Genomic DNA, 121,896 nt, shown 5'->3' on the forward strand with positions numbered 1-121,896 from the left:
GTCCCTTTCAAGGAAAGTCAGTTCACTCGGTCGCCATATTTGCAACGCCTTCGGTCAGCTGAAACAAGACCAAGTCCAATCTTAATGAATGGGGGAATCCTGAAATCTCAAAAACGGCTCGCTGAACTCGCAATTAAATTACATATTTCAAATCAGCAACAAAATCTGAAATGAACTGCCCCATGAATGTTGTTTCTTATGCTCAAATAACGTTTAAAATGCTTATTTTTTACAGGGTAGACCAGTCAATGCGCATGCTTACATCCAAGCGCGTTTATGACTGTGAATGCGCATCGGCTGGTCCAGCCTCAGGTTTCTATGGGAACCGAAGCTTCTAACGGCCGCTGCAGTGACGCAATGACTTAATCAGCAACTGGCTCTTTCATGTAGAAGGCGGGACTATCCCGCCATATCACGCATTCATAAGTATAAAGTGATACAGTGAACCGTCTTTGTATTTCTATAGACGGTTTCAACCATAGACATAATATACGTAGACGCCTCATGACATGCTGGAACGTAATCCAGCGTCGCCGCCATATTGGTTGGGTCTCCTCACTCTATGCTAGCACCGAAGTCAACGGAGAGCGAGCAATTTATGCCCGTATTTTGTGCAGTTTACTGTTGCAATAACCCGCGCAGATACCAGATCGCGTGATATTACCTTTCACAAGTAAAACTGAACAATAATGTTGGTTATTTTACCATTTATAATATTATGTCATCGTAACTAACGTTACTTACGTGTATTATTACAGCAGGAACTGGTACTCTCTCTCATTATCTCTTGCTGTTTTTTTTTTTTCTGTTCTTCAACTTTCAGAGGATGTGTTCTTACTCGGGGAGCACATTACAGAAACCCAATTCGGAATTGAGAACCATCATTTCATGCTTGTGTCATTTGTGGTCAGTGCCGCCTGCAGGTTTACAGCTGGACGCACTGTGCGTGCCATGAGCGCTCAGACTGACCTGTGATTTGCCCCGCAGACATTTCAGCAGTAGATTATAGCCGTATTTCTGTCGACTGAACCAGCCATGCCATTAATAATGAACGTATCAGTCTTTTGCATGCCAAAGTCCATTTCTGCTTATAAACAGGTCAGGTTAGACTACCACAATTAATTTGTAGCCTATTTTACAAATGGGAATACAACGAAAGTCATGACAATGTTTTACATTCAAGCTACCCGTATATAGTGTAAAGTTCTTTAAAATCATCTGGAATGCAATAAAGTCATTTTTACAGCTGTTTTTAAAGCATTTTGCTGCATGGATTAAAAAATAGGCTAATAAATAATTCATATGCAGACACAATTACGTTGCAGAAAATCCTTTAAATGTTAAGAAATTAAGAGTAGAGCAACGTAAAAATCAGAAAAAATATAATCGGGCCTGTTTTAGGCTTTTCCTTATTTTTATATTTTAGACGGTGATGAAAAATGGCTTGCCATCTCCTCATTGGACGTGCCTTTAGAGAGAAATGCATCTTTACGGATTACATAATGAAAGAGTTTTTGTTTTTGATTTGAATTATTTCGTTTTAAAGTAGTAATTTAAAGCTTTCTATAGATATTTTTATCATATTTGTGACTCAATTCGTTGAGTTTCGGTTCATCATTGAAGCGCTCCTCAAGACGAGACGGCAAGCACATCTCGGTTTTCCTATTTATTTTAATAAAAGCACAAGGTTTTTTTTTATATTGTGAATGCACACAAATAAAAGTAGACCCTTTACAGTTCCGAATCATGTATTACTCTTACCTTTATGAGCAAACATTATGGCGTATTTTAAGTTGTTTCCTCTGTTATTTTAAGTTCTTTTCACATGTGTGCGTGAGTGAGTGAGTGTGTGTGTGTGTGTGTGTGTGTGTGAGAGAGAGAAATAAATTCAAATGAACAATCAAACTTGTTTCTTTATTAAAATATAAAATTCATTCATTTATACATTTATCAATATGCCACAGCCTACATGTCTTTGTTAAAGAGCATAATACAAAGTCATTTAGCATGAAAGCACGTATTTTTCAATGTGTGACAGCGTCCTGTGTCATAACTAAATCTCTGCCGTTTGTAACAAACCGTGTGAAAATCCGGTAAAAATTCGGGGAGTTATGTTTATTGTAGTTGGGGATACACATTCCTCAGTAGAAATAAATGCAGAAGGGGCACATTGGAGACCCATCCAAGATGGCGGCCGCGCTGTACGTCAGCTCCAATAGGCAGCGTAGACATAATATACGAGACGCCTCATAGACTGACGCTGCCTATTGGAGCTGACGTACAGCGCGGCCGCCATCTTGGATGGGTCTCCAATGTGCCCCTTCTGCATTTATTTCTACTGAGGAATGTGTATCCCCAACTACAATAAACATAACTCCCCGAATTTTTACCGGATTTTCACACGGTTTGGTTTGTTACAATATGTATGATGCTCTTTAGCAAAGACATGGTAGGCTATGGCATATTGATAAATGTATAAATTAATTAATTTTATATTTTAATAAAGAAACAAGTTTGATTGTTCATTTGAATTTATTTCTCTCTCTCTCTCTCTCTCACACACACACACACACACACACACACACACACTCACGCACACACACACACACGTGAAAAGAACTTAAAATAATAGTGGAAACAACTTAAAATACGCCATAATGTTTGCTCATAAAGGTAAGAGTAATACATGATTCGGAACTGTAAAGGGTCTACTGTTATTTGTGTGCATTCACAATATCAACAAAACCTTGTGCTTTTATTAAAATAAATAGGAAAACCGAGGATGTGCTTGCCGTCTCGTCTTGAGGAGCGCTTCAATGATGAACCGAAACTCAACGAATTGAGTCACAAATATGATAAAAATATCTATAGAAAGCTTTAAATTACTACTTTAAAACGAAATAATTCAAATCAAAAACAAAACTCTTTCATTATGTAATCCAGAAGATGCATTTCTCTAAAGGCACGTCTAATGAGGAGATGGCAAGCCATTTTTCATCACCGCTAAAATATAAAAATAAGGAAAAGCCTAAAACAGGCCCGATTATATTTTTTCTGATTTTTACGTTGCTCTGCTCTTAATTTCTTAACATTTAAAGGATTTTCTGCAACGTAATTGTGTCTGCATATGAATTATTTATTAGCCTATTTTTTAATCCATGCAGCAAAATGCTTTAAAAACAGCTGTAAAAATGACTTTATTGCATTCCAGATGATTTTAAAGAACTTTACACTATATACGGGTAGCTTGAATGTAAAACATTGTCATGACTTTCGTTGTATTCCCATTTGTAAAATGGGCTACAAATTAATTGTGGTAGTCTAACCTGACCTGTTTATAAGCAGAAATGGACTTTGGCATGCAAAAGACTGATACGTTCATTATTAATGGCATGGCTGGTTCAGTCGACAGAAATACGGCTATAATCTACTGCTGAAATGTCTGCGGGGCAAATCACAGGTCAGTCTGAGCGCTCATGGCACGCACAGTGCGTCCAGCTGTAAACCTGCAGGCGGCACTGACCACAAATGACACAAGCATGAAATGATGGTTCTCAATTCCGAATTGGGTTTCTGCAATGTGCTCCCCGAGTAAGAACACATCCTCTGAAAGTTGAAGAACAGAAAAAAAAAAAACAGCAAGAGATAATGAGAGAGAGTACCAGTTCCTGCTGTAATAATACACGTAAGTAACGTTAGTTACGATGACATAATATTATAAATGGTAAAATAACCAAAATTATTGTTCAGTTTTACTTGTGAAAGGTAATATCACGCGATCTGGTATCTGCGCGGGTTATTGCAACAGTAAACTGCACAAAATACGGGCATAAATTGCTCGCGCTCCGTTGACTTCGGTGCTAGCATAGAGTGAGGAGACCCAACCAATATGGCGGCGACGCTGGATTACGTTCCAGCATGTCATGAGTATGGAGCGAATTTTGTGCCAATATTCATTAAACAAATCCAGAGTTTTGCAAATAAACACAATCTGCTTTGCAAAGAAAAACTCGACTTGCAAACAAATGATGTAAAAATGCAAAAGTGATTTGCAAATACAAAACTCTATTTGAGAGAAAATGCAGAGGTATGGACAAATATATGTATTGTGTGTTATAACTGTGAGACTCATTTGCCTTTTTATGAGGAAACTTGGCTTGATTTTCTCACAAATGCGTGCAGGTTGATTTTCTCACACGTGCAATTGAGCAACTTTCTTTTCCAAAAACAGCAGATGGCGCTGTCGGTCAATTTACGCTAGTCTCCCGAGACCTGAAACACCTCTTTACCTTTTCAGACCTGTATGAGTGGGGAACAGGTGAGTTTCTGTCTTACTATCTCTATAATTAACCATTTAGATGTTTTCAATGTCACAATATATTGTAATACTAAAATGCAAATGTGTAGTGGATAGCGACAATATTGTGTACCAAAAATGAAAGCATTTTGAATTTTATTTTTTACATTAGGTCTGTCAGACTTTGTCTCTACGTCTTGTGTTTCCCCTCCTCTCGTGCCCTTATTTGGAGTTCCTGTTCCTGTCCTTGTTTGTTGTGATCATTAGTTAATTTACTTTAATTTACAAGGTCAAGTAAGATTTATTGTCTTTCTGCTATAGACATAGCCTCCAGTGGAGAGAAATGTTGTAGGCTACCTCTGCAGTAAAAGTTTAAACAAGTATAAAATTACACATAGATAGCGTACTGAAGGGAGTAGGCTAAACTAATTATACAAATAGGCTACTATAATCATTTAATAAACTAGTTAAAGTTCAGGTGAGCTTTATTGTGATTCAGCTATGTAAATGTACCTAAACATTAATATCCCTTACGAAAATTAACCATGGTTTTACTAAATAAATACCATGGTATTTGTAGTAAAGCTGCCTATTGAAATAGTAACCTGCAAAAAAAACATGATTACCACACTTTTACTATAGTAAAACCAACTTTAATTTTCATAAGGGATATCATAGTTTATTATCATATTTATGTTTATATATAGTATAGTAATATACATGCCTTGTACAACATGTAAAACTAAAAGTGGCCTGTAAGGAGATATTTCATATTTCAACCAATATACCAGCAGATTTTAGTCTGACAATAGCCTGTTTGGAAAAATCCAACTAAAATTATGTAGCTTTTTATATAAGGCCGAGCAACATTTTAACTCATGAAGTTAAGAATAAAAGGCTACCGTCAGGAATTAGTGGCTCTTTAAAATGCAAACGTTCATCTGAGTCACTCCTAGAAGAGTCCTCGCTGTCAAGAGTGTGTCTTCACCCGTGTAGCACGCTGTTTATTAAACCACTGTTTATTAAAATGCTGAATTTAGTATTACATCAGCGTGAACTTGTTCCTTCTCCCCAATTCACATGACAAGAGTGACACCAGAAGATAAATATTCATCATTTTGCTTAGCTAAAAAATACATAATTATTTTAGACAAATGATAGCACAGTTACATCATTTTAAAAAAAGTTTAAGATATTGTACTAAATAATGGTACGGAGAATGGATCAGTTTTTATAGGGAAAGACTGCCTAGTTAAATGTTTAGCCATGTCACTCCTGATTTTTGAACTAATCAATCATGTTAACAGTTTTACAGCACTTGTTGTGAATTTCACTGACACGGGTCACTTTTTGAAAATATCTAAATGGTTAATTATAGAGATAGTAAGACAGAAACTCACCTGTTCCCCACTCATACAGGTGCTGGTCATATAATTAGAATATCATCAAAAAGTTGATTTATTTCACTAATTCCATTCAAAAAGTGAAACTTGTATATTATATTCATTCATTACACACAGACTGATATATTTCAAATGTTTATTTCTTTTAATTTTGATGATTAGAGCTTACAGCTCATGAAAGTCAAAAATCAGTATCTCAAAATATTAGAATATTTACACTTGAGTTTCAATAAATGACCATCCCTACAGTATAAATTCTGGGTATCTCTTGTTCTTTTAAACCACAATAATGGGGAAGACTGCTGACTTGGCAATGATCCTGAAGACGATCATTGACACCCTCCACAAAGAGGGTAAGTCACTGCTGGATTGCAGAATTCATACTGTAAACTGGAGATACTTAAGTAAGATCATGTATACACACAAGTGCATGTGTGTGTGTGTGTGTGTGTGTGCGTTTTGTGAAAAGTCAGGACATAGATTTGTATAATGACAAAGGTATGACATAGGTATTACAAGGTGAAGGTGACATCTCAGGACATTGACCCATGTCCCCACTTTTCAAAACGCTTATAAATCACACAGAGTGAGGTTTTTTTGGGGAAAGTTGAAATGCACAGTCTCCTGTAAGGGGTAGGTTTAGGTGTAGGGTTGGTGTAGGACAATAGCACATACAGTAAGTACAGTATAAAAACCATTACGCCTATGGAATGTCCCCACTTTTCACAAAAACGAACGTGTGTGTGTGCCTGTGTGTGTGTGTTTTTGTGACAAATGAGGACATAAATTTGTATAATGACAAGGGTATGACAGAGGTATTACAAGGAGAAGGTGACTTTTCAGGACATTACCCCATGTCCCCACTTTTCAAAACGCTTATAAATCATACAATCACATTGGAGTGTATTGAAAATCTGAAATAGCAGAAAGTTTCCTGTAAGGGGTAGGGTTGGTGTAGGGCAATAGCACATACAGTTTGTACAGTATAAAAACCATTACGCCTATGGGATGTCCCCACTTTTCACAAAACCAAACATGCATGTGTGTGTGTGTGTGTGTGTGTGTGTGTGTGTGTGTGTACAGCAAGACAGTAGAGTAAAAAGTACTGAAAAATATTGGACTATTCTTTTGTTTATCAGGCTATGGAATTGTGGCTTTACTGATGAAGGTTGTACTGCCCTGGCTACAGCTTTGAATTATAACCCTTTCTACCTGAGAGAAGCTTATCTGGATAGAAATAAACTTGGAGACAAAGGAATTAATCTGTTCTCGGATGTGTTGAAGAATTCATGCTGTAAACTGGAGATACTGAGGTAAAATAATCTCTGCGCCGATTGATCGTTGTATGACATCACAGTGCCACGAGAGTGATTCGAAACCATAAGGAGCCATCTGCTCTGCTCTCTATAGCTCTCGCGGTACTTTGATGTCATACAACGATTGATCAGCGCAACGCAAACAGCCACCACCTGGTTATTTTAGGCAATTTAGAAATCCTGGGCAGAACGTGTCCCCGGGAAGTCAGTAGCCCCTCACTGCAGAACAAAGATCCAGGGGGCGGGGTTGGATCCACATCTAGGGGGTGGAGGTGGTAGATTTAGGTATATGTCAAGTCAAGTCACCTTTATTTATATAGCGCTTTTAACAATACAGATTGTGTCAAAGCACTTAACAGTATCAAATTAGAGGATAGAGTGTCAGTAATGTATAATGATAAGATTAAACACTCAATTTTCAGTTAAAGGCATTTCATTATTGAATTCAGAGATGTCATTGTCTAGCTCAGTTTAGTTTAAATATTATCTGTGCAATCAAATCGGCGATAATCGCTAGAAATTAAGTGTCCCCAACTGAGCAAGCCAGAGGCGACAGCGGCAAGGAACCAAAACTCCCTCTGAGACAGAATGGAGAAAAAAGCCTCGAGAGAAACCAGGCTCAGTCGGGGGGCCAGTTCTCCTCTGACCAGACGAAACCTGCAGTTCATTGTAGCAACACCTCCCCCTTTAACTTTTGGACGCGGTTCATGTTTGTAACAGTAATCTTGGGGTGTAGACTCGTTTAAAGTAATGTAATCATCTGGTTTTAGCCAGGTTTCTGTCAGACAAAGCACATCTAGTTTATGGTCAGTGAACATATCATTTACAAAAAGTGCTTTTGAAGAAAGGGATCTAATATTCAGCAAGCCAAGCTTTATCATGTGTTTATCTGTATTATATTGTTTTTTTATTTGTTGAACATCAATTAAATTGTTACTATTACTTTGGTTTGGATGTTTTCTGTATTTTCTAGTTCGGGGAACAGACACAGTGTCTGTAGAGTGATATCTAGGTGAAAAAGTTTCTATGTGCTGAGAGTTAACTGACTTCTGTGACGTGTATGTAAGGTGGGAGGAGTTGGATCTGGATCCAACCTCGCCCCCTGGATCTTGTGTTCAGCAGTGAGGACCATCTCCGGGAAGTGACACGTCTGGTCACCTTACCCAACGCCTCACTCTTAAACTATTCTTATCCCATATTAGGGATGGGTGAGTTCTCTGGGTTCGGGCTATATGCCAAGCTCGGAGCCCTCCCTCAGGACAGCATGTCAAATATGGTTACTATTTGCTCAATTTGATTATATGTAAGGGGCGAACTTGTGAAATATATATTTTAATGGTTAGGAATTAAAAGGATAGTTTACCCAAAAATAGCCAAGAAAATTCTGTCATCATCTAACCACACTTGTTGTTTCAAAGCAGTATGGCTTTATTTTTATGAAGAATCCTTCAAAAATGATCACATCTTCAAGCAGTGATTCTTGTTTGTAGTAATTATGTCATGAACTAATAATGTTTTCAACAGTAGAGGTCGACCGATAGTGGATTTTACCGATACCGATAGCTAGGTTGGACCACACTGGCCGATACCGATTAATGAGCTGATAGTTTTCAAAATGGATACTGAAAGAAAGCTAGTGCTTTACTATTAAAAAAAAGCAGCAACAGTACTGAACCATACTTTGTAAATGAATAAAAATATTAATAGTATTTACTATACTGATCATTAAAGTTATTTCATAGTTTGTTAATGTTAAAAGAAGAAACTTTAAAATTTAAAAAATGTAGCCTATTAGTAGCTAATAGTGAATGTTGAAATGAAAACACTCTAACAAGGAACAATACTTCTACAGTTTTCATTAATGCTACGAATGGACTCTTATTGTTAAGTGTTACCATTTAATTTCAACAATCACGCTTAAAGATGGCCATCTTTAAATATCTACACAAGGCCATAGCATTAAAACTACATACATATGGATATTGTATGTGTACTCACACACTTTATTTGCTTCTATTTTTTAACACTTGATAATTATCTAATCAAAAAAAAAAAAAAGTTAGTCACACACCGGGCAAAAGCGCAGCGCCATGCCTAGGAGAACTCAGAGGTATCACACACACACCAGACGCTTATGCTCAAATCAAGTGGCGGTCTAAAACAATTTATTTAATCACCAAATGGACATAAATTTGCTTCAAGAATGAACAATGTGGCATAAATGAGTTTGAAGTTCGGCGTTTAAAAAAAACAGCAAGCGGAAAGAGAGCACGCGATCTGTAGTACAGCTCTCTATATGAAGCATACAGACTTTATTAGAGCCACAGAAAGACAACCGTTTTGCTGAAAAATGCACAATACATAATTTATAGCCTAGGGTGAAGTCATTATACATTCACAACGATTTGGGACAAATATAATGTAATTTAATAGAAAACTATGTGAATGGCGCTCTGTTCCGCGGCAGGCTTTTCTGTCGGCTGTATTTAAATGCGCGTCTGGAGTTTCCCGCTCTGTGCAGCGCTCGGTGTCACCTGTCAAAATAAACAACACGTGCTGTCAGTGATTTCCGCCTCTAGAGGCCACTCTCGTACTGTATAATGCCAGCGGACCCTTCTCAGCCACTCCAGCAATGGTTGCAAACCGAAAAACTATCGGCATGGATTTTTGCCGATAACCGATAGTTGTGGCAATCAACTATCGGTGCCGATTAATCGGCAAAACCGATGAATTGGTTGACCTCTATTCAACAGTATATAAAATGTTCCCTCTAAGCTTATCTTATATATCCTGTGCTTAAAGAGTGAAGAGAATTTCATTGTTCTCTTATTAGTATGATCAGATGTGGTGTGACAGATAAAGGTTGTGCTGCTCTGGCATCAGCTTTGACATCAAACCCTTCACACTTGAGAGAACTGGATTTATCAGAGAATGAACTTGGGAGACTCAGGAGTGAAGAAGCTCTCTGGTGGACTTGCAAATCCTCACTGCAAACTTAAAACACTGAGGTAGGACTCACAATTGTCTGATGCTCCTAATAATATGAGCTGAAAGTTATTTGTATATTCTTTGTTCCACTGCAGACTGATGCATTGTAGCATCACTGAAGAAGGTTGTGCAGCTCTAAAATCAACCCGTTCATACTTCATAGATCTGGATCTGTCTGGGAATAAACTAGGAGATTTGGGTGTGAAGCAGTTTTTGGCTGGACATTTCTGTAATATTGAGATACTAAAGTAAGAATGTGATAGTCAAACATTTCTTTGTCCCCACTCAGGCATATGTTAATAGAAATACACTGAATTGACAATGACACTATAGAATGACTAGTATCTTTACATTTGTTTTAGTATCAACTTGCTGCTAAAGTACTTTTCACATCTGTCTACAGGCTGATGAATTGTGGTGTCACATATGAAGGTTGTGCTGCTCTGGCTTCAGTCATGAAATCAAATTCAACAGTTCTGAAAGAGCTTTATCTTGATAAGAATGAGCTCAGAGATTCAGGAGTAAAGGTGCTCTCTACTGCTCTGGAGCACCCTCACTGTAAACTGGAGATGTTAAAGTAAGATTATCCCTCTCACTGACACCTAGCAAATTTGGCTAAAAGAGTCTTTCACACAATGTTGCTTTCTATGCTGATCTTATGCAAGTCAGAGAAAACAAGATGTACCTAAGTTGTGCCTAAACCACCCCTTACCAGTGAAAATCATTGCAATTCAAAGGTTTATTCTTTTAGTGAACTCATGAAATTAACTAAATATCACTTGTTTTTACTATTTTTATGTAATTTACTATTTTTTATGTATATTTTTATTCTACTATTATGAATTGCAACTATGATTTATTTTTTTAAAAGATAAACAAATAAATATGGCATTTAAGATCGAAATCACTAAACAGGAGGGAGTTTCTCTCTGTTCTTTCTGCAGGCTGTGGGATTGTGGTATTACTGACGAAGGTTGTGCAGCTCTGGCTTCAGCTCTGGCATCAAACCCCTCACATTTGAGAAATCTTTATGTATTTGGGAATAAACTTGGGGACTCTGCGGTGAAGCTGCTCTCTGCCTTAAATGATGATCCACAAAACAAATTAGAGAATTTTGAGTGAGTATTTATACCATCAAATAGAACTGTAACTAATATATACATGAGCAATATCGCGAGTAGAAGTGCGATATGGCTGTATATCGCACGGCTGTGATTTGGCCGTAGTTAATCACAGCCGTGCGATATACAGCCATATCGCACATCTACGAGTGTGATATTGTGTTTATACAACAGTTCGACGGCACGAGTGTGTAAATAAATTAGAAACAACAACTAAGTGTCTTTAAAAGCCCTCCTTTGTGCAGAACTACTTTCCTTCCGCCACGGATTTAAATGTAAAGTTGACAGTTTAACAGCAGTTTGATTGTTTCTGATTTCATTCAGCAGTGTGTGTAATTAGCCTGTGTATAGAGTGGGGGAACTATGATGTCACTTTGTAGGCGAAAACCCGGAAGCGAGATAGCATTTTAGCACTTCCGGTTCCATCGTCCTAGAGTCAATGGGTTTTTTGAATGGGATTTTGTTTAAATCCCTTAAATAATGTCCGTGGTTCACACAAGCTCAAGGTACTTTCACGTTTTATTCTATGACATAAAACAGACCAGTTACACCCCACTCGTGATTTTTTAAAACGGTTATTTTTCTTAAAAAAGACGGTTGCTAACAAGTTGCTAAATGGGACTACAGGTGCTGTCGGAGACATTAAACGTCATCACGCCGAATAGTTTATCAGTTTAGTATTTCGCTGTTGTAGTATAATTTGTAATACAATTAATTTTAGAATAACCAATGATAGTTTCCCGCATTTTATATTTTTGTTCGACAATGTTTTTTTTTGCTTTGCCCCGAAATGCGACATATGTCTTCGGAGGGAAGTTGCTCGTTTTATCGCTTTCCTGATACAGAGACTCTTGGTTCGTACCATAAGAGTGGTATACCATATTGGGATAGTCGTGGCCTAATGGTTAGGGATAGGGATGGGTATCGTTAAGGTTTTAACGGTATTACTACTTTTATCGATACCACTTATCGATCCGGTACTTTAACGGTACTCTTATCGGTACTTTTTGTTGTGTTTTTTTATGAAAAAAAAGAAACAAATTGAGAACAGAATTAACAACACTTTATTTTTTTAAATGTAAAATAATTATCTATAGCCTAACAAACAGCAATGTTTGAGCAAATATACAAACAAAACAAATAATTGTAAAACAAATAAATAAACAATTTTCCTGTAAAAGAATGTACAGTGGTTTAAAGGAACACAGTTAACTTGGGACATGCAGGTAGGCTACAAAAGGACTAACAGTTTTTAACCATTCTTATGGAGAAAAATCAACATATTTGCCTTTTCTGGCAGAAGTCGGGACCTCTCTTGGCTTATTGTGTTCCCTGCGGTTGAAAATACCCTCTCACTAGGGGTGGAGGAGGCTTGAGCACAGAGGTAACTTGTTGCAATGGTTGTGAGGAGGGGCAGATCAGCTCTCTTCTCCCACCACCACATCACTGGGTCTTCAGCCATGGGAATGGGAGGCAGGCTTTTGTAGCGTTCAACCTCTAAGTCAACATGTTCACTGAGGGTGAGGGACAAGTTGTCCTTTTGGATCCTCAACCTCAACTCCCTGTCCTCCTCTGAGAATAGCTCCTCTAAGGCACTCCTTTTTATGTGCAATGGAGTTATGGTCTCCTCCATTTTCTCACCTTCTCCTTCGGATTCCTCCTTTTCCTGGTGCTCTGTGTCTGTCATCTCATCTGACAACCCTGTTGTTGGTCTCACATTGGCCTCAATAGCTTTCCTCCTCAGCCTGTCCCAAGTTTCATCACTTACTGACCTCCCTTTGAATCTGGGGTCCATTGCTGTGGCCTCATGCAGGAAGGCTTGGATATCATCATCCTGATAGCGCTGGGAGAGGTTCTCCCACACCTTCTCTTTGATGGATGCTACAAACATTGTATCTTCATCCTTCATAGTAAAATGCTCTTCCAGTTTTTGAAGGATGGGTATGATCTGTCCACATGTAGCATTTTTCTCACATGACACACACAGTGTGGATGTATAGAGGACTCTCATGAGCTGGACAAACTCCTCAGCCTTATGGAAGTCCTCATCCTTCAGTCGGTCCAGGTTGTCCTTGGTGATTGCTTTTCGAAGTCATGGGTCCAAAGCTGCTGCTTGAATTGCTGGATACTGCTCCATGAATCTCTCTATCATTAGGTAGAGCGAGTTCCATCTGGTCTTGACATCAAGGATCAGGGAATGTTGTGGAAGGCCTGAAACAACAACAACAACAAACAACATGCATTTAATTACCACACACTTGATTGTTGAATTACATTTTTAAATGTGTAAATTTCAAAACCACATTTGCATAATACATTAAACAGACTTACCAAGGAGCTGCTGCTTTTCCGTCAACACTGTTTTGGAAAGGGAGGACCTCTTGAACCACACGACCACTGCTCTGATTCGGGCTGCCCATTTATCAATGGAAGCAATTTTGTAGATTTTCTGTGCTGCTAGATTCAATGTATGCAAAACATCCTATTTTTAGGATCTGTAGCTTCTTGATAGCAACATCCATATTACCAGCATTATCAACAGTCACAGCTACAATCTTGCTTGGTTCTATCTCAAACTCTTCTAGAATGTCAGAGATCTCCTCTGCCACTACTTCACCAGTTTGAGATTGGTACACTGCCCTGGTGTGGAGGACCTTCTGTTTTACACTGCCCTGGCTTGTGTAGTGCACTGTAACAGTAAGATAGTGGTCCTGACAGAGGCTGGTCCACACATCTGATTTGATGGCCAGCTTTGGCACATCCTTCAGCTCACTGATCACATTGGCCTTTTCAACATCATACCAGGAGGGAATTAATGTGTCACTGAGATAACTCCTGGAGGGAGGGGTATATTTGGGGTTGAGTGCCTTGCACATCTCCCTACAGTAAAAAATAAATAAATAAATAAATAATCTTTCTTTCATTTGTTATAATATCATTATTTAATTAATTACACACCCGCTTGGATGTGAGTGATGGGACTTTTATAATTCTACTATATCCTAATAATCCTCTGTATATATACTGACAGACTGTTACCTAAAACAGTTGGACTCCACTGTTGCAAAGGGATGTAGGCCTTTCACTATGAACTTGGTCAAGGCTAAGTGGCGCTCATTCACTCTCTCCTCAGGCATCCTCCCACTAGCTGCCAGTGTGAAGGGGCTTTGGGCTTGTCTTTTGCTTGGACCAGATGCAGGAGGAGTGGGTTGGTTCACTGTAACTGCAGCTTTAACAAAAAAAGTTGCAAAATGCAGCTAAACAATCAGCTGTGGCTAATGTTTATTTTTTTTATCATGAACATTCACATAATTTAGCTAACTCTGTTCGGGCTTATAAGTTATACAGGTTCGGAACCTCTTGCAATGTACACACACAAAAAAAGTTAATGTATTTCATCACTACAAATTCATTTTTAGGTAAGCTCTGCTTTATAATTTCTTAATAAGCATAGTTTATTATTATTCATCTATTTGTAAATGCAGTACTGTAAAGGCATTTTTAAAGATTTATTTAGGCTACTGCAGAAAAATACTCTAAAGATTCATATGTAGGCTATTTTAATGTAACTGAATGAGATGTGTGTTAATTAAATTATTACATACTAATTTAGAGAGACTCTATGCGATGCTTATGTCATTGTTATTTGGGAAGACTGCTAGCATACGTACCTGAGGAGGAGGTGGATGATGAACTAGTAGCTAGGCAGTCGAAAACCTTGCATTTCTCTGTCTGCACATAATGCACTTTTGAAAGATGTTTTGACAGATTGCTTGTGTTTCCGCTCTTACAAGCAAAAATCTTGTTGCACTTGTTGCAACGAGCATTGTCTGCATCCACTCGAGTGAAATGTAACCATACTTTAGACCGTTTGGTTCTCTCCGCCATCGCCACTCTATTAAGTGCGAGCTTTCGTGTTGTGTGCGCACGAGCTCTGTATACTGCGGGACAGACGGACATTTCGCGCGTGAAAATGCAGGTAAATGTCTTTAATGTTAATCGCAAATTAGAAATGGTTGGTCAGTTAAAATATGCTAGGTAACGTTTATTTAGCAATAATAAATAGAAATGTTTTTCTTAATTTCTCCAGTACCGACAGCAGAACCGTTAATGTCAGAGCTTATCGATACTTCGGTCTTTCATAATTTAGCCCCGGGACCGATTAAATACCGGGTTTCGGTACCCATCCCTAGTTAGGGAGTTGGGCTTGTAACCTGAAGGTTGCTGGTTCGATTCTCGCGCCGGCAGGAATTGAAGGTGGGGATTGTGAATGAACAGCACTCTCTCCACCTTCGATACCATGACTAAGGTGCCCTTGAGCAAGGCACCGAACCCCTAATTGCTCCCCGGGCGCTGGAGTAAGGCTGCCCACTGCTCCGGGTGTGTGTTCACTGTGTGTGTGTTCACTACTCACTGCTGTGTGTGTGCACTTGGATGGGTTAAATGCAGAGCACCGTTTCGAGTATGGGTCACCATATTTGACAATACGTCACGACTTAACTTAACTTAACTTAACTTAAGGTAAACTCATATTACGATTATTACATGTAAACACCACATTTACCAGCTTTACTTGGTGAAAGTTAAACTTTATTGATGCATAGTGCTTAAAGCCACGTTAAAATTAAATGGTTAAGGCAACATGAAGCAGTTAGAAAGCATATAGATTGAGGATTTCCTATAAGCAAGGATAAAATAAAATTTTGTGCATCCACCCTAACAAAATTATAGCTGAAATGTGGTACTTTCACTAAAATAATGTTAATCTTACAATATCCAAAAACTTGCTCACTCTGCTGTTATTTAAAAGATTAAATACGCGGGGATACATTTTTAATTAAAATATTCATATTAATCAAGGATTTATTCACTTTTAATGCACCTTATTTCGACATGTACAGAAATACGTGCTTTAAATGTCCTTTAGTCATTTATTCACTATACTATTTATTACTAATGTCTCATTTCAGTTTTTGTTTGGCTCTAGTTTTGTATTTATTCCAGTTTATATGAAACGGTTCATGTAGCGTGGATTAAAATTCATATACAGAGTAAATCCTTTTCACTGAACATGTTAAAAATAAGTTTGAAACAGTTGTCGGGAGCGCTGTGGTGGTGACGCTGAAGACGAGCGACCGTGGTGCTGTAGTTCGTTTATAGCCTAAGTTTAGCTTTTTAGTTCTGGCGCTTTTATTTAGGCTTCAAAATTCGTCAAAGTTATATTATTTTGTGAAGATTATCTTGATGGACAAAACGTGTAAGTTTCATGAACTATGATTGAACACAGAGTTTATTTTTTGCGATTATCCAAAAACCTGTGGAAAAATCCCGTTGGCATTTGTTGAGGAAACCGTTTCATGCTAACAGCCGATCCGCATGCAAAGTGACGTCATAGTTCCCCCACTCTATTTAGTTCTAAGCATGGGCCGGTATGAGATTCTGACGGTATGATGACCTTAGATAAAAATATCACGGTATTGCGATTACAGCTCTAAAATGTTATTTTTAAATGTCTGGGTAAAAAACAACGTTTTTTCCACTGAACACAATATATTTTATTTTTAAGAAACATATAGAACATTTTGGAACGGTAAACATGTCAGGCTAAATAATTAATATAAATAATTGAATTCTTGTTAATTAAATTATGTGCAGTCACTTAAGTGAGCCTAAACCTGCAGCTCAACAATAATCAGAACATAAATAAATTATTTTCTGTAAAAAAATTAAAAAATACAGTCATTTAACCTAAACCTACAGCTCAATAATCAAAAACATAAATCAAAACAATTTCTGTAAAAAATAAAAAATGCAGCCATTAAACCTTTTGGAGATATGCTCACTTTCTACACAGATGTAAACAATTATAGACGTGATACCAGCTAAATGTATTGTACTAAATCGCAGAAATGTAGTACTATAGTCTGCTATTCTCCGCTCTGTGAAGTAACGTGAGGGAGGAAACTAGTTGAAGTTAGCTAGTTAATTAGGTATGTTATCTGCCTCGGTAGCAAGCCAAATAGTATTTATTTCAACACTGAAACAACCGGCAAATGGGTCTATGTCTTGATCGAGGGTGAAAGAGGGAGGAATGAAGACGACACAGATATATTGTTTGTGTATGACCTGGAAGTATTTATTTAGCGATGGGCGCCAAAACGTCATCTGTACCGAACATCGTTGTGTACGGAACATGATTGCTCTACTTTACCCGAGAAATTCCCATACGGCAGACTTCGCCTTTTTCGACGGGGGAAAAAGTTCCAGGGATTCACCTCCTTCGGCCATCATCCTACACACAGGTGACTCTCACTGACCGCTATCCAGAGGGGGAGGAGTCGTGTGACTCGTTACGCTCTTCACTGCTCACAACTGAGGGAGTCCTGCACTTTTCATCTTCGAAGACACGTAAAAAAACTGCGCATACCGCAGGAACGGTATAACGAAAAATTTTAGTGGTTTTGAAACTGAATTTTCCAGACCGCGGTATACCTTGAAACCGGTTATCGTCCCATGCCTATTTAGTTCCTGCTTGTTCAGTTCCTTTTCGTGTGGTCTACTCGTTACTCCCGGTGTTCCTGTGTGTCTGCCTTGTCTTTGATTAAAGACTGATATTTGAGTTCATCCTCGTGTCCTCGCTTCCCTCGTGTGTGTGCACCGTGACAGTAACGAAGGAACGTTGAGTTTCTTCATTGAAAACTTATTGTATTACTGTAGTAAAAGCTTGTATTATGTAGAGTATTATGAGACAGAGATGGACTGAGCAACTGTGATTACCTGCATCTGATACAGCATCTCCTACAGACAATAAAACATAGGTCTAAATGTCCACTGAGGAAAGCATTATCTTTGTCGTATCGTCAATATCCTTTCATCCGTTAAGCATGATTTGTGATGACAGCACTGCTCATAGTTGTTAGCTGAGTCGTTGTTGAAAGTAAAAAAAACTTCTGTTTCCGATGGATCTCCCGTCTCCGAAAACGTCGAAGCAAATTTTGAAATAGACCTTATCTTTATTAACAAACCGCATATTTGAAGTCCAAGCAAGCACATTCTCCCCTAAAAAACTCTTAAAACTGCATTCCGTGACACAAAGCAGTATTATTTTAAAAATTATAGTGGATTTGGCCGTCCGCCATGACACTCGCTGTGAGAAATACAGCAACTTCGGCAAGCGGAGTGATACAAACGGTGAAGAGGACGAGGAGCTCTGTTGGACTCCAATATCGCATACCTATATCAGCCAATTAGATTCGAGAACCAGAAAGAACTGTTGTATAAAATACTTAAATTGTAAAGTAATCACAAGTACTGTAATATCTCAGCTGTAGTTCAGCACAAACTAAATATGAAGGACTTGTAAGCTAGGTTTAGTGTCCTGACTAAATTTTTACCAGTAGAACGACCACTACTATTCTGTGTGTACTTTCAAGTGCCAGTAATTTTTGCTCAAATCTTTCTAATCAGTCAAAGGGTAATTCTAATTATTTAATTGTCTTTAAGTATCTCTAATTTATTGTTCATTAGTTTATACTAGATGCTGTCCTCTAAGAACTGAAGAGTTGCTGTGACCGATACTTCTGTGCACATCTGAATGTCTGAACGCAACTGGAACATGATAACCCACCTGCTCGTGCTTAGTGCATCTGTTACTCATCTTTGTTTTTCAGGGATTTTTTCCCCCATTTTTTTTTCATTAATCAGTATGCTGCAAAATATTTTATGAATTGTACACCATATTTTTATAGATACTTAACAGTATCAAATTGGAGGATAGAGTGTCAGTAATGTATAATGATAAGATTAAACACTCAATTTTCAGTTAAAGGCATTTCATTATTGAATTCAGAGATGTCATTGTCTAGCTCAGTTTAGTTTAAATAGTATCTGTGCAATCAAATCGACGATAATCGCTAGAAATAAAGTGTCCCCAACTGAGCAAGCCAGAGGCGACAGCGGCAAGGAACCAAAACTCCCTCTGAGACAGAATGGAGAAAAAACCTTGGGAGAAACCAGACTCAGTCGGGGGGCCAGTTCTCCTCTGACCAGACGAAACCCGCAGTTCAATTCCAACCGCAGCCATGTCAGATTGTGTAAAGGGGTTATCTGATTCCCGTGGTCTTGTCCTGATGGAGCATTTTAATTGATAATTTAATGTATTTGTTATATTTGTGTTTTATTCATTATTTGAAGTTTTTCATTTATATGATTTATTCATTTGCTATAATTGTGATGTATAGTTTAACGCATTTATTGTTTCTCTGTCTATTTTTATAATATATATTTGTTTGTTTATTATAATTTTAATGTACAGTTTAATTCATTTAACATATTGCTGTTGTATATGTGTGTGTATATATCATACTATTTATTATTTTAAAAAGTATTCATTTTTCATATTTGTATATTATTGTTTTAATTAAAATTTTAAATGTATTATATTTCTATTTTTATATTGTTGCAATTTCTAACAATAATAGTATTATGTAGTTAGGTATTTTATTATATTTTTAGTTTAGTTTTATTTTAGTAACAACTGGGTGTTAATAAGAGTTAGTTTTTCCTTTGTAGACGGCTGCATATATGGAAAAAAAAACACCTAACCCTAAAAAAATTCTAACAAAAGGTTTTTCAGCTGTTTTTTGTAGTATTAGGTGTCCTTAATAACATACTAAAAGTTTACCAAAGTTTGACCACTAGAAAGGTGTAATTTTCAAGATGGTGTCCAAGATGGACAGGAAGCCCTTAAAATATCCTAACTCCTTCATTATTTGTGTCTAACCCCATGTTTTCTGGGTCTATGAATCCATTGGACTTGTCTAAATTGGACTGACATGATTACATACTTATGGAATACATGATTTTGTGAGATTACTGTAAGGTTTTATCATTGTTTGGGGTGAACCAGAGATGTAAACGATTTAGCCTACACTGTAAAAAAATTCACTGTTAAATTACAGTAAACTACTGGCAGCTACATTCACCAGTATGAAGCTGTTATTCTACAGTGTACCTACTGTAATCTGCAACAACAGTTTATTACTGTAAAAAATATTACAGTACCGTGCCGTAGAAAATATAAGCTTTACAGTATAATACTGTCATTACACTGTTATTTTAGTATTCCAGCTGTAATTTCATTACCTCTTTATTACTGTAAAATGTATTAAAATACTGTAGAATGTGATCTTAACATTTGTACACTGCTAGAAGCTAATGATTTAAAATTTACATTCTAAAATTAAATACAACTTAAAATTACTTGAACACAAATTGCTCAGACAAGAGATGGCTTTACAACATTAGTCTTTTATTAAAGCATTATTAATTACACTGTTTCCACTTAACCAGTGAGACTGGACTGAACAGAACAAAATGCTATGACTTGACATGGACATCTGGTTGCAGAACATGTGACTTCACCTTACTAAATACCATCCCACTCAAAGTTCATAAGGTTTTTTTTTTATATAAAACCTTGCCGTCTTTTTCGACACCACCGTCACTTGGCTGGCTTTTGTTTCCCTCTCATGGTTCACACCAATGAAGTGCCTAAAATGTAATGATAGAGGAATATGAGATGCTAGGCATGGCAAGTAAAGATTAATTGAGGTCCTATACTGTGTTTGAGAGAAATAAAAAAAAAAAAAGAGAGAGAGGTGGGGTGGGAGGTAAAAAGAGAGAATGACAATTTCTGAACAAAGCTGGGAAGAGGGACAAATAAAATCAAACAATATTTACCTTTGAACAAACTCCAATGTCCCTGTAGCTTTCTCTTGGTTTTGTAAGTTGAAGATAGCAGCTGGGAATAGCTGCAGCAAGCTCTGTGGTGAAGCTTTGCTGGATGCCTTCACATGATGTGGCTTTCAATACTGATCATCCAACCTCCAATTGTGACTTTGTCATCAGCAACTGATGCAGACAACAATAATAGTTAATGTTCAGGAACATTATGAAATATAGGTATCGGCCTACACACCGTAAAAGCAAAATCATTTTACTAGACCAACACAGACAATCTTTAAGGTTCTCTCTGAGAGAATAATAAAATGATTATGGTATAACTATAACTGTTAGCATAACTTTAGTACACATTTCAATAAACCCCACAACAAATGGTAAAATAAAGCCCAGTTTATCACATAGATTTTACCAAAAAAAAAAATTCAAAGGATGATAACATATACCATGGACATTTGATTAGATTGCAAAATAACAAAAGTTAAACTCGAACGAACAAGCTAGCTAACTTAGTTTGCTGATTTGTTTACCGTTCACTGGATATATATATATATATGGTTATAGCGAAGGTCCTTCGATCAAAGACAATACGCATCAGAGACGTGGTGAAAACACTCACCCCATCGTTAACTTCAATGCAGAGACTGAGTTTGTGGGAAGAAAGGATGATTTCCTTTCCAGATCTTGCAACAAACAAGGACTTATCAATCTTATGACCGAGGAGCTGGAGAAGAAGGGCTGCACTGTTATCAATGCATCAAGTGATGCAGACGTGGACATTGTCAAAGCTGCAGTCAAGGCCTCAGAACATCAGCCCACAACCTTGATAGGGTAGGATACAGACTTAGTCATTCTTCTCCTCTACTATGTTGGGACGAACAATAGAGGCCTCTATTTTCGTTCAGACAAGTCCAAAGCTACTAAAGTGTACAACATCAGTGAGATGAAACAAGTCCTGGGTAGTGACTTGTGTTCCCAGTTGCTGTTTATTCACGCCTTCACAGGATGTGATACAACTTCACGCATTTTTAGTATTGGCAAACAGACAGCATTCCAGAAACTTGTGAATGGTGAATCAACCATCCAGTCCTGTGCAAATGTGTTTCTGCTCCCACATCAAGCAAGGAATGTCATAGAGGACCATGGGACCAAGGCAATGGCAGTGTTGTTTGGCGGAAAGAGTACTGATTCACTTGCCTCTTTGCGCTACAACCTTTTTAGCAAGAAAATCATTACCGCCAAATCATTTGTTACCCCAGAACGTCTGCCTCCAACTGAGTCCTCAACCAAATACCACTGCCAAAGAGTTTACTTCCAGATCATGATGTGGATTGGAAAGGAAAGTGACATGAACACAGTGGATTGGGGATGGAAACTGGTGGACAACCGGTTCCTGCCAGTTATGACCAGTAAGACTGCTGCCCCAGAAAGCCTCCTGCAGATGATCCACTGTAATTGCACAACTGCCTGCCGAACACAAAAGGTGCACAAGTTGGGAATTGTGAGAATCACTATAATCAACCTCTATGGGAGGAAGAGTGTGACGAATAATGGTAAATCTAGTGAAGGTCACAGGGCAAAAAAGTATAAAAAATAAACCAGAATCAGAGGAAATAACTGAAGAAAATAGAAAAAGATATGTATAAATAAGAAAAGTATTAAAAAATATATAAAAAACAAAAGGAAAACAAAATGCATTATAAAAAATATTTAAAAAAATAAAACAAAAAAATAAAAGGGGTTAGCGGTACTGAGCTCAGCCCTGTTTTGACTAATTTTACAGTAGCACACAGTTCTAATGAATTTATTCTTTATTGGAATCAAAAGAATGGTTATGAACCACAGAAACCACCAACACTAGGTAAAACGATATGAGAAAGGAGAAATATACAATTACTTAAGGGAAATCATACTAATTTTTTCCATAAATATGCTTGTAACCAATTGCTTTAATATATAATTGTACTTGTAATCACTTATCTATCATGCAAATATGCTAATTAGAATATTACATGGCCAAAACATGTATCAGGCACCAGTTTTCCTGGTCTAGGAGGAATACAAAGGAGTAATGGTCATTTTAAGGACCTGACGGCCGCCATTTTGAAAATGGGGCCTTTCTTGGAGTCAAACTTTGGTAAACTTTTAGTATGTTTTTAAGTATATCTGATACTACTGTAAACCACTGAGAAACCTTTTGTTAGAATTTTTTTGGGGTCAAGCCATATTTGCAGCGGACTATAGAAATATAATTCATCTTAAACTGTGTGGAATATGATTAAGGATTTTACATTGAATGATTAAACAATCAAAGAAAGCATGTACATCCGAAATCTACACAATGTGTATTTGATAGGAATATAGCCGCTTTCCATAGAAATCAGTGTTTAACTAAATGTTTTATTTATTTTTTTTACTTAATTGAAGTGTATTTAAATGTCTGAAACCTAAAATAAACTTCTTTTTTTATTTATTTATTTATTTATTTTTTCAATTTCTTCTGAGCTCCTCTTTCTCTGTCTCAGCGTCAGCCAAAGCGCGGCGCATCAAAAGGTTAAAATCGATCGCTTTTGGGGGTGCCGGGGGGACGAATTCAATATGGGGGTTTTGTGGCACAAATCAGGGTTGCGTTTCTCAAAACCATCGTTCGCTAACTATGGTCGTTATTTCCATTGAACTCTAACGTTATTGGTAACGACAGAACTTGCGACCATATTGCTTTTGGGAAACACACCCCTGATCAGATCAGACCACCCCAAGTTTGTAAATGACAATAATTTGTAAATGACAGAAATTCTTCAAAAAAAATTTTTTTGGCATCTAAATTAACATTTGTAAATGAAAATAAATTGTTCTATAGCCTACTAAAAGTACTTTAAACAACTAATTACAAAATAACTTCATTTCAACATAAAACAACAACAACATAAAAGTTAGTTAATTAGCACAGTAGGGTATCTTTTTGTTTTAGGGAAGTTCCTGTTTGAACATCAAAACATCAGCAAATAGAATCTTAATATATTATAATATAACATTTTACTTAGTTTTAGATTAAAGTTGTTGTCTTCTGCGTAAAATAACTTTCCTGGGTATATATTTTTTGTAATAAAAATAAGCTTCTGTTTCATAAACTGATAACAGCTTAAAGGGCATATTCCAGGTTAGAGACTCCAGTGAGTCGATGTATAGAAAAATAATGTAGGAACTAGATTTTCTTTAAAATATACTATTAAGGCTTCTGGAGTCGTTTTTGTGAGAGAATTTTACTTCCGCATCTGAAAACCGCCAAAACCGGAAGTGACGTAACGAGAGGGAGAGCGGTCCATGTTAACCATAGGAAAACAGTGGATCGCAATGACAGTTCGGACGCTGTGGAAATTTTAAATGTTTATTTACACTCGTATGACGGACCACAGATAAAATTATGAGCCTGCTATTCGGCCAAGAGAGCGGGACAGGCCAGGATTAGACAGAACAACGGTCAGAGGAGACAGATTGAGTTGGTGTGTGAGGAGAACAGGGCAGGTGTCTTGGTGAGAGACCAGTGTTAGCTTACAGATATACACATGTTAGCTAACGATATGTAATCAGGCAATAGCAAAGCTAGTATTGATCATCTATGAGTATTGATACTTACCAACAACATAAACTAATAATCGTTGATCAGGAGTGTCACGCTCGTTAATATCCGACACTAACGTTACCTGATATAGCGGTTTCTCATCACCACAGGAGAGAGAAAGATAAACACGTTTTTGTTTCATTAAGTGCTAAGAGACTTAAGTGTATTTCATGGCCAAAGAATAAATAAGTCTTAACAAACTTGTATGGGAACTAGGAGCTTTTTCATTTTAACAATGTTAAAGTTTACATTTGCAATGACACTCATGAACATAAATCAAAATGACAGTATCTTACAATATTTAAATCATAATACAATGGCAATCAAAAGAGTTCAATAGTTATCAGTGACAATTATCGAGGTCCGAACATATGGGGGTGGAAACATTTGACTAAAAGGTTTTGTGGGTGATTTGGACAGTTGTTTTTGGTATCACAAACATGGAGGAAAACAAAAAGAATGAAAAACAAAGAAAAACAAAACAGCATGTGATTGTACAACACACTCTTGCACACTCAATAACCATAGCCGAGGTGTCCTTAACCCCAACTGCAGCAGCAAAAATGGCACACTGATCAGCCTCCCTCTTACCCATTCAAGGCTTCTCTGCATTGTTTCCAGTCTGAAACATAAGAACGTGAAATGGTAGTGAATAGTAAGCTAAAGAAGCACTAAATGTCTTTTTTTTTCAGGTGCAGAGAAAATGCCACCGCCAACTGACTCATTCAACTGTAACCCATATGAAAAATAATATAGTAATTCATACTAAATACTATAGTGTTTTTGAACCATACTATAGTAAAGTACTTCAATTAATTTGTTGTGGTAATTCTATAGTTGTTATGGTAATATAACAACTGTAGTGATATAAATTACTTTACCCAAAACTGCTAAGTTTTCTACACCTATCGGATATATTATACTATAATACACTACAGTTTACTGTAGAAACAACTAAATGCTACAGTATTTATTACAGTTTATCAGTTCACTAATACTACAGTATGCTGTAGCATTCATTAACAAAGTTTTGTAAATACTATACAGTACACTACAATTTACTATAATTTACTATTTTCATAATGCCAGTATAAGCATCGATTTGAAAGTGAGAAAATTTGAAAGCAATCCTTACCCCACCAAAGTTGACTGAAGCATATTTGGTCCAGTATCCTCTGTTAGCTGGCGAGTGCAATCATTTAATGTTCGCTTGCAGCGCAAAATTAAGTTTCTTCTGTCCATTTTAAAGCGAACTGGATTTTTCTGCTTAATGGCAAATAACTCATGCGAATTGGATTGCCACAAATGATCTGTGGTGAATTGTTCTGGTCTGGTTCTGTGCATCATTGATTGGGTGAGTTCAATATCACTGGCTGTGGAAATCAATGGGCGTGGCATATTATACTATAAGCTTAACGCCATAAGCGACGAGCGCTCTGTGCAATTAAAACGACGTTTTTTACGGCGTCATATGGTAATATGAACGTTGTAAAAAGCGGCGCTTTTCATGTGCACTAAAACGCCGGCAGATACGGCGCCATCCCTGATAGCACACGTACATCACAGAGACATCTATTTGACGTCTGCATTTACATCTGCAAGACGTATTTTTTAGGGTGTTTGCTCATCTGCAATACGTCTATAGGACGTCTCCTTTTAGATGTCAAATAGACGTCTATTAGATGTCTTTAAGATGTTTATGATTTAGAATGTATGTAAAACTGACATCTTACAGATGTCTGTCAGACGTTTATAGACAGCAGATGCTTTCCAGATCAAGAGATCTTTAACAGACATCTTGCAGACGTACGTGTGCTATCTGGGATTGACGTATTTTTCGCGCGGTTTTTATGGCGTTTGTAATCACAACGGCGTATTTTGCGCCGCAAATACAGCTTAAAACGCCGTATTTGACGGCGTTTGTATGTTAACGCGATTTATCTATAGCGTAAATCTGACCCTTTTGGCTTGCCATAGGCCGTCGGGGCCAAAAGTCTTCAAACGGAACGTGTGGATTTCACGCGTTCCGCTTGAAGACTTTTGGCCCCGACGGCCTTCCATACGCAGCACACGACTCCCTCTCGTGACGTAATATGACGCGATGTTGAAAAAAAAGCGTTTTTTCAGAACGGTCAAGGAATGCTTCACTTTTTCTTCTAAATTTGTGCCCTCACGCCTTGTAAAACATTTTCAAACCCTGCAATAACGGTTCATATGCTATTTTCATACAAGGTTATATATTCATTTGAAAAAATTTTTTAACCTGCAATATGCACTTTAACATTATTTACCTTAGCCTACATTTTGGCTCTTTGCTATTATATTCCAATATCATTATGCCCCAATTAGCTAGATATAGATTAAGAGTTGTTTTATATGTACAGATGCTCTCTGCTGTGTTTAATATTTATTATTAAAAAGTATGACTTGTAATAAAAGTACAACTTTGATTAATATTTATGTTGTTAAAATAACATTCTGTTCTGTAAATGCATTGTCTGCTGGTTTATTCAGCTATACTTTTCAGCACACCTCATTAAGTATGCCACTTAATACTTTAAGACTTTGAATGTTAAAGTGCAAATTCTCACTCTTGTAAATTTGCAACTGTTACAATTAAAAATCACAGATGGGTAAAAACATGCCAGGCAGACAGTATGATGTAAGCAACACAGCTACAACAAACAAAACTGATAATGGGTGTGTTAGATTTATAGTGTGTGAATAATCAAGCTTCGACAATAACCAGTCATGTTGGCGGCACCAAGGGGCCCCCAAATAAAATTCTGCTTGGGGCCCCATAAAGGATTGGGCCGGCTCTGATGCAACATATGTACACAGATTCATTGTTTACATTCAGATCAAAGTGTAAACAACGGTAACAGTGTATCCGTGTACATACGTCGCATACACCATTTACGTATGTGAGACTCTCCAAAATGGTGCTATAGGATGATACGGAGGAGACAAATTGTTGAATAAAGTCGTTATTTTTGTTTTCTTTGCGCACAAAAAGTATTCTCATAGCTTTATAACATTACGGTTGAACCCCTGACGTTACATGGATTATTTTAACGATTTCCTTACTACGTTTCTGAGCCTTGATCGTGTAAGGATCCTTGCTGTCTATGGGAGGGTCAGAGAGCTCTCAGAATTCATCAAAAACTATTTTAATTTTTGGGTGGATATGTGAATATTATCTCAGTGAACAAAATGTGCAATAATCATGCAATTTTTGTTGGTCTCAGAGCTTATTTTCTGCAATAATCCGAAAGGCAATGGAAATATCCTATTGGCTTTTTGTTGAGGGAAGCGTGGTGATACAAAATAACATCATCCCTGCAGCAGTCTATCGAATAAATTCAACAAAGTACTTAAAGTACAACACATGGAAGAGTACAAAGACCAGAGAATATTCTTGATTGAGTCTTTTTTTCGCAAAAGTGTTTCATTCACCTTTTATATTTTTATAATACAAAATATTTGTAGCTTTTTGTTGTAAAAGAGTTATTTTTGTTTCTAAAAATCATAAAATACATTATGCATCATAACCTTCTCTATTTTTAACTATTTGTCTCCACCTATTGGTCGTTCCCTGCCACACAATGGTTAAATGTTAAAAACGTCTCAGAGATGGAATTGTTTCTTACAAAAAATGCAGCTTTTCAATTCACATGACATTAACTGATGGACTGGAGCGGTGTGGATTATCGTGATGTTTTTATCAGCTGTTTGGACTCTCATTCTGACGGCACCCATTCACTGCAGAGCATCCATAATAATACATTTCTCCAAATCTGATGAAGAGACATTTTTGATGCCCTGAGGGTGAGGACAGTTTCAGCAAAAATTTCCATTTTTGTGTGAACTGTTCCTTTAAAAGACCTCTGAAAGTTGTATGATGACACAGTGCAGCAGCTCCTCTCCGTTTAGCATATGTATATGCTCCGTATATGAAGGCAGTGTTGTTATTCCCCATCTGTGACAAGAGCTTGTCAAACCTGTTGCGTTTGTTTGCTGTTGTCAGCGCTCTGTTTTATATGAGCAGACATATAAAATCATGTCTTCAGGCTTATGGTGCTGCACAAACACTCCTTAATTCAACTAATAAAATGCTCCTTATACTTCTTATATTATCCATGTACACAATTTTCCTCAGCTACGTGTACAAATAAACAAAGAAAGTATCATATGTCTCAGTACTTCCCCTCAGGTATGACAAGCTTGAGTTTCGATGCTACATAAACCATGAGGAGTAGATGAATCACACACCTGATGATTCATAGAGACATCCTGGATGTAGAAACGTTTGACAAACACACAAATTACCCTGTATTCCCCTGCAAACCCCCCTGAGGAGGCTTCATTAAACAAGGGTGGATTGTTGTTAAACTGATACAGCCGCGACAGTAAATACACTGTAAGTCAATGAGAGTATTACGCTTAACCACATCTAGACTTATTTGATATTGTTACGTCTTCCCCTTTAGTCTAGGGGTAAATAAGGAACGACGAACAAATAAAAAAAGTGAAGAGACCTTGAGGGTTTCCAGCTCTCCAGTCCCAGAGTCACAAACAACCAAACACGTTGTACATTTTCAAAATGGCATGTCTGCCTTTTATTTCCTCTTTAGTGGAAGGTTCAGAAGAGAAAATATTAATGAGGTAAAAGGAACACAAATAAATCCAAAGCAAAAGTATTACCTCGGGAGGAGGGCCCAATTCAAAAGAAAACAAAAAGACCTCTACCTAAAAAGGAGATAATATTAACTAACCTATACAAAACAAAGCAAAAACAAAACAACATATAACTTCCCTCACTCCCTAACTAACCCTTAAACAGGAGAAAAGTTTATGGGTATCCTCCACCCTACTTTACCCATAAATACTTAATGAATGAATACGTCCTTGGACGTAACAATATTGAATAAAAGACAGACAGAATCAGACTGATTTATAAATGATTGACTTTCACACAAAACATGATTAAATTTCAACCACATAACCATTACTGTGGTCTAAACAGACAGATCCGTAAGCCACTGACTGCAAAGGTTGCGTAAGGTCATGTTGCTGTGGTTTATGGACCTGTGTATGTAGGTTAAGAGTCAAGAAGCGAATGGGTTGTGGCGAAAGCGCTATAAACACAGCTCTGGTCTGTATAGGTTAGATTTAAAGGCTGCCTATTATTAGTGTACATATCAAGAAATAGTTGTGACTATAAATGTCAAAAACACGAGTTCCACTCTTAAAAAATAAAGGCTCTAAAGGGGGTTTTCACACACTGTAAAAAAAAAGATTTTTGAGTTTTCTCAACTTGTCGTTTTAAGTTTATACAACAAAAATTTGAGAATCTCCCACAAAAATAAGTTGAGCAAACTCAAAAATCTGCTGAAGCTGGTAAAAACTTTTTTTTTTTTTTTTTTACAGTGCAGCGATGGCATAGAAGAACCTTTCAGTTTCATTTTAAGAATCCAAAGAAACTTGTTCGACTTTAAATGCAATGCAAAGGTTCTTCATGGAACCATCAGTGCCAATAAAGCAGCTTTACTTATGAAACTAGTCATAATGGATATATATTAGTGCTGTCAAACGATTAATCGTGATTAGTCGCATCCAAAATAAAAGTTTTTGTTTACATAATATATGTGTGTGTACTGTGTATATTTATTATGCATATATAGATTCACTCACATACAGCATATATTTATATTCTTATATTTTATATTATATATAAATATATTTAATATATAAACATTTTTCTTAAATATATCCATGCATGTGTTTGTATTAATATATACATAATAAATATACACAGCACACACATATGTAAAAAATTTTTATTTTGGATGCGATTAATCGCTTGACAGCACTATTATATATATATATATATATATATATATATATATATATAAAACTCAAGATGTTGCATATATCATAATGCCTTTGCAAATAATACACCAGCTGTTTGTGCATCTTATGATAAATTCTTAGATAAACACTTGGATGTTTACAAGGTGGATGACGTATTAAAACAACTCTTCTGACACCCTGACTGATAGTTTAAATATGAATAGGCTTCTTGCAGTAAACCATTATTGCACATAGTGCAAATAACCACTCCAAAACTATTTTTCCATACATCACTAAATGCCTGCAGGAATAATAATCCATTTGATCACAGGCAGTGCGTTTTTCATAAGTGTTCAAACATGACACTTTCACTGCATTTAACCTTAAGGCAGAAATCAAAAAATGTCTATGAATCAAAAAATGTCAAATGTGATACAAAGGATCAGTTTCAAGTGTTTGTTGAAGCACATATTCCTCTGCCCTTTCTCCTTAAGCAAATATCACTTTCTTTCTGCTCTACGATTTCCTGGTTTTATGGTTTTGATATACAAAGCACGCTGTATTGCAGCTTAACTCAAGCGTTTTCACACTGAACGTGACATTGTGTCCTATGAATCATCATTTAAATTAGTTGTGTTCTGGCACCGTTTCCTACCTCACCTGTGCTGTAGCATGTATGACGGATAAATGTCTTTATTTGTGTACTTCAGATGCATTAGAGTAGTGTGAATGTTAGTGCAACTGATTGAACACAGTGCATTTACTCTGATGACTTCTTCACTGAAGGCACGTGCAAATGCAAAATGCTTTAATTCAGTTTGCATAGAGTTTTTACCAGGTCTCTGAGTAAAACATGCACCCTATGTAACAAAATCTATTTCTTAATCCATGTTTACCAAGCAACAGATTTTATTATTATTTAAGCAAACATAGCAGTCTTACATAAGAGAACATTTTTTCTTAACAAATTACACCATTAAAATATACATGAAAATAAAGCATTGATTAGATGCTATCCTAGATTTTGCATACGGCAAGTGCATATGTTGTTTCTATGGACGTCTAAATAAGCACCCAGGCCCATTTAAAACTCTTCGAACATTCATTCCGGCTCAAAGCATTTTGTTTTGTCCAACAAACTTCACATAGCCAAACCTTCACTCAAGTGCCAACACTCGACCAATACATTCTTCATCTTAACAGTAAAGGAACAGTTCACTATTCAAAAGTCAAAAATTTACAAATTTACAAAACTTTCATTTTTCCTCACCCTGCACACCCTTTGCTTTGAACACAAAGCTTAATTTTCTGAAGAATATTCCGGCCAATCTTTGGGGATATCATTAAATTATCATAAAAGTAGTGTTATCGCTATATTACAAGTCTTCAAAATCCATTGTGTTTTGTATGTGTTGTGACCAAACCATCAACACAAGTGCTTTTTTTTGTGAGTTTCCATTTACTTTCAATATACTGAAGAGTGGCCATGATATTCCTCAAATAATTCACCACTTGTGTTTTACGAAAGAAGGAAATCTATACCATTTTGGAATGGCGCGAGGGTTAATAAATGACAGAATTTTCATTTTTGGATGAAATCTCTCTTTAAAAGGCAGAAATGAATGGCAAGTTAAATCATTATGAAAGAATCAAGGCCTATTATAGCCATATTGCTCCAACAGTATATGTGCATCTGTTGGCAATAAAGAGGTCAGACTGTTTCTTATTCTTCATTCTCAGCAAGTCATTTGTTGGCTTTTGTCTTCTGGACAGCAGTGTTGAGATACTTCACACATCCATCTCAAGAAAATATGAAATAGAAGCATAAATACACCTACCATTTCAGATATGTTAAAAACTACCCATGCAATCACAATTTTTAGGGGTATACTTCAAAATCACCCACTGACTCCAAGCCAGAGGACATATTCTTCACAGAGATGAAGTATTCATCGTTTATGGACGTCTGGAAATGAAAATGATGCATGTCTGATGAGACGCTCTCATGCTTGTATGCTGCTGGGGAGTAAAGGGGTGTCCGACGTGATCGGCACACCGGTTTCCTGGAAACTCGGAGAGAATGCTGCAGGGAAAGTGAGAGAAAAAAAGATTCAAAGTAATGTGCAATTTCATCTCATAGAGTTAAATCATGAGAAACAGAACCTTCTGAAATAAGCACCGAAACCTAGATTTCTGAGGTCACAGGTCAATTCTAGATTCCTGAACAATGATTTTTACAAAACAAAAAGTCCATTTATGGAAAGGTAATGTAGATAGAAAACTGAATAGAATTATGTTCACCAAACCATGTGCTGTTCCTGGCTGTGTGTATGAACTGCTGCTCTGCATGTTGTTTTATTTATCTGTTTGTTTTATGAATCATTAATCTTTCACAATGTAATGCGGTTCAACAAAAAGGCATAATTATGAACTACACTTCCCTTGTGATAAAATGAAGTGCGTGTAATTGTGCTTGATGTGCACTTTAGTGTACTTAAAAGCTTAAAAGTATATTTTCAAAACACTGTACTTGCAGGTAATACAATTTTAATGAAATAAAAGCCCAATTATTGTACTTAAGACACTTTCATGACCAAAGACTTTTAAAATGTCAAATTAAGTTCCAATTTAAAATACTTTTAAACCATGTTTTAATAAACTTTTATTGTGCTTTAAAGTACATTTATTTTGATGTGTTGGCTAACATACTAAAGCACATGCGAAATACTTGATCATTTTAACTGTATAGAGTTATTCAATATTTCATTAAAAGTTAATATAATTTAAATGTACTAAAGTGCAACTTCATCATTACAAAATGTAATTACAAATATGTTTAAATAGAAATTATGTTAAAGTATGTTTTAGTTTACCATAAAGGCTTGTCAGTGCATTCAGCAGTAACCATATTTCAAAGACAATAGAATTATGAAAATACATATGAAGATAGGTCAAATGATCACTCGAAGTTCAACTAATTGCACTTAATATACTATAGGAAATTTTAATTAATTTATAAGTAACATGCAATTAAGTGTCAGAAAACATTACATTTGTTGACTCAAGTTTAATCTTGTAAAGTACATTATTTCTGCTTTTAAAAGTATGCTAAAGTGTACTTGTTTTTCACAAGGGTTGACAACAAAACACACAGCCTGTGAATAAGAGGATATTTACATAGTCTTAAAAACACAGCAGGAAAAAAACAGCCAGCTTGTTTTTGGAGGTGACTGTGATTATGACCATGTCTGACAGAAAAAAATAATAAATAAAAGAGAGAGAGAAGAAAGCAGGATAAGTGAAACATGCAGAAAGACACAACGTATGATATGACCCTACTGAAAGCAAGTAACAAATCTGTGCTCTCAGAAAGGCATGCTGACAGTTATTATAATCTTAACTTCATGCTCCCACAAATGTTTATATAATGGGATAAAGGCAAAAAATCCAGCTGCCGCTTGCCAACATTGAAGAGCATGAAAACAACATCAAGCAAACAGAGCGGGAGGGGTAAACCACCGCTGATGAGGAAAAGAGAGACATTCAAATTCAGAGGAGTGTAAGCGATCAGATGGCTGCCAGACAAGAGAACATTGTTTGTGGCAATGTGGTTGGTTACATCACAAACCCCTCAAACTCACGAGAGAAAGCCGCCACACATCTCTCGCATTCTTCTAGAGCCGAGGCAACCACTCAACAGCCTTTAATACAGGCAGGAAGCGGCGCTCAGCTGATAGCCAACTACATTAGCATGAGGACTTTGCTTAGTTTTATGCAAAACAAACTGTGGGTGAATCTCACGAAATTCTAGGTTATATTTCACCCCAAAACCAAACAACAGAAATAAAAAATAATATTTTGCAGGTAAAAAAAAAAAAAAGTTTAGAACCATTGTGATTTATTTTTATTTTTTATTTTTTGCATTGCAATATTATTTTTAATGATATTTTATAAGAATTCTCACTATCGTTAATTCTCATTCCTATTACTGTAATGTGAAATTATATTTTGTAATGCACTCTACCATTCAAAAGTTTGGGCTCTGTAAGATTTATTAATGTTTTTGAAAGAAGACCCTTATGCATTTATCTGATCAAGAATACAGTAAACAGCAATAATGTAAAATATTATTAAAATGTAAAATAATATTTCTATTTATTGCTGTGATCAAAGCTGAATTTTCAGCATTACTCCAGTCTTCAGTGTCACAGGATCCTTCAAAAATTATTCTAATATGCTGATTTGCTTGCCTTTTCCAAGATTCTTTGATGAATACAAAGTTCAAAAGAACAGCATTTTTTAAAATCTAAACCTTTTATAACATTATAAATGTGTAACCTTGTTCCTTTCAAAAACTTTTGAACAGATTTGTATTACTGAAATACAAATATTTAAATTGCATTTATACATCATGGGAATTTTAACTGTCATGAAAATAGTTTTGGGGCTGAAATGCATCCTAGACATGTTTTCGTATTGCCATAATCAATCACAGTTTTGTGTTTTAAGAAAAATCGATGTAAATATCTCATAAAATCAAATAATCTACTTACACTGGCTACTGTTGTTGCGTAACTTCCTGGCTTCAATGTCATCTGACCTCTCCATTGAAATCTGCAACTCTAAAAACAGAATGAAATGGTTTATTTACTTATCCAGATGTCATTATATGCAACATACAGCATGCAGTGATTTCCAGGTGCAGTCAGGATACTAAGACAAACAGTGTTACTGACTCAATCTTGCTTTCTAAATATAGCTGCCAACAAGAACTATGACACACACTGAAAATTCAGAGCATGACAGCCTCTGAAACCATTCACTTTTAAAGGAATAAAAAAAAGCCTTTTGTGTTCCACTAAAGTTAGGAAAGAAATGTGTGTAAATGATGCTGAAAGTTTAACGTTTGCAAAAGGCCACTGAGAATGAAATTTCAGGAACGTCAGGACAACCCTAGTGAAAAAGAAATTATAAATGTATTTCAAATACATTTTATTTTGTGACAAGTACACTAGAAATACATTTACATATTTATGTGCTTAATAAAAATACCCTGCAGTTGTACTTTTGGTATACTAAACTGATATACTTAAAGTCTGCTAAATTGGAACAACTAACTAATTTTGTGCTTAATGCACTTTAATTGTGGGGAAGTAGTGCTGAAGTCCAACTAAAGATACACTGAAGTAGATTTGATTGTGTTAAAGTGAAACTATTGCAAAGACAGTTTAGGTACACTTTAAATATATTGCATTTTTATTTAAAGATAATACGACATTAAAACACATTTTTGGCTTAATAATAAATGTGCATTGTGCACAGGTAGTACCCCAAATAAAGTTTAACTCCCGCCAGCGTTTTTGAAAAAAAGTTGTCAGTCACCACCAGCGTTTTAGATGATTTTCACTAAAATTTCATGGCCCCCAGAATATTGTGTTGTATGAATATCTGAACATGCAACACATCAAAATAAAGAACAGACCTTCTACTTTCAAACAAAAAATCCATTTCATTATAGCTTCAAGCATTCTTTTTTTCATTAAAAAAATAAATAAATAAAATTTAAGCAAAAAGCTGAGAAAATTGCATTTTTATCAAATACTACATCTGGATCATGTTCAGTACGATGATCAAAGCACAGATGCAGTAGATGGCTTCCATCAGTACTCCCAAAGCTTGCATACTCCTTTACCACTTCCTGGATCGACATTTTAATTTATATGCGGTTAGTGTTGATGATCGCATTGTTTTTCATATGCTTACATATGAGGTCTCTTGTTTCTGCAGCTTCCTCGCCTGTGCTTTTGATCAAGTGATTCTAGACTCATTCAGGAGATGCGTAAAAGCACCCCTGAGCGTATAACAGTGAGAACACGGAAACCCGGAAAATTACATGTTTGGCGGGGAAAGAGTTAATTATATTTTTTATATCAGTAAGTCTTGAGTGATATGTCAGCAAATATGTTAATATATTTGAACTATACTCGGTATGAAATAAATGTGTTATATACACACATATATATATATATATATATATATATATATGGATTATGAACACAATATTGTGTAGCTTGTCAGCAAACTAAGGCTCTGTGTATTAAATGCCGCTCCATCTGAAAGCACATGATGGAGATTTACTACTAATCACAGAACCAGCTTTACTGACGAGATGCGCATGACAATCGCATGCGATTTATCGTGAAAAGACACACTCACTTCCATCGCTCATGGAATTGAAGCTGCTCTTCTGGCTGTTCCTCTTGCTGTTCCAGGTGTCATTGCCGCTGTCCCGCTGCAGCTCCTGCGGTCTGACTTGCGGCTTCTTCTTACTCTTGCGCGTGCTGATGCGAATGATCTCTCGCACCAGCCTGCACTCGGCCTCCTGCTCCTCCATGTTGTGCTCCTCCACGATATCCGAGATGAGCTGACTGATCTCCCGGGAACGCCGCAGGAACATGGAGTCCGTGGTGCACTTGGCCAGCTCGTTGATCTCAAACTCAGAGAAGACCTCCATGAGCTTCTGGGTGATGAGTTTGTCCACGTCTTCCATCCCGCTGCCGTTGATTAAGTCATCCTCCGGTAAGCTACTGAAGTAAATCGGACTGTCCATCTCGAGTTTGGAAGTGGAAAACGACACATGGTCTTCATCTTCTTCAATGACGGATGTGTCCACTTTGACGCCACCAATGCGGATGTCGGAATAGAAGCCGTTCTCAGCCTGTGGAGGTCTTGACTGGTTCTCCACCGGCGCTTTGGGAGCTGAGATTTCGCTCGAAACGAGACAAGGTAAGCGCCGGCACACGCGGTACAGTCCACAAGTCAAAACGCTACAAAAGAGCTTCCTGCAGCTACTCACAGAAGCGCAAGGTCCGCACATACACGTCCCCGAGACGGGCTCCTCTTTGACGGGGAGAAAGCTTACGGTCTCCGGCCCGGTCGTATTGCCGTTGGCATCCTTGTTGACTTTGTGCCTCACTCCGAAGTGCTGGATCTCAATCTCCACGGGGTCTACGGATCGCTCTTGGTATGGCCCTTCATCAATGGGACCACTGGTCCAGGACGGTGTGCTCTCCATAGGGACAACACTCGGCCCAGACCGTCCTCTGGTGGCTGTTTCTACTGTTACCTGACGCTGGACTGAGGCCTCAGGGTCTGTTAAAGAGAAAGAGACATAATAGGAGAAAACTGGGAGGAGATGAAGGTTTTACCTTACACTTTCAAGCAGCCTCAGTAACAAGTCTGCAGCAAGTTGTCCCAAATTTCCCTAAGAGATGCAAACTAACCAGTTTAAGAGCTGTTTTGTGTTTGCTTTCTTGCCTGTTGCCATTGTTAATATGATAGTGAAAGTAAAACTTTCACCTCAATAAAAGTGTGTGTCAACTAAAGCCTTAAGAAAATGAAATAACTTATGTACAGTGAAAACTAAACATTTTAAAATACAATATATGTGATTTTACCGCAAACTGCAGATTTTTCAACATTGGGGTCTTCCATTATACCATCTTAACTACAGTAACAAATAAATTTCAGTCAACCAGATATACTTGTATATTAACCATTGTGATACATGTGAAATATGCAGTAGGAAAAGAAAGTGAAATTGTTCTACATGTGTAATAGGGTTAATTCAGGTTAACTGGGGACATTTTGCCCAGTCATCTCAATGCAAAAAGTGTCCCAATTTACCTGAATTCATCTCCAATAGTCAAAATGCCATCCTGTAATGCTTGCAACGTCATCACTGCACTATATACATAACTTAAACTGTGTATATAAAGTATGTCCTGGCACTACTGCTGCCGGTTTTTACCATAAATATAATAATATGTATTTAAAGTGTACCATATTGCTTAGTAAGTTACCTATTTTAGGCAGACATGTTTCTATATTTAATGCTCACGTTTAGAGGACAATAGAATTCATTATTAATCATTATTAACAGTATAAATCTGTATCACAATCAATTATTTTAAATATTTATATTAATTTTTTTTTATAACTTAACACAATATGTAAACAATAGATTATATTATAGATTGTACATCAGAGACACGTATTTTTATATTTATTTTTATTATTCACACTTACGCAATTTGAGAGAAAAAAAAAAACATTGTCAAGGAAATACAGTTGATTATCGTTATGCATTTCGAAATATTATTTTTCGACACTTCTTAACTAGTTTTGATGACATTCAATAAACATTTATATGTTAAACACGTTTTAGATTAGACAATAGAAATATCTATTTTAAGGCCGCCTCTGATTATTTACAAAATCGGAAAGGCTTCAAAGTTCACATTGTCCCCAAACAAACATACCGCAGTTTGCCGCAAAAAAATCCGGTCAAATCACAGACATGCGGCTGTCAGAAACAGACCAACTTTTACCACTGCGGAAAACATTTAAAATAAGCCAGACAATAAGGAGCAACATTAATAAAGAAACAAAGTTTGTTATTGTTGGACTTTACTCACACCATATGGGGGAAATGTCGCAGTCTGACGAGTTTCTTCCGGAAGTCCAGAGAGCACAAAAAGGCCGATCGACTATTAGTGACTATTAGTCCACAAATATTCCGTCGGTGCTCAATAAACTGCCTTTAAATTGTATTAGAAAGAGCAAACAGTGAAGGCAAATGATTTGACCTGCATGCTCGTCGTTCCTGCGTGTATGAACGCACACAGGTACACCTACCTGATTCAACAGGTACATCAGGACCAGGGTTGCCAAGTCTTCACGATAAAACCCTCCCAATTGCTACTCATTTACCCCGGTAAAAATCGCGTTCGGGGAAGTGAAACACAGGTTTTTCGGTGGGGTTCCCCTGGTAAAGTTCGCATTCCAGGGCTAAATATCATGTTATTTAGGTCGCTTCAACCTGCAAAACAACCCTCGGCAAAAGTGCGAAACTGTGTGACAAGTAAAGATTTTGTGTGTAAGCAGTTGAAAAAAAAACAAAAAAACCCCCCTGAAAATTAATGATAGCCTACCTGTTAATGATAACTAATAACTTCAGCTATGTCTAATTGTTTTGGTAGTATTTAATTTATAGATTTAGTATGTTATTTTTTGAAAAGAGTAGGCTATGTAAACGTGCAAATAGGCCATAGTGTTTTGGCTGTGGTTGTGTCTAAATGAGAAAATAATTCATGTAATTTAGTGTGAATGCACTGAATATAGTTTATGCCAAGGGAATGGAAAATGATCTACAGTTTAGCCCACATTTTGCTCACTGTGTGAAGAGTTTTGAAAAAGTGAGTAAGTATAAGAAATAGGTCCTTGTGATTGTAAAAAAACAAAACAAAACAAAAAAAAAAACAGTAACACACCGGGGTTAGTCACACTGTATGAAAAATTTGTACACTCCGTAAAAATAAAGGTCCTTCTTCACTGCGGGAAAACCGCGGACTTGGCAACCCTGATCAGGACATGGACACTGGCGACGTAATGCGCAACTACCAAGTCTAACCAATTTTCATTGACTGTCAGTCACATCAGTTTACGTTTGCAACCGAAGCCATACGTAAATGAAAAATAAATAAATGAAAAATAAACTTTTTTGGCAGATAGTTTATCTACATTTTAACATGATGCATGCACAGTGAACTTAGTGGCGTGATGTTTAACCAACAGATGGCGTTATTGTTCCTCAGATACCATGGCGGTTTCTAACAGTGAATTATTTTCATTTCACGATGAAAGCAGGACTGTACATGTTCGAAATTGCATATCACTACTCCTACAGAAAGTCACGATACAAACCACTTTACGTCCATTTCTATAGTAGGAGAGAGCGGGGACGAAAGTAATGATTTTCTCAGAGCCTTTCCAAGCTATGAAGGCACATTCAGCATGCAACCCTTGATGTGGCTGAGAAATATCACGTGATTTGATCGTCGTTTCCCGCGCTTAGGTCAGAAAGCAGTTTTCGAGTAGGCTACAATAAGTAAATTACTTTTACAGTTTTTTTTTTTTTTTTTCTAATTAGTTGCGTTTCTCGTTTCATGTGTCACAGTGATGATTTACAGGTTATTTAGTGCTGTAACACATCCTGAAGTTTGCCTTTTCAGAGTTTTTCAGTAGGTATAAAGTAAATCGGGTTTAAATGTCAGGAGTTCCTGTCGGGATGAAAGTAACAAGTGTTTCTTTTGTCCCGCTTCAGGCTAATGTGGTGACTTTCTGTGTCTTGCATCATTTATTAAAACATGTTTATGTCGAGAATATGCCAATAGTGAGGGTCAGAAAGACAGACAGAGGTCTGATTCAGCCAGATGTTCATGAGAGGGCGTTTCTGGACATAGGCCTGTCTGTCCAGTGTTGCCAACTAATTTTCAGGGAAAGTTGCTAAAGGAAGGTTGATTTGTTGCTAAATGTTGCTAAATGACATTGTGACGTCATTGCACGATGACGCAAAATTGTCTCTTCATCAAATCTCAGCAAAAAATATATTTTAAATATGTTCTGTATTGATTTTTCACAGGTTTTCACCTGCATTTTAAATGACTCATTTATTTTGTGTTTTCGGGTTACAACGGAAGATGGATAACAGATAACGTCCTGGAAAATTACTATACCTTTTCCATTTGTTTAGATATTTTTCTTACCGTGTATTAACTGATCAACAATCGCATGTACAAGCTACTAACAAGGTGTATCATAAAAGAACAATTAAATTATAAGTTCAACAATTGCAGATAGCAGCTAACTTAATTCATGTGATGTGTGTACTGCGAGGCATCTTTGGTTTCCGCTTTTTGTGTAATTTAGATGGAAAATGTGCCTTTTTAAGTCACTTATCAAAAGTTGCCAAATAAAATGTAAAAAAAAGCTAAATTCATTGCTAGGTGCTTTTGAAAGAAAAAGTTGCTAGGGTAGTCTGAAAAATTGCTAAGTTCGCAACACTGTTCAGGAACAGTCTCAGGGCAGCTGCTACGTCACATTTACCCAAATCATATTTAGGTTTTAGCCATTCCTTAGCTTTTCCACCTCAACCTATGAATTTGCAGTGTTTCCACAGATGTTTTCATGCATATTTTGAATTTATGCATAACTGGATGGAAACCTGAATAGGCCTATACGGTTTCATTATGTTGAGAATTTATATTATGCCAATTTAATTTTCATATTGTTCATTGTTAATGTTTTCTAAAAATAAATTGAATAAATCTAAACAAGTCAAGTTTGTACAGTCGGGTTTTGAAACATTTGATGAAACTGAAATTTAGAATGAAAATTTTGCAGGTAAAGGACAAAATATTTTTGCAGTTACATATTAACAAGGTCATAGTCAGGTATATTTAATATTTAAACAACAATCTAGCTTGTGTCGTGTTACTTTCGTCCCCACTTTCCCCTATTAGGAGATCATGCAATAATTACAGGTAAGAACTGTCTTCAGCTACATGTCCATGTTCTTATGTCAAACGTCACATTCACACAGTATAAACAAAAGTGACAATTTGGAAAGCAAACTTTTTGTAGATTTAACATTTTTATTAACACTACATGTACAGTTTTTGAAAGGGTGGTGCATCAAGAGTAGAGTCATATATTGCCAGGACAATTCCCTGTGTCCACTGAACAGCAGCACACTGGATCAGTCAGAGCATCCTGTAGTCCTTGCAAAGACCGGAGCCTGATGACTGACAGCCTCCCCAACACGCACCTTATCAAGGCTGCAATAACGTGAAAAGAAACCATTAATGGTGAAGTGCTAGATGTACGTAATCATTAAATTTTTTTACAGGCTTAAAAACTCTAGGTCATGAACAGGAGAAAAAAAAAAAAAAAAAAAGTAGTATATTTCGGCAGTATGCATTTTGCACACATTTTCTTTACACATTAAATACCCAAATGACCTACTACAGCTGCCAAAAAGTGCAGTATATTTTATTATGCCATGTGTAATACTGTAACAATACACATCGAGTTACACATGCAACTAGGTCAGTTTGGTACCCAAAGTCTGTCTGGTTTTAAACATGCTGGTTAATATGGCCAAGCATGTAGACAGTCATATTTCTTGATCAAACTCCCAGTCTTGGTGAGGCATCAGTGTAAACACAGTTGGTTTGCATCTGTCTGAATGTAAACATTGAAGGGAAGAAATAAACCTGCACTTTGTACACACACAAACGTGTATTTCTGTGAATCGTGGCACTTTCCATGGACTTCCATTACTTTTATACCGACCAAATGATATTGTCTATCCCCTAACCCTTACAGAAAACCCGTTTGCATCATTACACTTTCAGATAAACCTCATTTACAATTTAATAATTTTTTTTCCCTCGTGGGGACTGCAGGCCTGTCCCCACAATGTCAAAAATCTCAGGTTTTACTGTCCTTGTGGGGAAATTTGGTCCCCTCAATGTAGCATAAGTACACACAAAACTGCTGCCGTTTATTACGCAATAGTGATCAAACATGAACACTGGTATCAATATTTCTGTGCACTGAAACTGGTATTGAGAATTATTTAGATTCAAATGCCACCGACTACACTGAAATTGTGACCGCTCCAATGTGAAGTCATGTGACAGTGCAGCATACAACTAAAATACTTTAAGTGTTCATTGCATTATACATTTTTCTTTTTAAGTGGTGGTTAGCATACGTCGCATACTGCACAGTACGAAGTTAACTGTAATCCCATTCTGAACATAGCTATAAAAATCCTGAATTACACTTAGGAAATGAGGCAGCCCACGACTTGAAGCAAAGACAGATTTCTAGGATGTTGTAAATGCTGAAATAACCATCCCACTTTTGGTCTTAACAGTATTGCTTGCAGAGGGCAGATCATTTCCTGCTGAAAACCAAATATAGACGTTCTCTGTGTAGACTGTAAGTGAAGCAATTGTACTCACTTTATAGCAGACGTTGAGAACTGCTTCTAGATGGAGAGATTCGCTTCCTGGAATCTGACTGGGCCCTGTTGACCAAAACCTGCAGGGCTATTCTGGGTCACTTCACACTTAGAGGCCAAGGAATCCAAGCTGTTAACTTGAGGCTGGTTTTGCTCAGCTATGGCAGAGGGAGAAAGTTATTTTCCAAAAAAAAACATTTCAAACATGCAAAGCGATTACCTTGTCTGTAGCTGCTGGAAAGTGTAGGAGAAGTCCTTCGGATATGACCTTGGCCAAACTCACTTGGAATGGTAGTAATACGCCTGGTGCTATCTCGGCTTTGGACTCCTTTGGAATAATGGGCTGAAGAACTAACAGGCTTTTGTACATTTTGACCTGGCCTCTGGCTCCGGTAACTTGGAGGTAAGGAACTTTGGAAAGCACCACTGCTAATGTCACCAGAAGCCCGTTGGTTCTGAAAACTACCAAAGCTGCTCTTGGGTGGTTTATGAAGCCTTACGTGGACTGTATTGATCTTATTCGATCCAGCAATAGTGGGGTTAGATGCACTGAATCCAATTTTACTTGAAGGCCTTGAGGGCACTGAACTTGGTTTGTATGGGGTTCCCTTCAAAGAGGAGAAGGCCTGATACCCAGACTGGTGTTTGAGAGCAGTCTGACCAGGGGCAAATGGGACTTTACGCTCTGGAAAGCTAGGATGAACTTTGGGTTTGTTGGATTCTACTCTATTTTGAATATTTGCAGGAGCCTGCATCAGGATTGCACCAGAACTGGCAATTGAGGACTTTGCTACATCACACTGAGCCCCACTTTGAGAGGGGTAGACAGGCTCAAAGATTCGATTAGGTTGACTGTGGATATTGTAGGTCTGCTGGAATTTGGGGTGGGTAGCGTCATAGTGAGGTGGTAACTCGTTTATCGGAGCACTTTCTGGGGCCTTGAGAAGAATCCCACCAGAGCTGGCAATTGAAGATCTAGCATTGTCCCTATAGTCATTTTTGTAAGGTTTTCTTGGCTCAGAGCTGGGACTGTATTGAGTTCCACTTGTGGAGTAGTGAAGAGGTTCATTCCATGATTTGCCCTGACTGTTGGCAGCCAATCTAGTATCTCTAGAGATCTGACTGGCCTGATAGGGGTCAGCTTGACTGGGACCTCCAAGTGGTTTTACTGAAGCTGGATGCCCACTATAGCCTCCAAGACTTTGAGCATTTCCTCCACCTTGAACTACAAAGATTGCCCCCGAGCTAACAACTGAAGGCTTGGCCTCAGTGTATTTGAATCCACTACGAGAGGGTTTTCTTGGATTCATACTTGAGTACACAGGGATTCCCTTCATGAATGGGCCATAACTGCTACTGGCTGTCTGGAGCTTGCTAGTACTCTGGCTTCCCTTAGATGAAGTATACTGATGGAAAACCGGACTTGAGAGAGAGGTTGATCCATAATTTGGGCCTCTTGCAAGTGGGTCTCTGGTAACTTCAGTGTTGAACTCCACATGGCTTTGTGTGTTTTTAGAAGGCTTCACTACAAAGATATCATTAGATCCAGCAGTTTTAGCCACCTCATAACTAGATTCAACTCTAGAGGGTACTTTCGGGGTTCTCATCAAGGTGGACCTGCTCTGAGATGAGGTAGAAGCCAGCCAGCTACCAGGCTTCACATTTTTGAAGGCATCTGTACGAGTTTCATACTGAACAGAGGGTTGACCAAACCCAGGCAAGTCATATTTTGGAACAGAAGCCTTATAATTAATCATATGATTTCCTTGATAATCACTTTTAGCAGAGGTCTGACAATCTTTTGAATGCAATTTTACGTTTGATCCTGCAAACAAGCTCTCTTTATGAGCATCAGCATAACTTCCATGGGTGCCTTGACGGTGGGGCAGGGGAGCAGAAGTGTAAGCAGGATCAATCCAGTTTCCCGTTTGTTTCACCTCAGGGCCAATCACAGGGAAAGTGTGTGCTGAACTCTTTGCAAATTAGCGGTTGGCATGTTCCCTGTTAGAAACAAAGAGGACACAAACAGCATGACACAGCAATGTTTCAGAAAATTATCAGCAGTGTGTTATAGATTTACCTTCATAATTCTCCAAACAGGTTACATAAGCAGGAAACAAGGCAAAAAGAATCCTGAAAACAAGCAACAAGTCAAATATTTGGTAAAGCAATGTACCTGTTCAGCTTAAAGAAAAAAAAAAACGCTTTGTGCTCACCTTAAAAAATATGTAGAATCCATTTTTAAATCAGGCACCCACGGCGAGAGCGTAACCAGCAACTTCTGTTATAGTGCCCTCACTTGATAACTTCTGATTTGACAATGGGAATGCCTTATAGACGTCACACATCACCTTCAGCCAATCAGCAATCAAGATACCTGCTCGCTACAGCTGTTAGCAATTATCTTTTAATTAAAGATTCGAAAAAAAAAATATATGCTTGATAAAATTACTTGTAAGACATAACAGAAAATAAAACAAATATATGAAAATTGTAAAGAAATAATACTAAATTAAAATGGATTAAAATTAACTATAAAATGTTTTGTCAGGTAAGCTAAAATGTATTACCTACTATATATTTTATTTAAACATGACTAAATGAACCTGGCTATATTAGGTTATACCAATGAAAATCATTTTTAAGGGTTAGACCAGGAGGAAATTGCTGTTTCGCTTGTGCTCAATCCACTCTTTACAGGGTTCCCACGTGTGAATTTTCATATCAGTTATTTTTGGAGTACTGTATAAGGATTTAAAAGAAAATCAGCTTATCCATTGTAAGAAAAAAATAAAAAAATAAAATGTATAATATATTTACTGTATGTCAATGACTTTAATATTTGATTAATTTTCATGAATTTTCGAAACCTGGAAAATATTTTATCTGCTATTTCTAGGTTTTCCATGAGTGAAGAAGCCATGCATTTAAACTTATTTCTAGACTGTTATGAATATATGCTTTCTAACCCATCTGGCCATAATTAGATTCTCTTCACTATGAACTCACATCAGTAAAATACAGTACACACCTTTTCCATGGGCTGAACATGGTAACGAAAGCACATATCATTTATCATATTTGTATGGGAAACTACGGGCATTTTGAGTTAAAGTTCTGAGAATTGCAAAATATTATGTATAACATACAGGAATGGTCTGTCTCCACATCCAGTATAAGCGAGCGCTTTCGAGGAAGAGGCTTCATAATGCATCAAGCTCAAGTACAGACATGTGTTCACAGTATGGGGTTTCATACCTTAAGGAGGTATGAAAGCCATTAATGCTGTCTAATACATAGCCTTCCCTCATACACGCACCGCTCTGACAATTTCCCATTCCCACCCGTGCACATTTGATAGATAGGGATCATTAGTGTCATTCTCCTGCAGTCAGCAGGAAGGAGAAGCATCCGTCTGTCTCCTGATACCAGGTACTTCAAGCGCTGAGGAGATCTGTCACACCGGCCTACTTTTCCTTGGCATGTCATTTCATCCTATACATTGTCCCTCATTTACTCCTCCAAGTCGGGAAGTTGGAATGCAGTAATTTCCTTATATATTAACAGGATCCTTCACGAGCTCTTCACCTGAAAGTGATGCAACTGTGTGACCTTTACATGGAGCTGTGATTAACAGTCAGGTTGACATTCAATTGTATGACGGTAACTTGGTGGCACTTGCAGATGTTTTCAGCTTTCTGTAGAAAATGAATGAGTAATTCCTGTTAAGCCCTGTTGGGGAACAGAAAAAGGACATATGAAGTTGAGTAAAAAGCAAGTTTTTTTCTTGCTAATATCATCAGAAATAATCACAGTGGTGCAAATAAAGTGACTCAGTATGGAAACAATGAAAAGAAATAAAAATGGTTTTTTTTCCAGCTGCAATGAGTCTCATTAATCAGAAAATATGTATCCAGGAAAACACACTCCATCAGTCCTGCAAAACCCTTTGTTTTAGTCTGCATTTTTCAGACAATTTTCAAGAATAAGCTTCAGTAATGGCCAGCCACACTTGGCAAACTCCCTCGTCAGCAGATTCTCCTCAGCAAGCAGTGGCATACAGGAGAGAATGTCCCATTGTGAGGTGTAGTGTGGATCTATTCATCATCGGACATTCAAGGATTCTTATTATAAGACTTGGACTAGATATTGTACTTCCCCATCAATCTTACACCCTGCTCCACCACCAAACAGATCTGGCTATATGAGTGAATCTTACTAAAACATGTTCAGGTCATGTCACCCTAAAAATAAATCACATTTAATCACATTTTATTTTTTCTCATTCTAATTAAACTACATCCAGATTAATTATTTATTTTTAATTCAAATGATTAACTTTAGTGATTCTCATTACATTCTTACATCTACTGTAATAGACTGTAAAATACTGTACTACTGTCAACACATGCAAAAAGCAACTCAGACATTATGCTATGAATTTCTCTTTTTGTGTTCCAATAAAGTAAGTCATATAACCGTTATGCATATAAATCAATATTTGCCAGTAGTAGACAGTAAACATGTATTTTTCAAGTACCTGTACTTTATCAGATTAGTTTAATTTTACTTTTTACTCAACTAAATTTAATATTGTTCCTCATTTTTTCAAACTGAAGAAACAGATATTTGAATTTGTGAACGATTCTTTTTTAAGATTAATCTGTTGAATCGGTTCGCAAATGTCCAGTCCTTCAGAGGCTTCTACGCTAGCTCTCCTTAGCATTAAACACTACAATGAGATGTCTAGTTAGTGCACATGTCTATGCCATAATGATTTCCACTCCGCAGGCAAATTGGAAGAGCCAAGCACTGACTCATTTTCCACCAAATCTTTTTCGTGAATTGAAATGTGTTGAATGGATTCACTTGATGCATACTTTAAAATCTGCTGAAGGATGCAGCTTTCCAATTGAGAAGCACCCAACAAATCACTGGTTCAGTGATCCGGTAAGAGTCTGCAGTCAAAAACTCGCTGAATTATTCATGTATTAAAATGATTTAAGAATCTCTGAGCTTGAGCGTGTGCTCAACTAGGATATCTGTACTTTTACTCAAGTACTTGAATTGTGTAGGCCTACTTTGTCCACTACTGATATTTGCACCCTGAATATGGCTTGAGGGATTTTTCAGTCCTGAATGGCCCCTCTCCTGCAGAGTGCAGCTCTAACCAGCTCCAAAGCACCTGCCTGGAGTAATCCAGAAGACCTTGATTAGCTGGTCCAGGTGTGTTTATTTGGATTGGAGCTAAACTCTGCAGGATAGTGGCCCTCCTGGAACTGAATTTGACACCCCAGCTCTAAAGGATTTTTATCTGTAAGTCTGATCGTTTGGAAATGTACTACCACACCTCTCCTCAGCAAGCCACATGATTTATGTCAAATATCACAAACTAAAGTATGAGTTGTAAAGTTTAATACTAATGGCATGGGTGTAGAATATTCAGGGGATGTGTAAATTTGTCCCCTGCAATTTATTTCGGGAAAGGCCCGGTGTCAAGATTCAAAGAGACAAAAAAATCTATGCATGTCATGATGTTTTATTTGCTTCCAAAACATGGCGATGTGAATATTATGGAGTGCTAATTCTTCATTGAGTGTATGTTTCATTCATACTCTAAGCCAGAGAGCGCTCTTGCACAGAAAGTCCAAAACAGACTCATAGAAGTAATAACTTATGATGGGCCAGGGCTGCGTTCCAGTTTGGTTTTTATACCCTTCCCTCACTAACATCCCTCCGTCTCGTTAACTCGGATGTACGTCATTGATTACGTTGCACGAGTGCCCTAGTGGAACCCTTTTATTGGGCTGAACTGGAACGTCCTATAAGCCCTTGACTGGAATCCGCTATGGAGTTGATTTGTTATTGAAATTATTTTCCCTTACGAATTAGTTTGATGCAGCATTCTACAACCCGAATTCCGGAAATGTTGGGATGTTTTTTAAACTTGAATAAAATGAAAACTAAAAGACTTTCAAATCACATGAGCCAATATTTAATTCACAATAGAACATAGATGACATAACAAATGTTTAAACTGAGAAATTTTGCAAATTTATGCACAAAATGAGCTCATTTCAAATTTAATGCCTGCTACAGGTCTGCATCATCACAGTCTTGTGAAAAGGGTCCATATGGACAAAGGAGCTACCTAAGGTCTATACAAACCAATCATAAAACTGTCATTAGGAAAACAAAGAAAAAATATTATAGAATACAAATGATTGTTTATTGTCCAGCAGTGTATTTAATTTCTTAGCCAATTAAAAGTATAAGATAAGAGAAAAAAAGGTATTATTACATTTGACATTTCTGTTCCCCTCACTTCTGAAATGATGGCTTTGCCCCTGACTAATGGTTAGGAGTTTGTTCAAATCACTAACCCTAATTATGACCAATATTGATGCTTAGAGAACAGTACCTAGTAGTATCTAGTAATAGATTAAATATCGAAAGCTTATCAATATTATCATTACTAGGCAGAATGAAACTTTGTCCATTGGCTTCTTATGCTGACTTTTATATTATAGGTGTGTGATGGTGAAGTGGTATGTGTCTAAATATCGATCTTAGCCAATCTGTCATGTTTCTCATTGACAGGAAGGAACACTATAAGATCAAAACGAGAGCCCGTCATGAGTCAGCAGTGGTCCAGATGGCGTCTTCCCTTTGGAAGTATCTGCCCTCTGACCTCTGGAACCTTCTCCACATCCCAGCCAATCACGCACAGCTATCCCTGGCTTGGCACTTCGAACCCCCTCCTGCTCAGGCATCTGGTCATCTTGAATAATGTACGTAATAACAATAACTTGAGTCATAATGGGCTTAATGCACAGCAGGAACAAAAGGTCAGATTACCTCTAAAGACACGCCCACATCTCTTCATGCTCTTCCTTCAAAAAAAATTTAATAAAAATAAACTTAATAATAATTGTATTCCATTTGAATAGCACTCCCTGTACAGCAGGACTAATGTTGTTACAGAAGATGTTCAATAACGTGGTTTTGGAGGATTGTTCCTGCATTCTTTTAAGTGGTCAAGTGAGACCCAATTAAACAAGGTTAGTTATATTGATTCTCTGTGTTTGAGTCATTCTTTTGATTTGGTTTTGCGGGCTAGCTTTGGCCCCTGCTAGTAGATGCCACATCTACACTATTGGATAGGAAAAAAAGCATTTTTTTTTTTCACCGATGCAAAAAAAACAAAAACATATTTTGCAAATGACATTATAAATCACAAAAATGTCATTGTGTTTTAGTAGATGGGACATATTCTTCTTGGAGAAGTGTAAAATGAACTTTTCAAATATAATTTTCGAAACTTTTTTTGTTATTCTAATATAGCGTGATCAGTCACATGATTTGTTGCTTTTCGAAATGTCTGGCTCTAGTTGTTTAATGGCATCCATATTTGTAACACTCCTGAGCAACATCATAATGCATCTCTCTATCAAAAGGGCGACTGTCTCTTATAACTATCAATACTAGACTTTTCTTTCCATCAATTTCCATTCATAAGCACTGGAATGCAAGAAACCAGTAATGTAAGCTCAAGTGAAGAGGTTTCGCATTCCGTGTGACGTGGGCTGCGTCCGAAATCGCATACTACTTGTGTAGTACTACATTTGAATTCGAACGTACTACTCGACCGTTAAAAAAGTACGTTCTATATAGTATGAATGAGGGTAGTATGACTGGAATTCGGACGTACTACATCCGCCATGTTGATGTTGTCACGTGTCATGCGTCTTCACAACAGCGCGCAAATTTAAAGAACCCACTTCACTGCGCGAATATCGTTAATGATTTAAATTCTTAATGCTTAACGGACCGTCTATTTAAAGAAAGCAGCGTTAACAAGCTGATGTACTACATTGAGGTTGACGTAGTTTCATCTGTTTGTTAAACCCTCAACAAGACAGTCGTTTACTTGGATGATGTTAAACAAGTAAGTTACAAGTTAACCACAATGAACATCAAAAATGTTTTTCCCTGAGGTACTTTACACTTGAAGACAGCCGCGTCGCGGCTTTCCGCCATTTTTCGTATATGACGCCACCTCTCCGTCATATTCGGCCTCATGGGATAGTAAAGTGTCCATCGTATGCCTACTACAGAATTCGGAAGGAAGTAGTAGGTCATCCGGGTACTTCTCGCCTACTATTTTTCGAATACTATGAATTCGGACATACTACTCGCCTCGCATACTGTTTTTCGCATACTATATAGTTAGGGAAGTATGCGATTTCGGACGCACCCTAATAGAAGATCAGAATGAGAATCAGAATGATCACAACGAGCTTTATTCACCAAGTGTGAACAAACACACAAGGAATTTGTTGTGGTTTCCAGGAGATCTGGGTACATTAATGCATGCATATATAACACGAGAGAAAGAAGAAAATAGAACATTTAAGTAAGTAAAACATTAAGAAAAAACAAAACAGTAAAGTAACATTAGACCTGTCGGTTTATACATGTGTGCAGTATACACTGTATACAGCTGTATGAATAAAAAAGAAAGAACTCAAAGAACACAAACTTTAAAGTAGGAAAGTGAAGTACATTTTCTATATATTTTTTTCTTTTGTATTTATTAATATTATTTGTTACCATGACTGTTGCAGTGTCCAAAGAAATTGCAATAGTTTACCAAACAATTAAGGAAGCCTACCTTGTGGCCTTGTGAGTAGAGGCTCACTTTCCTGAAATATTCTTTTTTTGTTGATGTCCTTAAACATATATTAGCATTTTTTTGTTATGTCGTGTCAATAAATGTTCAAAGAATGTAAACGGACTGGAACGCACTATGGATTCTATCCTTCCACTTATCCTCTAAGCGGCTATAGGCTGTTGCTATAATTCATTTGAAGCCCGAGTCTGAGCAGAAGTGATTCATTTGGAGGCCGAGTTTGAGCAGTAGTGATTCATTTGAAGCCCGAGTCTGAGCAGAAGTGATTCATTTGGAGGCCGAGTTTGAGCAGTAGTGATTCATTTGGAGCCCGAGTCTGAGCAGTAGCGATTCATTTGGAGGCCGAGTTTGAGCAGTAGCGATTCATTTGGAGGCCAAGTCTGCGCAGAAGTGATTCATTTGGAGGCCGAGTTTGAGCAGTAGTGATTCATTTGGAGGCCGAGTTTGAGCAGTAGTGATTCATTTGGAGGCCGAGTCTGAGCAGTAGCGATTCATTTGGAGGCAGAGTTTGAGCAGTAGCGATTCATTTGGAGGCCAAGTCTGCGCAGAAGTGATTCATTTGGAGGCCGAGTTTGAGCAGTAGTGATTCATTTGGAGGCCGAGTTTGAGCAGTAGTGATTCATTTGGAGGCCAAGTCTGCGCAGAAGTGATTCATTTGGAGGCCGAGTTTGAGCAGTAGTGATTCATTTGGAGGCCGAGTCTGAGCAGTAGTGATTCATTTGGAGGCCGAGTCTGAGCAGTAGCGATTCATTTGGAGGCCGAGTCTACGCAGTAGCGATTCATTGGGAGCCCGAGTCTGAGCAGTAGTGATTCATTTGGAGGCCGAGTTTGAGCAGTAGTGATTCATTTGGAGGCCGAGTTTGAGCAGTAGTGATTCATTTGGAGGCAGAGTTTGAGCAGTAGTGATTCATTTGGAGGCAGAGTTTGAGCAGTAGCGATTCATTTGGAGGCCAAGTCTGCGCAGAAGTGATTCATTTGGAGGCCGAGTTTGAGCAGTATTGATTCATTTGGAGGCCGAGTCTGAGCAGTAGCGATTCATTTGGAGGCCGAGTCTACGCAGTAGCAATTCATTTGGTGCCCGAGTCTGAGCAATAGCAATTCATTTGGAGCCTGAGTAGCAATTCAGTAGCAATTCATTTGGTGCCCGAGTCTGAGCAGTAGCAACAGAGATTGTCTTACTATAGGGAGATGAGAGGGTCTGTATAACTTACTATTGGAGAAAGTGTAAGGGTCAACTTGGATCACGTGTGCCTTAATAACCAATCACATTACATCCTTGACGTCAATGAATTTTAGTTTCGAGTTGTGTTACATTTAATCGCCGTTTACAGATACCATAGGAATGAATGAGAAGTGCCGTGAGATGAATCCCACCCGTTGCAAAAAGTCAGTGACTTCTCTTCACTGACGGCATTTTTTCAGTGTAAACTCTAAAAATAGTTAAATCCAAAAGTATTGTTTAGTGTAAAATATGTTGAAGATTAGCAGATAGGCTGTCGATTCATTCAATGATAAGCTGTTTGCTCTAAAAAGCTGTTTATTCAGCATGTGTGAAGCCTCTCCTCCATTGACATCCATTCAAAATAAAGGCCTCTGGTCTCTTTTCCCACAAACTGCCAAAGCGGAAGCCTTAGCATTAGCCATTACGCTTTTTTGGCAAAAGGTTGCAGGCTTGCCTTCTAGTGGCTTTGGTAGCAATTAATTTGGAACCCGAGACTACGCAGTAGTGATTCATTTGGAGCCAGAGTCTGAGAAGCATTTAGAGTACATATAAATTAATGTAGCCTAATTGTTTGCAATTACAAGTTTAACAGGTATTTTTTTAGTTTAATTTCAAAGTTCAATTTCTCTTTCAGGAGATTACTTATACTTTTTGTCCGGGTTATCTAGTCTTCTAAACCGGGGTTATTTTAGGGGGTGATATTCAAATGACGATTGTTTTCAGCTGCCACATTTTTCAACGTATGATTATTTGTACGATGGGATTGGCGGCATATGATGTTTCATGAATCACACATGAACTCTGTTGTAAGGTGATTTGTGTGGCCAGATCTGCACCCATTTCTACATAGATTGATAAATAAGGTCCAGTGTGTTGGCCCATCATGCAGGGACAGAGGCCCATTGGTTTGTCTCCTGTATTGACAGCATAAACATAATCACAATATGCCATAGATGGCGCAATGAAGTGTCTTGCTCTGCCTCCACCTATGTACAAATAAATATTGCTTCACCCCTGAAAATATGTGGATTAAAATAAGAATGTGGAAATATTACGAAGTCTGTAAACAGGATGTCTTTGACAGATGCAAAGAGGCGAGAACAGGCGCATCAGCAGAGGAGAGCAATCTCACTGTTCACAATGCTCAAAATATTAGAAGAAAATCCTAAATATTGTAATGGTAGTTAGGGTTGAAGGAAAGGCAATTCACATCTGCACACTAGAGAGAGCAGCTTAAACAACCATAGAATGCAGGAGAAGAAAGTTCAACACTCTTCAGCAACAATAATAATAACAATAATAATAATAATAATAATAATAAATGAAACACAACTGTTGTGTTTATTTGAACTCATTAGTAATTTCTTAATTTCTAGCGATTATTGCCGATTTGATTGCACAGATACTATTTAAACTAAACTGAGCTAGACAATGACATCTCTGAATTCAATAATGAAATGCCTTTAACTGAAAATTGAGTGTTTAATCTTATCATTATACATTACTGACACTCTATCTTTCAATTTGCTACTGTTAAGTGCTTTGACACAATCTGTATTGACTAGTATGGTTAAATTAGATCATCGAAAGTCAGCAGCAAATTGGATTAAATTTATAAAGGATATTTGTGTTATTTGATATATTTGATTATTGTATATTTGCGTAACATTCTGAGTTTGCATTTCACAGTTTTTTTTATTTTTATTTTGAGGAATACACAAAAATATTTTCTTGTAAATTAAAATGTAATGTGTTACTTTACTAGTTACTTGAAAAAAGTAATCTGATTATGTAACTTGCGTTACATGTAATACGTTACCCCCAACACTGGTGGTCACATATGATTTTCATGGCTACTAGTGTGAGAAGACAATATGTGCTTGACTCCAGTTGCTCATCAGTGTTCTAGCCGCTATCGTAAGCTGCTGTGTGAACCAATGTTTCGATACTCAAACCTGTAAGTAAATATGGTGGTAAGCCCTAAACACTGATAGTGTGAACTTGAAGGGATGCACACTTAAGGATAGTTCTGCAAAGATCAGTGCTAAAAGCTTTGCAGCAGTATTGTAAAATGAATGTGGTTTTGACTCACATACAGAAGATGCAAGTGTTGAAAGATACCACGTTGTGATACCGTAGACAAAGATACATTGTGACAGATCCTGACAGGGAGATGAAAGTATTTATCATCGACTGTTACTCGCAAATATGCTGTATTCATACCCACGCAATTTGTCATAACCCCACCAATGGCATTTTTCTCCCCGAGACGATGACTAGAGCTAAACAACGAGAAGTTGTTCCAAGATCTTCTGGTCGGACACACCAACAGACAGGGAGGCAACACAAGAAACAAACCCACATAACAGCACCCACAGCTGGGCAGAGGGCAGGGAAAACCCAGAGGGATGATATAATTTCTGACTGTACTGCATTAAGGGAACGCAGTATGGATGCAGTCGGAGATCAAAGCGCTTTGATGGCTCTTTTGTTGTTCGGGATGTCAGAGACATTATCCTATTGTTGGACGTGGGGTCACTGGGTTCCACATGCATTTGTTTTTAATTTGAAACCCAGTCCTTCATTCTGCCTCTCTGTTTGTGTGAGGGGCCATGAAGAAGTCAGGCTTTGCGGCGGAGAGGGTTTTGCAAACCTGTCATGATTCCTTATTTATGCTTGCATGCAATAATCATGATTTATTGGCTTATTGTCTTTCGGTTACATTAACACATTAAATCACGATAAAAAGAAATTATATGTAGAGTAAATTAAGCAAGGGTACACATAAATGTTCACTTTATATACATTTAATGTATAGTTTTCTTCTTCTGGGAAAACATAAAAAATATTGATGGCACATCCTGCACAACACAGTGCGATAAACACATTTTTGTAATCAAATGCTCAAGAATAAGAATGACCGTCCTGTTAACACCACCTGCAACTGATTAGCAAGTAGCAAACCATAGTTCATGTGACATAATCATGGCCTTTCAGCTATTTTATTTTATGTTTTTAAAAGAAGCTTTAGTCAAGGAATAGTTCACCTAAACAAAAATGTATTTGCTTAAAGTGTAGTCACCTTTAGGCCATCCAAGATGTATGTGAGTTTGTTTCTTCATTAGAACAGATTTAGAGAAATGTAGCATTACATCACAAAAAAACATGGTTAATTTTCGTTTTGTTGGGGTAATTTTGTTGTGGTCTGTGCTACTTGCGTGTTTCTTTATTTGTTTGTGTTGTCAGAATTTCATTGATTTCATGGGGTTTTAGTTTTTTTGCATGTTGACATTTTTTTTAAAGAAAAGTAAGCACAAATCCCTGTCAATTCTCATTACCGTAATGTGAAACAATGCTATTAAAATTCTAAAGTATCATAGTTGTTTACTGCTTTAAATTTGTGCAAAAAAATCATTGTAGTCTGCACTATTTTTATTGCAATACCACCAACGATTGCAGTATTAGAGTAACAAGAATTATTATTGACAACATAGGGAATTACAAAAATTACATATTACATATTCAATGATGCCAAATATTCGTTTTGTTTTTTTCTTTGATGCAGGGGTGAAACATGACCCAAACATTTCTTCATGAGGCTCATGTAATGGGGTTTAAATTGTCTCTGAGAGTTTTGAAAGCCTGTCATGGCTCCCACTTCATGCTAGTGAGCAATAATCATGATTTATTGACTTTTATTAAACCTTCTGTCTTTCAGCACAGCACATTACACAATATAGAGTGCTGCAATAATGTCTTTGACTTTATTTGCTCAGATTATATGATTATACATTGAAAGGCCACATGAGGAAAAGCTAATTTTGTATGTAGCATATCCATCACTGTGTATGTGCATGACTGTGAGTGTGTGTGTGTGTGTGTTTGTGTAAGCAGGTGCATATGTGTGTGTGTTTTCATAGATGCCTATTGTCATTGGGCTGGTTGGACAACTGGACTAAACAAATAGATAAACCTGAATAAACAGCATGAGCTTATAGTCAGTGCTTCGGGAGAAAATTAGATGCTTTATGTGTGTCTTTGTTTGTATGTGTGAGGCAAAATCTATTATCTGTTCAACTAACTTAGCATGTACATAAACATACATCTAAAAAAGAGAAAAGAACATCATGCAGTCTTGCTGAAACCACAATGAAATCGCTTGATTTACAACATAATCGCGTGCAATGACTCACTGAAGACAAAATGATCTAGATTTTGACATTTTCTGAGAAACATGAGAGTGTTTCCCTGTGCAAAACTCGCTAACTCTGCTAAGTTGGTTGCCAGTGTATTGCTATGTGGTTGCTAACATGTTGTTTAGCATATGCAGTTGCAAAGGTGCTGTGAGTTGTTGCTAGGTAATTGTACTTGAGAAAAGAAATATGCTTTTGAATTGTTTTGAATGTGCATTTGTAGTGTACTTCAAATCTTAAAAGTGTATTTAAAAAAAAATTTACTTGCAGAAAGTATATCATATTAATGAAATAAAAGGCCAGTTCACTTTCATGACTGTTTCTTAACACACTTAAGTACACTTTTACAATGGTCATGAACAGCCTTTGTTTTTTATTTTGTACTGTTCTCTGATGTCCACTTATAATGTTATCAAGATTTGTACATCAAAAAACATAATTTAGAAGAAATAAGCTATTTTCTGTCCTGTTTTTAACCCCCCTCATCAGAGTGGCGGATTGTAGATTCGGAAGTAAACGCCCACTGCTATGATTGGCTAACACTTGTGTATGTTTGACAACCTACATCCCTCACAGATGGACACTGCTGTGATTTAGGTTAAAAACACATAAATACTCAGTACATATAAAACAATCTGGTTAACAGACAAAGCAATAGCGACCACGTAATAAAAACAGTTACTCACACTTGTGTTGCGACATTACTGTTGGATCCAATATAGTCGCACAGCATCATCTTTTAGTTTCAATCTTTTAGAAAATCCTGCCGTCGAATTGTGTGTATTTGTAAACTAATCTGTGTTAAAGTTAAGTGAACAAAGGACCAAGTTCTTACTGACGCGGTCTGGCACTTCATTCAACATAAAATTATTTCTTAACGTTGAGATCAGAAGGAAGGCAACGCAAACACTGTTTTTCCACAGTTTGGCACTGCACAGCATCGTGTTGTCTTCAGAGAAATCTTTATCGTTTGGTTTCTGCGTAGACCTGCATGTTATTTTTATTCTACAGCACAGCGTCTCACAAGTCATGATACAAAGTTACAGAAACTAAGCAACCGAAAGCAATATATGTCTTCCTCAGATGTAATGTTAGTTCTGTACTTCAGCGTTGGGTAAAAGAACATTATAACTTTATAACTCTACTTTGTGGTAGAGAAAGCTGCTTACATGTAGGCTACGGGAAACAGAATTAAACACACACAGTCAGCGTTTCCACATGTTTATACTGGCTCCGATAATCAAAACTTCTACTTAGCGCTTGCTCGATTTCTTCAAATCAGTTTTTGTTAATGAATAACTTGATCCACATTTGGATTTTAAAAAACATTTTAGCAGAGAACACAGCATCACAGTTGACTGAACCAATGGGCATTAAGCTGTGTCATCAGCAAGTCGTTTCCCATCATGCTTTTGATCAGCGCAGTCAGTGGAGAGCAACCCCAGGTGAAAAAGAAATATATTTAAATTGTGCTTTTTCAGACACACTTAATATATTTATATTATACTGTACTAATTGCATATTAAATGTATTATTTTGAAACAACTTTAAGTATATTAAGTGTATTTCAAGATATGCTTAAGTTCAATTTTAATCTATTTGTAATATATTTAATATATTGAAATTGTGTTAAATTGGAACCACTTTAAGTATATTTAGTGCAATTTAAGTGTATTTTTAAAAATACATTTAAAATGTACTTTTAATACTTCATGAACTACAGGTAAGGTATATTTGAAGCATCGTTTTAATGTGCTTTAAGTACATTTCAATTGTATTTCAGCTCATTAGAAATGCATTAGCATTACACTACTAGTATATTATATTAATTAGTATTATATTTTTCAACATATACACACACTTTGATATTTAGAAAACTTTAATGTATTATATATTGTGTACATTACAAATATTCATGAAGTACATTAAAAAAAGTACAGCAGCATATATACTTTGGTGAAAAAAAAACACTATTAAATGTATTAAAAATGCACTTGAAATACAAGTATGTTTATAGTATTTTTGTGTTACTACAAACATACTCAAGTACATTTTAAAACTATACAAAAAACATAAATGAAAAATAGACTGAAATGCTACGGAAGAGCCATCTTATCCATTTGTAGAACATTTCAGTTATACCTGTATTACTGAAAAGTAAAGAATTTTACATCAATGAATAAATAAAAATTACAATGCAATTTTCTGAAGAAAAAAAAACATGTAAAGTGAATAGATGTGTGTGCAAAGACTGAAGATGATAAAGTTCAAGCAACAGAATAGGGAGGGATGGAGGGGTTTTGGAGGTGGACGAGGAGATGGTGTAGGGATGGTGATGAGAGGATGACGATGATGCCCTGGCGGCTTAGATGGAGTTTGGCACATGGCACAGACCCAGAGCATCCCAGTGCTGACAACACACGGCGGAGTCGAGGGAGCGAGGAGCCAAGATGTAGATGGTGTGGCTGCCGACATCTGGGGGCCAACCGATGGAGACAGAGCTGGTGGATCCGAAGGCGCAGACGGAGGGCCGATGGAGCTGAGCGTCGTCGCAGGTTCCAGAGACCTGGGCACAGCCTAGTCAGTAGTGCCTTGCAGCTTTAGAAAAAAAACAAAACGGAAACAAAATTAGATTACAGATTTTTACATGAATGACTGAAAAGAAGCACAAATTAGCCACCTGGAATGGACACATTGCTTACGTTTTTCTTCCAAGATTGACCGAATCACCCTCCATTAGGCCTGATTCAAAAATCTCTATAACAGAGGTGATACGACATTAAAATATACTTACTATTCCTTTGCTTGTCTCTACACTCAGATTTCAGTTTGTCTTCTATAGCAGCTGATCTGAAAAACAACAAATGTTAATATTTTTCACACTCACACACACAAAAAAAGCCAATGATGATTGATGATTTGTTTTCTATTTAAGAATGACAGAACAATGTACCTGGTCGGAAATATAGTCAAAAACCTTACCAGCCTCAGCAGTTTCAGATGTACTGTATGCTTTTATAAGCAACCCTTCTTACAATTTAATCTTTGTTCTTATCTGTAATGAGAAATATATGTATTAGAAAATAAAGTTATAAGGTTGTCAAGCTTGAACAAATATAGACACCAATCAACCAACACTACCACAGTTTGCTGATCAGCTCAAGACAAAGTAATTGTATGTTCATAATCATGGTTTTTCAAAGATCATTAACCTCATTACAATGAAGCCAAATTGTTCAGGAAATCAGAAATAAATATACTTCATGTTGCAAATAAAAGAATGTTAATGTTAACTAATTAAATTTTTTTCTGCCAATGCATCTGTCAAAAACATGACTGGTACAGACAAATAACGTTAATTAAATACAAATCTTACCTGAAGTCACAGTGAGGTTCTGAAGCCAGACACGCTCGCAGAAGCTGGTAACAATAAGAACATGCCGCTTTATGCCATGGTCTGTCTGAATACTGGATTCTGATTGGCTGGCAGGTGTTGATTAAATTCGTTGAACTGCAGGTAGTTCCAGGTCAGTTTAATCACGTTCTATATTAATGCGCTTCCTATAAACATTGGTAACCATAGTAACATACAGTTACAGTTGAATAGTAATACAGACAAAAATAACCGTCATTTTTATCGTTCCGGTCAAATATTGCAGCCCAAATATTATTAACATCTTTAATATGTGAATGCTGGTAAATGATGGCATAAACGGGATAATCAACGGCTAGCTGTGCATTAAACGATTTGAATGCACTCCGCTGCGCGTCGGGTTCTTCGCCTCCACGTCCTGCATTCAAATCGTTTAATGCACAGCTAGCCGTTGATTATCCCTTACATATTTTCTAATTAATTTCATAGTTCCCCCAAAACAATTTGAATTCTGCCATCACTCACCCTTAAGATGCTCCAAACCGTCGTTCATCTTCGAAAGATGTTCACGTTTCAAAAAGTTCATCGCAAAAAAAAAAAACATCGCCAAAGTAATCCATATGAATTGCGTGGTTTCCTTCAAGCGCCCTAAAGAGACACGATCGCTCTATATAATATAACACTGTTTAAATTTAGACTTATATGCACATTCAAGGGACATTTGCACGCACATCATATTTGATTTACGAAGCTCTCTGCTGCCAGCTCATTATCATACGAACCAATCAGAGCCGTTCAATGGCTCTGGAACCAATCAGTCTGTGTTGTTTGAATTTAAACACAAATAAACGGGGTTTTTTTCTCTCTCTCTCTCATTTCAGATATGATGTTGAAATCCTTGTGGGAATTGAAATGTATATTAGAAAATAAAGGCGTCAAGCTTGAACAAGTTTATAAACACCTAGCTTATAACAATTAATGTATCATGTAATGAACAACAGCCAACCAAAGTAGCATAACCCATATTAAACAACATATTTTAAATACTGCAATGGTTAATAATATTTGACAAAGGTTTGTACATTGTAAATGTAAAACATGTTTTTCAAAATATCGTACTTTTCCAAATATTAAAATTATAAATACATAAATATTTAAAATATAACCATGTGTAGGCCTACTGCAATATAAAGTACATTAAAAACCTACTAAAAGTGTAATCATTTTGTTATGTTCTTACACAAAGTACACATAAAATATATTTTAAGTAAGAGTAACATAAGTGTGTTTTTTGTAAATACACTAAAACGTCACTAAAAGTATGCTTGTGTTTAGTATATTCCTTAAAAGTGTAACTAAGAATATATTTATTAACATAGTATTTCTACTATACTTTTTAGAAATATAGTAATAGTGTGCTTGTGTTTAGCATATTCCTTAAAAGTGTAATTAAGCATATATTTATTACCAAAGTATTTCTAGTATACTTTTTATAAACACATTAAAAGTATGCTTCTGTTTAGCATATTTCTTAGAAGTATAACTAAGCATATATTTAATACAAAAGTACTTCTAGTATACTTTTTAGAAATATATTAAAATGCAATTCAGTATATTTTTAATGCACTTCAAATAAGCATGTTGGGAATACAAATGTATTATAAACATACTACTTGAATTTCAAGTATATTTTTAATACATTTAATACTACGTCTTTTTCACCTGGGACTGCACGCAACCGCGAGAGTTTTAACGGCGGACATAACTCGGACACTTTTTATTTATTTATCTTATTTATTTATCTTATTTTAAAAGATGTTTATGGTAACTATTATTTATTTGTTTTTCTCTTTATATTTATTTTTTGTTATTACTATTATTGAGGTATTTACTGTTTTGTATTCTGGTTGTTTATGTATTTTATTGCTTTCACTGTATTCCCTGTGAATGTTATGTTTAATAAAAAAAAATTAAAAAAACTCGGACACTTTTCTAACCGGCATGCATCTCGCGGTGATCACCGGTGATCGGTTCTGCGCAGATTTTGCTCATCTCAACCATTAAAAGACCAAACTCAGATCTTACTGATGATAAGGATATGAACGCAAGTTACGGAACGCGCAAAACTGCACGTTAAACATTACCCATAAAGAAAACACGTGGTTTGTTGCCTCGGGGATAATAAATGATTAAATTCAGCATTTAATTAATAAAATATATTACTGTATATTATGAACATTTAAGCAGATGAGCCCAGAATATGAGCCCACAACCAAAAAGTTTCACCAAACCATTTTTTTTCTCCCATAGAATACCAAGCGCAGCATCACAGTAGTTTTAGGTTTGATATTCGCTGCATATTCGCCTAGGCTGCTTTAGGGACCATCTGCAAATTTAGCTCACAGTCCAAAACGAAGTAATAATTTATTAACTTATTTAAATTTAATTAGTAAATTCCAATAATTTATTCAAATTAATATTTACAGTAAATGAATAATTTACTCAAACCGACTAAATATAGCCAACTAGCCTTAGACAATAATTTTTAAGAAAAAAAATTATGTTGCATTCCAAATGTTGTGTTACTAGTGACCAGACTGACTTACTACAGTTGACATTTTGCCAACATCTTCCTCACTGTACATACAGTATATAATTATCCTTAAGAAATTACTGCAATTCACACAGTTTTTTTAAATTATTATTATTATTATTTATTATTATTATTTTTTTAAAATATGCTCCAAACGTTGTAGTCCATTCCTAGTGACTAGACTGACTTACTATAGGTGATATTTTGCTAATACCCTCCCTTAATGTACATAAAGTACATCAACATTTTATACTACAACCTTTGGAACATGAACAATTCCTTTTGGGGTCTTACAGATTTTTTTAAATTTTTGTTTTAAATAATTGTGAATTGTACATACAGTAAGGGATATTGGCGAAATTTCACAACGTACTACAACCTGTGGAACATGAAAAACCCTTTTGGTGAATTACTGTAGTTTAAAAAAATATATATTTGTGTACTGTACATACCATAAGGGAGAACCTGTAGTAAGTCAGTTTTGTATCTAGCAACGTACAACAACCGTTGGAACATGAAAAAAAAAAAAAACTTTCCAGGGATCTTTTATATGTAAATAATTGTGTACTGTACACACACACACACACACACACACACACACACACACACACACATATATATATATATATATATATATATATATATATATATATATATATATAAAGGAGGAATTGTCAAAATCTCATCTGTAGTAAATCACTATGAGCAATACAAGCTTTACAATTTGACAGTGTGTTATTTTAAATGTTAAAAGTCAATTTAATTTAAATACTCTGAACGTTTTAACCCAGTCGGTGGAATTGTCAGACGGTCCCTTGGGTGCGATAGCACGTCAATGTTTTCTCTGGTTTACATTCGCAGCAACAATACACCTAGGCGGTTTTGAACTCCTTTTTTATGTCGATATACAGCGGTTGCTTACTGTTAAAACTAATCGTGGTACTGATATCTTTGTAGGACTGTCAACGCTGAATTTTATGCCGAATTTTAACCACTGAATTTGTGGCAGCGAATTTAGAAAGTGAAATAAAATTACCGAAATCTGCCCGTTGAATATTATACATCGTATTTTTAAACGGATTGAATATTTTGCAAGTGAATTCTGGAAGGTGAATATGAATTATTGAATTTTTAATTATGAAAATGTGTGTGAAATATTTTTTTATTGAAATATTCACTGCTTAAATAAACAACTATGTTACATTTCAGGACCTAAAAATGCAAGCCCTGGAAATACAAGGCATTAAAATGCAAGCACTGTTAATTGCAATGCATATTTTTTTTCGATTTGTGGAAAGCATGCTTTATGTTTCAAAAACTATTGTCATTATTCTGCTTCCATACCCTCCACCTTCCCCAGCTCCACCTGTATAGATCTGCTATGGGGTTATTTCATGTATGTTACATGTGCAGCAGCAGTATTTCTCACATGCTCACAGCAGCATGTCTGTGGATGTATTGGCAGAAGCAAGTCTCGTTACTTACTCTGCAGCAGCGTAGCAGATCTGTTACGCCAAGACCAAACACATTAACATTGACATGTATATTACCATGCTCAACTTTCTGAGAGTTCTTTTGACAGAAATGTATGTATTTATTTATTTCTGCTTTGCATATATGACTCAATACTTTTCTTCAGTAGAAATCTATGAGTTCTATGAGTCTATGAGTTTTACCATCCATCAGGCCAAAATCTTCCTGCAGGATGAATTATGAAGTGATGTTTAATAGGTTTAGGGTTTTCTTCAATCCCTCACTGTAAGCATGAGCGATAGAATAGCAGTCCTTGTTTTAGCCAACACCACTAAACATGTATCTCAGGGTGAAAAAATCATAAGTCATATATATCTTAATAAAGATATAAGACAAAGAGATGTTTGCTAAAGAATTGAAAATGAAAGGACAAGCTGGAGGCAGGAACTGAGGTTAAGAAAGAAAGAAAGTTGAGGAGAAAAAAGCCTCTCCAGAAAGTCAGCTGCCACTAAATCGCTGTTTTCATGTTGATGACTGTTGTGGGTTTGCCTTTAATGTATTCAATCCCTATAGATGTGAGATTCATTTCACAATCCCATATATCAATCCATTAAACGTCCCTTAATGGTGCCAGGATGTTTCTAAACCAAAGCGCATTAGAGTCTGCAAACACATGACTAATTGCAAAAGAGCAGCTTTTCTCTGTAACATCCCAAGGGCGCTTTTCTGTTTAATAGAGAAACCACAGTGTAGGGCCATCGAGAACGAATAAAACTATGAAAATAAAACAAGTGGGACTCATGAACAGCACAGCGGTCACATGAACTTGGATGTCTTTGTTCTTCTTCTTAAATGGCTGGTTTGCTTGAAAGTCAGAGGCAAACCAGATGAAATTCTGAGCTGTGTGATATTTTGTCTTTCCTGCAGGCTTTCCATGAGGCAGAGAGAAGATGACATTAATCTTCAGTACTGTTCTCTGGCACAGCAGTGTCCGGCCAGATGATGCCAGGTAAATATCAATTTTTTGTGGGTCTGAGCCTGAGGGCGGCCATAAATTCATAACTAATTGGCTAAATTTCTTCTTTGTTTTTAACAAGCCCACCGTGGTCTTCTGCACAGGGAGCTGTTGGAGGAAAGAGGTACTTTGTAAAGCCTTCAGTTCTGCTCTCAGGCTGCATTGACTATCAGCAATACGACCATCATGCCATAAACAGGCACAAAGCCATTAAGCAACAGCAATAAAAACGCTTCAATATATAGGGGCCTTCACACATAGACGTTAAATCGTTGTATGCTTTCACTCTCATTGGTCGATGCTTAGTGTTTGCATAAACTCGCTGCCAGTGTGAACGGCCCTTAATCATTTCAACCAACTATTCTGATTGTAGAAAGCTGGCTTAATCAAAAACCTTCATTAAAACATTTTAAATTAGACACAGAGCCTTGCTCTGAACCACAGATGATTTTCAATGAGGCATTACATTCAACTTTATGCTGTAGCCGATTATCATACATTTGCTAAACTCATGTGTTTCCAATAACGTGGAGATTTGCAGCCGTAAAAATGCGACTAAGTCTGCTCATAGTTATTATCAGTTATGAAACACCTCTGATGCCCTTCAAGCTCTTGCTAAAGGCCTTTTGTTAGAAGGGAGAATAATATCACAGCATCAGCATTCACATGATGATAGATTTTCACTGAGTTCATGCTCTAATATGTAATTTTAATTTGAACTGGTCTGAAGGATAATACAATAAGAAACTCAAAATGAGTGGGGAAACTTTTATCAGGAACTGCAATGATAATAAAGGATGAGGAGGGTTTGTGGTGAGTAATTTCTACTCTAAACTAAAGGAGAATGATTCGTGAGCTGTTCTGTTAACTAGCTAAAGGAATCCTCCTACAAGAAACCACAAATATCTTTCTGACCAGCAAGAAACAAAGAGACTAATTTAAATTTCAAATTTAAAAACCTTTATTTTTTAGCATGCAAAATAAACTCTGCCCTGAAGAAAGACCACTTATTTGTCCATGCAATGCATGACACATCCACAAAAGTTTTGTTTTGCACTGGATACCTGATAAATTCATGAGTAAACGTTTTGCTTTTGGCAACCCACTTAAAAGGTTTTCCCTACCTCTTTAGAGAAAGGTTCATTTGAATATAATGAATAATACATGAGTATAAAGCTATAAAAGCACAATGGAAGACGGTCCAAATATCTGTGAAGTTTCATATACCAAATATCATAATTTGAATAGTTTATCAGGCACAAAGATTCTCTCATTACAAGCAAATATATGATGCTTTTCCACAGATAATGCTTCTCAGTCCAAAACATTGTTGACAAATGAGTGAATCTCACAAAGAAATATATATATATATATATATATATATATATATAATATTGAACTGTACCGTTATTGTATGCATTATAATATATTTTGATATATCTACATATTCATTAATAATAATAATAATATATTCCACATATATTTTCCACATTTAATGTACTTTGTCATTAAAATAGTCACAATGCAAAAAGTAAGGAAAAACAGCCTTTTGGTTTATGCAAAATATTTATTTTTTCTTTCTGATAAGTTGAAATAGAAATTCATTTACACAAGAAAATTCCTGACAGTCTTTGTGAGATTCACTCAAAGACTAAATAGTCTGTATCTTTTGACGAACATATGCTGCATAAAATCATGTTATCCAGACAGTTAAGTGAAGTCCAGCACATTGGCACAACACATCAAGCATATTTCTTTTCAGTCTTGCACATTTGGAAACAGTACTCAGAAACAGAGCAGGGGACCGTTCAGCACAACGGCCCCAGCTTCATCTGTATCTTATCACCGTAAAGTCCCTTAAACAGAAAAAGCTGGGGAACATATGAGGAACTGAGCCAGACTGAGTCTTCAAAGAGCGAACAGGCTTGACGGAGGAGGGGTCTCGCTCAGCGGCCCTCGTAAGGGCTGGTTCTCATCATTCTGACAATAAAAATGAGTGGAATAAAAACAAAGCAAAACGTCTCTTTTGAGCGAAAAAAAAGCAGCCGGAGATTTCTGCAAACTGGGTTTCTTTCTTCAAAAGATCCTCCTTCTAGAGCTTAGAGGAGGTTATCCTCCTGCTGGAATGCTTTTGGAGAGAAAATCCGGCACATTCTTCGCAGACTCCCTGTGGATAGAGGGACAGAAAGGACCATAGAAGGCTGCTAATACGGTTGCTCGGGGTCCGGCGCAAAAACTGCATTCACTTCCATAAAAACAGGGTTGCACGAGCATGCAATAAAACAGTTCTCAAAACTTCACAACCGCATATTACACATGTATATATATAAGATTTGTCCCTTTTTGAAGCTGGCCAGCCTTTTAAATCCAATGAACAAGGCACTTGAGCACCAAAGAGGTGGGCAATATTCCAGTACGGGACAATGGAGAGTAGTGGGGGGTTTGTTGGTGGTGGTCAGAGTTACTTTATGGCTTCTGCCCCTTTATTGGGCTAATCCACAAACATCCCATGATGACTGAGAAGCAAATGCATCTCAGGGCCAATTCTGTGCAGACTTGAGGGGGAGGTGTGCTTGTTATAAAGGCTTCAATGAGACAGGCAGTACATGCTTTTCACAAGAAATATGCCTACTTAAATATATCTACATGTTCGCCACCAGTTGGGGAAAGTTACTTTTAAAAGTAATGCATTACAGTATCGCATTACTCCATAAAAAGTAACTAACTGCATTACTTAGTTACTTTTTATGGAAAGTAATGCATTACGTTACTTTTGCATCATCTGGGCTGGGCGTGCTTATTTGTTTTTTTAATGACAAAAAACCCCAAAGATACATTTTGCCAAATGTAAGGGCCCTTTCACACTAAAAGTGACATTAATAAGCCTCAGGCTGAAGAAAGTGCCTTTGCACTTACTCCCGATTTCTCTCAACATAGGGGCAGGAGAACTGTCAGTGAAAACAAAGTAACTTGCATTCAGTAACTCAGATATTTCATTGTAAATTTAAAAGTAATGCATTACTTGAAAAAGTAATCTGATTACGTAACTCGTGTTACCCCCAACACTGTTCGCCACACAAATGGACGTTTTCCAAGTATAAATGCAATAGAAAACTAGTTCATATAAGGAGCTCAGTTTGGGAAGAGCTCACACATCAGCTGTTGAAGAGACTTGCGACAGTCTGGGATCAGAGTCGATCTCGTATCGGTAGTGGTACCCTTCCCAGACTTCTCGGCATGCATCGCGCATGTCATAGATGCGCTTCTTAATACCTTTACGGTTCAGGTAAAGCACAAAGAGAAACATGAGACCGACAAATCCCAGCACGAGACCCAGGAACACGTAGGAGGTCTGCAGTGCGAGATTGTCACTTTCTCCCGCCTTATGGCAACCCAACTCCAGTTCGCCCACTGTCAGTAGCGACGTGTTCTGCAAGGCGACTGGGAATGCGCAAGTCAGGCGCTCGACGTCCACCACTTGCGCCTGTGAGCCGTTCACCCAGGCGGCGAAAGGCTCGATGTCGCATGTGCAGGTGTAAGGATTCTCCGCCAGGTGGAGCCTCACCAAACGCATCTGCTCCAGCTCTTTTAGAGCCTCTTCACGCAGTGTCCTGAGGGCGTTGTGTGTGAGGTCGAGTTCCTGGAGGTGATCCAGTCCTGTGAACGTCCCGTTATGGATGGACACTATAGAGTTGTTGCCAAGCTGAAGGCGCCGCAGGCCGACAAGATGGCAAAAGATACCTGGGGGCAAGTAGACAAGGCCATTACTGGACAGGTCCAGTCCCAGCAGGTCTTCCAGGCTGCTCCAGCGGAGAGAGGTGGCTAAAAAAATGACGGACGAGTGGTTGTAAAGAGCCCGACTGAGGTTGAGCTCCCTCAGCATACGGCTCTGGACGGTGAACGCCTCAGGATGGATGACGGCCAGCTGGTTGTTGCTGAGGTCCAGCGATCTGAGGCTCCGCAGGCTAGAAAATGTGCGAGACTTCACCTCAGAGATCCTGCAGAGAGAAGAAAAGGAACATTTCACACTACAATCATAAAAATAAAGGTGGGTTTTGCCATAGAAGAACAGTTTTTGGTTACACAAAGAACCTTTCAGTGATCAAATCTTAAAAGAATTGTTTTCTAGTGTGAAGAACCTAAATACAAAATAACCTTTTATCCACACTAAAGAACCTTATACGCAAGTTTTTGCATAAAGGTTTTTGCTTAATGGAACTATAGATGCCAGTATAAGCGTAGTTGCAAGGTCAGAACTACAACAGATATTGAGGGGTGTTTATTTATTTGGTTGTTTTATACCGTGTCAGCATCTTAGACCAGTTTCATGGCAAGAAAGGGGTAAAATGAGATAAATGTTTCCTGAGGGAACGTTTTGAATAAAACTGTTTACATTCAGAAGGAAAGCATTCAACCAATATTATCCCTGATTCAATTTTCAAATCTGGTCCTGTTTATATGGTTCCGTTTTATTTTTTAATTGAGCCACATGCTATACATTGTGTTTCATAAGTAAAATGAAGTAGAATCCTATAAGTCAAGGATGTGAGAATAAACCTGAACACATTTAACATCTTAAAGCTTCTACTTGAGCTTTCCCTTTTGAAAAATCAACACTATCGTTCCTACACTAAAGGTTTACAGTAATTTTAGCCTCTACAGTCATTAAAATGAGAAGTTAAAATGACGGAAGGTTACACTTTATTGTAAGATGTCCTTGTTACAGTCAGTGTTGGGGAGTAACTAGTTAAATGTAACCAAATTACATAATTGAATTACAAAATAAATGTCATTGTAATCAGTTACAGTTACTGAGAAAAATTGTGTAATTCAGTTACAGTCACTTATGAAAATGTTAACGATTACAAACTGAGTTACATATGATTTTTTTTTTTCACACACACACACACACAATTGATTTCTTTCATAAATTGCAGTGACTGCTCTAAAATACGAGACACTAATGTTTCAGGAGTTTAGACACATGCTTATTCAATAACTGTTTTATTTCCTATATTTGGGTTTATGTATATGCTTTATTTTTTAAGATTAATGTTTTGTTTTTTTCAAGCCATTGTAAGATTCCAGTGTTTCCTGTCATAACTATGCAAGATTTGATTTCAAAAACAGTATCATATCTATTAAACTATTTCTTGTTTTAGTTTTAAATCTGTATTTAACCTCAGAATGATCTGTGGAGGCTGTGCTTTAAAATGTAATTATTGTAATCTTAATTCAAGTGATGAAGGATTTTGACAGTCTGGCAGTGTTGAATACTACTGTAAGGTTAAACCCTGCCTGGTTTACATGTTAGAAAAAAGATTAATAGTTGAAAAAATTAGACATTAGACATTTAGAGAAGTAAAGTAATCAAATGTAATCAGTTACATTACTTTAATAACATTACTACATTTTAGATAGAGTAACTTGTAATCTGTAACCTTTTCCAAAGTAACCTTCCCAACACTGGTTGCAGTGTAATTACACATTTAAGTAATGAGTAATATTTATTAACTGCATGTACTTACTATATGGTTAGGGTTAGGATTAATGTTTGGTTTAGGGTTACTTGCATGTAATTGTGCATAATTTATTGTTATAAATGTAAGTACATAACGTGTAACAAGGACACATTAAAATAAAGTGTTACCTAACTTTACTCTAACAGTTGTTACATAGTATTACATATTAACAGTTGTTACATAGTAACATAGTATGTAACAGTTGTTACCAGTGTGTTAAGGGTCAAATGAACTACTAGCTTTTCAAATTCAATAGGCTATGCATCATTGCGTTACCTGTTGTTAGACAGTGACAAAGTGGTCAAGTTCTCCAGTCCCTGGAAAGACTCGGGTCCGATCTGGCTGATGTGGTTTCCGGTGATGAAGAGGTTTCTGGTGTAGCTCGGGATGCCGCTCGGTATGTCCCGCAGATCTTTGGAGACGCATTTGACCGTGAGCGCGGCTTCTGAGCACTCGCAGCCGGCGGGACACAGCGACGCGCCCGCGGAGAGCGCAGCGCACAGCAGCCCCAGCACAACCGCGCACCGTGCAGAGGCCAGCATGGTCAACTATCAGCAAAACCGCATCAATCTGACTCAACAAATGCCTCGTTCAGCGACTGCGCGTCCGCTTCTCCAGGGTGGCTCTCCAAGACTCTGGTCCCGCGTGCTCCTCGCTGGTAACTTCTCTCAGTGATGTCGAGTCTCCCTGCGTGCTCGACTTCTTTGCATTACAGAAACTCATGTGTGAATGAGAGGCAGACACTTTATTTCCATGAGAAAAGGAGGTTCTCTGTGTGGGGCGTTTGATCCGCTGCTCTCAAACAATGCGACTGAATCTCTCTCAACAATCAGCGGGGAGGAGCTTGGACTCGCACCTCTCCCTCCACTACAGACCGACACCAGTCCACGATCTCTCACATCTCGCGCTCATCACTCTGATTAATGGGCTTAATTAATAGTGATTAAAGCTCATCAAAAGATTAGATGATCTCTGACTTTAGCTGATCTTTGCTACTCTAGTACTGTAGCTCAAGGTGTCCAGTTCGCTGTCTATACACTCAGAAATGGTTGTTCTACTGTTGCTTTTATGTGGTTCTTTGGAGATCGATGAAGCTCTTGATGTTACACTAGAGCAGTGGCTCTTAGTTAGGGGGTGGGGCCCACTAGGGGGCCTCAGTAAGCATTCAAAGAGTGCAGCATTAAAAAAAAAAGCAACAACAAAAAACATATACTATATAAAACACACACAGGCACATGCACACGCACACATATAGCCTATATATATATATATATATATATATATATATATATATATACACACACACACTTTTTATACTTATAGACTTTTTTTTATACTTTTATAGTTTTTGTTAAAAGTTTTGAATTTGATTGTTTTTTTATATTTTCAAGTTTTAGTATTTTTGTTGTGTGATTTGTCATTTCAATTTAGATTTTCCTGTTTTTAAATATTTATCTCATTCTAATTAATTTGTATTTGTTTCAGTTTTAGTTTTAGATTCAGTACATCAAGTTAATCTAAATGAAAATGAGAAATGTTACTCTGGAAACTGAACTGACTGAAATTTTATATATATATATATATATACACACACACACACATATATATATATATACATATGTATATAATAATAATAATAATAATAATAATAACAATAATTTGTTACATTTATATAGCACTTTTCTGGGTACTCAAAGCGCTTTTACGTGAAAGGGGGGGGGGGGAATATATATAGATACACACATATCAATAAAACATGCACACAGTTTTAATTAAATGCCATTTCATTGTGATTATTTGTGAAATTAATAAGTTTCTGAGTGAATATTTTTCAAGAAACATGACAAACTAAATTTTACTTTGTTTTTAACATGTATCTCCTCAACAAGCATAGTCGGACATGTAATTTTACTATGTTAAAAAATGCTAATTGAGAAAGGAGTTTAACTTAAGGATAAAAAAATTATTTAGCACGACCAAGAAAAAAATCTTTATTCAATATAATAATAATAACTTTAGTTATTAATTTAATGCATTAATATATGACAGCCTTTGTTTCTGCTGCTAAAATAGAGGAAGATGTGAAATCATATCTTATAGGGGCCTTCAAATATTGACTGAGCTTCAAAGGTTGAAATCACTGCACCATAGACGATATTCTTCAGACCAGTGTTATTGGCTTCTGAGTTCTTAATAGGTTTTCTGAAGAGGAATCTAGTTCTTTGTTTATGTCTGGATAATCAGTGTTTTTGTATGTTGGGAACATTGATCTGATATCCCTCACTCCACAGGACTCCTGATGCTTTGAAGTCGGCGGGGGTCTGCTGAACTGAAGGGGGACAATAAGCTATGAATTCAACACGCTGTTCTTTTGCCTGCCAACTCAGTCATTTGTTCTCTAGCGCAATTAAACGTTTCCAGGGCAACTGTTCAAATAAATGCACAAAAAGCAACATTCAAAACATTATAAATTACATGCATTTTAAGTCAAAATTTAAGTCTAGAGTCCAAACTGTTTTGTCCAATTATGCAATCTGTCCAATCTGCATCTCAAAAAATTTGAATGTCGTAAAAAAGGTAATTTTTTTTTGTAACATTTCAAAAAGTCAAACTTTCATATATTCTAGATTCATTACATGTAAAGTAAAACATTTCAAAAGTATTTTTGTTTTAATTTTGATGATTAGAGCTTACAGCTCATGAAAGTCAAAAATCAGTATCTCAAAATATTAGAATATTTACATTTGAGTTTCATTAAATTACCATCCCAACAGTATAAATTCTGGGTATCTCTCGTTCTTTGTAACCACAATAATGGGGAAGACTGCTGACTTGGCAATGGTCCACAATTATTTGAATTATTTCCATTATTGACACACAGAGGGTAAGTCACAGAAGGTCATTACTGAAAGGGATGGCTGTTCACAGAGTGCTGTATCAAAGCATATTAAATGCAAAGTTGACTGGAAGGAAGAAATTGGGTAGGAAAAGGTGCACAAGCAACAGGGATGACCACAAGCTTGAGAATACAGTCAAGCAAAGCAGATTCAAACACTTGTGAGAGCTTCACAAGGAGAGAACTGAAGCTGGAGTCAGTGCATCAAGAGTCACCACACTCAAAGACATCTTCAGGAAAAGGGCTACTAAGCCACTTCTGAAACAGAAACAAGGTCAGAAGCATCTTACTAGGGCTAAAGAGAAAAACAACTGGACTGTTGCTCAGTGGTCCAAAGTCGTCTTTTCAGATAAAAGCAAATTTTGCAGTTAATTTGGAAATCAAGGTCTGGAGTTTGGAGGAAGACTGGAGAGGTACAGAATCCAAGCTGCTTGAAGTCCAGTGTGAAGTTTCCGAAGTCAGTGATGATTTGGGGTACCGTGACGTCTGCTGGTGTTGGTCCATTGTGTTTGATCAAGTCCAAAGTCAATGCAGCCGTCTACCAGGAGATTTTGGAGCACTTTATGCTTCCATCTGCTGACAAGCTTTATCGAGAGGCTGATTTCCTTTTCCAGCAGGACTTTAGCACCTGCCCACAGTGCCAAAACCACTTCCAAGTGGTTTGTTGACCATTATATTACTGTGCTTCATTGGCCAGCCAAAATGCCTGACTTGAACCCCACATGGAATCTATGGGATATTTTCAAGAGAAAGATGAGAAACAGTCGATCCAACAATCAGACGAGCTGAAGGCTCAATAGTGCCACAGCAGTGCCACAGGCTGATCGCTTCCATGCCACACCTCACTGATGCTGGAGTTTGTGCTAAAGGAGCCCCGACCAAGTATTGAGTGCAGAAATGAACATACTTTAAAGAACTTGAACTTTTCTTTGAACTTGAATCCCTTTTTTTGATTGATCTTAGGAAATATTCTAATATTTTGAGTTACTGGATTTTTGACTTTCATGAGCTGAAAGCTCTAATCATCAAAATTAAAAAACAAACAAACAAAAAAAATGTTTTACTTTACATGTAATGAATCTACAAAATATGAAAGTTCCACTTTTTGAAATAAGTTACCAAAAAGAGAACTTTTTCACGATATTCAAATTTTTTGAGAGGCACCTGTATATATATATATATATATATACACACACACATATACACACACATTTTATATATATACAGTATCTCACAGAAGTGAGTACACTCCTCACATTTTTGTAAATATTTTATTATATCGTTTCATGTGACAACACTGAAGAAATTACACTTTGCTACAATGTAAAGTAGTGAGTGTACAGCTTGTATAACAGTGTAAATTTGCTGTCCCCTCAAAATAACTCAACACACAGCCATTAATGTCTAAACCGCTGGCCACAAAAGTGAGTACACCCCTAAGTGAAAATGTCCAAATTGGGCCCAATTAGCCATTTTCTCTCCCCGGTGTCATGTGACTCGTTAGTGTTACAAGGTCTCAGGTGTGAATGGGGAGCAGGTGCGTTAAATTTGGTGTTATCGCTCTCACTCTCTCATACTGGTCACTGGAAGTTCAACATGGCACATCGTGGCAAAGAACTCTCTGAGGATCTGAAAAAAAGAATTGTTGCTCTACATAAAGATGGCTGTCGTCCCAGAAGGAAGCCTCTTCTAAAGATGATGCACAAGAAAGCCTGCAAACAGTTTTCTGAAGACAAGCAGACTAAGGACATGGATTACTGGAACCATGTCCTGTGGTCTGATGAGACCAAGATAAACTTATTTGGTTCAGATGGTGTCAAGCGTGTGTGGCGGCAACCAGGTGAGGAGTACAAAGACAAGTGTGTCTTGCCTACAGTCAAGCATGGTGGTGGGAGTGTCATGGTCTGGGGCTGCATGAGTGCTGCCGGCACTGGGGAGCTACAGTTCATTGAGGGAACCATGAATGCCAACATGTACTGTGACATACTGAAGCAGAGCATGATCCCCCTCCCTTTGGAGACTGGGCCACAGGGCAGTATTCCAACATGATAACGACCCCAGACACTTGCTAAAGAAGATGAGGGTAAAGGTGATGGACTGGCCAAGCATGTCTCCAGACCTAAACCCTATTGAGCACCTGTGGGGCATCCTCAAACGGAAGGTGGAGGAGCGCAAGGTCTCTAACATCCACTAGCTCTGTGATGTCGTCATGGAGGAGTGGAAGAGGACTGCAGTGGCAACCTGAGAAGCTCTGGTGAACTCCATGCCCAAGAGGGTCAAGGCAGTGCTGAAAAATAATGGTGGCCACACAAAATATTGACACTTTGGGCCCAATTTGGACATTTTCACTTAGGGGTGTACTCACTTTTGTGGCCAGCGGTTTAAACATTAATGGCTGTGTGTTGAGTTATTTTGAGGGGACAGCAAATTTACACTGTTATACAAGCTGTACACTCACTACTTTACATTGTAGCAAAGTGTCATTTCTTCAGTGTTGTCACATGAAAAGATATAAAATATTTACAAAAATGTGAGGGGTGTACTCACTTCTGTGAGATACTATATATACTCTAAAATGTGTTTAGTTTTAATTAAATACACTTATATATACACATATATAAATAAAACCCATAGTATACTGTAATAGTAAACATCTTTTATTGATATCAAGAATGCATGAACATTAAATATCATAAATTATATTGTTGGCAGAATGTGTTTGAAATTTGATGATAATTATGCAACATTGGGGAATGTAAATTAATTAGGAAGATGATTACATGTTTCCATTAGTTTCTGATGACAGGATATGGGCTTTTTCCCTGGAGTCCTTGCTGTGGATGCAGGCTATGAGGAAATACATTGTGCAAACTCAATAGCTCAATTTTAAAAACACCATTACTGGCTTCTTGGGAGAAAAGAATGGAAAAGACAGTGAAAGACCAATACCAATTTCTAAAATGAAATCAGATAAAGCACACAGTCATCGTTCATTACATTCATGTATTACAGTTTAGTGTAGAAGCTTATTGCCTAATGAATATAAAACTACATGGTCACTTATTTGGAGTAAAAAAGGCTTTAAGTGTTTTCACCCTGTTTCTAGTTGTCCATATGCTCGACAGAATGCTTGAACTTAGGGTAAAATCAATAACAAAAAGCATTCTGCTACTCATATTTATCCAACACTCAGCAGCCATTGTAAACAAAGCATCTAGTCAAGCAGGCATTACCACACGCACCGAATACATGCGGCCGGTTCTCCACAAGGCAAAATATATCATTACAAAGACTTTAATAACCTCATATTAAAATATGCACTTGATTATTAGCAGTAAAACCCAGAACAAACAACTTTTGAATGCCAACCATCAGTATCAGACTTTGAGTATCAGACACATGCGCACAGGCTTACAGAACACAACATGCGAATAAACACACACACACACACACACACTAATGCATCTGCAGGAGGTATGAGGTGACAATTTCATCATTATTAAAAGTCTACTTGTTTGTAGTTGTGCAAAGTTCATGTAATGACAAGATTAGCAGTGCATGTAAAGAAAACATTTGCAGCTCATTTTTACGCACAGGCAAGTTTTGAATTAGCAAACAGACAGAAACTGAAATATGTAATCTGTTAATAAAACCGTTCTAATGGCAAAAAGCAATCAATCAATGAAGTGTCACTTTCCATAGGGTAGCCGATGGGGTCTCAGTGCTTTTTAAAAGCACAAATTCAATTTAGTAGTGAAAAGTATTCTCTAACAAAAATATAACTTTACATGAAAAAACTTTGGTTTTTAACTTAATGAACATGAAAAAAATTTTTTTTTTTGTGATGTCTTAGACACAACCCTGTTATCACGATTTCTCCATTCCAAAAAGTGAGATGTTACTTTCAACTGACCAAAAGTAATTTAGAAAACTAGTAAATTCACTTCATGTCCTCAATTTTTACAAATAATTTAGTGTTGACTACATTCATCAAACTTCAACTCTGTTAGTTATGAATTTGTTTATATTTTTATGAGAAATACTCAAAAGAAAAAAAGAAAAAAAAAAGAAAATCGTTAACATGGTGGCAAAAATAAAATTAATTTTAAAACATAAAAAAATAAAAATAAAATAATTTAATTCCATTTCCTTAATGTTTACAAATAATTTAGTGTTCACTACATTTGTCAAACTCAATTTGCAACCCTGTTAGTTTTATTTCCAGGATTTTATAAGAAATACTCAAAATATAGAAAACTCCAATAAAAAATAACAACAATGAAACTATATTAATTTTCTATGAATTGAGAATTGGCTAGCCAAATTTGCAAGCCTGTTACAAATTATAATATTTTAATTTAACTTAATTTAAAATGTTATTAATTTGCAAACAAAGAAACAAACTTATTTAAAAAAAAAAAATATATATATATATATATATATACACATATAAACAATTTTTTTTCAGGCCTCATTTTGCACACTATTTTTGGAAGGTGGCATGTGAATGTTAACATTTAACATATTGTAACCACAGAAAGAATGAATGAATGTTCTCTAAAAGCATAAAGCAGTGGAATGCCATGCACTTTTAGAGATTACAGAGAGGAAATTGGAACCGCTGGGCCGCTGTGACGACCTAAACAGCCAAATGTGCTTCTGATCCAGTAGTTCACGTCTTTGAAGACAGGAAAGCCGTCAGTAATAACGTCACACTTCACACAGGTTCTCTAATGTGATCAGCTCTAGCCGGGGCCAGCAGGGGCCAGACTCCTCTCACACACACACACACACCGGCCCATCTGAAGACACTCCACCGACGCAAAACACACTCGACTACCTGCTGCTCTTGGCAATACTTCCAAAGACAGAGAGAGTGTGAAAAGAGGAATGAAAAGGAAAAATGTGAGAAGAGAGCAATAGGTAAGAGGGGAGTTCAGTGATTTTTCTCTTTGACGTGAAACAAAGAGGGGATTTAATCACGCAGGAGTCATGGAAACGGGTTTGGTGTCCAGATCATAGTCTAGGATTACGGCAGGATTCGATCAGTGTTTGAAGTGCTCAGTTCATGAATACAGTTGAGAAAAGCAAACAGGATTTCTGTGCTCTGGATTATAGTAATAAAGGATAGATTTCACCCACTGTTTTTCTTTCCGATTATACAACAAACAGATCCATTCATATGTACGAGTGAAACACTTACAGCCAAAATTAGTAGCAAACAAAAATATATTCTGTATAAAAATAAAATAAAATACAACTTGGGATTAGGATAATTAAAATTTGCATGATAATGAAAACATTCATTTTACTTTCATTAGTTTGATACAAGTTTTACTTTTATTACAATAAAAATACTGTAATATTTTTGAGAGCCCATTTTGACCCCATGTTTAATTTTCTTCCTAATTATACACTAATTAAGCAATTCAGAATCTCACAAAAACAGGCCACATTTACACCCCAAATCAGAAGGAAATAAAAATATATTTTGCATTAAAATAACAAAACAAAGCCTGTTTTGCATGACTTTTTTTAAAACAGTTTTTACTGTTGTTACAATAAAAATACTGCATTAAAAATAAAGCAGTACTACAAATAGTACAATGATGTATAAATACAGTTAATGTAATAATATATTAATATAATTAATTAATAACTAAATAATATTTTCATACAGTAGGAAATGTGCTTAATTGACATAAAATAATTTCACATGCAAAAGATTATAAAACAGGCTTCATTTTCTTTAAACAAAACAATTCTACCATTTTTCATTTTGATTTTGGGGTGAAATTATGACCTGGATGTGTGCTTGACAGATTTCAGTGTTCCTTCTTCATTTTGATGAGCATTATCCAAACCCTGGACCTTATACGAAACATAAATCATGTTATCATTTTTTTTATTTTTTATAAGTGATATGATTGTTAGACTAGGCATATTGTGCCATTATACCAAGTCAATAGTCAACATAACAAAATACCTTTGATATTTCTTGTGAAAACAAACAATGGAAGCATTAAATGTGTCATTTAACAGTTCATGATTGAAAGAGTAAAGCTTTCAAACAGAACATCCATAACCCCTGCAATGTGAATCAAGTGTTCTTCAGGACAACAAAGATATATTAAAGGCATCATTTACTTTCCTTCATTCCTGGTCTTACTGTGTAGGATTTATTAGTGCATGTTAGACTAAATGTCTGTCTTCATAACCTTTCCTCAAATGAACAAACAAATGAACTGTCCTTTTCAGCTAAATTCACCAAGGCCACTTAAATTTCAAGGCTTCGCATTCATGTCTGGTCTCTTCTGCAATGGAATGCATGCTTTTTTCTGATTCAATCAATTCCCAATGGATAAAATCAAGTCCTAGCCTACATTTTACACTTTTAAATGCGTCAACTTGAGAATGCAATTTCATAATGGTTTATGCAATATAATAATAGTAAATTAATGCAATAACATTAAATTACGCAATATAATAACAGCTGGCCAGGCAGTGCAAAGAATGCTTTTCAATACATAATGCAAACAAGATTAGCTTATTCATTAACTAGCAATTTTTGAATGCTAATTCTCCATATGTAATTAGATTTTTGTATAAAAACAATTACACTTTAAAGCATGCCAAGCTACAATATTTATGTTGATGGTTAGCCTTGCCAATAAAACGACTAAAAGGGTACTCCTAAATGAAATTAAATATTAAAAGTGTTAATTTAAATAAGCTTTCGTATTCATAGTAAGAATTTTAAAAGGAAATCCATCTTCCAGAATATCTTAATATACAATGCATTGTTTCTGCAATAAACTATGTTCTCGGAAAGAACATAGCATCATTAGAAATTCATATTCAAGTTATATTTAAAATATAAGACTATATATACGTTATAGTGTTATATTTCCTAAACAGCAGTTATAGTTTGGAGATCAAAGTCTAACCAAACGATAAAAGAGCACCATAACCCTCAGGAGACACCAAAGTCATGCCTTTGGAAGACAGGTTTTGAGAAAAGCGTTTCGTACATCACCACAAGACGTTGAAGCCATGGTGTATTTGCTGTCCCTACCCTACGACAAAGAGGTCTAGCATTTGATTTTTGATGTTGAGCTCCTCTAGGCTCTGAAGAGCTGGACTTCAAGTTGACATTCACTGGAGTCCCGCTGGAGCTGGACTGATGGGTCTCCGATGGGCGGCGAGCCCGTTCACCTGTGCGTGACCTTGCTGGGTCATCGCAGGTTTAGAGACAGAGTCACAGCCAGGATCACACTGGTCAAGATGCAGAAAGGAAGCCAGGTCTTCAGGAAACCTACGCAACTGTGGAAAGAGAGAGAGAGAGAAAAAACGTCTGTGTGAGAGAAAGATACAGTTTCAGTGAAGATGAAAAGGTAAAAGAAACTAGATTCTGATTTGTGCTTGTCTGATGTTGTGTTTGTAATGGTTTGTAGTTTTGCCAAGGCACAGTCATGCTGTTTTTAAGCTGTTGTAGCTCCATGTAAAAAATAGAGATGCAACGATACCATTTTTTCAGAACCGATCCAATCCAGAAAATTCTGAGTATCGGCCGATACCGATCCAATCCGATACCAGCCCAGTTTTTTAAAATCAATGTAGAATTTCTATACTTCTATGTGTTGACCTGATCATCACACAGTAGTATATTAAAATCAGTGCAATATTTTATTGAGCCTTTTCTTTTAACAGTTTTAAAACTTAAAAGTTAAAAAAAAGTTATTGTGTGCTCTTTGAGAGAGTTTCATCGTCTTGACTCTAGTAACCGAACGTGACACAGTTTGTGAACGCTGAATGGAGGATGACTGACAGCCGCAGCGGAGCGAAGATTTTACGTGAACTTGACTTTAATATTAATCTGTACCTCACATTAAACTATGGAATGGCTTCAGAACACTTAAAATATAGTGCACGAAAACTTTATGGTGCTTTATAACGATTTTGTGCCTTTCGTGGGGCTTAACAATAACACAGAATACTATACGCACAATATCGGATCTGGATCAGTCTCGTCGATACCTTATACCTGATATCGATACCTGAACAGGCAGAGAATGCCAGTATCGGAGCCGATACCGATACAGAGTATCGGATTGATCCATCCCTAGTAAAAAAAAAAGCCCACCCCAAAATCTCTATAATATTCTGGTCTCAAGATATGTTTCGGGACCCTCCTTCAATGTTAGTCAATGTGATTTTTATTTTTGGGACAATTTTATTGTATGCAAGTCCAATTGATTAGAAGAAAATTGTGCAGGATGAGTTACTCACCAACATTTAATATTTACAGTTAGAGGTTTAATAAAATCTCTGAACCAGTGTAGGAGCAACAGTAATACACTTGTACAAAAGAAGTACACTTAAAAAGAGTGCTTATTATAGATATAATATACTTTAAAAGAATGTATTTAAATGTGAAAATTTAATGTTTTCTGACACTTAATTGCATGTTAACTGCAATTAAATGAAAATGCATTAGTTTTAAAATTATATTAAATGAAATCATATGATCTTTAGAGTGATTTTTTTGACTCACTTAAGTATGTAATTTCATCATTACTTAAGTGAATACACTTAAGTGGGATTTATTTCATTAATATTACTTTTTTTAATAGTTTTAACATTTGAAGTACACTACAGGTGCACATTCAATGCAGTCTTTTCTTCACAAAGGTGGTGCTTACCCAAGCAAAGACCATTAATCACAGATAGAAAGCAAATAAAAAAGACAAATTACTATTGTGATATCACATTACTTTTCCCTCAACAGCACATAGACTGTGTTTGTTTTCCTTGCAATATCAGATTAGAATATGCTGTGGACCAGATTTCATGCTGATAGTCAAAATTCTTGCTCTGTCTGACGTCCAATTACTCTCCATACTGACGCAACCACAACAATGTGCTTCCATAAGCTGGAGGACAAAAGAGCTGCATCATCACTTCATACCTGCAGTTCCTTTTTTAGTGACTGACAGTAGAATTCTCACAATAAACAGTGATGGATGCACTTTGGGCCAGGAGAAACACACACATAATGCAACACTTTCAATTACACCTGAGAGACGCCATGACAGCCTATCCTTGTGTGAGTCCCTCTCAGTCTCCTGGGGCCAATGCACATGCATTGTGCTCAGACAGCAACCAGTAGTCTGAAAAAAAAAAAGTTGTGTCTGGAGCAATCCCTTGTTAGACTTCAGGTATCATGTAGGAGCATTTTTAGCTGACACCCAAAACACAGCATTGGGTCCAATTTCTCAGTCCTATAATTATGCAATCCTGCAGTAGAGAGGATTTGAAACCAAATTTAGGATATAAAACGGCTGTGGAATCAAACAAACAACGTCCCAAAATCTCTTCTACTAATGGTTATTACCTTTCTTAAGTACAATTTATTCTGAATTTTTAAAAGAATAATATTGTCCAAAATTGCCTTACTTCAATCTAGAATAAAATGCCATCTGATAGACCAAGACACAAAAGTCTTGCATATCTGTTTACACTGTCAAGCAAATCCAGAGGTCTGATCACACTGTAAAAAGTGATAAGTTGACTTAACTGAAAAAAATTGAGGAAACCTGTTGCCTTAAAATGATTAAATAAAGAATAAAAAAAAAAAAGTTAAGTAAACTTGACAATTCACTTTTTTTTTTTTCAATTATTATTTACTTAATTTTAAGGCAACGGTTTCCTCAATTTTTAAAGTTAAGTCAACATCACTTTTTACAGTGTATAATAGCATTTCAAGAATCCCTGTAATCCACAAAATGAAAATGTTCATAATATCGGTTTACACTTGTTGCCTTTTCAACTCAAGGTTACCATGAGATGCACCTCATCACCTTTTTTTAAAACATACTACATCTAAACTTAGAGCTGAAATGATAAAATACACTGCTTATGCTCTACGTTATGTTTGTAGGTTCAGAGCTCAGTCTTTTTCAAGAAGCATTACCGGAAAACATTTACTTCAGCTGTGCTTCACTTGACAGAGTGGCATGAATGGATTTTAAAAAATACACTGCTAAAATTAATATCTTCACTTAGATTTTTTCTGGAATATGCAAGATAATAATATTAACTGCAATAATTCTAAAAAACAATCAGCCCTAATATTTATCTAAATGTGGCCATTCATCACAAAATTTTGAAGTTATATCCAGTCTACGCCGGATGTGCTGCACTGCTCAAATTGCATCAAATGCAAAATTGTACAAATTCCTCCGAATTAGCAATCTCATTCATTGGTTTTCATATGACCTGCTAAGACCCCAGCGTCAAAATATATTTTTATGTTATGTTTAGGGATGGACCTTAATGATTACTTTTTTCTATCATACACAAATTCATAAGAAATCACCTCGTAAAATATTTCTGTTTTCCTGTGAGATTGGGTTGATAGAGGCCATTATGATCAGTGATATTGTCTTTCCTGGACGGATCGTGGCAGTAAACTAGTTGCAACAATAAACAGATTCCCACGTTCTATTGCTGTCATACTCTACACCCTACTTCCGACAACAGGACAAATTAATTTGGAAAGTTCGCTTTGACACATCCAGTGCAGAAGGCCTTTAGCTGTTGCAACATGGTGTGATGTGATGCGACAACGGTCCGTTGCAAATGCAGTGTAAGTTTATTAGTGATATTAAACATATACATAAATATGTTCAAATGCTATTTAATGCTGTCAGTATGATCCTGAATAAATTGTTCTTGTGGTAGCGTACTTATTATAAGTATACTTGAATGCAGTTAAATTACTTTGAATTATGTGCAGCTTGGCAGACTACACTGAAAATGCTAAAGTGCCATGATGCAAACAAAAAGTCGAGCTATCATTGTTCTGAACCCTGCTTTTGACCCCAGGTAGAGAAATGTTTCACTGTTGTAATTTAAAGCGAGGTTAGCGCCACTTTTCCCTGCGGGTTTTAAAAGACTGTTCCTGTGTCAAAGTGTACAGTGTGAAACAATGAGGCACTGAATGTTATGGCTATATGTTTAGCAACAGACATCCAGTCACGTGCCTGATATTCACCTGCTTTGGACAGTCACAGAAAGAAAAAATCTCGATAGTACAGTCTGCAATACATTATATGTCGACGTGCATTTATGAGCCTTTATGTAAATAGGTTGCACGCTGTGTTCATCCAATCAGTGAATCTGGTACTGCAAATATGCAAATACGAATTTTAGGAATGTACTGTGTGAATACACAGGATTAGTTGTTAACCACAGGCAAATTTATGAACACTTTGAAAGTTAAGCAAGACAACCCGGGATTCTGTTTACCCAGAGTTTAGTATGATCCAGAGTTGACTGCTGCAAGTGTGAAAAGCCCTCTTGTGAAGAAATTACACCAAAAAAAGATTTTCAAACTTAGAAATCTGATCAAAGCACAAACACATGCAGAAGTACATCTGAAGGCGGCGGTGTGAATGTGCACAGCTCTGTTAGTCTCACCTGACGTGTTTGCCATGAATGAGCGAGAGCAGACAGAGGTTCACCATATTCCACGAGGTGCTGTTATCATAGCGCATCAGGTTCAGTGCCATCGCAACATGCGAGTGACAGTTGTCACAACAGAGGTTGTGCTGGAGGGAAACGGAGATAATCTGTCAGAATATATAAGCCAGTTTATCTGTATGGATGCTAAAAGAAATATATATATATATTTCATTCTGGGAAATTAATAGTATAAAAAGAAAAAAACATTTGAATGTAGTTCATAACTGCACATGGATTTCAACACTTTTCAAAACAGGGAAGAAACACAGATTACCATTCTCTGTTTGTACTCTTCTGATGCGTTGTGAACTGCTGTGTCCCACGCGTTAGATCCACTGGCATACACTTTACTGACGTCTAACATCCAGTACCTGGGAACAAATGCATGAATCACATGTCTCATGAAAAACACAATGCAGTTCAACAGGCCAAGTCATTTCTTTTATAACCACTGTTGGAGGACATTAACCCTATAAAGTCTGCTGTATCATTTGTTACACAAACTTCTATGAGCTCTAAATGACCAACTCGATCAAGACTTGACCTAAAAACATGTTGTTCACAATCTACTACTTGCCTTCTGTCGTCTGATCGATAGTTTATACTTTTTAGCAAATAAAGGCCTTTTAGTATACCGTAATAGTACTTCATGGTACATGTATTTTTGCGGTGAAATCTTAACTTTTATAAAGTAAACGTAAGAATAACTTTTATATTGTAAGTAATATTTCAAGATGAACACTTACTGGAACGAAGCGACTTTTTTAATTTAACTTGTTTAATTGCCTATTTTGTCTTTTTTTGTTTGTTTTTTTTTACAAAAAAAATCATGTTAAAATGTGAGCATTAAATATGATACAGTGTTCTATTTGAAATGTGATCATGTCCAGATGAACATTTATTTATATTTCTCTCAATCATCACTGTATTGTATTGCATTGTATGTTTTGCCCCCCCCAAAAAACTACAGAGCTTTGATCATAAACTTAGCACTTAAATATCATTTTATTAAGACATATTACTGGGAGATAAAGAGTGATGACTGATATTTATTGTATGCATTTTATGCAAGTATACTTTTATACTGTTATAAAGATCTCATTGATCTGAAGCTATCTGAATTTAATCATATTTGGCCATATAAATATCAGCAACTGCATATTTTTGCTCATTTTGGGCAACTGAATAAAATTGAGGTGTTTTTCCCCTCTCGAGTGTGAGCTCCATATTCTCACTATATCATATGTGACCCTGGACCACAAAACCAGTCATAAGTGTCAATTTGTCTAAATTGGGATGTATACATCATCTGAAAGCTGAATAAATACGCTTTCCATTGGTTTGTTATGATAGGACAATATTTGGCTGAGATCCAACTTTTTTTGAAAATCTGGAATCTGAGGGTGCAAAAAACTCAAAATATTGAGAAAATCGCCTTTAAAGTTGTCCAAATGAAGTTCTTAGCAATGCATATTACTAATCAAAAAACAAGTTTTGATATATTTACAGTAGGAAATTTAAAAAATATCTTCATGAAACATGATTTTTACTTAATGTTACCTAATGATTTTTGGCATAAAAGAAAAATCAATAATTTTGACCCATACAATGTATTTTTGCTACAAATATACCCCAGCGACTTAAGACTGGTTTTGTGCTCCAGGGTCACATATTATATGAGCCATATCAGCCTGATGTATCAAATATGATACAAAACATAAAACACATATGCAAACTTTATATATATTTTGTATGAAAGTCTAATAATTAGATTTTTTCTGATCATTATTTCACAAGTCAGGGTTTAAAAAGGTGACAGCTGCAATTTTTTGACGATTGCATACTTTCTTGTATACCAGCTTTATATAGAGACAGCGATAAGTCAGTCATTTGTGTAAGTAAACACTGTGGCATCGCTCTGTTTTGATCTTGCTGTTCAATGCAACATTAAAGCATTGACTCACTTTGTCGGTCTTCCAAATGCCATGTTATCCTCCTGCAAGAGCAGAGAAACAGACAGTCAACTCTGTTTGTGTACAATGTAACAATTAACAACAACAAAGCCCTAAGCATAGGCGTTTTTTTTTTTTTTTATAGTTCATTCATAACATTTGCCTCTTTCCTGAAAGACACCATTATGAATCCACACTTCTCTCTGTGAATGCCAGTAATCCTGGGAGGTCTATATGACCTGCAGCTATCCGTTAGCTGTCACTTATCTCAAGTGTGTGCGCTGACACGGTGGCTCAGTTCTGCTGCCAGGTCATGTGACTAATGACTGTAGAGCTGCAGCTGACATCATGATGACAGCACTAATTGCCTGACAGCACCACAGTTACACACACAAGCGCCTTCAACAGCAACTCTGACAAACTCTGTTTCAGTCCTTTCAAGCCCACTTCACACTTTAAACAGCACTACAAAATCAAACATCTATACTTTAAACACACACAATACAAAAATACTGCTTGGAAAATATTCTTTGTCATAATTCACAGGACATATTTTACATGTAGATACCCTAATTTTTTCCAGTTTGATTTTAACCAGTTCCAGGTTTTTTTTTTTTTTTCACTTGTTTACTCTTAAAATTAGTTAAAAACAAGATCAATAAATTCTTAATGCAAGGGCAGTAAGATAAAATACAATTTAAGATGCATTATACAACCCGTATTCCGGAAATGTTGGGACGTTTTTTTTTGTTTTTTTTTTAAAAAGAAAACAAAGACTTTCAAATCACATGAGCCAATATTTTATTCACAATAGAACTTAGAGAACATAAATGTTTAAACAGAGAAATTTTACACTTATCCACTAAATGAGCTCATTTCAAATTTGATGCCTGCTACAGATCTCAAAAAAGTTGGCACGGGGGCAACAAAGGGCTGAAAAAGCAAGAGATTTTGAAAAGATCCGGTTGAAAGAACATCTAGCAACTAATTAAGTTAATTGACATCAAGTCTGTAACATGATTATCTATAAAAGGGATGTCTTAGAGAGGCAGAGTCTCTCAGAAGTAAAGATGGGCAGAGGCTCTCCAATCTGTGAAAGAGTGCGTAAAAAGATTGTGGGCACATTACTAAATGGGCCCAGGAATACTTCCAGAAACCGCTGTCGGTAAACACAATCCGCCGTGCCATCTGCAGATGCCAACTAAAGCTATTACTAACATCTTTAATATGTGAATGCTGGCAAATGACCATGGCATAAACGGGATAATCAACGGCTAGCTGTGCATTAAACGATTTGAATGAACTTCGTGGAGACCTGTAGCAGGCATCAAATTTGAAATGAGCTCATTTTGTGCATAAAACTGTAAAAGTTCTCAGTTTAAACATTTGTTGTGTTATCTATGTTCTATTGTGAATAAAATATTGGCTCATGTGATTTGAAATTCTTTTAGTTTTCATTTTATTCAAATTTAAAAAACGTCCCAACATTTCCAGAATTCAGGTTGTAGGAAAATAAGTCAGTGTTGATTCTTAAGAATATGTATATTCTATAAAATGGAAAACAAACTACTTAAAGGGACAGTTCACGCAATAATGAAAATTCTGTCATCATTTACTCACCCTCATGTCGGCCCAAACCTGTGTGAGTTTCTTTCTTCTGCAGAACTCAAGAATGTTGGAAACCAAACAGTTGCTGGTAGCCATTGACTTCCATAGTATTTCCCCCCCCCCATACTGTGGAACTCAATTGCTACAAGCAACTGTTTGGTTGCCAACATTTTGCTGAACTATTGAACAGCTTACTTAAAATCAATTTTCTAAATATTTTAGATCTTATTGTGAATGATTGATCCATGTATAAGTTTCTTTTTTTAATTTTTAATAATGCTCTCATTGATATTTTGAAGAATGCTGGTAAACAAACAATTTTGAAAAAAAAAAAAAAAAAAAAAAACACAGACATTTCTCAAAATATCTACTTTTAGGTTTCACAGAAGACAGAAAGTCATACCGGTTTGGAACGAAATACGAATTGAGTCAATTATGATTTGATGTGAATTTTTGGGTGAACTATAATATGATTTTTTTTTTTTTTTTTTTAACATGGATCAGTAAGAAATCACTCTTGCAACCACAAAGTAATGTGGTCAAAACACATAGCTAACATATTTTGAAAAACATAACACTTTTAGCATGTGCAAGTGTCATAATGTTCTGAAATGTAATCTACTACAGCCCATTTTTATCATCAAGCAATTTCCAAAACCCTTAAAACTGTGAACTGACCTCAACCCACATCGCTCTGCTCATTCCACATGCGAGATGTGTTTCAGTCCCTGTCAGCCACAAGCGGAGTTAAGTGCAGCAGATTGTGGTGCACTTGAGTGTGTGCTGGCCCGTATCACCGCAGGTCAAATAACCCCATCTTCTCACGTTACCAGCCCTGCTCTACCCAACACATTTCACTTTTGCTCCTGTCTGACAGAGATGTGCTTAAAGGACGATGTCCGAACCTGAAGAGAACTGCTGTGGGGCTTTCGTACCATGATAACTTTGCTTTTGTTTGAACATCTTGTTTGACTTTGTACAGGATTCTTATGAACAAGCGGCTGGATCCTCCATTTAATACCAGGTGCAGTATGAGATAGCGTTGCCCTGACTGTGAACTCTAGGATCTGACCATGTATTTTTAACAAGAAGGTCTCTGGAAGCGACTGAGAAAACTGCAATTAGTCGTGCAGAGAGCTGACGGAGCTGGAGGTGTAGCTTTCACCGCATGTCCTCCTCTGCTCTGCACCTTTTTGCACAGGTATAGATTTTTCTTTTGGAAATAACAGGATGTGTTCTTACAGGGTCACTGAAGAAGCTGGTGGCGAACGCTGAACTTTCCAGCGATTTCTAGTGAAAATGATCCACGCAATTTCACACCAAATTATAGAGACCTTTATCTAGAGGAACGTTCTTAACCGAAACCAGATACACTTTATAAGGCCTTTATATGTCAACAAAAAGTTGTTTGACATTGTTGAGGTCAGACAGGAGGAAAGTGCAGCCCAGTCTACGCAGGTCATTTATAACACAGCTCAGGCGTCTCACAGTAACAAGCCTCCATGGGCTTCTAACAAGCTCATTGTTGCCAGATTGAAAGAGATCCAAACCATCCAATGATAGATTTAAACCTGCACCGTTTGGAAATCTTCCCAATGTTACTTAAATGATGCAGTTTGGCAATCTGGCATCCGTTTTCTCTACTAAGAAAAGGTGCTGCAAATGATGTTCAGCGATGCTCAACTATGCTTAAATAATGTTTAAATACAGGTCAGGTGCTTCTTACATTTGCAAGCAGACCTTCTGAGTGATGTATTTCTCAATGGCACACTTGGAAATAATACTAATTATATTAAATTTTACAATTGTCTTGACAACCTTGTTTTCTATCAGCTATGTGTGAGAATCAATCAGTTTTGAGGATGTGATACATTTGTTGTTTCTTAAGATTGTGGATCTTATATAAATAATTTTGTTTTCTCAGTGCCACAAGTTCTGAAGTATACAAACAAAATTTGTGCTTCAGTGAGAAACCAGCGTGAACATATACACACATATATACACACACACACACACACACACACACACACACACACACACACACAAGAGGCTTGAACAAAAATGAAAGGAAAATTAAAACTTTATAGCAGTCTGGTCTTTGTGAAGTCAGACAAACAGACCTAGACAATGTTACTATAGCTAGACATTATCCTGCATGTACATGTTAACTGGATGACATTGCTTGCTGCTGCATGTTACCTCTGTTTTTCAGAGTGTGTTTTTAAATATCCAGTCATGCATTGTCTCATGTATTCTTGGACAGGCAGATGAGGACTCTAGCTTGAACATGTCACGACCCCCTAATATCTCAATTATAATAGTGCATGTAAATATACTTACTGAGACAAAGTATGGACCTGCAAAATCACGGATCACTCCAGTGGAGGTGCAGATGCCCATGTGGCCGATGAAAGGAAAGAGCCATCTGAAAGAATACAACAAACAAAAGGAATTAACAAAACCAACAAAAGCACACTGTCTTAAGATTTGATTTTGCCCCAGACAAGAATATGATCAATGTTTTCACCCATTTTCCAGGAAGAGTAGTAGTAGTAGTAGTAGTATATTTTTATTTAATGCCATGTCAGCATCTCAGGCTATTTTCATGGCAAAAAAATATAAAATACAAGTATAACAAATACAATAAAAACCAGCAAACAAACAAACACAAGATTTTTTTTACATTATTTTCCAGGACGAAAAATGTTAAAAGCTTATATTATTTTTCTCTGTAAACATGTCCATCTTCTGAAAATTTGCTTTATTGTTTTTTGTTCTTTATACCTATATATTTCTATGATGGTACTAATGAACTGAATGTGTTTATATACAAAATACAGTAACTACTTGATATATTTGTTATCAGTTAATTTGTTTCGGTCTCATTTATTTTAACTATCTGATTATTGCCTGTTCCACAGTCAGCCATATTTGAACTGTTCTTACTTTTTTAAAGTTAATAAATGTTTTGTTTTGTTTTCATAATGAACATATTTATGATGATTCTAAGCAATTTAAATGGATGCGTTTTGAAAATATGATTATTTAAAATCAAATAGATGTCAATTCTATGCCATTATTTAATTCAATTCTCTTTTTTTGAGTGCAGAAATCTTACCATTTTCATTTCATTAATGTATGACTGACAAATATGCATCACATTAAGATTAAGTCTAATTCAAATGGATGGAAATTTGATATGCAATTGAAATATAATTTTAACCTTTTTTTAGTTTATGCATGTATACCACTTAGTTGAGTTTATTTATTTTATTTTTTGTATTGTTATCTGAAAAGAAAATAGTTGGTTATCGGAGAAGAATAGCAGTCACCAGACAATGCATTTTTGTTTCATTGTTTTTTCATCATTTGTTATGTCAGTTACATTAAATAAATAAATAAATAACGGTTTCATCTATGTGTGACTGACATATATGCATCAGATTAGGTTTATTAGTTTGTTCATGTTAAAACTGCATAATCCAAATAGATGGAAATTTTATGTGCAATTCAAATATATAAATCTTGCATGAGGGTTTACTTTATGATAACGGACCAACAGACTCAACAATATCCCTTCACTTACTGCTTGGCTAGAGCCAAAAAAGGCAGGAAGAAATTGCTAAAAAAAAAAAAACACCGGCTATTATTTGAAATTGTTTACAAGAGTGGAAATACATATAAACACGTGTGTTTTAGAGAGGACAGCTAAAAGCACAAGGCTTGATGCTGGAGAATGGCCTTTTCAATATCACACACCTGGCCAAAATCCAGCTTCCCCTGCCGATTCATATTCATGTCATTTTGGCTTTGGAATTCAAACAAGCAGGGCAACAGAAGCGGCAATCCAAAGGACAACCAGATAAGGAAGCGGATTAGACACTAGACAAAAAATTCCTGTCAAATTGATTAAAAAAGTATTATCAACAGAGCTCTCAGGGGGGCGATATGAATAACAGTATGAATATCCTGGATAAAACAGCCCCGGCGGAGTTTGTGAAATGGAGTAGGGCATACGCCGGCACCCCAGATACGCTCCTGTCCATGTGCATAATTATCACCGAGTGTCCTACAGAGTGAGTCGCCGACCCAAATACAGGAGAAGAAAACATGGGGCGAGGAACTCTCACACTGAGATAATCTGCAGTGGAGGACACCAGGACACTGGTATAAGATCAGCTGTAACATTCATCTCAGCAAATGAGATTATCGGAAGGAGTTTGGATTCTGATCCCAGACCAGAACATAATGGGTGTTGTTAATGAACTCAAGCTCCATCCCAGGACAAATGCATCAAAGATTCAACAAAGGTGTCGTGTTTGCAACTAATGGTCATAAATTATAATGCATGTTATAGAATTACTGATATGCATTACAAAATGGTGTCCAATCACTATGCTTTTACTTTACCAAGAAGTTTTAAAATGTACTACAATTATCAAAGTATTACTATGGTATTCTTTAAAATATGATGGGCACTGAAGAAAGCATGGGCTGAAACGTCTGCTCTCTGGTCTGTTTTTAATACACTTTGCACATTTTTTGTCACTTTTTCACTTTTGTATATGAAAAATAAATAACTAAATTTTTGGTAAACCTTTTTGGTCTGTTTTGAATTTTTGTAGTGTGCGGACAAATTCAGCTACCTATTGGACTAATTCTTTAAAATAGCCAGGTGTAAACACTGCAGTACATTCATACGGTAATTATTCAGCACCATACATCTATGTTTTAACAGTCTAAAACCATCACTGTACAATGGTAATTCCACACTACTTTCAGGTAAAGAGAAGAGAAGACATTGTAATCACTTTAATTACAGCTATACTAACAGGAATGTTATAGTTAAAATCACTTTCAGTTAACAACAGTTGTAATAGCTATCTTTATAGTTATCACTCTTGGTGTGAACGGGCCTTAACAGATTTCATTCTGAATGTCTCAAATAGCTTTTACAATCATATGGATCAAGATTAAGTATAGGGAAGGATCAAATTTACATGCACAAAGAACAGTTTTGAGCCAATGAAATGGCTAAATTGAATAATGAAGGTTAGACAGGTTTTGTTTTCCATGGCAATGTGGTACGTTCAAATATTTGGTGTCAAGATTTAATGATAACCATATGAAAACTTAAATGTATTCCGCCCTTGTTTGACCTGTTTTCTCACACCATATTTTAATTTAATTACAAACCTTATACAGTTTTAGCAAATAACAATTTAAAGTTCTGTCTGTTCTTCACACAGAGCTATTATATGACTTCAGAAGACTTGTGTTCGACTACTTTTTGTCATGTTTGGAGCAGCAGCTCCAGTCTCCATCCACACACAACAGCGCCAGTCCCCATCCACTCCTACTGTATCAAAAGAATGTGAACATTGTTTAAAATACTTCTAAGAGCGCATCTTCGGTGTTCGAATTATTCGAATTTGTGTTCCATGGAACAAAGTCAGAGCAACATGTAAAGTGTAAATGATGGCAGCATTTTATTTCCTTCTGGGGACTACTCCTTTAAACACAGCGACCAGGTTTTTCCACTCAGGAAAACCGGTTCAAGTGCCAAATCTGGTAATGTTTATTAAACCCTTTTGGTAACGCGACGCGACGCGACATACCAGAATGCTGCCACATCAACGATTGCTCGATGACGCGACGCGACGCGACGCATCGCTTGCTGGTGTAATGCATCCATCATAAACACAAACCTCTTTCTACGGGACTGAATCGATTTTAAAACATCAACATAAAGAAAAAGCAACAGTGGAGGCGAGAATCACTCACGATAACACGGGGATTGGCGTCCATACAATACAGTAGGGATAGCGGCTAATGCTCGGGTCTATCTTCTCAAACGCTATGTTATAATTCTTCATGGTCTCTATTTCGACAGCATCCGCCATCACCAGCTGTGAGAAATGAACTTCATTCGTTCCGCTTCCTGGATCTGCAGCGCGCTGGCGACGCGAGCGGCGCGTTTCCGGGGTCCCAGGCTACTACTGCAGACCACACACTTTATCAATGGTAAATATCAAGTGATAAAAATGACAGTAATAACCATTGAGAGAGGACATGTTTGACACGGATATACATATAAATGAGTAGTAAAGTCATTTGGCATTTTAATGTTTCATTTTTGTTTGTATGTTTGTATGAGAGGATCTGGGCATAACATAGACAAGCGTTTGTTTATTTATTTATTTAAATACAAAGGGATTATAAATTAAAAGAATGAGCACAGGTAGGCTATCAAAATAAAAATTTTAATTCATACTGTTGCCACATTATGAGCTACAATTTAGAACATTGTTAATTGCTTTCCTGAAAATGTAATTTGTTGTATTTTTGTGAATAAAGAATATTTTATAAATAATAATAGTGTTTGCACAGAAAAAAGGTAATGCACTGATGAATAAATGAATTCACTTGAAAGGAATGGTTTATCCAAACGTGAACATTTTCTGAATCCAAGATGTAGATGAGTTTGTTTCTTTATGGGAACAGATTTGGAGAAATTCTGCATTGCATCACTTGTTCACCAATGGATCCTCTGCAGTGAATGGGTGCCGCCAGAATGAGAGTCCAAACAGCTGATAAAAACATCACAATCATCCACACATGAAAAGTCATCTCTTCTGAATCAAGAGAGAAATATGCACAAGATCAAGCACTAGTTAGGCTACAAGCGAAAACAGTCCAAAACAGTTCTGAACTAATATGTCAATGGGTTTTGATGTGAGAGGACAACAGGGGATGGATCACTGAAGGATGCTTTATTATGGGTAAGGACTCTAACTCTAAGTTAAAATGCTGTAATGATGGATTTGTTTCTTACAAATACATAGCTGTTCACTTCACAAAATGTTAATTTATGGACTGGAGTGGTGTGGATTATTGTGATGTTTTTATCAGCTGTTTGGACTCTCATTCTGACGGCACCCATTCACTGCAGATGATCCTTTGGTGAGCAAGCCATGCAATTGTAAATTTTTCCAAATCTGTTCTGAGAAAGGAACAAACTCATCTACGGTGGGAAAATTTCAGCAAATGTTATTTTTTGGGTGAACTATTCCTTCGATGAAGATAAAATATATAAGAAGATCAAAAAAATAAGTTTTGTTCCCAAAAGATTTCTGTCAGAGGTTGAGATATGATGGGCTCTGAAACACAATTTAACGGCTTGAAAAATATTTGGTAACTTACTAGAAGCCTGTGTTTCTTTGGATGTGTTTAACTGTGAATATTTAAACAATACAGGTCAATATTAGTTGCCCACTTGAACTGTAGTATAGCAGTATCTGATCCTTATGGATCAATTAACCTCAAGTTTTCCCTAAGTGCTGTATGGATTGCATTGTAAGAGGATCCATCTGTACTCAGGCTGGAAGAGGAGAGGAGAGGCTCAAGGGAATACTTTGCAGCCATATGTCCTCCTTACTGGCCCCCATTAGACCTGACAGGTGATATATGGTGCACACAGGAAAAACAAACTACTCAGCAAAAGCCGGCAGACATTGATAAACGAAGGCATGGTGACACAGATACTGTGGGCTCATCATGGCCGAGCTTGGGGAGTTCTCCTGCAAAATGCCACTTCAATTTCTGCCCACAGTATCCAACCCAATTAGGGCAGAAGATTCACAATGTAGTGTCTATTTAAACACACATCAACATCCCAAAGTCCGCTTCCAAGATCTTTGATCTATTTTATCCCACTAGAATAGATTAGTCCTTTCCAAGGTCATTTGTAAGCATGCAATTAAAATGATCTCAAAATATATATATCTCTGCTAGAAAAATCCACCTATTTACCTTGATCTTGGGAGTGGTTAAATATCACAAAGACATGTTCAGGTCACATTTCATACTTAGAAATAAATAAATATTCACAATATGCTGTGTATACGGAAAATTAGGCCTAGTTTAAGGACCTAATGTTCTTTATAGAGTGCACATTTCATCCCAAATTCTAATATAATACATATGGAGTTATTCGTAATTTCCATTGTTCGCAATAAATTCTTGTTACTGTAATACAAAATAAAAATGACAAAGTACAATGATTAAAACAAATAAATAATAATAAATAAATAAAATGAGTACCCTTTAGAATGGGAATTCGCACCGCGTCTGATGAGATGCGACAATGTTATTGGTCAATGTAATGTCAATACTGGTGCGACCGTTAGTTTAAAAGAGTGCCACATGTCATTAGCCTTTTTTTTCAGGAAACAAGTATGCGTGTGTGACAAACGCTACTGGTGGAGCACGTTCAACTTCTTGAGGAAGCTGAATGTGCTCACTATGGTAATAAAAACTGGTAAGAAGCTTTTGTTCTTCCTTGATTCTCGCCCGAGGGATAGTAGTCAGCATTTGCAATGGCACGTTCGGTTCTCAAAGCGATGCATTTATGGCAGCAGATTCTGTTCTCGCCTTGTTTTTGGGAGAACCTTGGCTCTCTCGAGAGTTGATGTTGATGAGAGTATGATGCGATTGCCGTGAGAAGCTCCACCTATGCTTAACTTTCTCTTGAGGGTTGAGAGTTAAGTGCCTCCTCCCCAAGGTTTGAGTCCCACTGTCACCAGAGAAGAGATCAAAAACAGGGATTGTAGGTGGAGCAGAGGAGGAGTCGGACGGAACTTTCCCTTTCAGAACTCTTCCTGTTAACTCTAATTCTTTCATATCAATTACTTAAAGAAGGAAAGAAACTTAGTCATTTTGAATATCTAATTCTGAGGCATTAGATGCAGAAAGAGTTGAGGCATATATTATTGATAAATTAGCCCCCTCTTTGAAAGTAAAAAACGACTTGGGCAAGCTGCTGGATCCAGATGTTCTTTCTTTGACATGCTCTACTGGCGTTAACCCAGGAGGAGCAGGATGTGGTTGAGGAGGGCAAAGAAACAATGGAGTCCTCCCAACCAGCCCATCCCGTTTATGAGTAGCGGTTTCTGCCTGTACATAACCACCCTGTTACCATGAGTCTGAGGTAGAGAGATCATACAATAAACCATATTTGGCCCACATTCATTTGTTTCCTCGAACACAAATTACATGAATGTACAAGGAATATTTGAGCACAGATATGAGTTAATGCCCCTGATTGAAGATAAGTTTGCTAACTATCTCTCAATGGGGGAGGCATCATCATTGAAGACTCAGACCCTGTCATCCAAACCTTACCATGTAACTTCCTGTTTGAATGACAGCTGGTCAGGCCGGTACAGACGCACCAGGCTGATCTGCTGAAAGAACTGGTTTAGGGTCTGGGTCTGTTCCCAGCGCACCAAAGATCTCGCTCTGTGAGCCACTAAACAGACAGACATTGATGGTAGCGATGGTGGTCATGGAGAGACATCTGCGGCTGAACCTGGCTGACATTGGGGAGAAAGAGAAAAGCTTTCCTCTCAGTGCGCCAGTTTCTCCACTTGAGCTTTTCAACACATACGTTGAGATGGTAGTCAGTAAGTTCAGGGAGGCAAAGGCACAGTCTGTGGCCTTCAAAAGGTTTATACTGCGGCAATAAATATCTGCTCCTCAGGGCTCTGTAGGGCCTGGTTCATCTAGGTTTGAGGACCAAAGACAGGACCAGACGGTGAGCATCGCATCCTGCGCTCTTCCTCCTCCTTGGAGTAAGACACAGAAAAGTTGAGACGTGAAGAAGAGTAAGCAAGATCTGAGAGAGGAGATTCAGAGGAAGAGATTTGAACAGCAACATCGAGCAACACCTTCCCTTCCTCTTCCCCCAGAAATCGTTCACAGACTTACATCAGGCCCTGGAGTTGGACCGATAATTTTAATGATGTAATTAATTTTGCTAAAAACATATTCTGCCTTCTGAAAGGTCTGGCAGATGACTTGACTGTGAGCATTAAGAGCAAAACCAGTCTTGACGTTGTTTTTCTGTAGGAGTGAGGATGTTTCCATTTTTCCACGTTTCCCTTCTCGTTTCTTCTTACTGGTGTCAAGTTATATTGCATTTTGTTCAGGTTAGCTGCCTCCCCTACAGCCTGGGGTCACCTAAGTAGGCAGCTCCCTAATAACAAGGTCGAAGCTGTCTTCCCCAGAGTTTGGGGTCCCTTAAGTAGGAAGCTCCCTGAGAGCAATGAAGCTGAAGCTGCCTCCCCCAGACTTCTCTAAAGCAGGAAGTTCCTTCATAGTATTTCTCCTTCACAGTATTTGGGTTGAAGCTGCCTTCTTCTAAGTAGGAACCTCCCTAATAATAATAATGAAGTTATCTGCCTCCCCCAGATATTGGGGTTCCCTAAGTAGGAAGCTACCTTATAAGAAAAAGGTTGAAGCATCCTCCCCAGTTGCTGAGATTCCTTAAGTAGGAGGCTCCCTTGTGTTTGGACTGAAATTAGGGCAGTACTCTGCCCAATGCCGGGCCTTATAGTAGGTTCCTTGTGCCGAGCTGTTTTGATCTCTAGGACTAAGAGTTCGCCTAAGTAGGAAGCTCTCCTATAGTAATGAAGTTGAAGCCTCCCCCAGATATTGGGGTCCCCTAAGTAGGAAGCTCCTTCATGCTACTTACAGTAGGTTGAAGCTGCCTCCCTCAGATATTGGGGTTGCTTATGTAGGGAGCTCCCCTATTGATCTTGAGATTGGGGTCAAATGTAGAGTAGTACCTTTCCCCTCTTAGGGAACTTTAAGGCCCAATCCCAATTCTATTTTATACCCCTTCCCCTTGTCCTTTGAAACAGAGTGCCAAGGGGTAGGGGTGAAAATATTCCCCTAAGAATTGGGACACCACTACTATACCGTCACACGTCATCATACGTCGTCTAGCTCCTACAATACACACACCTATCGGTGTGCATTGGAGACTTTAATTACCGTTCTATATTAATGCGCTGCTTACTGACACACACACACACACATATATCGGAGCTCACATCCAAGAGCAAAGAAACTTGTCAATGCTGCCCCACAATTTTTATTAATAACAGTTTAAATACTGAATCGCTACATTATATTTTCCAGCAACGAGAGGATAAAATCGCTGTTTTTGAAGTAACATTAAACTCACTCATTGTAAAAAGAAACACACAGATGCCCGTACACTCCTCTCTCTCTCGCAATATTTGAGAAAAAGGTTTAGCGATTTCTTAAGAATCATTCATACATGTGAAAATCAGCTGAGCTTTGAACAATTAGTTGTAAACTGACTCGGGGGAAGACAGGAATCATGTCTTTTTTTCTGCTGATTAAGTGATAATACAAGACTTCTTCACCTTACAAACTGTTGAAAGCAAAAATGCTACTAAATGCACTATTTGTGAGAAAGTGTGACATCCTCGAGCAAAACATGCACTGTATTTGTAATCAGAATCAACCCAATATTAGTAAGAAATAAGTATAGGATTTCATTTAGCAAATACGATGCAGGATGGAGTTTTTAATAATGCTACTTATCCAATAAACGCTGTAAATGTAAAATAATTGCACTGAATTACTAATTTTACTGTACATCACTGGTGAAAATCATCTCACTGTACTTAAACGGAAAGTTGAATGAAAATTCTGTTATAATGCTCTAATGTTGTTCCAAACCTGTGTGACATACAGAAGAACTCAAAAGAATATATTATGATCTTAAAGGGATAATTCACTACAAAAATGAACATGAGGGGTGAGTAAATGATGACAGATTGTTTTTTTTTCTTTAAGATCAGGTTTTTAAGAGAATGGCTCCCTCTGGTGGATCAACTGCTCTCTCTCTATCAAAGCACATTTAATGAAGCCTTTTTAATATGTCTGCAAATCCAGCATACAAGGAGACAAACACTATCATCAGCTCTTACACAAAAGCGGAGCACATTGGTTTATCTAGCAAGCCTTTGATCCGTTACATCCCTGACAGTCCTTGCAGCCCCTAAACATATCCCAGGGATCATGGTCATGAATACAGACAGGAGGAGGCACATCCGGTAAGATCTTAACTCCAGCACTAATACTGACCAGCAGAAAGAGAGGCTGAGTGAACTTAGCATTGAAAGTGTGGATGAGTTCAGCCTTGTCACATCTGGTGTCGTAAAAGGACAGAGTTCCTGCTGCCCAGTCCAGATAGACCCCGACTCTCCAGGGTGAGCAGTCAGGCAGCTGGGTCTCTACTCCTCCATGAAGAGCATTACAGATGGGAAAGGGGGTGCTCACAAAAATGCCCCAGGATTTATTATTAAGTCCAATGCTACAGGCTGCTGAACTTCCCTTCCTGCTTATGTCTTTATAGGCCATTCCTATAGTGGCCCACCTGCCAAACCACTCCAGCTGGAAGAAATGACGGCCGCTCAGACCTTCCCGACTCATGATTTGGTTTGGGACTTTAAACCTCTCTGGATGATGTGGAACAGCTTCTAACAGGTTTCTGCGACTATTCACAAGAGCCTCCTCTTTCTCTGACACCTGCACACTTGAAGAAGCGGTGTTGGGATCCCAAGTCAGCTGACACGCATCTGAAAAAAAGTAAAAAAAGTGTTCTGATCGCACAATTTGATCTGTCAATATAAATTTGAAGTAGAAAACAGCAGACTAACATTGGTGTAGAGTTTCCATGTCCCGTTGCTCCTCCAGGCCGTCCACACTGTTGATAAATGTTTAAACAGTCAAATTTGACCAGAAATTAATATATAATATAAATAAATCTGGTAACACTTTATAATAAGGTCTCATTAATTAATTTTAGTTAATGCATCAACTAATGTAAAGTATTTATTAATCTTTGTTACACTTAGTTAATACAAATACTTACTGTTCATGTTAGCTCAGGTCCATTAAATAATATTAACAGATAAAATGTTTGTTTTTAATAATGTTGTTAGCCTATAGTCGTACCAGAAAATTAAAATTAAATTTTTTTAGACTCACATTAATTTCTCTAATCGGGTTGCTGGATCTTCCCAAACAGATCTGAGCTGGTCAAATCCTGGGCCTTTAACAGGATTGATGCTCAAGTCTATTTCCCGCAGGTGTGATGGGTTGGAAGAGAGAGCCCTCGCCAAACAAGCAGCTCCTGCTTCTGTGATGCTGCAGTGTGTCATCCTTCAGAGAAAAGGAGCTCATATTCACTGATTCCTATCATACACTGATGAAATACACCACCGTTCAACAGTTTAGGGGTCAGTGAGATTTTTTTGAAAGAAGTTTCTTAAGTTCAAACTCGGTTTTTATTTGATGTGTCGTGCACTCTCTGGGCTTTGTGATGTCTTGTGTGTGGAGTGTGGCATTCAGATCTTGACTCGGATCACTTCACTTCTGAATGAATCGGTCATTTGAACGAATTGGAATGACTCAATGACTTTCATTAAGACAGTGACTTGTTGCCACCTACTGCCTGTTTTAGTTTCATATTTAGAGTATAATTTACATTTTTAATCAATGTATATTTCAATATTCATTTTTAGAAATATTTTTAACAAAAATTGATGAGCAATTCATATGCGCCTAATTATATTAATCAGCACATCATTTAATTAATTAGAATGTTAGTGTACACCATTTTATACATACATCTGTTGTTAAAAAAATCATATTTTTATTAGTTATAAACTCTAATCATTAGATCCCAATTAGTCAATTTGCCATTCATATTTCAATAATATTGAGCATACTGTAATTCGCTGATATCCACTTTGATAAACAGAAGTGTTTCCTTTGTGTCATTCCATGATCTACTAACAATCTTGTACGTGTGAAATATTTAAGATCAGCAATTTATAATCTTCAATTCACGTAACTTGCATGTCTTTGGGCTGTGGGAGAACCTTTAATTACTAGTCTATTTTCATCCATTATGTTCTGCTCACCTGAGTATCTCCAGTTTACAGTCAGGATTGCTCAGTCCAACAGAAATCAGCTCCACAGAAGAATCTGTCAGGCCACACATGCTGAGATCCAGAGATTTGAGGCTGCAAGATCCAAGAGCTGAAGCCAGAGTTTTAAGAGAATCAGCCTGTAATTGACTGAGACAAAAAAACAACAACAATAAAAACATGAAATTTACATGTGAGGATAGGCGTTTTTCTCAGCTCACTTCCACCTCTTCAATATATTATGTAATAACATGGTGATTCCTGGGATACTCGCACTAAGGGCCAGCCGGTACATTTCCATAATGACCAATGCAATCTACCAAGCTTGTTGAAAAAAACAGCATATGCTGGTGAGGTATGTTTTGAAGCATGGCAGCTGGTTTGAACTGGTCCTAAGCTAGTCGTGTGCCGGTCCTAAGCTGGTCTTTAGCAACTAGATCCTGCTCATGACCAACTAAGGACAAGCTCAAACCAGCTGCCATGCTTCAAAACCTAACCAGCATATGCTGTTTTTTTTTCAACAGAGAAGAGCAGCACAAATGAGCGAAGGGTCAGAGAAGAGCCAATTATCATCAGGTGTTAATTTGTAATCTACTAACAACACGCGCGCAAAATGGGTTAAGACATGCTTTTTTTGGGTTAAGACCAGTGTTACATTCCAGGACGTATGAATCTATATTTTATAATCCTGGTGCATGTCATTCATTGATATGCTGCCAGTGGACCCAACGGCCTGCTAAAGCCCTGTTCAAAACAAGAACATCTACAGTGCATAACATCATCAAAAGATTCAGAGAAACTGGAGAAATCTCTGTGCGTAAGGGACAAGGCTGAAGACCTTTGTTGGATGCTCGTGGTCTTTGGGCCCTCAGACGACACTGCATCACTCATCGGCATGATTCTGTCATTGACATTACTAAATGGGCCCAGGAATACTTACAGAAACCACTGTTGGTAAACACAATCCGCCATGCCATCTGCAGATGCCAACTAAAGCTCTATCATGCAAAAAGAAAGCGCTATGTGAACATGGTCCAGAAGCGCCGTCGTGTCCTGTGGGCCAAGGCTCATTTAAAATGGACTGCTTCAAAGTGGAAATGTGTTCTATGGTCAGATGAGTCCAAATTTGACATTCTTGTTGGAAATCACAGACGCTGTGTCCTCCGGGCTAAAGAGGAGGGAGACCTTCCAGCGTGTTATCAGTGTTCAGTTCAAAAGCCAGCATCTCTGATGGTATGGGGGTGCATAAGTGCATACGGTATGGGCGGCTTGCATGTTTTGGAAGGCACTATGAATGCTGAAAGGTATATAAAGGTTTTAGAGCAACATATGCTCCCCTCCAGACGACATCTATTTCAGGGGGTATTGTGTATTTCAGGAGGACAATGCAAAACCACATACTGCAGCTATTACAACAGCATGGCTTCGTAGTAGAAGAGTCCGGGTGCTGAATTGGCCTGCCTGCAGTCCAGATCTTTCACCTATAGAGAACATTTGGCGCATCATTAAACGAAAAATACGTCAAAGACAACCACGAACTCTTCAGCAGCTGGAAACCTATATCAGGCAAGAATGGGACCAAATTAAAAAACACCAAAACTCCAGAAACTCATAACCTCGATGCCCAGACGTCTTCAAACTGTTTTGAAAAGAAGAGGAGATGCTACACCATGGTAAACATGCCCCCGTCCCAACTATTTTGAGACCTGTAGCAGGCATCAAATTTGAAATTAGCTCATTTTGTAAACATTCAGTTTAAACATTTGTTATCTATGTTCTATTGTGAATAAAATATTGGCTCGTGTGATCTGAAATTCTTTTAGTTTTCATTTTATTCAAATTTAAAAAATGTCCCAACATTTCCGGAATTCGGGTTGTAGTTTTTGTTGTATGTTTTGCCTATTTTCTGCGCTCCTCCCTGTCCTAATCTAGGGGACTGGACCTACCAGCTGCTCCTCATCAATGTCAACAGGAACAAGTACTTGAGCAGGACAAGAATGTGAGCCAGCGAGTTCTTTCTCCCAAGAGCATGAGAGTGCTGAGACATTACTAGTCCCAAAGTGTTGCTCTTGTTGGTGTGTCTTAAAGGGATCATTCACCCCAAAATGAAAATTCTGTCATTAATTATGCACCCTCATGTCGTTCTAAACCCGTAAGACCTTCGTTCATCTTCGGAACACAATTAAGATATTTTTAATGCATAGAAAAGAAAGAAAAACAAAATAACGACTGTATTCAACAATTCGTCTCCTCCGCGTCATCCTTTAACGACATCACATATGTAAACAATGTACGTACGCGGATAAAGCGTAAAAAACGTAAATGGCGTATCTGCGTACATACGTCGTTTACAAATGTGATACTCTCCAAAATGTTGCTACAGGGTGACTTGGAGGAGACAAATTGTTGAATAAAGTCTTTATTTTTGTTTTCTTTGGTTCATGGTTGTTCATGTTTTGCTTCTCCATTGGACTGATTCCATGCATAATATTTTGTTTCTGGATTATTTATCTTACCGTGGGTGAACTATCCGCAGTGTCTCTAGTTTGAAGTGAGGATCCACCAGCAAAGAGAAAAGTTTCTGAATTTCAAGAGTCCGTGGTATAAAGAACCTTAGTTCAAGCTCTCTCAGGTGTGAAGGATTCTTTTGAAGAGCAGAGAATAATGCTGATAATGTTTCCTGCTCTACAGAATAGCATTCCAACCTGCAAAGAGAGTTAGGAGAGTTAATGTAAACTTTTCTCTGTAGATTTCATATCATTCTTGTTTAAGTGTGAGCACAGAGCACATTTAAGGGGTCATGAACAGAGTAATTCAATTTTCCTTGATCTTTCTTTTTGCATGTAACAGGTCAGCATACTATAAAAACATCCTGTAAATTTCAGATTTCAAAACTTTCTCATTAGTTTAAAAACAGCTTATATTAAAACCAAGCTGAAAAATGACTCATTTGGACATTTGCCACATTACGAGGTCATAGTGCGATAAAAGACCGCCCCTGCAACAGAAAATCAATGCCTACTTCTATATTATTGCCTCTTTAGCCCCGCCCACTGACTCACGAGATTCTAGAGATGCAAACACAGGATTACTCCATCAACAAAACCATAGAGATGCCTGTGAGGATCGCTGTGTAGTGTAAATTGTGAAAAAACACTGTTTCGAATTGACTTCCTCATTAGGAAAGAGCTCCAGATCGCGTCACTGAAACTTTTTTTTGTTTGTTTGTTTGCTTTACTTGAATGTGGATTCATTTTTAAACAAGATAGTTCAAGACAGGCTTTATTTTTATTTGTTTTAGGTCAGTTCTGAGTCTGACTATATTGGATCCAATGAGTAAGCATGGTTTTACTACTATTGCGTTGTCTGTTCCAGATGGTTTAATATATACTCAGTATTTATACGTTTTTAACCCAAATTGCCCATGCTGTTTTCAGAGTACGTCACAACAGCATCCATCAATTATTTTAAAATGCAAAACTGTTAGCCAATCATAGCAGTGGCTGTTTACTTCTGAGTCTTGAAATGCTTCCTACCTACAAAAACAGATTGTTCTGCAGAAAGGGTCAAAAACTTCTAAATTATGATGTTTTTTGATGTAAAAATCTTCAGGGAACATAATAAAATAATTTAAAAAAAATACAGTTGACCTGTTTAACTCTGCCAATACCAGTTTATCTAACTGATGTGCTGGTAATAGGTTAATCTGAATAAGATTACTGTGTACAGTGCAGGAAAATGTGTTTCAATCTTAAGCGACAGTAGTTTCTTAGTGGTGGAATTTTGGAAAACTTAAAAGAAATCCTGTCATCTGTGATTTCAAAATGTAAGCATTCTTCGTATATCATTACTATTAAAGCAAAAGTGTGTAATTCTTTAGATATTATCACAGTTTATTATGCAGGGAGAGTGGTAAACACAAATAGCTGATTCTCAACAATATCAAAAAAGCTATTTGAGCACTTCAACCTGCTTAAATTACACACTTCAGCTTTAAGGAAATAAATCTGTGTTTCAAATACTAGGTTTGCCATCATTCACCTCAGAACTGCTATTTTGAAGTTTGGGTGTCTGAACGCCTCCAACAGAAGCTGTAAAGCCTGATCTTTAGATCCCTGACAGCATCTGCTCAAGTCCAGCTCTTGCAGATGACAAGAACTGCTACAGAGAGCTGCGGCCAAGATCTTACAACTCTCTAAGGTTTCCATTCCTTGTAAACTGGGGAGCACAAAACACAATATTAATGAATAATGAATGAAAGTACGTTAGTACTATCATGCACCATGTTAAGTCTGTTTCAATCATGTTTCTAACACAAATGGAGCAGAGGTTTAATACTTAGATTTAGTGATTCGTTCCGATAAATAATGATCACTAATAAAAATAAAGTAAAATTTTTTTACTAACGTGAGTTTCTCGAGATGACAGTCCGGGTTCATTAAGATTTGAGAGATGCTCTCCACTGTCCTGTCACTCATGCGGAATGAACTCAGCAGCTTCAGCTCTCTCAAATGTGTCGGGTTCAATAAAATCCCAGCGAGCAGAAGATCAGCATTCATACGATAACCAAACTGTGTTGTGCTAAAGAGAATATTGTAAAGAAAGATGATACAGGTACTCTATTTTAAGAGTTTAAGATTGTTTTAATTAGAGACGAATGTATGTGAAATACCAACTGGATATGATTTTAAAATAAATTATCTGACATAAGATACAGATTGTAATGTGAGGGAGTCGTGACAACAGAGATATGGATCCAAATGCAGGCTTTAATACAAAACGTAGTCAGACATGCAGGGTCCAGAACCAGCAAACAGTAGCAAACAAAGTAATCCAAAAGGGTAATCCAAAAACAAGCGAAGGTCAGGGCAGGTAGCAAATGATCATAAAACAGATAAAGGGTGCTTCTCAAATGGAAGGCTGCATCCTTCGTAGTTCAGTCCTTCAGAGTCTTGTAGAGTCCTCCTAGGCATTAAACACTAAAATGAAACCGTCTAGTAAGTGTGTGTGGCTACATCACATATATTCCTGCCCTCACTGTCATGGCACGAAAATACTAATAAAACTTAGTTTTGGAAAAATACTTTGTATTACAAATCTTTATATTATTTGGCTTTCTATTAATGCAATTACAGCTGTCTACAGTCTCCCCGTGGCTTACATTATTGGCACTTTAGCGTTTAGTGAGTGTTTTACACCAAAACAAAAAATAACATCTATGCTTTCATGTCCTAAAACACTGTTTTTGTCTTACTTTTCATAATAAATTCAGACAAGCTCAGTACTGACTCGTTGTTCAGCCGAGATATGCAGCCTTCTGTTTGAGAAGCGCCCAAACAGACCAAGATAAAACACACGAAGGCTAGGCAAGGCTAGTTAAAGCAAGGCAAGGAAAACAAGACAACATTTCAGGCTAAACAGTATCCAGCAATGTGAGTGTGTGTGTGTGTATCTTAACTAGTCCTTCAAATATGAGACAATTGTGAACTGATAATGAGTTCCTGGGTGGAGGGAACCTGGGAAATGGCAGAGCTCAAGGGAACTCCAACTGTTGATCATATAACACAGATATCGTTTTATTTTCCTGTGATGTCCAATGGATTTTAAGACTGCCTTGGTGTGAAGATCTGGATTGCTGTTTTCAGTAAGGGATAAACACCCTACCTAGATGTTATTTTAAGGCTGTTTCAAAAAGTAGATGTCAGTGGATGTATGCTTCATAAAGAAGATACTGCTCAGTCAAAACAGTTATCCAAGGCTGTGAAAAATATAATCCAAGACACAGAAATGTTGATTATTTCTGTACTACTGCAAAGTATTGATAAAATGATTTATTTGAATTAAAATGTGTAATTTTATCCCATATTTGAGTTTACATATTATTTAGTAGAGCTCTTATTTTTTATTTAAGCATTGCATCATTAGCTTAGAAACCAAGGCCAACTCAGTTACAATTTTGAGCCATTTTGGGTTTGCGTGCATTGTGTTGCAAAATTGCGTTCTGACTATAATTCATAATGACACATTCTTAGGATTGCAGCAAAGGGCACAAGAGAGAACATTCAGTAACATATTAGATTAGGAACACTATTCACTGCTAACTAGTTGCTCATTAGCATGCATATTACTAGCATATTGGTCATAAATTAGTACTTATGAAGCATATATGATTGCCTTATTCTGCGTGACCATATTCTAGATAACTTAAACCAACCCCATACCTAAACATCACTACAACAACTACCTTACTTACTATCAATAAGCAGCAAATTATGACTTTGAGGAAAAAGCTGCGCACAAGCTTAAGCAAGGTATCATCAGTTTTTGGCGCAAAATGGTTCAAGTGCAACTTTTGAAGTTGAAGACAACAGAAGGTATGGCATGTTCTTAATTGGAGACAATACTGAAAGCTGACATTATCAAGTATGTCAGTATGTCTGTGAATTTGCAAAAAAAAAGTCACAACGCATTCACTGATGAAGCCTATTAGAATTTAGTTCGAATGCCCCTATAATTCAAGTAATGAAAGTAAAGAATACCTGTGTATGAGTGTTAATTTTTTTTTATATTTATCACAAAATTTGTTTCCGTTTCATTTGTTGTTGTATACTCACCTGAGTATCTCCACTTTGCAATTAGGGCTTCTCATACCAATGGATAATAGGTCCAATTTTATATAAATGAAGGCCTTTTTCTCAATGTCAATCTCTCTGATACGATTGGCTGGTGATCTCAGAGTTGAGGCGATCAGTGCCCAGCTCAGATCTGTGGCCTCATCCAGTCTTAGGTAGAAAGAAAGATCATTTATAGGTTAACTGACTTGAAATGCTAAGTAAAATGCTAAATATGACTGATGTCTCGTGTTATTTAGGCATTTGTTTACACTCACTGTACATCCTGAATTTTCATTTATCTCAAAGGTACACTCAGTATTTTTTGTTTATTTATGTAGCACTAGCTGATATGGCAGTGGTGCTTGATATTCAGCTACTGATGGCATTATAGAAATGTGATTGTTTATTTCATGAGAGAAGGTGCAGAGTATAAATATAACAACTATAATCAGGCTAATGATATGATGAAGTCTTTATATATCATTATGAACATTTTTAAAATATCTATTTATTTTCATGTTAAACTTTTTATTGAGGAAAACAAATACTAATTGAATCTTAACCATTTTTTTTCTCACTTTTTGATATTTTCCTATAAGGACATCCACCCTGCATATTTACACTAATTTTACATTAGTTTTTTTGCTGAATAAATCTTTTCACGTGAGGAGTCCAATTGCCATTAGCCTCCCTTCAGTACATACGGGTTTATTTTATATACAGTTAGGTTCATATATATATTTGGGGACAGGCACAATCTTTATTATTTTAGCTGCTGACCAAAACATATTCAAGTTACAGTTATATAATGAATATGGGCTTAAAGTACACACTCTGAGCTTTAATTTTTAATTTAATTTTAATATCATCACAATTGGAGGAAATGTTAAGGAATTACAGCTCTTTAATATCTACCTCCCCCCTTTTTCAAGGGACTATAAGTAATTGGACAGTTGACGCAAAAGCCATTTCATGGACAGATGTGGGCTATTCCTTCGCTATTTCTACATCAATTAAGCAGGTAAAAGGTCTGGAGTTGATTTTAAGTGTGCCATTTGCATTTGAAGCTGTTGCTGTGAACATCATGCAGTCAAAGGAGCTCTCCAAGCAGGTGAAACAGACAATTGTTAGGCTTCAAAAACAAAACAAATCCATCAGAGAGATAGCAGGAACAACAGGACTGGCCAAATCAAGTTTGGTTCATTCTGAGAAAAAATAAAAACACCGGTGAGCTCAGCAACATAAAAAGGCCTGGATGTCCACGGAGGACAACAGTGGCGGATAATCGGAGAATCCTCTCCATGGTAAAGAAAAACCCTTTCACGACATCCAGCCAAGAGAAGAACACTCTCCAGGAGGCAGACACGTCTCTGTCAAAGTCTACAATCAAGAGAAGACTTCACCAGAGCAAATACAGAGGCTTCACCACAAGGTACAAACAAGGCCTGATTAGACTTTGCCAAAAACATCTAAAAAAAAAAAGCAACACCACTTCTGCAAAAGCATTCTTTGGACGGATAAAATTATGATCAACCTGTACCAGAATGACAGGAAGAAAAAAGTATGGAGAAGGCTTGAAACAGCTCATGATCGAAAGCATACAACATCATCTGCGAAACATGGAGCAGTGTGATGGCATGAGCATGCATGGCTTCCAGTGGCACTGGGTTACTGGTGTTTAGTGAAGATGTGACAGAAGACAGAAGCAGCCGTATGAATTCTGAAGTGTATAGAGATATACTCTCTGCCCAGATTCAGTAAAATGAAGCAAAGTTGATTGGGCGGCGCTTCATAGTACAACTGGACAATGACACAAAACATACAGCAAGAAAAACCCAGGAGTTTTTGAAGGTAAAAAAGTGGAATATTCTGCAATGGCCAAGTCAATCTTCTGATCTCAACCTGATTGAGCAGCATTTCACTTGCTGAAGACAAAACTAAAGGCAGAAAGACCCACAAACAAACAACAACTGAAGACAGCTGCAGTAAAGGCCTGGCAAAGCATCACAAAGGAGGAAACCCAGTCTCTGGTGATGTCCATGAGTTCCAGACTTAAGGCAGTCATTGCCTTAAACAAAATATCAAAAATGAACATTTTATTTATGATTATATTTATTTGTCCAATTACATTTGAGCCCTTGAAAATGGGGGGGAGGGGGGGGGGGCTGTGTATAAAATGGTTGTAATTCCTAAGCATTTTGTGTTATATTTTTGTTCAACCCCTTGAATTAAAGCTTAAAGTCTTGATTGTTTTATTTTAATTCTATTCTGGTGGCATACAGAGCTGAAATTAAGAAAATTGTGCCAAATATATATGGACTTGACTGTATATATATATATATATATATATATATATATATATATATACACAGTACATACTATATAAACACACATATATAAACACACCTGAGGACTCTGGAGATCTTGATGACAGGCAGCAGTCTCATAATGGCTTCATCAACATTAGCATATTTCCTGACATCGAATATCAGTGATGAATCCTCAGAGGTCAGCAGAGTAGTTGCTATATTTGACCACTCTGAAGGAGTGATGTGCACATCCTCATCTATTTGAAATTCAACCCGGCCTTCATTCTGAACCACAGGCAGGGCTACGTCAAGCTCCTCCAAACAACGAGAGAGATTAACTGAAATCTCAAATAATGGCTTTGCCTTGACTTTCTGTAAAATGTTTTTAACTACATCCTCTGTCCTTACATGTAGAGATGTATTTTGGAAAAAGCAGGACAGTAGCTTGTTGCTTGGACCTGCAGAGATGCCCAGGAGAAAGAGGAGAAATATGTCTAGCTGGCCAGTTTTGCTCCTTAATGCTCTGTCCACTGCTCTTCTGTGCATATCATATTGCACATTTGTAGGACTGAGCAACTTTTGTGCTTTTTCTGCAAGTGTAAAAGACATTACATTTCCCTTGCTCGGTTCATAATGCACAGCAACATACAATGCTGCCAGGAACTCTTGGACGATGGGATGCGTGAAGCGGTACATTTTCCCTAAACCCATCAGGTTCTGCTTTTTGAAAAACATGGGCCAATCTTCAGAGAGTTTGACAGGAAGAAGAGGATCAGTATTGGTTTCTCTCTGGTCCTTCTCCATAAAGGTCAACGTGTCCTTTTCCAGCATGTGCCAAGCCAGCTTACCCAACTTGAGGATCTCCTCAGTGCTTGATTTAGCAGACTTTTCCACTTGTCTCTTCATTTGAATCAGGAGAAAATGTGTGAACATCTCTGTCAGGGTGAGAGGAGGATCTGTGTTGCAACTGTTACTGAAAAGCTCTTCCAAAACAGTGGAAGCCATCTGACAGAAGAATGGCAAGGAGCGCATGATGTACAGGGTTCTGGATGACTTCACGTGAACAGTCGCTCTTACGGCAATGGCTTTGTCACACACTTCACTTCTGATATTTTCTTCCCACTGTAAGTCATCAAACCCATGAAGTTCAACCACCTCCTGTATATGTTCTGGAGGAATTAGACCTGCATCTTTTAGCCTTGAAGTGACCAAGATCTGGGCAGAAGGAAGAAGGTTCCCTTTGAGAAGATTCACCAGCATGCAGCCTACAGAGACCGGTGTCACTGGGTCAGTGCATGTCTTGGTGCACTTAAAATTAAGAGGAAACCTAAATTCACCAAGTCCATCCCAAATAAAGAGGATCTGAGACTGTTCGAGGGTCTCTGGCTTCAGTAACTTTGGAAAGAGCAAATCTAAGAGCTGCATCAGGCTAAATTTCTTGTCATGTAGTATGTTCAGTTCACAAAGATGAAGAGGAAACACAAAATCAATGTGCTGGTGTGTTTTGCCATCTGCCCAGTCTAAAACAAACTTCCTCACAGCTGTTGACTTGCCAGATCCAGATATTCCTCTCATCATAATGGTGCGGATACGCCCGTCTGTATAAGAATGAGGCTTCAGGAGATGATCATATTTAATTATATTTTCATCTGTAATGTCCTCATTGTAGGGTCTTTCCAGCTCACGCATCTCATGGACCATCTGGCCATCCAAATGTGTCTTGTTTGACACATGCATCTTCAGTGGTATGTCATTTGAAGCCTTTGGAGTGTCTTCATATCGCCTTTTTAAGCTTTCTTGCAGTAAAGACTTCAAAGTTTGGATCTCCTCCTTAGGAGTTTCTTCAGCAGCAAGTGAAGAGCTGGAAATTGAATTGGAAATATGTCAGAAGCTGGGCTAGAAAGATGTCAGAAATGCAATCAGTGGGACTGTATACATTATAACAATATACCATATTGTATACTTCTCTCATTCTCAACCACATGATAAGCAGATCCCTTGCTACTGGTCATTTACCATCTAGACTAAAAATAGCTATAACCCCAGTGCTAAAAAAAAAAACATAAACATGTCTTGATAACATAATCCTGAGTAACTTTACACCTATTCCAACCTTCCCCTTCTTTCTAAAGTATTAGAAAATGTGGTCACCATACAATTAGTCTTGTTTGGATAAAGACATGCATGAACCATTTCAGCATAGTTTTTGTCCTCTCCACAGGACAGAGACTGCTCTTTTAAGAGTAGCGAATTACCTCCTCCTTGCCTCTGGTGCCCTCAGCCTCCTGGTGGATCTGAGTGCAGCTTTCGATACTGTTTGCAATTCAGTACTTCTATCTCGACTATCTGCTATCAGTATTACTGATACAGCTTTTAAGTGGCTAACTTCATATCTTTCAGACAGGCAACAGTTTATATACATTAATAAACACAAATCTCGTACTGCCACTGTTTCTTGTGGTGTACCTCAAGGATCTGTTCTTGGTCCACTTCTATTTCTAATCTATACAGTGTGTGCAGAATTACTAGGCAAGTTGATATTCTGGTCATATTTTTTTCCAAGCACAAACCACATCAATCATAATAACTACTATTGATTTTGTATTTAATCATTTATAAGTGATATATAATTGTCCATTAAGGCTGGAAGTGAAAAACTCCTTATATTCAGGTGTGCAGAATTATTAGGCAGGTTTTCTTTTACAGATAAAATGAGCCAAAAAAGAGATTTAACTCTCTACTTTTGACTAAAAGTAAAAAATTATTAAATGCCCATGAGAAGGATGCAATACTAATGCAATAATAGGATTTGCAAAGTTAAGACATGACTTTGCCAATGTGTTTTTTTTCTCTGCGACTAATAAAATTTTGGTCGACCAAGCCTCTTCTGTTCAACTAGCGATTAATCGACTATTAGGGGGCAGCCCTAGTACTCTCCCAGATGTTTTCCATAATAAATGCTCAAGTATCATGTTTTGTTTATCAATTTGTGCCTTTAATTCTGCCCTATCCTCATACATTTTGCAGTCTAGTAGTATATGTTTCACTGTCTCTTGTACATTACAGTGGGTGCGTTTTCCTATTCTATGCAAGTTGAATTTAAACCAGTATGACCTATTCTAAGAAGCGAGACTAACATCTCTTCCCTTGGGCTTCTGCCCTTCCTCGTGCTTATGACTACTTGTTTTTGTATATTACTTTGAACCGGAAGACACTCCCACTTTTGACGCAAGGCCTCATGAGGCATACATGGGATGTATTTTGAACGCACTTCATAGCGCTCTATTCATTCACCTTCACTTGCACAGCGTGGGAGGAGTCGTACCTGTGCTCGAGGGCAATGTCCGCCATGTTTGTGTGGTTTGGATGCAAACAAAACAATGGATTATTTACCAAGAGATTTGGATGTATGGATTCATTTTGACAAAAGAATTCTGGTAAGCATCGTTGAGCCTTTATTTTTAGTATTTTACTAGTGCAGGCTCTCATAAGCTCATAAAGAAACTTGCAAAAGTTACCTCACGAGACTGCACTGATTGCCTGACTGACTTTATTGCTTTGTGCGAAAACGTAAGTTCTAAATAAATAGATATCTTTTTCATCTTTGATCTAAGTATTGTTGTGTGGGTCTAGAATGTTTACCCAGATAGCACACGTACGTCTGCAAGATGTCTGTTAAAGATCACTTGATCTGGAACGCATCTGCTGTGTACAAACATCTGACAGACGTCTTTCAGATGTCAGTTCTACATACATTCTAAACCAAAAACATCTAATAGATGTCTATTTGACATCTGAGAGGAGACGTCCTATAGACGTATTGCAGATAAGCAAACACTCTAAAAATATGTCTTGCAGATGTAAATGCAGACGTCAAATAAACGTCTCTGTGATGTACGTGTGCTATCAGTGTACGCTGCAGAAAACTTTGATGAGCAACACTCTGAGGAAGAGGAGGATGATGGTGGTCCAGCGTATACAAGGAGAAAGGTTTGTTTGTATTTTTAGCTTCCACATTCTTATTTTTGTAAATGCAATTGCAATGAGCAAACATTGTTTTTATTCCATATTTCTTAAAAGGACGTGAGAATGAAGATGATTTGTTTTAGCGTGTATATAAAATCGTAAACTACAACACAAACACAGCATCACAGTTTATCACTTTTGTTGCTACTTTAATTGTTTCACTCAGGATGTAGTAGCTGATTATAACATGCCACAAATTTATTTTAATATTTCTATGTACTTCTCTTGTAGTAACCAAGAAAAGTGTTATCATCGCCGATGAAATGGCAGACGTTAATGCGCAAACACCTGTGAACGGTGCTTAAGAGTCAGACAGTGGACATAATCTTTATTATACCATTTCACCATGTTATTTTCTGCAGTAGCCGCAGAGAATATTAACTGAAGAGACCCACTAATCACTAGCAAGCTTTGGATCTGCTGAATGTGTATTTTTCAAGCCTTTTATTTCAACATTCACTGTTATTTTTCTGCATAGCGATGACGGGTGAAAAGTATTTATTAATTTACTTAAATGTATAGTTAACCAGAATTCTGTCATTTAAGTTTTACCAAACCTTTGACTTTTGTTTTTCTGCAGAACTCAAAAGAAGATACTTTGAAGAATGCTGGTAGTAAACCAACAAGTTTGTCAGGTATGGAAAATATGAAGGGGTGTAAATGATTTTCATTTTTGGGTGAACTCTCTTTAATTAGCATGCTACAGTACACACTAAATATTAATCATGCTGGGCACAGCCACTTATTGTGCTGCCATTGCAGTTAGTGCTGTAAATGTCAAACAACAGGTACATTGCTACAACATATATTTAATGTAGTTCACTTTGGCGCATTACGTTAGACCTTTACTAATAGATACTTGTATATTATTTGCTCTTTACAGGTGCAGAAATGAAAGCTCCCAAAAAGATATCACTGGAAGACATGTTACACCACAACAACCATAAATCCTGAGCGATTGGAAAATGGGCAACAACCAAGGAAAAGTATTCATTGTTTCATTCAAAAATGATCCATGGTAATAGCTGTAAATGATTAAATAAAACGATACAAAATGTGTTCAATTTCAAAACACATTTACCAATGTGTTGTTCAAAACTAATTTTGGTAACTGTTCACAATAAGGTATCATCAGTTAACATTAGTAAATGTTGAATTTAACATTAAATAATAATGAGCGATACATTTGTTACAATATGCATTAATCTTTGTTACTGTTAAAAAATGTTACCTGTCCTAGTTTTTAAGGCCTGCCATGATTTAGCACCGTCATATCTTACATAATTATTACACTCTTAGATCGAGTTATGAGAATTTGCATGAAATACTCAAATACAAGTGTCTACCTTTTGGTGGTACAGCGTTCGGCATTTCAGCTCCTAAGCTTTGGTACAAGCTGCCCCCATCTCCTCACTCCAGACCTTTAAGACTGAACTAAAAACTTACCTATTCACAATATGTTTTGCTAACCGATTGTCTCCATTCATTGTCACATGTTGACTATATGTCTTGTATGTTAAATAATCAATGTCTGACTGCCTGTTCACTTTGCTGCCCCATGAGTGTACTGTATATCTGTGTTATTTCCCTATGTAACATGTCCTTGGGTTCATGAAAGGCCCTATAAAACATATTCTTCTTCTTGTTAGTTATATTGTTATTATATGACACGACAAGACAGGACAGAGCACAACAAGACTTACCACAACTCTGTGGACTGATTCATTTTTATTTGGTCTTGAAGAACATTTTCTTTTAGGTTTGATGCCATCGTAATCAGTGCTGTAAATACAAAAGACAGGCAATATTTACAGGGTCTCATGGGCTCTTTAAAGTTACAATACTACTCATAAAATGTCCCCAGTGCCTGACAGGTATCACTGAAATTAGGTCCTGAGAAAACACACAGTACACACAAAAAAAAAAAAACATTATCTAGACTGTATATGTTAGGCCATCGGAGCCACAAATGTGAAATTCTTCATTAAAACAAAAAAGCACAAAAACACAAAGTTCTGACCAATTAAATCTGCCTCTGTTAAAACCACATCTTTAGTGAATAGCTAATAAACAGCAATCTTAGCAGTGTTTACTCTTTTTTTACTTTCGCTTTTTACTGCTTTAGTTTTTAACCTATTCTTCTATGTAAAGTTTAAGCAGAAAATAAAACAACCGCATCAGCATGGATTACCGCAGAAATGTGTTTGTTTTTGACAGCGTTCACCGGATATCCCTCACTCTGCCATCGCGTCCCTCTCTCGCGGTGTGGCAGCACAAGAGGCGTGACTACAGACAAATAACTGCGCGTTCACAAAAATCTCCAACAACGCTGTAGAAAGATGCATGGACGCTCTGACGTATTCGAATGCTTGTGTTGTATTTAAAGGGGCCGCAAAGCAAACAAGCCTGTTAATCTTGTGCAAATTGACCACAAGTAGGGTATAAATTAATCTCATGGAATATTTTATAAATGTGAAAGTAAGAAATTGATTGATGGAAACAGGGCTGCTGCTGGCCAAATGGGTGCCCTAAACAGGATTGTACTGAATTGTATTATTTGCAAATTACAATTGCAGCTCTAGACAGTTACCTATGGCTATTATTTTATTAATACAGTTGTCTGATTGATTTTATGGTCTCAAGCATTCAGAAATCACACAAAAGAAAATTAAAAAGTTTTACTACGATAAAACCATGGTTAATTTTTGTAAGGGTTGTGATGTCTACGTTTTTTGTTGAAGAAATTATAGAGGCTGTGTCATTTATAGCAAAAAGGTGAATTAAATGTTTGGTCAATAGCATATTAAACAAGGATATGGTCGTCCTGTAAGTGTAACAGCAGCAATGACAGGCCTTTGGCTCCCTTAATAACATGTAATGTTGAAATGACAAAATTTGTAATGGTTTTACTGGTTATAATGGGACTTGTATTGGTTTTAATGGAAACTGTAATGGACCCTGTTGGTCTCTGCTGGTAATTGGTCACCTTCTATTGGTGGCTTGTTAAAACCAATAAATCCTAATGGAATATGTCCCAAAACACACAACAGAAAACCATTTTTTATTGGTTTTAATGGTTAAAAGTTGATGGTTTGTAATGTTTGTAATGGTATTTGTGATTCATTTGTGATGGTATTAGAATTTTCTGTGATGGTTCTATTGGGGGTTTTTTTCAGCACGGTTGCCTCATTGTTTTTAAGTAATGCATTTTAAGTCATTTTAAAGGCTTTTGTTGCCTTAGTTTGTTTTTATAACCACAAATAAATGTTATCTTAATACTTCTTTGTATATTATTATTTGAAGTAACAAAACCATGGATAATTTGCGGTGACCATGGCTTCAAGAACCATGATTTTTGGTTTTATTCGTGTTAAAACCATGGCTAACTTTCGTAAGAGAACATGGAAACTCAGAGAGAATATTAGATGTGTTGGTGAAACTATTACCGACATTAAAACACGTTATTAAGCTCAACACCCAAAAATGTTTCACAGGATTATGAATGTAGCCTACCTGAAAGTGACACATGGGCTTAGCTTTCAACTTTTTTCCTTTTTCTTTTCTCGGCGCTGGATTTCTGATGTCTTTTCACGGGCGTAGTTGTCCATCAATTATGATCATTTGCTTTCAGCCGCAAACATGAGAACTTTATTGTAGTTATATGTTTGCTAATGAAATAAACCAATTAAAAGCCATTTGTGTGGTGTGGCTTTTGTGTTCATGGTTAAGTGCTACTCTAAGTTCAACATTATAGGAGACATTTACTAGCCTTGGTCTTTAATGAACATTAATTTGTGTGCAGCTTACATTACAAACTGTCCCGGGGCACGTTCAAGCTCAAACTGGTGCGTAACGTTTTGCAACGGTTTCCTGGGTTGAACGACATGTTTCCTGGAAATGGTGTGCAACGGGGTTTGAGATACGTTTTCTCTTGTTTGGTGGGTGTGTCAGAAATGTCAGCCCAATCAGCAGCGACATGAATATAAACCACGCGGTATTAAAGAGACAGCTCGCACAATGGGTCCAAGTCGTTTACAAAAGTGTCCGCTGCAGCTCGGTATACGCAACAACTGAAGATATTAGAAGACATGTTTGTCGTAAGAGTTTTATAGTAACAATATAGCATATCAACATGATGATGAAGTTGTTTAAATTTTTAGCTTAATTTTGCAAGGCAAGTTTATTTATACCAAACTTCATACAAAATGGTAATTAAATGCTTTACATAAAACTGAGAAACACCTGTTCTATACTCCTCTGATTATATAATGGTAAATATTACAATATCATAGCACAACAACAGTGATCAGCAACAATGACAAGCCAAATCCTCACAATGAAATTAATAAGGTCATATTGATCATAACACAGTCTCGGAGGTAAGAAGTGGACTATCCTTCACCTGAAATGTTTGTCTTTTCATCCTGAAATGCGAGGCAAATGTTGGATCACAATAATTAGGAACCACAGTTTCCACAAATCCTTCACTCGATTGGGATGTTCTCTTTTATTCTGGACGGCAAGAGCAGTGACTGTAACATCGAGCGTATTTTGCAGTATTAAACACGTATTTACACCGATTTCATCAGGCTCTGAAAATTCTTAAAGAACACAAAGAATGGCCTTCTCAGCTGCCATAGTTGCAACACTTGCGTCATCAGAACAAGATGTTCAATGCACCACTGTTTCCGTTTAAAAAAAGTTTTGCAATGTTTTGTCGGGGCTGAACGCAGCCCTGGTTGAAGTGTAGCTTTAATGCAATTGGTCAAATCAGTGTTGTTTTGAGCAAATGAATTGCATTCTCGCTGATAAACCAGCGTTATAGTGGGAAAATGTTCCCTATAAATGGTGTTGCACGCCTACTTATCAAATTCACATCATGATGGAGGTTGTTTGGTTGCGTTTGGTGTGGCATTGCTCTACCTGCTGAGAAGACGTCGGAGATTGGTGTGGGTGCATGAGATTCTCCAAGCCCGTCAGCACTCCGAAATGGGACCCTTGCCAGAGGATGCAATGTTGCCAGGTGCAGAGCATTTGGGACCACAGCCACACGTGTTTGTGGCTGATGAGGCCTTTTGACTCCGCCGAGGCCTCATGCGGCCTTTCCCAGGACACAATCTCTCCAGCAGGCAAAGAATTTTCAATTACAGGCTGTCACGGGCAAGGCTGATTGTTGAAAATACCTTTGGTATTCTCATAGCTCAGTGGCATATGTACAGAGGAGTCATTGAGATCAGCCCTGCCAATGTGAATGTCTGTGTGAAGGCTACCTGTGTCCTGCACAACTTCCTGAGGAGGTCCTCAAACGGCACCAGGATGCCCATACCATCGGCTGGAGATGGAGAAGCTGCTGGCCTACAGGAGGTCACCCGAGTGGGCAGCAACAACAACACAAGGGAGCCCATCCGTGTCTGGGAGAAATTTATGAGCTATTTCACCACAGAGGGAGCTGTCCCCTGGCGACATATACTAGTTGCAAAGTTACTTACTGTTAGTGGAATGTCTAAAGTGGACTATCAAAATAAAGTGTCACCAATGTGACAAAAAAAGTACACATCCATAATGTGCTTAAAGTGCTCTATTTTCATGCACTAATTTTGTACTTAATACAACAAATTCTTCGTTAGTACTTCTTAAGATAATCTTAAAAACATTTAAGTGTATTCAACTGTGCTATTTTTGAGACACCATGAATATGAACTAAAATGTGCTAAAAACGTATTTAAAAAAATGGATTTAGGTACCCCTATACAAAGTGGTAACTAAATAATTTTTTTTAATACAGAGATAGTATGTTAAAAGCACATTTTAGTTCATATTCATGGTGTCTCAAAATAGCACAGTTGAGTACACGTAGAT

The 121,896-nt window shown here is 37.0% G+C and overlaps 6 protein-coding genes and 1 long non-coding RNA gene across 14 annotated transcripts; 1 reads left to right on the forward strand and 6 right to left on the reverse strand.

Annotated features, from left to right (window-relative positions):
• Positions 1-5,966: 5,966 nt before the first annotated feature.
• Positions 5,967-19,239, forward strand: LOC131525938 (ribonuclease inhibitor-like). 2 transcript variants are annotated; one of them, XM_058753948.1, is made up of 7 exons: positions 5,967-6,053; positions 6,840-7,013; positions 9,850-10,024; positions 10,100-10,252; positions 10,408-10,581; positions 10,949-11,122; positions 18,653-19,239. In XM_058753948.1, the coding sequence occupies exons 3-7, from the start codon at positions 9,948-9,950 to the stop codon at positions 18,660-18,662; spliced, it is 588 nt and encodes a 195-aa protein (XP_058609931.1). In that variant the 5' UTR covers positions 5,967-6,053; positions 6,840-7,013; positions 9,850-9,947; the 3' UTR covers positions 18,663-19,239. The 2 variants fall into 2 exon arrangements, with proteins under 2 accessions (XP_058609931.1, XP_058609932.1); XM_058753949.1 differs by lacking the exon at positions 5,967-6,053 and having other exon boundaries at positions 6,633-7,013.
• An 11,993-nt stretch (positions 19,240-31,232) lies between these two features.
• kdf1b (keratinocyte differentiation factor 1b) lies at positions 31,233-39,148 on the reverse strand. Of its 4 annotated transcripts, XM_058752576.1 has the most exons (5): positions 39,039-39,062; positions 38,819-38,941; positions 36,558-37,493; positions 34,895-34,963; positions 31,233-32,424 (listed from the first exon to the last, which is right to left on the reverse strand). In XM_058752576.1, exons 3-5 carry the CDS (start codon positions 37,414-37,416, stop codon positions 32,345-32,347), a joined length of 1,008 nt encoding a protein of 335 aa, XP_058608559.1. In that variant the 5' UTR covers positions 37,417-37,493; positions 38,819-38,941; positions 39,039-39,062; the 3' UTR covers positions 31,233-32,344. The 4 variants fall into 4 exon arrangements, with proteins under 4 accessions (XP_058608559.1, XP_058608561.1, XP_058608558.1 ...); XM_058752578.1 differs by lacking the exon at positions 38,819-38,941 and having other exon boundaries at positions 39,039-39,148; XM_058752575.1 differs by lacking the exon at positions 39,039-39,062 and having other exon boundaries at positions 38,819-39,026.
• Positions 39,149-41,819: 2,671 nt separating this feature from the next.
• zgc:175136 (uncharacterized protein LOC100136863 homolog) lies at positions 41,820-45,530 on the reverse strand. Its single transcript, XM_058752642.1, has 5 exons — positions 45,429-45,530; positions 45,293-45,345; positions 43,433-45,213; positions 43,214-43,370; positions 41,820-42,019 (listed from the first exon to the last, which is right to left on the reverse strand). Exons 3-4 carry the CDS (start codon positions 44,967-44,969, stop codon positions 43,240-43,242), a joined length of 1,668 nt encoding a protein of 555 aa, XP_058608625.1. The 5' UTR covers positions 44,970-45,213; positions 45,293-45,345; positions 45,429-45,530; the 3' UTR covers positions 41,820-42,019; positions 43,214-43,239.
• Positions 45,531-59,356: 13,826 nt separating this feature from the next.
• Positions 59,357-61,448, reverse strand: LOC131526055 (uncharacterized). Of its 2 annotated transcripts, XR_009267368.1 has the most exons (4): positions 61,218-61,448; positions 60,696-60,880; positions 60,114-60,374; positions 59,357-59,917 (listed from the first exon to the last, which is right to left on the reverse strand). It is a non-coding gene; the product is annotated as an uncharacterized LOC131526055 (long non-coding RNA). The 2 variants fall into 2 exon arrangements; XR_009267367.1 differs by having other exon boundaries at positions 60,696-61,448.
• Positions 61,449-67,466: 6,018 nt separating this feature from the next.
• tpbga (trophoblast glycoprotein a) lies at positions 67,467-72,079 on the reverse strand. The gene is made up of 2 exons (XM_058754096.1): positions 71,572-72,079; positions 67,467-69,771 (listed from the first exon to the last, which is right to left on the reverse strand). Exons 1-2 carry the CDS (start codon positions 71,835-71,837, stop codon positions 68,922-68,924), a joined length of 1,116 nt encoding a protein of 371 aa, XP_058610079.1. The 5' UTR covers positions 71,838-72,079; the 3' UTR covers positions 67,467-68,921.
• Positions 72,080-76,857: 4,778 nt separating this feature from the next.
• Positions 76,858-95,194, reverse strand: tmem222b (transmembrane protein 222b). 3 transcript variants are annotated; one of them, XR_009267415.1, is made up of 7 exons: positions 95,062-95,194; positions 91,618-91,702; positions 87,682-87,713; positions 85,992-86,088; positions 85,673-85,803; positions 79,952-81,514; positions 76,858-79,707 (listed from the first exon to the last, which is right to left on the reverse strand). XR_009267415.1 is itself a non-coding variant. In XM_058754452.1 (6 exons), the coding sequence occupies exons 1-6, from the start codon at positions 95,178-95,180 to the stop codon at positions 81,427-81,429; spliced, it is 552 nt and encodes a 183-aa protein (XP_058610435.1). In that variant the 5' UTR covers positions 95,181-95,194; the 3' UTR covers positions 76,858-81,426. The 3 variants fall into 3 exon arrangements, 1 of the variants encoding a protein (XP_058610435.1); XR_009267416.1 differs by adding an exon at positions 83,268-83,361 and having other exon boundaries at positions 76,858-81,514; XM_058754452.1 differs by having other exon boundaries at positions 76,858-81,514.
• Positions 95,195-100,190: 4,996 nt separating this feature from the next.
• Positions 100,191-118,359, reverse strand: LOC131526219 (NLR family CARD domain-containing protein 3-like). Its single transcript, XM_058754386.1, has 11 exons — positions 118,229-118,359; positions 117,741-117,819; positions 112,109-113,872; positions 109,703-109,870; positions 107,496-107,669; positions 107,130-107,306; positions 105,605-105,793; positions 103,083-103,238; positions 102,145-102,318; positions 101,814-101,860; positions 100,191-101,732 (listed from the first exon to the last, which is right to left on the reverse strand). The coding sequence occupies exons 2-11, from the start codon at positions 117,806-117,808 to the stop codon at positions 101,107-101,109; spliced, it is 3,543 nt and encodes a 1,180-aa protein (XP_058610369.1). The 5' UTR covers positions 117,809-117,819; positions 118,229-118,359; the 3' UTR covers positions 100,191-101,106.
• Between the last annotated feature and the right edge of the window lie 3,537 nt (positions 118,360-121,896).

The sequence above is a fragment of the Onychostoma macrolepis genome, chromosome 19 (assembly GCF_012432095.1).
Source record: "Onychostoma macrolepis isolate SWU-2019 chromosome 19, ASM1243209v1, whole genome shotgun sequence".
Lineage (NCBI taxonomy): Eukaryota > Metazoa > Chordata > Actinopteri > Cypriniformes > Cyprinidae > Onychostoma > Onychostoma macrolepis.

Excerpts from the sequence above, each read along its gene's own strand:
- tpbga (XM_058754096.1), bottom strand. The coding sequence starts at position 71,837 with ATGCTGGCCTCTGCACGGTGCGCGGTTGTGCTGGGGCTGCTGTGCGCT. Across the intron at positions 69,772-71,571 it reads TTGTCACTGTCTAACAACAG|GATCTCTGAGGTGAAGTCTC; the intron begins GTAACGCAATGA and ends TTCTCTCTGCAG.
- tmem222b (XM_058754452.1), bottom strand. The coding sequence starts at position 95,180 with ATGGCGGATGCTGTCGAAATAGAGACCATGAAGAATTATAACATAGCG. Across the intron at positions 91,703-95,061 it reads ACGCCAATCCCCGTGTTATC|ATGGCTCTTTCCTTTCATCG; the intron begins GTGAGTGATTCT and ends GTATTCTTTCAG. Across the intron at positions 85,804-85,991 it reads AAGAGTACAAACAGAGAATG|CACAACCTCTGTTGTGACAA; the intron begins GTAATCTGTGTT and ends GTTTCCCTCCAG.
- zgc:175136 (XM_058752642.1), bottom strand. The coding sequence starts at position 44,969 with ATGATTAATTATAAGGCTTCTGTTCCAAAATATGACTTGCCTGGGTTT. Across the intron at positions 43,371-43,432 it reads TTCCAGCAGCTACAGACAAG|CTGAGCAAAACCAGCCTCAA; the intron begins GTAATCGCTTTG and ends CCTCTGCCATAG.
- kdf1b (XM_058752578.1), bottom strand. The coding sequence starts at position 37,416 with ATGGAGAGCACACCGTCCTGGACCAGTGGTCCCATTGATGAAGGGCCA. Across the intron at positions 34,964-36,557 it reads CAATTCCATGAGCGATGGAA|AGTTGCAGATTTCAATGGAG; the intron begins GTGAGTGTGTCT and ends TTCTGTTTTTAG. Across the intron at positions 32,425-34,894 it reads ACGCAACAACAGTAGCCAGT|CATTCTCTCCGAGTTTCCAG; the intron begins GTAAGTAGATTA and ends CTTTCCCTGCAG.
- LOC131525938 (XM_058753948.1), top strand. The coding sequence starts at position 9,948 with ATGAACTTGGGAGACTCAGGAGTGAAGAAGCTCTCTGGTGGACTTGCA. Across the intron at positions 10,025-10,099 it reads TGCAAACTTAAAACACTGAG|ACTGATGCATTGTAGCATCA; the intron begins GTAGGACTCACA and ends GTTCCACTGCAG. Across the intron at positions 10,253-10,407 it reads TGTAATATTGAGATACTAAA|GCTGATGAATTGTGGTGTCA; the intron begins GTAAGAATGTGA and ends ATCTGTCTACAG.
- LOC131526219 (XM_058754386.1), bottom strand. The coding sequence starts at position 117,808 with ATGGCATCAAACCTAAAAGAAAATGTTCTTCAAGACCAAATAAAAATG. Across the intron at positions 105,794-107,129 it reads TTCAAAATAGCAGTTCTGAG|GTTGGAATGCTATTCTGTAG; the intron begins GTGAATGATGGC and ends CTCTCTTTGCAG. Across the intron at positions 101,733-101,813 it reads CATGGAAACTCTACACCAAT|ATGCGTGTCAGCTGACTTGG; the intron begins GTTAGTCTGCTG and ends ACTTTTTTTCAG.